The sequence below is a fragment of the Micropterus salmoides genome, unplaced genomic scaffold, assembly GCF_014851395.1.
Source record: "Micropterus salmoides isolate LMB-PRFRI ecotype aquatic unplaced genomic scaffold, ASM1485139v1 Ms_hic_scaffold_20, whole genome shotgun sequence".
In the NCBI taxonomy this organism is placed as follows: domain Eukaryota; kingdom Metazoa; phylum Chordata; class Actinopteri; order Centrarchiformes; family Centrarchidae; genus Micropterus; species Micropterus salmoides.
Window position 1 is genome coordinate 23,625,328 of NW_024041151.1, and position 144,179 is coordinate 23,769,506.

Consider the following 144,179-nt stretch of genomic DNA (forward strand, 5'->3'; position numbering starts at 1 on the left):
CGTCCCTCCATCCCCGGTCAATCTGTTGAGCTGTTTGTTTGTCTGTCTCAGTCTTGTCAGCCTCATTCTCCCACTAATCCTCCTATCTCTCCCTCTCTCTGTTCTTTGTCCTCACTTCCTCTCTCCTCTGCAGCGTCCAAGACAACCTGACCTGGCTTCAGGGGCCCCTTGTAGAGGCTCTTCTTTAAGCTGTACTGTATTTTAGTGCAAATATTCACCCTGTAAAATATTTCAAATAAGTTTCCTGCTGTTACTGCAGGGCCAGAACTTCATGCATCATATGATATCATGTGGAGCATATGATATCATGTGGTTAGACAAAATGTTACTCTGAACACGTTTCTCTGACAGTAACTCTCTGAGTTCTAGAGAGAAACTAACACCCACATCTTACAGATGACCCACATCTTTTGCCCTCATTCTTATTTCATCTACCTGACTGGTTTTATTTCCTTTTGTGAAGAGCATTTTTTACAGTGTTAAGAAAAGTGCTATATAAATAGTTTATTTTTTAACAAATAGTTAATAGATATAGATTAATCTGAAGTGACAGCTGTGATGGTAATGATGTTTGTTTTCTTAATATGTATTTTTTAATAACGCAGTGGAATAATATTTACTGTACATGACACTATTTTTTTAAGATTATCAGCAGCCACAGAACATCATTCATTAGACCCTGTCTGGTAAATGCCCATGTCTTTCAAACTTCACACCTTGAGTTTCTAACCAGGCGATTAGGGAAACCAATACCCACACTTGTGTGTCAACATTGCAAGTTTCAGAGCACACTGGAACTTGCGTTGTTAATGGTCTTTTCCTTAAGCATGCTATATATATATATATATATATTCCATATAATGAACAAATAATAAGGATCCACCAGACAGTTACAATTCAGGAGCTGGTACAAGAAGACTAATTCAAATCTCTATTAATAAAGCAAACAAATCAAGTTATGAAGAAGCACGTACAGTAGTTCTACGGAACATAAAAAAGACATAATATGATATTATTTTTGAATAGTTTCTGCCAGATAAGATTTCAAAATTTAATATTTATGTTGACAATATATAAATGCCTCAATCTGATCAATAAAGAACAATGGCTATTTTCCCCCAAGTTTTGATGTGGTATTGACTGGAATTATTCCACATGGTCTTTGCAGGTAAAAGTAAAGAAGTGAACATACACTTGTATTTATGTGTGATGAAATTACAAGTCATCATCTGAGTAGATAACCTGCCACATATACACCAGGACAATATTCCCACTGTGTATCCATCAAGTGTGATTACAAAATTGTGCATTAATATTATAGTCTGTTAGTACTCAAAGAGGCATTGTAAGATTGTTTAAAAATATAATTATTTTCTTGTTGTCCCTGATATTAAATTGTAATTTGGCAAAAAATCAAATTAGGAGATAATGCTGTGATGTTTCATAATGTATTGCCTAGGTGTGTTCTCTCCTCTCTCCTTCACATTTACCTGAGGAAGATCATCTGTGGTTGAAACATTCATCAGTCACATCCACGGTGCACTAAATTTTAATCTGTAGCCTGAATATTAGCAGCTAGCGCTATTTTAAAGCCATACTACCATGCTGTAGCTTCAGCCAATATTCTGCACTTGCAGAGACATGTGGATGCTTGACTGCGGTAAATAAATAAATGAGTAGTGAAGTAGCGTGATGAATGTATCCAAATGTAGCGGAGTAAAAGTACTGATTTTTCTCCTAAAAATCTACTCAAGTAAGAGAAAGTATGATGTATTAAAACTACTTGACAAGTACCATTTACTCAAAGTTATTTGAGTACATGTAATAAAGTAATTCAATTCAATTTAATTTATATAGCGCCAAATCACAACAGTTATCTCACAGCGCTTTTCATAAAAGAGCAGGTCTAGACCGTACTCTATGATGTTATTTACAGAAGCCCAACAATTCCCACCAAGAGCAAGCACTAGGCGACAGAGGCAAGGAAAAACTTCCTTTTAAGAGGCAGAAACCTCGAGCAGAACCATGGCTCAGGGTGGGCGGCCATCTGCCTCGACCGGTTGGGGGTGAAGGAGAGAGAGAGAGAGAGAGGCAGCCTACACAATATACACAAACAGAGGTACAGACAGTAAAGGTGATGTTGCTATAGACTAAATGAAAAATGCTACAGTAGTGTTAATGATAACAATCGTAATGTTAATGACTAGAATAACAATAATAACAATAGGACTAGTAACAATAGTTGTTGTAACAGAGGGTGTCGAGCAGAAAAACGGGGGCAGCAGGTGACCTGCAGCCACAGATCCAGACTCCACAGCTCCAGAGCCAGAAAACCTGCAGGAAGTGATAGGAGGAGAGAGGAGAGGGACGAGAAAGCACAAGACTACCGGATAGTGGAGAAGTTGTGTTAGTAACATGCAATAATGGGATGAGGTTGCATACAGAGGGAGAGTAAGTAGAGGAGAGAGGAGCTCAGTGCATCATAGGAAATCCCCCGGCAGTCTAGGCCTATAGCAGCATAACTAAGGGATGGTTCAGGATTTACCTGAGCCAGCCCTAACTATAAGTTTTATTAAAGAGGAAAGTCTTAAGCCTACTCTTAAATATGGAGATGGTGTCTGCCTCCTGAACCCAAACTGGAACCTGGTTCCACAGGAGAGGAGCTTGATAGCTGAACACTGTGGCTCCTAGTCTACTTTTGGAGACTCTAGGAACCACAAGTAACCCTGCATTCTGGGAGCGCAGTGCTCTGGTGGGGTAGTAAGGTACTATGAGCTCTTTAAGATAAGATGGTGCCTGACCATTAAGAGCTTTGTAGGTAAGAAGAATGATTTTAAATTCTATTCTGGATTTTACTGGAAGCCAATGCAGAGAAGCTAAGACAGGAGAAATATGATCTCTTTTCCTGGTTCCTGTCAGAACACGTGCTCCGGCATTCTGGATCACCTGAAGAGTCTTAATGGACTTTTTCGAGCAGCCTGATAATAAGGAATTGCAATAATCCAGCCTAGAAGTAACAAATGCATGGACTAGTTTTTCTGCATCATTTTTAGACAGGATGTTCCTGATTTTCGCAATAATTACGTAGGTGAAAAAAGGCGGTCCTTGAAATTTGCTTAATGTGAGACTTAAACGACATGTCCTGATCAAAGATAACTCCAAGATTCCTCACAGTGGTGCTGGAGGCCAGGGCGATGCCAAGGGAAACTATATCTTTAGATAATGCGTCACGGAGGTGCTTGGGCCCCAGAACAATAACTTCAGTTTTATCTGAGTTTAACATTAGAAAATTACAGGTCATACAGGTTTTAACATCCTGAAGGCACATTTGAAGTTTAGCTAACTGATGAGTATCATCTGCATAACAATGAAAGTTTATGGAATATTTCCTGATAATATTGCCTAAAGGAAGCATATATAAAGTGAAGAGGATTGGTCCGAGAACAGATCCTTGTGGAACTCCATGACTAACTTTGGCATGCATGGAGGACTCATCATTAACATGTACAAACTGAAATCGATTTGATAAATAGGACTTAAACAAGCTTAGAGCGGTTCCTTTAATGCCAATGAAATGTTCCAGTCTCTGCAATAGGATCTGATGGTCAATGGTATCAAATGCAGCACTAAGATCTAATAAAACCAGTGCAGAGACAAGTCCTTTGTCTGATGCAATGAGGAGGTCATTAGTAATTTTCACCAGTGCTGTCTCTGTGCTATGATGAGCTCTAAATCCTGACTGAAAATCCTCAAATAAACTATTGCTCTGTAGAAAGTCACACAGCTGTTTAGCAACTGCTTTCTCCAGGGACCTTAGAGAGAAATGGAAGGTTAGATATAGGTCTATAGTTGGCTAAAACATCCGGATCAAGTTTGGGCTTTTTCAGAAGAGGTTTAATTACAGCTACTTTAAAGTACTGTGGTACATAGCCTGTTGATAGAGATAGATTGATCATATCTAGTATAGAAGTGCTGACTAAGGGTAAAACATCTTTAAGCAACCTAGTCGGGATGGGGTCTAAGAGGCAGGTTGATGGTTTAGATCAAGAAATTATTGAAGTTAGTTGGTAAAGATTGAGGGAAGCAAAACAGTCTAAACATATATCTTCTACAGCTGTTTCTAAGGTTCCTGAGTTTAGAGATAAGTTGGTGCCAGTTAAGGGCAGGTCTTGGTGAATTTTGGTTTCTAATAGTTAGAATTTTATCATTAAAGAAACTCATGAAGTTGTAACTACTGAGAGCTATGGGTATACTTGGCTCAATAGAGCTGTGACTCTCTGTCAGCCTGGCTACAGTGCTGAAAAGAAACCTGAGGTTGTTCCTACTTTCCTCTATTAGTGACGAGTAGTACGCTGCTCTGGCATTACAGAGGTTTTAAGACTATCTTGCCAAATTAAATGAGAAGTTTCCGCGATATTTGCTTTAATTTGTGAGTTTCAGTATTATACCATGGAGCTAACCGTCTTTGTTTTATTATTTTCTTTTTTAGAGGGGCTACAGAGTCAAGTGTCATTCGCAGCGAGCCTGCAGCACTATCAACAAGATGATCGATTTGGGAGAGACTGAAATTAGCATAGGAGTCCTACGTTATTTTGTGACTTGATAATGAATTTAGAGCTGATGGAATCGCATCCTTAAAATTAGCTACAGCACTATCAGACAGACACCTTGTATAGAAATTTTTGCCCAATGGCGTGTAGTTCAGCAATACAAACTCAAAAGTTATCAAACAGTGGTTGGATAAAGAGGGATTCTGTGGGAACACTATTAAGTAAAGGTAACTCATTACTACCCACCTCTGGACAATACCCACCCATCCACCTGCCACCCTGCTGCTGAGAAAAATAAATATAACAACAACAACAATCTTTTTTTATAGAGCACTTTCAAAACCAACATTACCAAGTGCTTAACATGAAGCAGTTAAAACATAAAAACAGGTAAAACAGTAACTATAAAAACAATAAGTCATTTCAAAATTATACTTCAAATAAAATCATGTAAAATCAGGAAATTCTCTTCAATAAAAGTATGTTTTAACATTATATATTAACTATTAACTACTATTAATTATATAATATTGGTTTATTTAACGTTTGCTTTTTGTGAGTAGGGTAAAGGAAGCTACAACTTAATCTAATTATGCTGTGTTGTAAAATCATTAAAATAATCTACCTACCTATTAACTTGACTGGTGTTGTGCAATATGAATAATGGAATACACTTCACTTAAGTCTAAGTGTACTGTAAGTGATTTGTTCAGATGTGGAACACACCATCTGGTGACATGTGAACATCTATGTAGAGACCCAAGTCTCCAAGCCAGAGAGTGATGACATCATCAGGGTTATTTTTCTTTGACTTTGGAAAGCTCCCTTCAGAGCCATAGGAGGCATTACAGGTGGTTTACACAGGCTTAATAGTAATGGCTTTAAAGAAAACTGAATTTGATGTGTAAAATTGGTGGACTGCCTCTTTAAAGTTTAACTTTGATACGAATAATGTAGTTACTTGAAAACTCTAACCCTAATATTAGAAATGGTCGAACAAATCCCCCCATTATTTTGTCATACTTGTAAGCTAATTCTATTGTTCTTATTTATTTGATGGAATAAAGTAAGATCTTGATATGGGCCAGCATAGTGAGAGAATGCCTATGTATTATAAATGAGTGGGTAACTTCAAAAAGACTAATAAATCAGAGACAGCAGGGGAATGTGTAATAATAAAAATTACAACAACAGAACAGTGGGTTGCACCACCAGCAGAGCATTCAATATAGGGCTCTTTTTATATTGCTGCTGTGGCATCCAAGAGGTGGCATTATGGATTTGGATCTATTGTATTGCTAGATTCAAGTGTTAGGTGTTATTGCCTCAGTACAAGTAGCAACACATGAATTGTTCGCAAAGTCCATCTACAGGGAACAAGGTGTAGTATCTGCCTACTCTGTGAGCTCTTTACACGGTGCAGTTACAGTAATTGGAAAATATAATACATTTGCAATCTGTGCAGTTCACAACAATCACAACAGAAGCTTATTAATCAATTTAGTTTCTCTCTCGGGAGAGAGATATATTAAGATATTATTTGCCTTGACTTCTGAAAATCTGCGTGCAAAGCTTGCACACATTTTTAAATACATCACAGATCCAGGGCTCTTTGCAAGTCAGTCTGTCCATAAAAGAGCCTCTCTCTGTTTGATAACGGTGTTCAGTTTGAGCTTTCCAAATGCTTAAATGGTGAAGTGATGAGAGCTGAATTCTACTTGTTACTCTCCGGAGGCACGATTCAGTTCTTCAGAAGTTAGAGACCTTGATGCAAACAAGAGCTTTACCAAAAATAACATGCCACAAACTTTCAAAGACAAAGTTTTTCTGTGTGTTATTCAATTGAAGTTATGATCTATTTCCTGCATTGAGCTCATACATTTTTAGAGAACTGATTTTTTTGATGGCTAGAAAGAAGAGAGAAGAGCACTCAGGAGCTTTGTTGGCAAAGACAGATTTAGGACAATAGGGGATCTGAATTCTTTTGTGCCCTTGAAGATGACCACAAATGACTGGAGACTGCTGTGTGGAGCCTGAAAGCAGAGATCAGATGCACTCTATGGCTTTAACTTTTTTAACCATATGTCGATGATAACGTTTCTCCACAATGGATGCTGAGCATGTGGAATTTCCACATCAGTGATATCTGATCTTTTTGAGGCCTAAATACCAGAGGGGGAAAAAAGCAGAACCAAATGGCTTCAAAAGGCCCAGTGAACTTTCAATCATCTATCAAAGGAAAAGATGAAAGAGACAGTACTGTGCAAAAGTTGTAGGCAGGTATTTTATTAATTGATAAATATAATCCATTAAGATGTCTATATTTGAAAGCATTTTTACTTTACAGCACTTTTCCCCACACCATTTATATTAAGGAGACATCTAAATGATCTACTTCCTTCCTTTCCAGAGACATAAATTAAATGCAATTCTTGTATAAAGCAGAATTTCTGTGTAGAGCGATTCTATGGTAAGAGTGAAAATGACAACTCTTTCTGAGCTCTGCAAGAGTGAAGAGGTCAGCAGCTATGCAGCTTCCTCATGGACTTTTTGATGAGTTCCTCCCATCTGGCCATTAGACCCTGACAGCACATTCCTTGCCCTTAAAAGACCAATGTGCCTTGATAAATTTGGCCTTTAATGCAGGTAAATTAGTGGCCTGTTACAGCTCTGCACTGCACTATTTGGCTGGTGGCTGAGAACAAGATGTCTGTCATTACCCTGCCTAAATGCCATTTTATAAGCCTATCTAAAACAAACAAAAAAAAAAACAAACAAGTGAAGATGGAAATGAAAAAGCTCCAAGTAAATTAGATTGACCCTCAGGACTGCATGCAGTAAAAGAAGACTTTGTATTTGACTACAAGTACAGAGGAAAATGAGTCTGAAAAGATTTGTACATTCTATGTGTTCATTATCAGACTTGTTCACAGTGTTGGTACTCAGTGTTTCAGCTTGATTATCATTCAAGACGGCTATGCTGTTTGTGAGATTCATTCACTCATCTCCACACTTGGCTTTTACCCAACACGTCTATCTTTATTGCCCCTTTGAGAAAAATAACATTGTGTGATAGTGTCTGCGATAGAAATGAAACATACAGTAAATAGAGCATAAATAAGGATTTCCTCTTTTCAGTGGGGTGTTTGCTGCTATTCAATATTCAGTATTTATCACATTATGCTTCTGAATTGCTCACACAGGGTTACGGTACATATTATTCCAACACATATTATTCCTTCAGGAATGAGAAAACTATCAACAAATAAACATGCGTGGCTCTGGTAGAAGCATTTTTTGTCAGTCACAACACCATTGCTTTTCACTTGTGTATATTTGGTAATATTGTAGCTGCAAATTAATGTGTTTGTGAGTGAGAGGGCAGAGTGGCACCGCTCACACAGCTCAGGTTGTGTTTATACAGATCAGTGGAGGTTTTGGTCCCCATTCTGGTATAAAACTGCAATTACAAGAGAATGTTGCAGGTTTTGTGGCTAACCCTAACCACTGGTTAAGGATAATTGTAATGGTAGCAAAATGAGACTGTTCTCAGAGGAACGACAGCAGTTGTTTCAGCAAGTGCCCCAAAATTACCTATGTTTAAGTTGAAGTGACGACGCCTTTGGGTGGCGGTAGTAACAATGATGAGAGCAAAGGAGGAAGTCATCTGATGCTGTTGGGACAATTGTTGACCATTGTTTGGTGAAGGTCATTTTATAACCACAACCATTATCTTTTTGCCTAAACCTAACAAAACCTTAACCATAGCATTATCACATCACACATGGGATGTATTTTTCCACAGTGATTTTTAACAGTTGTGAAAAGCACGGGCAAATGATGATATTCTAGAGGGCACGGGATGAACAACGTATTTTGTCATTTAATTTGGAGGACTTGTTGAGCAAAACTGCATGAAGGATGTATAAAGGTTTTCCTCTTCCTCTCAGTTGAAATCACTATGACCATCATGCAGCAGCAGAACTGCTATGTAAGCCTCAACTCTTGTCTGTAAGCTACAGTATAGGGGAGTACATTTCCAAAATCTAAACATCATTATAAAAAAATTATGAAGATACAGTTGTTATATGCTATGGTTTTGCTCTAGTTTCCTTTCACACAAGCTCTTCCCAAAACCCCTTTGAGCTGGGTTCATGCTGGTTTTGTTAGCTGTCAGGCTGGAGCCTGAGTGAATTGGTCTAGATTGGGCTAAAGTCAACACTTCAGACCCATGCAAGACTCAGCAGAGAATACACATAATTAATGGCTACATGTTTTTAGAAAGTCAGACAGAAAGATTTGAAGTACATTCAAATTAGAAGTTATGATGTGTTGTCAAATTTTTAGCATATTAACTGCCAGGATTACATTTTAATTTTGGTGCTGTACTTTTTTAATGATTAGATGATTGGAAGCCACCTTTTCTGTTAGTTTTGCTCTCAGAGTTTGCTGATTATATGGAATTGTGTGTACTAATTATATGGAATAATTAAATAATCCACTCAAAAGGTATATCTCTGGACAATGTAGTTCAGGGAAAAGCTTACCCACATATGATGATGCACAATAGGCACTTAATGCAAAGGATAAAACTGAAATTCGAATACAAGCACCAAATAGGTCTCTCATTAAAATCCCACCGTGAGGAGCCCAACTGAACTTTGAATTGTAGCTTTAAAATATTCACCCCTCTCTTTGAGCCTCAGAGAATTTAGTTTAACACCAAGGTCATACATTTATCAAAGCCACATCTTAGTCTATCAAGTTGAGATTATGTTCATCATTTTCTCTCCTGTCCTCTCCTGTGCCTTTAACCTTTATCGCTGTATTATCTGTAATGCAAGTCAAGTAGCCTAAGACAACTTTTAACAAATAGATTGATTTCAAAGTGCTTGATAGAAGACAAAAGATAAACAACAATGCACACACACAGCCAACAAGCTCATTTTCTGGGCACGCAACCAATTTAAATGATGTTGACCACTCTTGCCATTTGTACACTCACTTCTTCCTTCTTCTTCCTAGCCACGCTGCTTGTCCTCTTCACTGACCTCTAACCAGTACAGTCTGTCTGAACTCATTGAACTATGAAAGATTAGACAGATAAGTGATGTGGAATGACAGTGAGAAACTTAATTTCACCTAGAATTCAATTGTATGCCAGTAGTACCCATTGGACACACTATTTCCATCACCTCAGATGTTCAGTCTATGCAAGTTGAAAATTGATGCTGGAAATATTAATGTGTTGCATGGTTCCAAAAGGGATAAAAGAAGACTTAATTATTCTACCTTTACTGTACCTTTAACGTTCTGGACTCTGGAATTTTATGCCTGTTAGAGTTCAGATGTTACTGTGAATGTATGTAGGCTATTGTCTATTGGGGATATTGTTATTGCTTGTATCAATGTCTGGTACAAAATGGAACGATTTGGGTAAAACATTTTATTGTGATTTTTCTGCCAGATATTGCGATTACGATTCGATTTGCATTTTTTTCCGCTACAGTTCAATATTCAGTGGTAGTCTATTTTGACAGATGCCACTAGGCAGGAAGTCAGACACAGAATGGCATAGAGATGATTTTCAAAATAAAACACTCTGTGCAGACTCCCGGTCGTATATCAACAATCAACACGGTTAAAACAGATGTAGCATGTCTACATTGTTTTAATACATTTATGAGAATGAATACCAAATTATGAATTTTAATATTCAGAAAATTTTAATTCATAAATCTCTCGTGGGGCACCACCCGATATTCCGTTCGAGTATGGCTAATAATCAGACAATTATTCACTAGTGATCTAGTGAGTGATCTAGTTAGTTAACAATCGCTCAATTATCTTAAATCAGTCAGTCAATCTCATATCGAAGGGGTAAATTCTCATGGCAGGGCACACAATTCCTTGATTACAGTGGAGTTTATTAACTAACTAAGGTGATATAAAAATGCGGTTAAATACATCAAAGAAATAAACAATGGCTAAACAATGAGACTATGGGTTTCTATTGTGGGAGTATTTGACTCATATGGGCAGCTAATGAACGCAAGCTATGAGTTTTAAGAGTTAAAGATAATCTCTTAACAACTATGGGACATCACTGATCACAGAATGCAGGGTTTTGGTCTTACTGCATGTCGCTTCTCCCAGCCGGGTGCTGGTCAACGCCCTCACACTGGAAGAGATCCGTGCGTTCTCTGTTAGGACAGCTTAAAACCGTCTGTCTTTCTTTGACTTTTAATTTTTAATCAAAACTATTTGCACGTATTGTAATAAAATTGCCAAACGGTTGTTCCTTCTTAGCTTTAAGCACTTGATAAAAGGGAAAACAATTGTCAGTAGTTCAACTTTGAGGTTAGTATTTCAGAATTAATCACATCAGAGGAGAAGAATTTAACTAGCTTTCTGGATATATTGGCGGTTACATGTTCTTAGAGAATATGAGCAAGACACACGATTGGCATCAGATTATTGGACATGATAAATACCAAGTGACATTTATACATTAACGGCATTTCAGACAATGGCATGTAATACTTTTTTTGTCCACTTGGGGGAGATCGGGTTACATGGGGATAGCTCTGATTAATCATAAAACAATCTTCTTAGGAGCTAGGGAATTTAGTCATTTTTAACCTTAATTTTGAGCTGGAAAATTAATCGAGTATAGAATGACATTTCTTTATCATCATTTCTAAAGGAAGTGTCAGAAAGTATCGTGAACAAAGCATTGGTTACAAATAAAATGAATAACGTCAGGTGACCTTGCTGAAAATTACAACACTGCAAAATTAACTTATTTAGATTTATTTCAATAACATAGCAACAACAACAACATGGTAACATAACTACTAAAATGGAAGTGGGAGACCTAGTTGAGTAACTGAAAAATGTAATTAAACAAGGTAATTTTTGAGTCTTGAGGAGACAGTACTCTGTTTACACAAAGGAATTTAGGGCTGTCCCTGGGTGTCCTGGAGTTCCTCACACCTGGGTGTGAAGAGGAGAATATCCTTTGATGTGAGGTAATTAAACAAAGAGTAAGGTCAGTTGCCATGGTTACGTGTGTGTGTGTGTGTGGGGGGGGGGCAGTTAAGGGTTTCCTGCCCTCTCTTACGAAGAGTTTTGATAGGCTGTTCAGGAAAACGCTAATCTCTGGTCAGTGTTCCTTTGTCATTTTAACAGTCAGTCGCCGAGGCTTATCACGGCTGCTGCCAAAGGTGGCCAGTTTTACGATCAGACTGCCCAGAAACAGCACTTAGGGAGAGAAACCTTTCACCTCTTCCTTGGAGTCGCTTTGGCTGTCTGTTGAGTTGATATCTCACCCCTCCTTTTCTTTCTCCCAGGGAGAGAGAAAGAATTTGGAGTAGTCCATATTTATGTGATATAAAATGCACTAATCCACACTGTAGGTTCACAAACAGACAAAAAAATAAAAAGTTTAACTACTTAGCCTTCTTAACAGTAGAAGAAGCAGTGAACTGAACAAAACAAAATCTGAACAAGTCAGCAAAATCAGGCAGGAAAAACGCTCTTATTCTGAAATGCTCCATGTGGGAAATGTAGCCCGTTGAGAGCGGCACAAAACCAGCTCACAGAGAGACGTTATCCGTATTTGAAGCACAAGAAAGGACAAATTAACAACATGTCAACAACGTAGGGCAGGCTGAACGCTTCGCTGCTGAAACACTTCAGTGTGAGTTGATGCTGGACAAAAACGCTGCACAGCCGCTGCCTGTGACTGTTTACCTGGTGCCATTATCTCACATTTTCTTCTTGTTTCGTTTGTTGTTCTAAAATGTACACGCCCTGTGCCCACTCTGATTGGTGAATAGGACTGTAACAGGAGGCGCATGGAGCTTGTGATTGGCGAGCAAGTCTGTCACAGAAGGATGACAACGGAATGAATCTGCATGACTGCTTAAAATGAGTGAGATGCGCTGTGTAATTAACCTACATTTTAATTGCCGTCTTCACGATTAGCTAATCGCGTACTTTCAAATCGCAATTTCGATTTGAAAATGGTTAATCGTTCAGCTTTAATGTCTAGTTTTTATCTGACACCATGAAGTCATTAGTCTAGCCTTTCTTGAGAGCCATGACTTGCTGGATGTTGGGACTGTTTTCTTCCTGATGCATCGTGTCACATTGAATATTTGCTTGCATTTCTATTAAAAGAGTACTCCAATGATTTAGCATTTCTATTCTTTATAACTCACCAATAGTACACAGTAGTCCTCACAGAAGTTGTGAACTCATCCAGACTGTTGGTAGAAGGTCTGAAAACATCCCAGTCAGTGCAGCATAAGCACACCCGAAGGTCCTCCATAGCTTCACTGGTCCACTGCTTTGATATCCTCAGAGGTTTACAACGCTTTAATTTCTGACTGTATGCAGGAATCAGGTGGACCATGACATGGTCAGCGTGTCCTAGTGCAGCGCGGGGGACAACATGATACACACAAATTACTGTAGTGGAACAATGACACAGAATATTCTACTCTCTGTTTGGACATTTGATATACTGTCTGTAGTTCCTGGCTAACCTGTTTAAAACACCAAAGTCACACAATAACACAAACAACCAACCAAAGCAGCTATAGACCAGCAACTCCCATGTTCTACAAGGTAAAATTACTGTTTTTTTTCCAATAGAGTCTGGTGGCTTTGACAAGACCTATATAGCGACCATTTCTGGTTAAAATGATTATACTCTTTAAAAAGAGGTCTGTCTCTGTAGTGATCCTTTCCACAATTATGTAATAATAATCTGAGCCTGTCAGGTGAAAAAACAAGCACATTAGTGTATGTTCTTTTCTGGGGTGCAATTGTCCGCAAGGATTATGTAGCCTTGTTTTGCTGCTGCCGACTGCAGCACGCTCCCTCAATACTCGACCAATTTCAAAAGATTTTGTCCCAATTAGTCTCATAGACACAAATACATAGACCTAGGAAAGAAGGTCCATGTTGAAAAATACTGAGGTTAGCCTTAAATCTTTTAGTGGGGAGAGCTGTTTTTACTTTGTAATCACAGAACATTATTTGCACACAGTAAACCACATTTCATGGCATTTCTTGAAGCCAGGTTTTCAAGCTCACTGCTGCCCTTGACATCATGAACTCCTGCATGCCCTGTGCAAGCTTCATTCATGATGCATGTGTACAGCACCAACACCATTTTTGACAAAGTTTCTGCATCCTCAACTGTCTTATTATCTGACACTGCGTATAGGGGAAGGTTGCTGATTAAGCTTAAGCTCATTGCCCTCTCTTCAGGGTTCTGCTTTCTCCATATTGCACTCTGCTGCTCTGGATTTCTAGTGGTTTATAAACATCTGTCTGGTTAAAGCTTTAAGATTTTGACCGGGAAACCTTGGTGACCTTGAATGTGCATGATCAAATCTGTCTGTCTGAGGCCCAGCAGCAAGGCTTTGCTTTGCTCTGTCACAGGGGGATGTTCTCTCCCTCTACTGAATCCTGTAACAGTGGGTTCTTGTGGTGGAAATCCCCTGCTTAAAGCTTCCCTGCTGGTAACACATTCAGCTGTTGCCCATCTTCTTTAACCTCTGTGTTGTCTTTATGAAGGTTGGTTCGTTAGTGCTCATGGCTGTTGAGAGAGAGTTTCTCTATTATGGTATAGATGGCTTATTTCACTCTTCTTTCAAACCATTTGTCCTCCGTATATAAAATAAAAATTACATTGCTGTCCTTGAAAGAGGGTCTCTTAAGCCCCTTTTCCACTGCACAGTACCAGCTGGACTCTGCTCGACTCGCCTCGCCTTTGTTTGGTTTTCCATTGTAGAAAAGTTGTACCTGTACCTGCTTCCAGGTACTTTTTTTTGTATCACCTCCTTCAAGGTCAAACACAACAGACTGCTGATTGGTCAGAGAGAATCGTCACTATTCACTGCATTATCATTGCACGCGCCAGCAGAGGCCAGCAACAGAAAGTTTTATATTTTACAGTTCGTATGTAATTTCATCACTAAATCCACTTCTGAGAAGTTTTGAGGTGAGAACTCAACTGTGTAGATTTTCAATATTGACAGTTTTACGAAAAGTGATGACGGAACAAAAATATGCTTGAAGGCTCCCAAGGCCGGCCAGCCGCCCGCTCAGAGCCCTCTGCTCCCGCCGTCACACAGGCCGCTGCATCAACAACAGCAGAGGAAAACACAGCTGGAAGGTTTTCATACCACTTATCTGTCTTTACATTCTGAGTAATGTTGAAACGTTTTAACTTCAATAAAGAGAAAGCTGTGTGGGTCGCTGGTGTGTGTTGCATTGAACATTACGTCGCGGCAGTTGTGTGTGGCGTCGCTATGACGACCAGCTACATAGAGAGGTACCATCTCTGGGTACCGACCCCTATCCGTCATAACCTCCAGTCCGCCCTTGCTGAGCCTCTTCAGTGGATATGTTACTAACTAAAGAAGTTGAATGCTGCTTTGCAATAGTTCTATTCACCAGCCCCCACTTTCCCAATTCACCGCACCAGCCATAGCGCTATCACCACCAGGACTTACTCTGGCAAAGATAATCTCTCTTTCCCCCACAGGACCACCACACCAAGCACCAATGGCCTCATCCTCAGTCCAGATCTTTTCTTGCACCAGGCAACCAGTTCTGGAGTTTCTTCTTTTCTACCATCTGCGCCAATTTAAGGTGCAAGAGCAGCCCCAAGATATTTTATCCACTTCCTTTCAAGTCTCCCTCCCAACCTGAGAAACTCCATCATATTTCTCAGTACATTTCTAGCAGTACAACTAGTTCCTCTACTATTGTAACAACTACTCACTTGGACACTTAAATTTTATCCAACAAGGCCGATCCTTTCTTTGTTACTTATTGTCACTATCCGCCACTGTTCCATCCCTCCATAATCATGCTGCATTTGACAGCGCTTGTAAATGGAGCTGAGATTGTGGCATGACTTCCTTTCTTCTCTGAACGGCATCTCCTTTTTATGATGACCACTTAACACAACCCGGAGACATCAACCAATACACTGAAGCAGCAACCTACACTGGAATTGGCGGCCACCATGGTGGCAGATAGTTCACCTCAGAGTGGCAGATGGAACTGTCCTCCCTCTCCCCCTCCCCTGCCCTCTACAAGTTGTACCCCACAATCATCGCTGCTATTCTCTGGGGGCTCGCGTTGTATACAAAGCAATTCTTGGTGACACCAAAACCCTCTCATCGTACTATTCAGGACAGTTCAGTTGCAAACCTCCCACACTTTGTTCGGCCTGCCATTGCCTCTCATCGCTGATAAATCACCAAACATCTTCACCACACTTACTCAGTTCTTACTCAGTTCTCAAATCAGAACATCCACTGTACATGGATACCTTAGTAAATAAACCCCTTCATCAGACTCCTTTCAGAGCTCCTGCCTCTTCCATCTTTCACCACCACATCCATGCTTTACTCGTTTTTGCTTAAGTCCAGTATCACTTTTTAGGGATTATAAAGTGCCTCCATCCTGAGACTCGACCCCTGGGTTCCTAGCTGCTCCAGCCTTCAAGACCCAGATCAACCCCCTTCATCTCTACTTTCTCGACTCCTCATTACTACCTTCTCAAACCCTTCATCCCTTTCCCTCAACCCCTTCATCCTTTCCTTCCTGAACCTTCTTGCTAACCAAATAAACTACCCGTTGTACCTTAACTGGCGTGGTCTTAGTTTGCAAATGCAGTTATTATATGTAACTGAGGTTCAGGAACAAGGCCTCTCTCTCTCACTAATCTCGTTTTATCCACCTGTGCCTCTATAATCCAATCACCTGCACATACTTATTGAAGCCTGTCTAACCCCTTTCTCTCCCGTTTCTCAGTTCTCACATCCATCCCTCCCCTCACATCCCTTGATTTTCTACCACAGGAACCACAGGGGGATCATAAAGCAAGACACTTACAGAGACCCACCCTGAGTCTCGACTCCCAGATTCCTAACCGCTCCAGCCACGACAATCCAGATCAACCCCTTTCATCCCTACCTTCTCGACCCCTCCATCCCTCCCTTTCAACCCCTTCATCCCTTCCCCCTTGACCCCTTCACTCCTTCTTCCATGACCCCTCCATCCTTTCCTTCCCAAACCTTCTTGGTAACCAAACAAACTACCTGTTGTACCTTAATTGGCGCGGTCTTCCTGGCAGAGTTTTGGTTGAAATTTGTCTTTAGTGTATTACATGGCAAAGGTGGATGACAAGCATTTATTCAGCAATGATGCCATTAAAAGGGGACTTTGATTAAAGAACTGATAAAAGGACCTCCACTGCTTTAAGGATTTTACTGTAGATCAGCTGCAGGAAGAATCCACTTAGACATTTTACTCTGCACTAGTTGGTTTAAACAGTACATTTCTGATGCTTTTTTGTTGGCAGATCTGTTTGAACACTGCAATACATTACATCTAAAAAAATGGCGGACAATGAAGGACAGATGATCAAAGAACAGGCTTCTATGATGAGACAAAGCCTAATACAAAACTTCAAATGAGAGCACAGTAGTTTCCCGTTAATTCTGGATTTAAAAAATTTTTTAAAAAGAAAAGGAAGATTGAACCAAAGGTTAATGGAATAGGTGATGAGGACTTTGGTTCCTAATGGAGTTTTGACAAACCGCATACACTGCAAAAATGCCAACTTCAGTCTTTAGCATAAATAACAATTACAAGTTAACCTTAGAAACCTAAATTATTGGGAAATCCCGCTAGCTTACCTGGTAAAGCGTGCACCATGAAGTCCTTAACGCAAAATTTGTTTGTTGCTTTGAGTTTTCTTAACCTTTTCTGTTTTTACACTGTATCTCCAGGACATGCTCTGTCATGGTTTTAGGTTTGAGTGTTGTTATTTTAAAAGAATCCTTCCTCATGTGTCTTGTGTAACTTTCCTTCCTTCTGTCTTTGTGTGTCCATCTGCCTATTTGATTGTCTACACTGCCCTAATGAGTTCCACCTGCCCCTCTCTTGTGTATTTATTGTCCATGTGTTTACTCGTCTGTTGTCAATCCCAGCTCTTTTGATTTTACTTTGCCTATTTGGATTGTTTGCCTAGTTTGGATCCCTGCCTGTCTTCACCTTGTTGTAAGCCACTGTACACCTTTTGCTAAATAAACACAGTTTAACTATACCTGCTCTGCCTTGGTGTTCTACATCTGGGTTCTATCCCTGGTTTTCCGGATCTTCGCTTGGCTTGCTGTTTGTAAGAAACCTTTCCCCATCATAAAGAGTGATGGTTTTGATTCCAGTTCCTCATGTCACAGCATGCAATGTATTGAGCAGACATCCCCAAGTTCCTCAAAGATTAAATCTCACTGACCACATTTCATGGCATTTCTTGAAGCCAGGCTATCAAGCTCACTGCTGACCTTGATATCAGGAACTTTTGGCTGCACGCCTTGTGCAAGCTTCATTCATGATGAAGCATGTGTACAATATAAACATCATCTTTGACTGTTTTTCCTCTGATGTGACACTGCAGCGTATAGGGGGGAGGCTGCTGATTAAACTTAAGGTAATTGCTTCAGGGGTCTACTTTCTCCCTATTATACTCTGCTGCTCCTGCTTTCTGGTGGAAATAAACATCTGTCTGGTTAAGCTTTAAGATTTTGTCCAAGAAACCTTGGTGACATTGAAGGTGCATGTTAGTATCTGTCTCTGTCTGAGGCCCAGCAGCTAGGCGTTGCCTCTGCTTTGTCACAGGGGGATCTCTCCCTCTACTGAATCCTGTAACAGTGGGTTATTGTGGTAGAAAACCCGTGCTTAAAGCTTCCCTGCTTGCATCTAACACTTAGTTGTATCCTTCTTCTCTGTGAAAAAGAAAACCTTGAGTTACAATAAAATCTGAAGATGTGTTCTTAACACACATATTCTTAAAGTGATAAAATAGAGGTCTCCCTTTGTGAAAACTCTTTTTGTCATTAGCTTCAGTCAGTTCAAAAAGGGTTAGTATAGCTCAGAATGTGACACTCTTACAGTTTGTCAACAAAATTCAAAATGATCATTTTAAGAAAATCTTTTTCATTTTATGCTGAGTTTCATTTAACATTTAAGGTTTTTTTGTGCTCTCTCACTTTTCCCTGCCTGGTTGTTGTATTTTATAATTTCTGGTTAATCTGTTGTGCACAGAGCAGTCATAAACAAAATTAGATTTTTAAATTATTTACAAAGCAATGAATTTCTTAAAACATCAAAAAGAAAATAAATTTATTTTAGGTAGACATTGAAAGAGAAGACTGCATGAAAGCACAAAACCAAAAGAGAGCAAACAGAGCAAAATGTAAACTATTTTTAAATGTTGACTGCTTATTTCAGGTCAAGGGGAAGACACGGTGCAGTGTGTAAAAGGAAATTGCCAAAGGGAACTGGAAAAGGGCTCATTTTGGCTTTTCACAGAGGGCAACAATTGTGGGTGAAATTTACTTAAGCTAGCTCCAGACTGTGGCAGGATACAGTTAAAAGCCTGTGTAGGTTGTATGAGGACAAGACATTTTATATCCCTGAGGAGCTCCGTTACTTACAGTGGATATAGGGCTAAAAGTGCCATAGAAATCTTTGCCTGGTTAAAAAAAGAAAGAGAGTTGCAGTTGCAAAACATTGAGAAACAACATCAGAGTGTCTGAAACCCATGAATGTTCAACTCCCTTCCAGTCGAGATTTTCAGCCCCACACCACCATCACACTGCTTTAAAGGTCACTGAGAATCAGACAGTGCATACTTACTAAACCTGACCTGGCCAATCAACCACCAGCCACAGGCTTTTTCACACAGATTGAGATGAGGTGGGCTGTGTGCAATCAGCTGAAAGAGGCTGAGCCTTCAGCCATGTCAGACCTTTTTTTTTTATTAACCTTTCAAATAAGCTGTGCCTTTGCAGAGGAAAATCTGGTATCCTTCCAAATCCTAGAGATTTTGATATGATGCTGCTCACAGCATTTTAATGTATTGCGTACAGTCTCTTGTAATGCCTATAATAAATATACACACTTTGGTTGTGTTTTTAGTGTGCAAAAATTTGTGAGTTCACCTTTAAGATAACCAGTGTTGAGTTATAAGTGAAATATGTCTCTTCATAAACTCTGATGAGCAGTTAGCAAAAGGGTGATGACCAATGTGTCATCTAACTGGTGGTTACCTGGCTACAAATACTGGATCATTCCTTGACATTCATATTGACGTTACTCCAGAGGGTGTGTGATCATTGGAGGAGAAAAGTAAAAGATAGCAAGACCTCATGTCCTGGAAACGGCTGTGAGCCGGACTGTGAGCGAGCCTGTCATGTTCCTCCAAGGCGGTGATGGCATGATGTGTGCATCTGAAGTGACAGCAGGCTGAAGCAAACAGATCTCCCATCCTCGTGACACTGACGGTACTCCTTCGCCGAGGGTATTTGGTTCACTTAGAACAAGTCAGCTGCATTCATCAAGTTTACTTACTGAGTGTTTGTATGACAGCACTGTCTCCCAAAAGTTTATAAAATAAACACAAACTCTGAAATGTAGGTTATGTGGCCGCTGTCTTTGCATTTTCTAAAGGCTTTTCCCCTCGCCTGTGCCTCTTCAGTATTTAGGTGACTCACTGTGCGCCTTTGTAAGAGTTGTAAGAGAGGCACAGTTGCAGGAACTTCATTTGCAATACAGTGGTACTGCAGTTTTACTGTAAAGACTGGCTTAAATCAATTTCCTTTTCCGTTTGTTACAGAAAAAAAGGGAAGCTCCTACATATATGGAAAGCTACATATATGGAAAAAAGCTGTATAAAGCCTTTTGTGGGTCCAGACAGAGCTTCGTGAAATTGCCTCAAGTGATGTCACTTGGGTCAGTGTCAGTTGGGGCTGAAGACTACAAGTTTCAAAATGGGTGTGTGGAGTTAGAAAGAAATTAACTTACCAGACCTCTGTAGCTCTCCCCTCATCTCTGCTTGAGGCTAGTGGCTCGAAGCTACATTAGCTGCTACTAGCATAATACACCTACATCTCTGACAGAAGAGTTGGCCGTCAAGTTGCATTATGGGTAATGTAGGTATGTAGGAGTTTTGAAAAGAAAGAAAAATGCATGGAATAAAAAAAAGCAATATCTCTGTTTCTGCTGAAACGATTTTGATAGATTTTTAAGACCAGTTTTTTTAAAGGCTAAGATGATCTCAGCCAATAGTGGAATTGAGAGTATCTTCGAAGAGCAACTCAAAAACTGACTGAAAAGCACGGTTTCATTGCACCTTTCAGATTGAAAGTTTCAAGTCTGTCCACACCTAGCACACCCAACATTGATGTCAAGGTGTACTGATGCACTCTTCACAGCAAGGTGAAAACTTTAATTTCTGGTGATCAACAGCAAGGGGAGTGAGTATACAGGGCCCTCGTGTGAGGAGGGAACACAAAGATACTAGATAGATAAATAAATAAATAAATAAATAGCTGTGGATGCGAGGAGGGCCCAAAGAGAATGCTTACATACAGGTTCCAGATTTTTGTGTGACGCCCCTGCATCTTCTTCAAATTTTTTGTCCTTGTAGATTTGTTGGAAACATCCAGATGGTAACTTTGCCAAAAATCAGCTACGTTGTGGTGTGGAATAAACCCCCTCTGTTGGAGCGTTGTTTGACAAATGTCTTCTCTCACTGAAAAGCTTTGTCCTCCTCCTCATTGCACTTAACAGCATAGACACTAGAGCTCAGATGATGTTTTGGTACGTAGACCATTGATGAGCCTGAAGCGCTGTTTTAGCATGCTGGCAGGTTTAAACAACACCAGAATGTTCTCATATCTATATAGTATCTTTTCAGAAACTCCAGCTACAGGAGAGGACATTTTCCTTGCATATTGTGACGGGGCTGTCACAACGTGATCACAGACCACAATGTGTCTCACATGTGTTTCTTGTTCTTATTGTACTCTTTGTCGATCATGTTGCTATTCTGAGGAAGCCTAAGGAAGGCTAACCACAGGCTGTCAATGGCTGCTGAGTGTGATTTTGTTCCCTCTCTTGGGACTCTGTGATTGCAGTCCTACAGGTGGTGAAAAGTCCAGATAACACTCATTACTGGGATTTGTGTAGATGATTGGATGAGTGTTGAAATGTCTTTGTTTTGTCAGTTACCATCCAGCCCAGCCACATGTGCGTTTAAATATCTTACTATGACTGAAATGAATCTTCCCAGACATAACTGTGGCTCAATTTACAAAGGTAATCCTTAAATTTGAGCAAGGAATTGAGAAGACAGCAAGGTAGCTCTTGACTAAAGAAACCAGATCTGTCTCACCAAATCGGATTTATCCCAAACAGCCTGAGCCGGATTCTCTGTAAAAAAATCCCAGAGCTTGTTAAATCTTACAAAGGGCGCACAAACAACTGCAGAATGAAGCCTTGAGATGAGTTTATTTTACCATCAATGTTTTCAGGGTAAATTATAAACAGCTGGCACCAAACGTTGGCATTGTAAAGAAACTTTATAGAGGAAAAGGGGTAACAGAGAAAAAAAAGTCCTAATTGAAATGTGGGACTGGTTGAGACTGATGCATGGGAATCCTTTTCTTCAGTTGGGTGTTGGTACTGTTAGGTTCACGAGTTCATCAAATCAATCATCAAAGTCAATGCAGCAGAGGATATATCACATATACTGCTTTTAGTCCAGAGTAACTCCAAAAAACTGGATAATACACTTCCTATAATGCAACTTAATAGTAGACCAGCCTGGTAACTTGTCATTTAAAAAGTTGGATGTATAATGTAGGATTTCCATTATTGACAGAAATACAATATAACATCTATGTTTTCAGTGTTGTATAAAGACCTTGCATAATGATCCATTATGTTTCTATTACTTTAGAATGAGCCATGTCAATCTACATGACCGCGGGTCCCTCCTTCAATGGATGTCGCCCAGTTGCGGACAAACAGGTCTACAGAGCGTGTTTCGCCACTAGGTTGTTCTTCTGCTTGTACAATTCCAGCAGTGTAGATGCCAGTAGATGCTCATCACTACATTGAATGTATACAAAGAAGAAGAAGAGGAAATAATAATAATAATAATATACAGTCTCTGAGTCGTCATCTGGTTTATTAAAAGTAAGAACAGAAGTGAAATTTGGACAAATGGAGGACTACACCTATTATTTTATCACGAGCCGACAGCGTGTGAATCTTTGTCGTCAAAGAAGCAATCACATGATGAAGCCAGACATGTCGGGACAGATGCAGACAGATGCAGACAGATGATGGCAGAAATAAAGAATATATTTGTTGTGGATTTTCCCAGATGGAAGGAGCTGATGCAGGAAAAACGTTTTTAAAGCGGAGCTGAAGTTGCCTGTTTTCTGCTGGACAGGTAATTAAGTTAGCGATGCAAATGCAAACTGTTGTTTGATAGCTGTAGCTAGAAGCTGGCCATAACCACCGATAGAAGTGACTTGTTTCCTCTTTCAGTGAAATATATATAGTTGGATTGTAATTTCAGTGTGTGTTTTGGCTTTGCTGTCGACATAAATGTGTCAGTTAAGCTTGTGAGACAATCAGCTGATTAATTGGCAATAAAACCGTAACTTACAGCTGGAAGCTCAGATCAGCCAGCTAAACTTTCACAACCCTCACCACTAGATGTCACTGAAACTTACACACTTAACCTTTAACATTTGTAGTCTCCAAGCCCTACCAAAACATAACCCTGGAGACATGATCACTGGTTATTTTGATAAGCACAGAAGATAAGCAAGCTGCTTCATAATCAAATCACAAAACAAACAAAAAAAGCAATATACTGCTATACTGACATTATAACTGTGTTCACAGGCTGAACAGTACTGCCCATAACTAATTAACCAATGTTACTGCAAGTTACAATACATTATATTCAGGTAAACAAGACGCCACAGTGCTCATCTTTAGATGTTTATTTCTGATATCATCATCAAAATTTTTACAAAACATTTTCTGACAATAATATACTCAAAGAAGAGCCGTATTTTTGCGCTTGGACCAGGTCTCCACAAAAATGCTTTAGGTCTGAATACAGTAAAAAGAACAAAAATCAAAATAAGAAAAATAAAATCAACAACAAACCAACTACCAAAGAAAACAATGCAGCGCATATTTACACCCTACAGAAATCAATGCTCTCTGCAGGAAATGAATGAGAAGGACACAGCGGGGACCCCCTGGTTTATATGGAAAGCATTTAAGAGGCAGCAATTTTATTTGAGACTTCAAGGAAACAAAGACTAATTCTGATATTGCTTTCTGTCACTTTCTCTCTGCTTTCTCTCTTACTGCACTCAAAAGCCAACTGCAGGAATAGAATGTAGCCCATTTGAATAAAAACCTTCCTTTCTTCGGTGCTCACATTAAATCCAATTAGGGGCGTAAACTGGCTTTGTCAGACAAACGAAAAAGTGTGTTTCCCTGACAGAGGTTAATGATCATGCCTTCCCTTTCTGTGTTCCCTCTGACATGAGCAATGGGATAAAAACAGAGTCAGGACAATGTCGGTCAGAGGTTAAAGACGTTCTGCTAATGTGAAACAGCATGGAACAATAACAATCAATGGGGACCGGGCTGGCCTGAACATCAGTAATGGTGACATTGGTTCAGAGGAGGTAGAGGAGTAGGTGCTGCTATACTGTAGATACGCACACACACAAGGCCAACTGGGTACATGCAGGGTAGCTAACTCACTAGCAATGCTTCCAGTCTCTCTTTCTGCCTTTTAGCATGAAAAAGTTATTAATTCTCACCACTTTGCATTCTGCACACACACTAATGACACGCTAACAAAAACAAGAATCTCAAATTGGGAATCTAGAAGTGGCAGATCAGGAGTATTACCTTATTTTTTTTCTGCTTTGCCCCCATATCCGTGTGTATATGTGCTGACTCTCTGGAGTCATGACTATGTGCTGTATGCCCCAGTGCTGCCTCCGGGAAAGACACAGATGTGTGTCAGAGGAAGAAAAGCAACTACACGTCTGGCTTGGAATTCATTTTTCAAATCTATTTATCAGGTAATGGATTAGAACCTACTGAAGCGTCGCAGATGGCCTTGGGTGAACTGGAATGGATGGGAGCGTCAAAACCTGGAGAACTTTATTATCATTTATCAAGGCATATGTGTTGCCCATGTTTGTAGGTTTTTCATTTGTGTATACATATTAATGTGTGATTCTTCTGCGGTTAAAGGGTGACAAGTAAAAATGTATTCTTGGTAACAAAGCGTAAATTATAATTTCAACTCAAATTAAGTGTTTAAACGTGTGTGTGTGTGTGTGTGTGTGTGTGATTTTATCTTTGTATGTGAGCATGCATAATTACTTACAGTTTAGAAGATGCAAGTTGATTTGAGTATGCCTTTTGTTTTGTTTGTTCTGTTTGTGCCATAACTAGCTACAGAATACTTGTGTGTGTGTGTCTTGCGTGTGACTGAGTTTGGCTGAAGCAGTTCGTGTCATTTCTTACAGTGCAGGTAAAGCTGCCCGGGACTTTCAAAAACATCGCAAAGCTTTCATTGTAACAGAATAAAATGTCTTTGCACTTACCCATTTTTACTTCTGTATTGTCCCTATTGTACATCATTTCTGGCTCCCCCTCTAGTCTCTTCTGCTTTCCCCCTTCCCTTGAAGATTTACATTTAGCTTTTTTCCTCTGCGCATTAACAGTTTTCACTGCAATTCTTCAGACCTTTATTCACTCCACCTCAAGCAAAAAAGAAAAGATGGGGGGAAAATGAGAAATGTTCCCAGTGGGGAATTGAGCCCAAAGAGTGAAGGGGGGTGGGGAGCTTGGGGTGTACAAAACCATAAACAAACAAAAAGGAAGAGAAAAGTAAGCCTGTTGGCATTGCAGGGCTTGCACAGACGTCCTGGACTTCAGCTCAAACATGCATCATTAGCATGCAGCGCCTGTGCTTCCAGCTCTCTGATGGCAAAAGAAATGGACAAAAGACTAAATAATTACTGGCAGCAGGATCCAAACATTCCGCTGAACATATCCAATTTTATCAGAGAGGTAGTCACGATTAATCAATCGCTTATTAGTAGTTGATTTAATTGTGAACATACAAAGATTTTATTAGCATTTTCTAATTACACATGAAGGGAAAAGTAGCTTTGATCATTGTGTTTAGACTGAATTGAACCATTATGACTGTTCTGAATAGTGAAGTAATTACAACATATGGGGTATTGGGCTTTAGCAGGATACTATTAAAGGGAAAGTCTGTCCCTGGAGTGAGTGCCCAACAGAAGGCTCTTTCTTTGTTTAAAAGCCTATATAGTGCCAGGAAATTCTACTTTAGGTGAGACAGGGGCAAGAATGGGTCAGCAAACAAGTTGCTTTAAAAACAGTGAAGTTGACCATGACACGTGCTGCTGGTTCTAGGGCACTCCATCCAGGAAATACTGTATCTTCCATACTGTTTGTCTCTGGTTCAGCGCTCCTCCCTAACCGGGCATACTTTCCCAAAATATCAGCATGCGGACAGAAATAGAACATCATTAAACAGGTTCACCCGAGTCACCAAGTGGCAGACATGAAATTCAGGCCAAGGAGTTAGCAGGGGTGATATAGAGCAAGGCAAGACAATACATGGATAGAATTGAGAGAGCTCCCATTATAAAGACATTGGCACAGCTGCTATTACAAAGTAAACTCCACCAGCACTATTAAGCAACCGTACTGAGCGAATCAACTGCTTTTTATGCAGTGTCCTGTACACGAAGGGGACTGAACCCTTCTTGGTCGTGAAATCATGAAGACTTTTGGGGCTGGCTTTTGGTAAAACATTTAACAAATTCATGGCACATCAAAAAGAACATCCTTCACAAGTTAAACTCTTGTTATAAAGAATAGCACACTTCTTCTCCCCGAGTAGACCCTGAAATGGCAAACGAGAGAAGTGGATTGGGAAGTAACTAACCACACATCATATAGCCACCTCCTGCAACATGAAACATGTCTGAAGTCAAAACAGAAAATATGGATCTCTATGAGGTTTGACTCTTGAAGTACATCACAACAGCAGGTCTCTCAATATTCCCTTTCTCATGTGGTTCAGTAAAATGATTGGATTTGAGAAATAACCTCACTAACATAATTTGTGTTTAATGGTAGAATAATGATGGGAGCAGTTAGAAAAATATTTATCATTGAAACAACAGGAGCATTACAGTAGGAACCTCTTCACCGAGTCATCTTGGTAACAGATTCCCACTGGAAAGTGAATAAGGCTCCTCTTCTGTTCACACACAGTTTGTGTTTCAGAAGAAGTGAAGTTCATACTTTTTTTTGTCATTAAAGATTCACTATTTACACGATAAATAAGTTCTATTCGATTTTGTCCTTAATAGAATTTCTTGACATCATCTTTGAACACCTCAAAAACGGTCTCTTATTCTCCAAGCCAAAAAGACAAAATAACAAAACAAACAAACAAAAAATCCCTATTTTTTCTCTTATCTTGAGGATACACCCACTTTTTGTGGGGAATTTTGGCCCTTTGCAGTTTTTCATCTGTGGATCAATCAGTTGTGCTGTGGGAGAACCAAGCACAGATTCACAACTCCCCAGAGTATGACCAAAAGCTTGGATTAAGCCAGAGATGATATTTGACAGGCGATCACAGACGTGTCTGAAGTCCTCATCAATTCCATATGTCAATGAGTAGTGCTCGACACAGTGGCCAAGGGGTTACCAAGTGAAATAAAGTCCCGCACTGTAGGCACGCTTTTTGGAAAAAAAGATGTCAGGCAATTTTCCCAGTACAGCCCATGGGTTCATATGCAGGTCAAAGAGAAGTCAACGTGCTGGTTCAACATGCCCCACTAGGCACTGTTGTTCTCTGTGGTGGAGGGGAGACAGGAGCACATGGCCAGAGCTTTGTCAACCCAGCAAGATGTTGCTCTCTAAATTGTCCAGAGTGATGAAAGTCAAATTTTGACACATGTTTCAAATGACTGTTTGGGGCAGTGAGAGTGGTTTGACCTTCAGTAAAGTTGACCTTTTTTAAGAATATGTACAATACCTTGCATTCAAATGTACTTATTTTACCACATAACTCCCCATGATTACCTCTTTAAAGCATAGTGAATCATTCAGCTGGGATATAATCATATACAAAGACCTGCCATTGTGTGTGAAAGGGCCCACCTGTGTGTTTAAGAAATGATTAGAACATGCCACAATATCTCCTCAGGTGTTTCTGTGGTTAATGTTATTCATACCATCACCAAAATCATGTATACCAATTGACCTGATGTTGCAAGGACCAGGTTAGATACATCATTATGGCAGATAGCTTTTAAATTTCAGTTTGACTATCTCACCTGTATGTATCACGTGACTCCTTAGCTAATCTGAAAAGACAAGCCCAGTTCATCTGAAACCACCTGGGGATTTGGTTGCAATTGTGAATGCGAGTTGACTGAGGCTAGTTTAGTAGACCAACTGGCATTTTAAGAATGCCCTCAGCTAAAGTCGCTTATGTGCATTAAAGGAAAAAAATATAGTAAACTCTTTGGTTTGACATGCACATCAATGAAATTCAGCATGAGATGCCACATTTAAAGGAACAAAAGAAAGTCAAACAAAAGGAGAAATTCTATGTAATACTTATCTTGAGAAAATGACATTTTTTTCTGAAATACTGATATGGATTTGCTTTTGTTAACAACTACTGACTGGATATTTTATTAATAATCACAGTAAGAAGCCCATTTCTCTTCACATGATGTCCAGCTTCATCTCTTTTATCTTTTATGTTAATGCTTTCAGTTTTTGTGATCGAGAACTCGTGTTTATTGCACTTTCCCCTTCACGCCTGACTCAGCGAGTGGATTGCTGTTATGCTTGTGAACAGGTGCCCCATGACATTGTCATTGGATATTGGCAAAGACCAGATTTGGAAACAAAGTAATTTTTTTTGTCATATGCTGGATTACCGCCATGATTCAGTAGTAAGAAGTTTTCTATGAGGTGCTTTGGAAAAATTAATCAAAATAATCTGTAAGGATGTCTCCGCCTCTACTGTATATTAGTGAGACAGTGTGTTTCAGATGCCAAATCCCTCCAGGCAAAATTGTCCTCTAGTTCATATACTCATGTTCTGAAAACAAGGCCCCACTAAAAAACCAGCTCGTCTGCCCCTTCATTTCAAAGTCATGGTGAGTAAGAGGCCCTTGCCCCACTTCTAACAACCAGACTGGACTTGCTAGCGTCCAAATTTGAGTGTGCCGGTGCGTTCAGTGGAAGGAAAAGGACTGCTGCTGGGACCTTCAGTTGGTGGTCTAAGAGATGGTGGAGGAGAGCGAGGCCCTGGCACAGGGGCACCTATGCTGGCAGCAGTAGGCACGGCAGGCAGCGCTACTGTCTGTATAGTGCCCCTATCACATGGCCCCAGGTCCTCTAGGCCCTCTAGGCCCTGTGGGGGTCCCTCATAACCCATGTTGAGCCGCAGGGGTTGATGGGCCTGGCAGTAGTCTACAATAGGCTGTTCATAGCGGTAGAAGGTCAGTGCACCCAGTTGGTGGGGGACCTGTTTAGATGGACAGACAGCATAGAGGAAAAGACGAAGAAGATAAAGGCAGTAGAGATAGAAATAGAGGAAGTAGAAGAGGGAACAAAAGGAGACAGAGAAGAAAAACATGAGCCATACAAATTCTCAACTGTGTCTTTCAGATATACCTAAAACAGATTGTTTAAAAAGATATATTTATGTCCTGATACACACAAATGTTGCTATTTCTACAAGAGGATGTTAATCAATAATAACACTATAAGGAATGTCCTCTTGCAGTGAGCAGAGTCTAGAAAATCACAGATTGATGACTAAAATGATTACACACCAGAGTTAAGTCTGTTAGAAATTAAGTCAGTAGTTAAACTACAGAATGCTGGATGCTTATGAACATAAATACATATACAAAAGGGCACTTAAAAAATTACATTTTCACCCCAATGTCCACACAGGTTTTGTTTTTTTTTTTTTACATTTAACGGATATATTCACAAAAAAGGTTTCCTGCTTTTCCTCCAAATTCAGTGAAGGAGGGACACATTTCATTTGTGTTGAGAACAAATTGTACGTGAAAAGCTAAATAAGAACATCTAACCAGAAACAATGTCCTATAATTATCCAGAAATAAAAAAAATAGTCCGTATTAGACCATTTCTTTGGTAGTGTATTTCCAGTTGCTGTTGTTATTTTATGATCTTGGTGAGACGACCTTTCCAAATAAATAATGATTAATTATTGTATTTTTGGAGAAAAACAAAATAACAAGCTCTAGATTTACTGCAGCTACACCAGGCACAGCTGTTTTCTTTTCAAATGATTATTGCATATTTCCAAATGATGTTTCAATATTCCAGTGCAGTTTATTTGTTACCCAACATTTTATTGCATCCTTTGTGACTCCAAGCCTACAGCACAGTTAGTTTGGCAGCTCACTACAGGCCCTCTGCAATCATCCTCACATGGTGACCACCTGAGCCTCCAGCTAACCAAAACCTATTTGCTGCCCACCAAAAGAAGCCTCTTCGACAACTGCTTTTTACAGATGTAAGAAGCATTTCATGCCGCCGGAGTATTCTACCTGCCCATGACTTGTACTGTAATGCTCACTGTGGCTGTCAAAAGAATAAGATGTGCATTTTGCATGTTTAGATTGGCATGCACGTATGAATGACACACAAACCACGCTGCATAGGACAAAATCACAGACGCTTTTGAGTTCAACCTTTGGTACAAGAGCTGGAGCAAATAGGCCTGTGATCTCTCTCCGTGTCACTTGTGTCACAGCCAGGAGCACTCGTCACATCTGGCTATGTGTCTGGTCTTGTGCTCCCGCCCTAAACCTTAAAACAGTGCCAAATAAACAGATGAGACTCTTGTGACACTCTGTCTCCCTAACTTTAAATCACACACTTATTCGCCTCAAAAAGGAGGCCAATTATGAGATTTCTAACAGGCCGTGAAAACAGCAGGGTAAGATGGCAGCTGACCTGGATTAAACACAGCAGCCTGGCAGAGAGACAGATCTGATGATCTGTACACACAGGCGACAAGAAACACACAGCAACAGCAGGAGCGACAGATATGACACTGACACGAAGACATGAATAATACAACCCCTGACTCTTGCGGAGGTGTTGGAAGCAGAGCAAGTGTCACAACTGCACCGTCTTCCATGCACATCCTTTACATTTTATTTTTAACCTTAACCAGTGATGTTAACCAGATCTTGAGACAAGATTTCATCTGGTGCTTGACAAAATAGCCTTTATGAGAGAGATCATCATCATATTTGAGGGAACGTAAGAGAAATTACGACAGGATTTTTAAAAAGGGGACCGACTTTGTCAATGATATGCAGATATATCCTGGTTGGGAAGGGGAATAGTGTGTGTTTGTGAGCGTGTGTGTGAATGTGTGTGTGCAAACAGATTTCAAAGTCAAATGGAAACAGTCTAGGCTAACGCAGCTTGGCAGTTCAGGAATTATCCTGAACCACGGGGCTAAGATAAAGCCACTCTGAAAGCATTAACACCAGTTCTGTTTTAGATAAAAATAGTGTTATTTGTAGCCTCAAGCTTTACTGTAACACGCTTCCATGACAGTGCTGCATTACAATTCAGCAGTTGCACAAAGTTGTAGTCATGTATTTATACAAAACTGTAGCTAAGAGCATGTTTGCATGGTCTAGTTTTAATACAGGTAGCAGGACTTGGGATATCACCCTTCAGTCCTTCAACACAGCCTTTCTTTTAACTAGATTTACGCACCTACAGAACCACCACCTTCCTTCTTTCCATACCTCCTTCCTCCTTAAATGGCCTCCATTAAGTGAGGTTGAGTCATTACATTATAGGCACTCAGTGGATTACTCCCCTCATTCCCCTTTCAGTTTAAACCCTTCACCAGCTCTGATCCCTCCGCCACCACATCGCACCACCACCTCTGCCTCCACCATCTCATCTCCTGTCACACATCCCAGTCTACCTCAGCTCTACTCAAAGCTCCCTGCCCAGGTCTAATGAATTAATTAACCAATATTAAGTCCTAACCGTTTCAGTAGGTTCCATCAAATTGTCAGGGCATAAATCTGTGTCTTGTATTTCTGCATGTCTGTGAACGTTAGTAGAAGAAGGGAGAAGGGACAGAACGAAAGAAAATGCAGCAGATACAACAAGATAAGGGGTGTTATGCCAGTTTGACATTCCGCCTATAATTTCTAACATTCAGTGCTGCTCTAAAAAGAACATGCAATGTTGAAAGATGCAGAAATACCAGACAGCCTGACTTGGTTTGTTGGACAAAGTCATTGACCCAAAACACTCTTTACGTCAGTTACCGTGAACAAAAGGTGCTATTGATATTCACCGGCCATCCATGCAGTTGCAAGGTACAGCTAGCTCATTATGAATGCTATCAGCCTTTCTTTGTGCCTCTCAGCATTAGGAAATTATTAATTCCTCACACTGAATAGTCTGTTGACAGTGGAGACAGCCAAATATGTAAATGGTTAACATCTGGTCAGACTAACAAAAATACAAAATAGACACTTCATTTTATTTTCCAAATGTTCTAAAATGTACGTGGTTTGGGTGGAAATGAATGATGTTAAGATGGGTCTTATCTAACAGGCCAAACGCTGTCGAGTTGCTGCTCTTGTTCACAAAGTGAAAACATCGCAGAGCCAATTCTTTTTCGTCAGTTTGTGATCTGTCCATTAGCATTAACTTAGATTCAAATCCAGGCTCATTTGATCCTTTTTTTTCCACCAATGAAACAGCCTTCCTTTGCTGCCTAGAATATGAATCCATGGATATATGAATGTTTTACACTAGAAAATTATGATCTGTCAATCATCTTTTGCATGAAGCAGGTGGTTTCTGTAGACATTTGAGGAGAGAAATTGGCACTGGAGTTATATCATTCTGATTTCCACATGTTTACACTGGGCAACAACACATTAGAACTGATCCATCACGAGATACATTTAGGTTATTCCATGGACAGCTGTCATTGTGAGCATTAAAAGGTCCCAAATAAGCACAAATTGAACCTATATTGTATGCGGCAGTTTCTACCTGTCAGAAGTCATTTGCATAAAGAAAAACAACTCTCTCCGCTGCCCATGTTGCACCGCTGGATGTTTTTTTCTTCTTTGGATCTCTGCCACAGGTACCTGCATGTGCTTTAACTGACAATGACTGGCATCCTGCCTCTTCCTGGATCTTTATCTCTGCATGCTTGAACACACAAGGGTGACAAAAGCTTTGAAACAACCTGCCCAAGGAGATTAAGCCAACCAGGCCAGTGTCATCTTTTAAGTATTTTTTTTAACTGGCTTTTATCTGACAGACTTTTTCTGCTTCGGCTTTTCTGGTTGTCATTTTCACATGCTTGATAAGCTGTGACATTTTGTTGTAAGTGAAATTTTAAAAGACGCTGTTCAAATAAAGTTGTTATCATAAAGAAGCTATTGTTAGCTACTGTGTGTACCACTGCGCACAAACGCTTAGTATACTTGATAGCCAAAGACAGTAAAAACCAGAGAGAATTGCAAAACATTTCCTTCCTTCATCTGTGGATACTTAGTTTCTGTTGCTTCCTCACAACAGCTCTAATTTGTTAGATGAGTCCCTTAAAAAGCCCCAAATCCCATAAATGCATTTTTACAGTTTTCCAGTGCCCCTCTGAAGTTGTGTTTCTTTTTTGCATTCACACTTTTATGAGCAGCTAAGGAGGCAGTAACTGTGCCACAGGCAGACAATGCTAATGCGACCCTGGGCTTTAGGAGCATTATGGTTCAAAAGTCTGCCGCTCTCCCAGCCAAACACTTTGATCCCCTCAAGTCACCATATTGTGGCACACAGAAGCATAACAAAGTGGAGAGGAGGTGCAACGGACCCCCACTAAAATGTTGCTTAGGCTGTTATTTTTCTTATATTCCCATAAATGTTCTGTTTTTATTTTTGTGAACCTATGAATTATGTTGGGAATTGTTAGTTCTTCTCTGTCTCTCTCTGTGGATGTCACACAGTATTCCCAAAATACAACTGATTATTTTGTTTTTCATAAATTGTTAAATATTATTGTTGTTATGGCCTGCTACTGCTCTGTAAAAGTTTTCAGGATGTATGTTTATTAACAGCAAAAAAATTTGTAGGATCACTATCAATTTTTAGGAATTATTGAAACAAACCACGTCTGAGTTACTGGGGAAAAAACTGTTTAATTACTCTTTTCTTTGTCTAGTTCTTACCCCTCAAGTCATCTTTTCAGTAGTCTAGAGATTTATTACCATAATTCAATTAATCTATATTTAAAGCAAGCTGTGATGCATATTTGATGTAAAGGTCCAGTGTTTATGCTGGTGAAACTATTTCAGTATAACCATGTCCCACAGTGCTGTGTTGTTGTACAAAGTAGTTAGTGCCACTGAGAACAAATCTCAGCTTCCAGAGAGCTCTGTGTTTTGTGTTTTTCATACCTTTGCCACCCACTACCCACTAATTTCCTTGGCCATTGCCATCTCATCTTCACTTTTACTTGCACATTGCAATTATCATTATATCAATTATTATTATATTAATAATCACAACTGGTAATACATGTGTTTTCAGAAAATAATATTATAAATACCATGTTTCACCACACTGGTCCAATTCAATTTGAACTTAATTTAGTTGACACAACTTCCTGTTCTAGAAGAAGAAGTTGTAGTATTGGTTGAAAGAGTAGTGGAGGTGGCGGTGGTGGTAGTAGTTGTAGTAGAAGCTGTGGTTATGGTGGTAGTAGTAGCAGTAATAGTAGGCGTAGTAGTGGTGGTAGTAGCAGTGGTGGGGTCGTAGTAGAAGTAGTAGTGGATGTGATAGCAGTTGTAGAAGAAAGTAAGTGATTTTGCAAATTGCAAATGCTCAATTGACAATTCCAACATTTAGACATATATAAATGAAAACTGGGATTCAGCAATACAGCATTGTTCAGTGCCCGTGTCAGCAGGCAACACTTCAGTAAAACAGGTGAATAAATTATCATCACATTCTAAACAAAATGTCATAGTATTAATTGCACATATACAAGATTTGTAAATATGTGCATACAGAACATGTATTAACAGGTCTACTGTATGGAGGGCCATGCATATACGTCTCTCTCTCAACACTGGTTTGCTGTTTGTAACCATCTTAAACCTACAAATTAACTCTAAAAACCCTCCACTAATTGAAGCAACTAAACCATTTCCATGTGTCCTCTGAAAACTGTGACTCTACGTGGGTGTACATGTGCAATCCTGTGTGTGTGGTTGTTCGCATGTGTTGTGTGTTTGTGCATGACTGTGCGTCCCCATGTGGGTGAGTGTTGTCTTTCAAATCTATGCTGCTCTAGCATGCAGCGGGAGTCGGCACAGATGTTGCTAGGCGTGCGTCAATGACATGGAGCCCACCAGTCAGGTTTTCAACGGAGCAGTGTGCATGGACGTGTCTGAGATGGTGTGAAGCTAAACACCGTCAGTTTGTTTTCAGACAACACATCCCGAGAGGGAGACTTCCCAGCTGCATGTGTAAGTGTGTGTAATAGACTTATGTGTGTGTGTGTAGCAGTACACATCTGTCTACGTGTTAACATCTGTGGTAATTAACATAATCGAAGGCTGCATGAAAGAATGTTGGTGCTGGGAAATCAGCATTTCCTCACAACATCCTCTTATGGTGGCAGAGCAAAATAAAAAATACTCTTTTCAAGGTCATACCCTGTGTCCCTGCATTGTTTTTCTCCACTTTCTCATGGTAAATGTCAAATACATTTTTAAATAAGGCACTTTTGATATATAACCACAATATTTTTTTTTCTTCCTGTAAAAAAAAAAAAAAAAGTTGCATTTTTGATGCTTCTTCCTGCACTCAGTATTAAATGTGATTTGGGATTACCAGCTAACCCCCGCCTGTAACCACCTTACACATTGTTAGTGAGTGACATGATAGGTCGTAAGAGTCTGTTTGAAGGTTAAGTGGTTAAGACCGTAACCATTTGCATTTCTATAAGTGCTGTGGTTGCAATCGAAGTGTCTGGAATTGATTCCACGTCCTGATACAACAACAAATGGGCCTGTGCATCTGAAAAGAGTCGCTGTGGTTCTCCAGAGACCCCATGCTCACTAAATACCGCCCACTTTCAGGTCAGATCAGATCAAGTGCCCTAACAATCTGATAAAATCTTTCCTGAAACTATTCCTCGCCCTCATATTCAATTTCACCTGGAAATATGTCACATTACAGAGGCTAAAGATCCTCTAACTGCTGTTTTACTGTGTCTTTAAGTCCAGCTTCCATTGACAGGGATTAAAGAGGCCTCCTAGGACTGTACTAGTCGCAGAGTCATAAAGGGTCAGTTAACTTCAGAGGCAGAATGTACAACCTTGGCATTCCCTCGTAGTGCTGTGTGTGAAAATGAGCCCACATGTCCACATTTTAAACTAATTGATTCTCTAAACAAGCCGTTAGCCTCCCACTAATTCCTTAATGACTGGAGGTCCCTTTATGTGCAGTGACTCTTGATTACAGCTCTCTGGCAAAAAAACAAAAGACAAAAAAACACACACACACACACACACACACACACAAAGATAAATGAACACACTAACAAATACATACAGACCTCCACTCAGAAAGCTGGTTTAAAAGAAGGAAAAGTGAGAGTGAAAACTGGGAAGGAGAGAGCATTGAGGCCCCCTTCACGCACCAATGAGTGCCCACCGTCAGCTCATCGCAACCTCTTCCCACTCCACAGTACATACAGTAAAGGAGCTTCTGCAGACCACAGCAAATGGGCCGTGAAATGTTACTCACTGCTCAACACGCTCCTCAGCCCGCTTTGCTTTCACACACACATCCAGCACAAAACACAATTACAACAACTAATGAAGGGGTGGGCAGAGGATCTGTAGAACAATGGAAATGAGACAGAAAGCATTCAGTGTACAGTATGTGCTCACCGTTGTTACAGTTTGTCGCAGACTCTTACTGTCTCACTTCTGTCAGTACAGATTAGGGCTGCAACTAATGATTATGATCATTGTTCTTTCTTTTCTCTCGATCATTTGGTTACTTTATAAAATGTCGGAAAGCTGTGAAAAAATGTTACAGACCAATATGACGTCTGCAGATAGAGGGTTTTTACAATGAGATAAAACAGCAAAAAAATTCTCATATTTGAGAAGCTGTAACCAGGAAAAGTTATTCTTCCTTGCCAAATCATGACGTCATGAAGTTAATTATCATAATTGTGGTTACATTTTTTGCCGTCTGTCTAATCGACTAAATGAGTACTTGACTAATTGTTTTAGCCAAGGGTGTAATTTCCACTGCAGAAATTTTATTTTTGGTACTATAATCCCTCTAAACATGTCCTCTTCTTGCAGCAGCCATAATCCAGATGATATCTGATAAGAAAGGTTGTTACAATCATGTGCCTTGAATTATTACAGTGCATTCACAGGAATCACCTCCACGAGCAGCAGCAAGTGACTTGAGCTTGTGCCCTGAGTTTGATCTCTCAGGTTACATACAGGCTGCCTGGGTGTTAATACCTGCACATACTACTGAAGGATCAAGAAGTACTTCCCTACATTCTCTGCATGTTTTCAGAGTAAAAATTTAAATATCATATGTTTTTAGTTAGTTATTTTTCTCCTTAAGACATCTGAGTCAAACGCTAATCAAATACAATAAAGCACATTAAAACAAATATTTTATGTATTAGTTGTCATCACCGAAGTGATACAGCACACTAACACTTTAATTCAAACTAAATTCAAACACAAAACCCATCACTTACATTAAATCTGGGTGGTGTGATATAACTTAACACAGGCACCTTGTGCAGCTAAAACCATCTATATCATTTTATTTTTATGTTGTCTATATACATGCAAATGATCAAAGTCAAGGCACGCTGATGTTATTTCATGGCTTAACAAACACATTTCAATTGCATCCAACTCCAATTATACAGTAAATCACCTGCAGCCATTGCAGAGTGCCCAAATGCATATTAAGAAGGCAGAATGACAGGTTGTGTCAAAGGAGAACGATTTGTAGTTTCATTTCTGCCGTCCCATATTGAATTTGAAGTTCCCAAATCTGTTGGCTGGCGATGTCTTGCATTAGATGCTGCTTCCAGTCGTGGCTACACTGGCAGTGTGTCTGAGTAATGAGCATGACCCAACATAAATGCTGTGTGGCCAACTTGGCTCTACAGTGGGAGCGTCAGTCGCACTTTAATCAGGGATATTGGGGAGGAGTGTGCCTGGGAAGGCAGGCCGAGGCTTTTAAAGACCTGACTAATAAGACATGTCAAAGGGAGCTGGGCAGCAGCCAGAACTGATATGCAGACCTTCTCCCTATCTGCTTCCCATCCTGACTCACCATGCTCCTCCTCAACAGCATTTGGACACAGATGGCCTTTTAACAAAGCTAGATATTAACTGATGCAAACAAACAACGCAAAGCATATCAAAGCAGCATGTGGCCTTGATGGTGAATCATTTTCTCCTTTTCTCTCTTGGCTCTTTGATTTTTTTTCTCTTATGTTTTAAAAGTTGAGATACAGTCACTAACTTTTTTTAAATAGTTCACTGCAGTTTCTGCTCTCTAAATCAACATGTTTTGTTTCATGAAATGTGTGAAATGCCAGTTTGTTATTTCTTGGCAAATTTCTACTTCTCACTCGCTCTTGGGTCTCTGTGCTAGTTCAGTACTGACACTGCATAAAGGCAGAGGCATTACATATATACTTCTATTTAATACATGGCTGTTGTCATTTAATGCATATAGTAATACTCCCTCATTTGAATTAAATCGTGGCATTAAATTGTACACTTCCTTGAACAAATGATTGCTGATGCTATACTATAGTGTAAGGTGACTGACAGGCTTCTGAATTTTTTTGAAAAAAAATTTGTATTATATACTGAATCTGCAGGGTAGTAAAATTTTTAGATCTGGTAGTCTTTTTCACAATTTCAGAGACAATGGTAGTAGAATCACAGGCACTAATTTAAATGAAAGCGATAACAACAACTTATTTGCCAGTAATTATGATAGATTGTGGAGTGTTGAATTAATGAGGAGGCGTATGTTTTCATCTGAAAAGTTAATTAGCCATAGGGCTTAAGTAATCGCGGGAAAATCCAGGTCGTTACAGGCAGTCCCTGAGGGGGCAGTTTTGCATACTCTCATGGCGGAGCAAATCCCTTAAGAGAGAACCTTTTCACTGAGAAACCTTGACCAGACAGTTCCTTTGAGGCTAGAACATCTCTAGTCTGAATTTCAGTAAGAAGCAATGCAAATGGAACTCAACTTGAAAGTGCTTAGAAATGTAGTCATCTTGAATTCAGAGAATTTGTTACAAATAACTTCTTTGATCACCTCACCGTTGTTTGACAAGATTGTTAAGATTGTTAAGTTGTCTGGTGCCTGTTTCACCCCTCTTGAATTACTTTGATACAACAAATTGAATTCCCGACCTAAGACTATAAAGTCATCTCTGTGTATCTATGTTTCTATCTAAAGGATTTACCACTTGGCTTTCAATTCACTGCAGTACAGGTTCACCTAAATTATGTTATTAGAATAGAATCAGTCTTTATTGTATCCTATCAATCATTTACCAACACACTTTACATCTTGTCAACTCCTTCAGTTTTGATCTCCCACTTCTTGAGTCTTACTTTGTGTTGTTGCTGTCTTGTAGTTAGTAGCTACATATTGTACTTATCATTCTGTATTTCTAGTACCTTGTAGCATTTCTAAGTTTCTTGATTGTGTATTGTAATTAGAGACCGGCTGCATGTCTGTCCTGGAAGAGGGATCCCTACCGTGTTTCTATTCTTGAAGTTTCTTGAAAGATAAATCGTGTCAGATGCTGAAGATTGTAATGTCTGGGGTCAGTTTCACAAAGAGGTTTTATACTGGTCTTTTGTTTTAGGCTAGTCTTAATTTTGCTCTTAGAATAGTCTAACGCAAGCGAGACAGTTTGAGTTTTTAGACAGGGCGGTAACCTGTTGGAGATCCACAGCAGTGACACTGTCCGCCACTGTCATTTGCCCAAAGAATCAATCCTGGGGCAGCTATTTTGTATTATGCTGAATGCTGAATGTTTCACCATTTCTACTAGAGTGAATGGAGTTGGGCACTCAATAAATCCATAATTCACATTCACATAATCAAAATAGTCAAGAAAGAGATTGGTGCAACAGATGAATGAGGAGTCTATCTGAAGTCTGACTGTTAGTTTGATCTAAGCCATAGCTAACCTTGTAAAAGTAGCCCCTGGACTTGACTAAAGCATAGGCCTGCTGTACTATGACATATTATAGGCTACTATATGAAGGAAAACCCAAATTGGGATAAGACGTCTAGCTGATGGTTTAATGAGAACAAAAACCAACAAGCTTCCTATGTGAGTTTACCATGTTCCTCCACTCAGAATACTCACTGAAAACAGAGCAAACATGTCGCTGTAAGCAGAGACAAGCAAACACTGAATGACAGGACTGATGGCACCTTAGTAAACCTTGTGAGATGCCTGTTTAGCAAATGGTAATTAAAACCGCCTGAATCCTAAAATCCCTGATAAATATTTCAGCAGGTGGCTCTTGGTGATTTCTATTGTAATGGAGCAACAATATTCAAATTGCCTTTAGTGAAATTATTGCAGAACCCCAATCACCACCCCCGCCTGGCCCCCTCACGAACCTCCCACCTACTCTCCCTTATATACACACACACACAGAGATGGCCCTATTTATGGACACAAACCTGCATACACACACTTGTACTGCACAGAAACATACCCCCAAACACACACACAGTGAGTAATGGTATTTTTTTCGTGCTCGTACACAAACACACAGTCACTACTGCCCACTTTTACAAAAGCAAATAATAGTGCTGTTTTTAGCATCTTTTCAGCATGTGAATATTTAAATGCAACAACAAGCAACAATCACTGTGTAACATTTCTTTCTGTTTAATATATATATACAGAAAGAAATGTTGAGTGCAAATACATGCAGACATACATTTTAGGACTGAAGTTAAAAGTGAATAACACTTTGCAAATTCACACTGAGGAAATATGTACATCATCCATTCATTGTCTTTTACCCAGTGCATGCTGTGACAAGCGTCTTCTCCTCCATGACTAGATAATAAGAATGAGCGTGTATGAAAGATGAATAGATGGATAGCTGTCACACCAATGTACAATATGAACAAAGTGTCAGTGGAAAAAAAAACTCTGCATTGCTTTTGTCAGGGAATGAAAGATCTACTATTGAAACTCAGTTTGGGGGATCGCCCCGCATCACTTTTTAACATTATAGTTACACTCTTACTTCTAAACCATAAAATTACTCTTGTACCACCTGAGGAGTTTCAGGCAGAGACACTGCAGCATTTCAGAGCACTTTTGTTAACAGATGAGGTTACACAACCAGAATAGGGTGGTCCAGGAGGGATCCAAACCTGACAGAATTTTTTAACAGCAAAATACCCCAGTCTGGTGCACTTTGACCAGCAGTCTGTCCAAGCCTACAGCGATATGTTTCCACGCACTGTCAGGCTAGCTGTCACTATCTCTTGCCCCACTCCTATGCCTATGAGATGTTCTCTTACCTCATCTTATTGTTTATTTTTCCCTCATCTGTACTTTCCTCACCATGTTCCTGTCACCTTGTCCTTTCTCTTGTTCAATTCAGGTTGTACAAATGAACAAGAGACACGGTAAAATCTATGAATACATGCAACGCTTTACAGACTAAGCATGTGGTCATCATGTCAAACTCATGTGTCTCTTTTCTTTAAAGCCAATACAATTAGTTTTTTATTTATTTATTTTTTTTAATTCTGCCTCTGTCTACGGTGTGCTTTGATTTTCTTGTAAGAAATGGAAATCTAACTTAATAATATGGCTTCTCATGGCATTCCCATGTGCCACCTAATTTATTCCTTTTCCCGCCTAACTAATTTTGTGATTGCTGAAAATTTAATGAATTCACTTATTAAACATAATACACAGGCAGAAAGAGCTGCTGAATCTGCCATCAAGCATCAGCATTAGTGTTCTGTAAATGCAAGGTTAAACTCTATCCCAATCTCCCTGTAGCTGCTTCACAGTGCAACCTTCCAATGAAGAGATCTGACTTACCGTCCATAATCCATAGTTTTAATTACATGTCACTACACTTTAAATTATTGTTTAGTTGACTATTTTAATGACTATTTTGTTAAAGGTTTCAAGTAAGTGTTTTGTAAAAAACTGAATCTTGTTGAAGGCAAACCACAAAACCCCCAACACAAATAACACATTGTCTCACACTTTTAAGTTACAGTAAGTTTCAAGTTGACAATACTGTAGATGTTTCATCTGGAGGTAAATCGCTGTCATGATTCAATTTTTACAGCTCAAAGAAATGTCAAGTGACAAACCCGACAAGCCTTTCCTCTTGTGACTACTTGACTAATGAGCTGGCGGAGTGCAAACACAGCAGACATGTTGTTAAGAGACATCAGATATTGTAGTGACTCAAGTAAACACACTTTAGTAGATGTCATGTCTTTAAAAATATATTTTGTACTTGGAAACAATAGCTGGTTGAGTTGTAGCTTGTAGGCATTTTACTGCAATGCTCCCAGCCAAGTCAAGTGTCAGCCCAAACTATCACTCCAGAGTCCATCTGGCTGATAGTAGCAGTCAGCTTGCCAGTGCACAAGTGACTGGCTTTTGCTGTCTTTGCAAATTTGACAATCAATCGCTCATTCAGCCCAACTGAACTGGATATTCACATATTTGTGCCTCGTCTTTTCTGGTACATTCTCTGGCTTTACGTTTCCTCTCCTGACCGAGACCCATAACATTTTTGTACATTTCAATAATTAGCAGAACCCCCAACTAAACACACAGATAAATCATGCACACATAGGCAAGCTCAATTTGTATCCTGGCATGTACTTCAACAGAATTTAAACCTGATAGATGTAAAATAACTGGCCCGCTCTGCCCTGACTACTAAATCAAACATCCCCCACATTCTCGTGCACTGCAAATCTGTGGGAACAGCACTCATAATGGACCGTGGATGCTGGGAGGTAACAGAAATTTGGAGCTAAATAATAAAGACCTAAGGGATCCCTCTTGTCCTTGGTTGAGTCAGCTATCTTTCTGCAATGGCATCACAGACAAATGGTTATGTTTATGGATATTAGCAAAATATAGAAATTCATTAATACAGCCAGAAATGTCTTAAGAGCATGATCATACTGTACTAGAATACTAATACCTAACTTCAAATTCTATTGAGATCCTGTCAGACTTTTAATAGAGTGAATTTGGATGTCCTTGTCAAAACAGTTCGTTATCTCTCGCAATAAAAAAACCCAAACATATTCCAGTGTTTTCCCTTTTTGGGTTGTTGCAGCAGTGTGGAGTGATTTGAGAGTTATTTGGTTTTAGTTTCATGCCCGCTCTTGTTTCTGTCCTAGTTTCAATTCTAGTGCAAGTTAACACAGCAAAACTCTTTGTTTGGGTAATTACACAACATCTTTTGTCTATGGGTATTTTTGGGAGTCTGACTAAAATGTTATCATCATTTTTGCTATCATTATTTCCCTCAGTCTTCACTCCCTATATTTATAGGCTTATAGCATAGTCAATACATGTCACAGCTAGGAATGCCATATATTGAGATAAGAGATTTAAGTTTTTTGCATTCAGGCTATTCAGAGATGCTATCAATTGTGACGTGAGTGGTGTTATAGTGTTCTAATTTTGTTTCTGTGGAAAATAATTGATTGATTCAGAATGACTTTGACATTGTTGTCTAACAGGTGCTATCTGGCTGAATCTGGAAGCAATTCTTGAGCTTGTTTGCTTAAAAGGTAAGGGGCATGTTATTAGAGGACAGGTAACAGGATGGGGACAACACCACTGTCATGGAAAGTGACATCATGTGGCATTATGAAATGACACTTGACATGAAATAAAAGTGTCTTGGGGAAAATTCCATTATGGAATAAAAAGAGAGTTTTGAAAAAAAAATGTATGTAATGAAATAAAATTGATTTCCATTAAGATGATGATAAAATATGCTATTATGAAAATGAATTCTCAAATAACATTAATAATGATCTGAGTTTTAATAACTACTTCAATTATTTCACATTCTGACCCTTCCTATTACCATATTTCCCCCTTACTTCTATTTAAGATTAATCTGTTTTGAGTTTCTGACACTACAGTTCCAATCATACATGACTGAAAGTCATGCTGTCTTTGCCACAACCAGTTCCTGTTCATATTGTAATGTACAGATAACAAATTAAATATGATACAGAAGAAAATCTGACTATTATAAGGCATGATCTGAGGTATCTTTTTTGTAAGATCTTTTAATATGATCTACCGGTGTTTTATCCTCATTAGGCATAAAGCACTGTAAACAGGAAGTTCTGCCGATTTGAAGACGCATGTGATTCTCATCAAGTACTGACATGAAATGCGTTAATTGGGTGCTAAGAATCAACACCACAATGTATCTTGCAGTGGTAGCTTGCACCATGGATTAATCACTGATATAAATGTAACACAGATTGAAGTAAAACACAGAAATACAGGAAGATGTCATAATGGTCTAGTCTGATGTGAAACTCCAAAGACAAATCTGCCACAAAAAAATATCAACTGGACCGAATGTGCCATCAGGGATATTTATCTCTATATTTGATTCAACTCTTTATCAAATACCAAATCCTGGATGTATTTGATGTGTAGAACACCGATGTACATGACATGCAGTCTACTCATTATGTTGCAAGAGTCTTACCACATCAAAAAGCCTTAAAATGCAGCACATTGTATAATGCGGAGAACAAAAAAAGAAATGAATCAAAAGATTGAAGACACTTTCTTCAGCCCCACTGATGTGTAACATGGAGCCATTCTTTCACTTCCTGTGTGTTAGTGTAGACATGAAAGTGGCCTGATGGCTTTTGCCTTTTTACTGCATTTCTCCCAGAGTAATTGCAGTATCTTCCTTACTTTTAAAGCCCTGTCAGTCTGCCTGAGCTAAATGACAGCCTAGTGGTAACTGAATTACAGAGAAGAGAGGGAGCCAAGAATCACCTTCCTCTGACTTGCTTGCTAAGTGGCCTGATTGCGTGGTCATGTCCTGGGCATTACGATGGCCGTTTCCATGGCAATCTCTCAAGACACATATAAAAAAGTTCTTGCAAGTGTCGGATGCAAAGTCAATTCAATGAGCGCTATGCATTTTAGTTCCCTGCCATCACAGAAACACTGGATTATTTTCAAAGCTGTAGAAATCACCACAGTGTCTCACACTATACCCAAACATGGTATAGCAACTACCATTTATTACTTTTTAAAAAAATTGCTTTAATGACAGTAAGGCTGGAAACAGCATATTCTTGCAAAAAAACAATGACAGAAGTGATATGTTCATGTTGAGTGTCTTGGAAAAATATGCAAAATTGTTAAGAGGGTTTTCACTGCCATCTTACTGCAATGATTTGTCTCATTTGTGGCTGTGAAATGCTGCTTGAAATCACAGAATGTGGCACCCTGGAGTAGCTGTCATTATTACACTGTTTATGCATAGCAAGTCATTTAAATGTTCAAATTTCTCTGCGGCGTGCTTTTACAGTTAGGGTTTGCTGGATTTAATCTGAGACATCAGGTTTTGGTATTTGCAGAATGATTTGGCTTTGTGTTTTGCTCAGAGATGCAGTTCAGACGAGAGCCACTACCTCCAGCCGTAGGCTGTTAAACCCAGGCCTTAGAACTAAATTTGAAGCTGTCTGATCATGGTAAGTCAATGTTCAGTCAATGTTGTTAAACATGAAGGACAGGTATGACCATCATATTTATTGAACACTACAGTAGAAGCAGTTCAATTACGTTTATACAGCTGTTGGTTGCAATGTTTTTTTTAGCAGGGCTGGACTAGTAATCTGGCATTCTGGGCATTTGCCCAGTAAGCCGACGCACCTTTGGGACCGATGTAACGTATATTGTTTATTTATATAGGCCTAACTGGTTTTAATAAACGGGCCAACGATTGGCCCATAAAGTATGGACAGCGGCCCATTGGGTAATTTTCTATACTGACACTGGGCTGGCCCAATCACATCTCTCTTACTAGCCCCCACCCCCTCTGCTCTCTGTTTCTTGCGTTGCGGGCCAAAAAAAAACCCCATTCTTCAGACGGCTGCCACCAAATGCGCGAAAATAACAGATATATTTGCTTACGGGGCTGCGGTAGCTTCAACATCAGCTGCAGTACCCTGTGTAGAGCAGTCACAGGCGCCTGAAGGAGTAAAAGAGCTGTGGTGACCACTGCCAGGCAGAGGAGGAGGTGTTAGCGAAGCAGACGGACAAAGTGACAGAGCCAGTGAGAGAGAGACCAGGAGGAGAGTGGAGGTGAAGCGGTAAGCATGGAGTAGCTCAACCTGTAGGGAGGGGGCAGGGAGGGAGGGGCATTTACACTGGGGACATGTTGGGGCCATGTAGCCAGCACTTTTTGAAAGCATTTGTTAAAAATGTTCTGAAAAATGGCTTGCATCAAGAAATGTTAATTAACAAATACAAGGTTTATTTGTACAATAAGCCTGCAATGCAATGTAAATATAGAAGAAAGCTCTGTGTTGTCCAAAAAAGTAACTTAAGCTACTGATTACTGCATTATATTTTATTAAATTTTTTAATATTGTGAATTGTCACCTGCTATCTGAATTTTGTGCTTCCCTTTATAAAAATAAAGGCTTTTCCACCATAAATTGGTGCAGAAAATGTCTCCAGAATGCAGGAAATTAAGTGTTTAATGCTATTTTTTTCTAAATAGTAGGTGTATTAAAATATATTCTTGCCTTATAGTTGTGGACACCAAACTTGTGCAAATCTTACGTCTCATCACTCCCCAAATCTGACCCCCTAAATGGATCGATGGTGTATTGATTAGGGGTGTCCGCCTCAGCCAAAAATGCCTGGGCCGATTTCATGTACCAGCCCTGGTATGTAGTGAGGCTTAAATGCAAAATAATGTAAATGCTCTGTATTTGTATAGCGCCTTTCTAGTCTTTTTGACCACTCAAAGCGCTTTTACACTACATCTGCATTCACCATTCATTCACTGAGCCTAAGTGCTCAAACAGAAACCTAACATTCACACACTGGCGGAACAGCCACCAGAGGCAATTTGGGGTTCAGTATCTTGCCCAAGGATACTTTGCAGCCTGGAGGAGCCAGGGATTGAACCGCCGACCTTCCAATTAATGGGCAACCCGCTCTATCTCCTGAGCCACAGCCGCCCCAAACTATAATAAATGTACTACAACAGATTCAATGAAATAAAATAATTCGATAACTGTAAATAATTCTGTTTTTCCACCAGAACAAACATGCCTATAAAACAGTATTTAACTCACCAGGCAATACTTAAATTCAGTAAATACTAATAGCAATTAAATACACATGGAAGAATTAATGTAATACATTCAACAATTGGTGGAAGCCTGGGCACACACACTTCAACTGAACAACTGATTGCCAACAAAACCACTTACAAAAGTAAAAGAAGTACATTAAATGTGTAAAAGCATTACATGGTAGTGTAGGTTTTTACACATGGTTCTGGCTTTGGTGGTCAAGGAATTATCCTATCAGCAGAGGACCACATGACTGCCCGGCTTCCAATATTCAATGAAAGAAAAACACCAGTCAAATGTATTGGCAGCCTAACTATAGTCTAACTCACCAGATGTTTGACTCTAGATAATTCCACCATTGGTTCCAGCAGGTTTTGGCTGGCTTCCTCTCCGTCTGCTCCACACTGGGTGTTAACATTTTCAAAGTCCCCCTACAATCTGCAACAACAACAAAGCTAGCAGCACAGCTAGCGGCAGAATACTAGCAAGTTTTGGATGGAAAACTGCAGCCAACGGTTTGATCTGGCACTTACAGCCTATGCTTTTCAAACAATTATTAGCTTAATTACAGTAGAAGGGCAGTCTCCTGGCCTGTTTGCTAGTTCTTTACATTTATTTCTGACACTGTTGTATTTGGAGTGATTAGTCTATTTTTTCTTTCTTTTTTTCTAAGTTGTTCTGCCAGGTCATTATTCAGTCCTGGTATAACTCAACTTAAATGGTGATAATGGACTGACTAACTGTAATTCTAATGAGTTTTATTTAAATAGTGTTTTTTAAAACCAAGTTACTAAGTGCTTTACAGAGACATATCAAGATAAAAACATTTAAAGACTAGAAGCGAATAGAAAACATAAAATAGGAATGAATTACAACAAAGTACATAACCAATTCTAAATAAAAGACTAAAACAGAGTTGATCATTTGCAAAAACAGGAGCAACAAAAGCCAAATTTCATGGATATCCATTGAGAAATTTCACTCAAATCCACAAATGTCAACCTGCTGGTGGCGCTAGAGGAAGAGTAAGGTGATTCATTCTCTGGGGACCATTAATGTCTGTACCAACTTTCCAGACAATCCATTCAATAATTGTTGAGATATTTCAGTCTTGACTAAAGTGGTGCTACACGGTGCTACTACCAATTCTGTAATGCATCATTGCTGCCTAAATGAAAACTGAATATACCCTCTGGCACATAGATGTTTCAGCACCATGGATATGGTCTACTAATAACATCGATCGACGTGGTTCCAACCTTAAAGTTAAGGGCAGTATTTCTGGCCACGCAACAACCTGCATCTAAATTCAGAGGCTTCCCTCTGCTGATGCATAATGGAAGATCTTACTGTTTCATCGTGTGTGTCAAAGGAAGATTAAGGATAAAATTGTAACAGCACCTGCCATGTGTTTTTGTGTAAACTTTTTTTTGTCTACTTGACAACACTAGTTCGTGAAACTGTTTTACAAGGCTTCTTTTTTTAACACCTGAGCAAAATATATATGTCACAGAACATCCCAGTTTAACCATTTTCAGGTGGTTAGAATGAGAGGGAGTTCCACTGCGGTCTAATTTTCTGCTGTATTTTGTTCCTACTCTTTGAAAGACAGCTACCATGACATATCACTGAGCTTTGATGTGTCGTCATGAAATCCTGAACTACATTTTAGTGTCATACTGTCATGCCACCCATTGGTCCCTTATGTTCTAACATGTCAGCAGTCATACTCCCCCTCCAAATTTTATTTCCCTGTCACTTCCACAACCTGTATTTATACACAAACCCTATAGAGCAACTCTTGTTGACTGTACAGCACCTTAAAATACGGTGTTTTATTGTGTAGCAGATATTTTACAAGGAAAATTATATTAGAAAACCAAGAAAAGTGGAGATTAGACAAGCATGCCAAAAGAAATATAATTTAAATTCAAAGAAAAGTGGATCATTTTCTTAATGACTTTCAAGTATCTCTAGTAATTCTCCATTTTGGTTGTGTTTTCCACTTAAGTGATGGCTAAATAGGCTATGTCATCTGTGGGTTAATGGGAGCTTCCTTGTATGCCCTGAAACATCACAATATTTGCTAGAAATGTAGCAAGGCAGTCCTGCAAACTCCTTCTAATATCAGAATTGTAACATGTTTTGAGATACAGTAAACCTCAATCTCTGTGATGCTTCATTTAGTGTGTGAAGGCATCTGGGAATATTGAGGAAAAATTAGGAGAAAAGAAGCAATGTGCAGAAAAACGCAATATAAATGAGAATGGAGATGGTGAGACAAAAAAAATAGTGAAAGAGGTACAATAAAGACAAATTGGGAAAGGTATAAAGAGGGAGGGAATACAGAGAGAAGGAGAAAGGAGGGAGAAGGAGAGGACACATGAGAATACAGTCATGCGCTTACTGAGCCGTAGCGCTCATGGCTGGGCTGTGGCACTCATTATTGATGTAGTAGAAAATTTGCGCCGACAGGAAACGAAGCTGCCAGCTGTCCCCCCCATTATGACATTATCTCAGAAGGATGGCCGACAGCGGCAGTGTATCCTATCACCCGAGCCGCCCCCTGGCATGTCCAGAGGAGAGCTTTGTCCCACAGTAGACATGCACACTTGCACATGTATACACACAAGCAGGGGCTACAAAATGGAAAATCACATAGATGTTCATTCACAGATGGACACATCACACACACACACTTACACACAAACACACACACACTGGCCTTCTAACAGTATTATGTTCCAACACGGTCCGCCAAGCAAACAATACATTTTGAATTAGAACAAATTGCCCTGTAATGTGGGATGTGACATGGAGACAAGCAAAATACTGTTATTAAAATAGTGAGCTGAAGAAAGTGGAACTGGACATGAGGCACACAGCAAATTTGCCAAGTCTAAAGTGCATAGTCTATGATATTCCTCCAGTGTTAAGTAGATATTGACTGTGAATTCCATGGTTGCAGCATTGTGCAAACACATGAGAAAAAAGGGCAAAGTAAGAGAGTCTGGGCATATAGGACTGGTTCACCCTGTGCACAAAGTTGAGTTTGGTGTGGAAGAACTTGACTGGCCCATGCAGAGCCCTGACCTCAACCACATCTAACATCATTGGGATGAATTGGGAGACAGACTGCAAGGATAATTGCCTGCACATTGTGTCTGACATTGACACCAGCAACAGTTTTTCGCATCCCATCTCCTACCAGTCCCCAACCAACAGTCAAGGCTGGTTTCTTTCATCATGACCACGACCTTTCCCTAATCCTAAAGCAGTTTAAGAGACATAAACCTAACCAAATCTTAACCATGTTAGTGGATTGTTTTAGAAGACACCATCAAACAACCTATTTTGCTGTTTAAGTACGAGGGCTTGTTAAATAAAAGTAGACTCAACATGAAGAAGGCAGCGAATTTGCTATAGCATGTCTAAGATTCTTGGTCGATAGTGCACCTCCAGTGTTCACGGGATAATGACAATGGATTCCATGGTTGCAGCATTGTGGAAATATGAAAGAGAAAAGGGCAAAGTGAGAGAGAATAAGCATGGCATTCAGGCATAAAGTTTAAGCCATATGAAGACTAACAAACAACCTCTGGCTCACTGAAAATATGCTGCCACAATGTTCAACAGATAAAGCACAAGCATAGTAACAATTTAACATGAACAGTCTCACAAGGTGAGAGGGAGTTATAAGAAGTAGGTTCACATACATTTGAATACTATACATTGAATATATCGGCCTATGAAGGAATGATATGCACATAATAACACCACCTTGGATGGAGGGACAGCATACCATTTGTATCTTCCTGCCACCTTATGTTTTATGCACATACTAATGAGCTTCCTCGTACCGAGACAGTGCAGATGATGTGTCTGTTTATGGGCCGGCCTCATTAAAACAGAAAGAGAATGGACTTTTCTGGTAATGCCTTGGCAGCCTCTGTTACATGCCTGTATACCCTTATAGGCCACCCCAAAATGCAGACAGAAATAGATTTGAACTCTGCCCGGCAACCAGCCGGCATTGCAGATCCTTGCACCAAGTGTGTGCCACACTAGCGGGCAGACCCCCTTGGGGCCAGGAGACGCCACCAAGCAAGACAGATGGAACAGGATGGATGTGAATGAGACCGCCTCCGCACCAGCTTTCCACTTGAACTCTGCAAGTGTCACAAAGATTAATGATTTTTCAGTATTATTCTTGACTTTTCTCCTGTGCAATAAGGCCAGGAAGGCTTACATTGAATTTAATTGAAATCATGAGGAGAAAAAAAAAACATCTCCTGTAAAAAACAATAAGATAAAAAAAATGGGCACAGCAGCGGTTTTTTTACTCCACTGCATTCTTGTTGTAGCTTTGACTGCCACTGAGTCATCACCTGGGGAGATGGGGAAGCATTTTTTCTAATTAACATTTCTCGCCACATCTACATAGTTATGTAGTGACTTGTCAAATCTTCACTGCACTGCCCGGTGAGACCTGAGAGTTGTGCTCTTAAGTGCAAAATCTCGTCATCACTGAAGAAGTGAAAGTTGTTGCTGACCTCCGTAGTGTGAACCCCTCCGGTACAATACAAGACTGCCTGCCTGGCTCATACCACAGGAAATACAGAATACACACACTAAAATACAAGCAGTATTCCAATCATAAAAAGCATGCAGGATGTTAGAGAAAAGTTCACAAAAGTTTAGAAAATCTAACTTTCACTAGCCTCAATTTTTTTCTCATTTCTGAAGAAAATGCCAAGTCATCTTCAAAGTCCATCTTTCACATCTGTCTCACTTTATTGATGTCTTTGAACAAGCTAATTACATTAATGAATTGAACTTACTTTCTTAATTAATAGCTATCTGCGGCTATTTTATTATGTGTTAGGAACTATTTAAAAATGATGTAAAAGCCCAAATCTGGAATTAGAGACACTCAAGTAACTGATAAATGTTTAGCCACTGTCAGACAAGGTCTGTTTCTTCTTCTTTTTTATTTTAATTGCCATCATCATGTGGAAAAATCAAGACCAGTATAGGCATTGATATAATTTTGTGAGAGCACCAATCTGTGAATTCAAAATCATTCATTTCTCAGATTGCATCTGCAGCATCTTTGTGTTTTGAGTGGCAAATGCTATGTCTTTTTAACTTCTGAACCATGATGGCACGATGTCTCCATGGATTGAAATGTCGATCTGTCTGTTGATTGACCACTTTGGTCCAGACTGAAATATCAAACTGAAACAATTAGTGGATGTCCCCTTCAGGATGCTTTGTAATTGTAATTGAATTGTCAGTTTTCCATTTTATAATTTGTGTGTATTTTTTCTGCTTTGTAGCAGAAGGGAACTACAAACTGCATTTAATTTTACAACCCTGTTGTAATATGATGTTTACATTACACCTTGTACCTTGGAAACACTTGCAAAACTGAAGACATTGCCAATCGGCCTCAGCTGTATTTTGCATTTAGTGTGAATTGTGAGCATGCTAACATGCCAAACTAAGATGGGAACATGGCCTTTGCAGAGCGGCTTACATGGCTATAGAATCTTCTACTTACAAGGTATTTTGCTCTATAAGAATAACAATGTGGGTGGTCTTTACTGCATTGCGTATCTGAGGTGGCACTGGTCTATAAATTCATACTACATTTCTTTAACCTTTTCTTTTCCTCTTTGCAGTTGTAAATTACATGTGCAGGATTCTTGGTTCTCTCCTCACTTCTTTTTAAGCATTTGAACTGCTTTGTTTGGCACAAAATGATACATCAATGCGTTGCATGTGCACTGAATGCCAAGCACGTTTCACTTGGCTTAAAGTGTTCTTTTAAAGTGTACACATGAATAAAGCAGTTAGACCTGCAGCAACTAAATATGTATTTTACCCCAGGTAACCTATTGGGTTAATTTTAATTTTAATATTTTCCAGTTTTTCAGGATCACATTGGGTAAGACAATGTCTCTATATTCCAGGAAAAAACACAAAAACAAGCTTAGATCAACAAAAATAGACCATTTTAGGTGTTTCAGCTTGCCATTGGATTTTCTTGTTACTTTGCTTGCTTGAGGTAAATGCCACATTACATGTAGCCTACTGCAGATGCGTGTGATGGAAATGGTCTGGGTCACATGTTTGTTCAGCAAATAGGTAATGCAATGTGGTCTTTCAGGCACTCACATGAGTATTTACAGCTTGCCTCTAATGGGATCTTGCCACAAAAAAAGGGAGCCAACGGATCAGTGTGGCTTTGAGCTCTTTTGTAAAAAGAAACCCGTCTCAGTTTTTACCATTCTGCTGTCTGGGGAGTTTCACATGGACTGTTTTTGACTCTCTTTCACCTCAGCGTTGCACAAGAGTGCATTCTGGAGGTCCAATGAATAAAAATGCTATGTCAACTTGGAAAGAAGAAAGAAAATCTCCACTCAGAGCTGTCAGTGATTTTTCCTTCTTGCCTTTACCATGGAAAGCTAGTAAAAAGTTCACCTTCCTCACATAAATTGGCTGGGAGATTTATTTCTCCCCTGACATTCTCTCTGGAGATGCCACCGGGAACCTGGGCATCTGCTCTTTGGAGGGAGATGACAGGGCTATTGTTAGGGGCGGCAGTAGTGGAAAGCTATTCTCTTGCCTCATCCCCTCTGTCTATTTCTATTTCTTTCTCTCCCTCATTCTTTCTTTCTCCTTATGAAGCCTTTCAAAAAGCGATGACAGCCACTTAAAAGGCAAAGGCCAAGGCTCACATCTGTCTTTTTCACCTTATTAATTTCAATATCACTCCGCTTTATCATATTCAAAATCTCATGGGACAATCCAGGCAAATCATTGGTGTCAGGTAAGAATGTGCATTATGATGGCTAGCAAGTGTGACACTCCCTTGGGTTTAAAAATATTCTGAAAAGTAATTATCTCACTCTATCTGTCACCACCCTCTTTTTTTCTAATCTCTAAGAAAAGTGATATATGGAAGAATATGAATGGAAAAAATTAGTATATTTAACAATCACTCTATTATGGTTATAGTTTCGGAATGCAGAGAGATAATTCCCGGGGATTCACTGTAAACCGCTCACGCGATGATATTGTATTCAGGAATCTGGCCTACTGGGTCAAATTGCGACTGCTGCTCCTCCAGGGCAGCAGAGGCCTCTGGGAAGGCGACGTGGGTGTCAAGGCAACTGAGACTCACATGCAGACATCACTGAGGCCAGATTAGGGGAGTATGACAGGGCAGACTCCTAATCCATCATCTGAGAGATTACAGGAACATGACACAGCACACCACCAAATCCCTTTAATCATCCAAATGTTCCATTCTCAGCCAATGGTGCTGTTGGAAGAACAATAAGGGCTCGGGGGAGAGGAGCTGTCGCAGAATATTTTCTCCCCAGGCCTTGCTGGTTTGCCTCATGACACTCACAAGCAGCTTAGGTTTCAGTAATGTGGAAGAGCTACTCTAGATGGGGCCAAGTCAATTAAGCCAGAACAGTGTTTTTATAAGAAGGGATGTTAAAGAGACAGGGGATATGAGGATGAGCAGACGATGGTTGTCTTTGATGTCCCTTGGGTTCTTACAAATCCTTCTGTGGCATAGTTGCAAGAAAGGGCAATTAGTCTGATGAAGCGGGTGTGTCATCTGAGTCAATCTTATTATACCCTGAGAAAACAGACTGTCTCAATCATTTTCCTTCAAAAAAAAAAAACAAGATAAGGTTTGTGTGTTACTTCAAAGTAGGGGAATGCGTTCCACATGATGTAAAGGGGAAACAAAAGACAAAACTGAGACAAAAGCAAAGAGGTTTAAGGCAAGTTTTCAAACATTAGACAATAAAATACTGTAGATAGTTTGTCAATGTGCACCAAAACGACTCGTGACCCATACAGTGTGAGTGTTTTGTGATCTGCCACCCCTAAAGTTAAGCTATGAGTTGTACTATGAGTTTTGGAACCTAAAACTGTAAACTTTTTCTAATGCTGCCATCATCAAGAATCATTCAGATATGATTTAATGGCTTATAACTAATGCAGCAAAGGGTTCAGGAAAAAACAAAAAACATTGTACAATCACTTCATTGAGCAAAAACAACAACCCAATTGGAAATCAATTCAAAGGGTAGGTACAAGCTGGGACAAATCGCGTTTATATGTTGCTAATTTGTATTGGCAAACGTGTAGTTGCTGTCTGGATCATGTTTTGTGGCAATGCTTTTTAAGAGCAAAGAGTTCATAGGCAGGTGGTGGGGGTGAAAGGCAGCCATACAAAGCATAGGCTGTGGTTGGAATCCTAGGTCCCGCGTGTTTTAAGGTTTAGGCAACAAAAGTACTCCGGCTAAGGCTCGGGAAGTCATGTTTTGTTGTTGTAATTATCAACTTCATTGTTGACTTATACTTAAATAAGACCACTATATTTCCCTTACCCTAACCAAGTGCTGCATGCCTTAATATAACCATACACATTTTTATCAGTCTTTAGTTCCTAGGAGCATACAGTAATGACATGCATTGTCAGTGAAAAGATTACATTAGCATCAACATTTTGCAGCTAACTTAATAGGCTGATTTAGTAAACAGGGCAGCATTACTTATCCTTCAAGATGCATTTGCTATTATAAACTAGTATGTAGTTAGTATAAATGTAATTTCTAAGGGAAAGGGTTGGCGGGTAGACATATTGTAGACTCCCTGACTTGGGGAGATGTTGTGTTCTAAGAACCTCTTTTTCTTTTTCTTTCATATCTGCCAAGCAAAACTGGGTCCCAGTACCACTGCTGGAGGGAGTGTGGATTAGCATTGGACCATGACCATACACCCAGTGGCCTTGTCCATACATCCAAGCCTGTCTGGGAGAATGTTTAATTGCAAAGATAACTGGCTGAATGTCAGTTTCCACTTTCGGTACTTTGGATTTTTATGTAAAAGTGATATGTATCTTTAAAAGTTCTTTTTGACTGCAAGCTAAAAAACTATTACTATTACGCTCAATGGAAAAAATGACTTATTCCCTCTAGCTACAGGAAAAAAAGGTAATAAATACTGAATGAAATGGAATCCATGTAACTTTCATGGAAACATTATAGACTGTATAATGTTTATCATCATATCATTATTTCAATCATTATTTTATTTATGTGTACTATGGACTATGCAGTTGTGAATGTATTTAAATTCATGAGAAATGAACCAAACCTTTGTGTGTGTGTCAATGCCAAGTGATCAGTCTGCCCTAGATCTCTTTGTTCTTTGTTAAAGTTCTATTATTAGCAAAAAATAGAACCAACACCTGAACAGCATGCTCTTTCCTGAACATTTGATAACTGTCACTTCTGTAGGAGCTTCCTCACTCTTGCACACGCAGTCTTCTATTTCACATTTGTGCTCTCTGTATGAATCACATACCTCTAGAAGTGTATCTACTTAATAACTGTAATTTTTTTGTTCAGTTCAGGTGAGTGTAGTTATTATAAGCCGCTAATTTTCCAATATTCTGAATAAGGTAACGATATCTATAGCTTTTCATACTTTATTTAATGCACAACTTGCCCAATGATGAACTCCATGCACAGTCTGTCATATTCCAAGCTTATCTCTGATTCTACACCCACAATCCACTCAGCTCTGCTACGAATGGTATGACTCATGCATTTGAGAAACTGTGAGGTACTGAACATGTCATAAGGTTAGGCAAATTAACAGCTAATGTTTGAATATCATTACCTGCACAGATGTGGTAACAGGAATTTGGGCTCTTTGCAGTCAGCTACTTTACTTGGAAACTAAATCTAACTGTACCTGAAGAAGAATACAAAATGTATTTATTGAGGTTTTTGTCTGTATGAATTTTGCAAATTATATATTCCTGTGTACCCTGTTTGTGCAACCAAATTAAACTGAATTGAAATGTTGGGATGGAACAATTCTTCGGTCTGAAGCCACATAGGCAACTTCACAACACAAAAGCTACAGCAGCAGTCACTCAAACCAGTTTGGACAAGCAAAAAAAAAAAAGCCCTGTTCATGAATGGCTTGACACTTCTACACTGCAGGAAAATTCTGAGTGATGGAAGAAAACCCAGTCTGAAGCAAATGCTTGATGAAAAATAAATTGCGTGGAAAAGAGAAAAGAAAATGTTGTGAAACAATGCAGACAAGATTTCATTTTGTAAGAATGACTCTTTAGTTCAAAATTTGACTCCCCCACCCAACAAAATATGGTTTTCATCAACTGATGAAATCAATTTTGTGTCAAAGCTGTGCTTAAAGCATGAAATAAAAGCTTTAACTCTTGAAAGCATCCATGCATAGTATTGTATATGTTCATTGCTCTGAAGCTGAATGTGTGCATACTTTTCTAAAAATAGATCTGCCATAAATCGTCTTAACTGATTAACAATTTTCCACCTGAGTTTTTAATTGAATTGGTTTTAACAAGCCTTTTATAACAGTTGCCAGAGGTAATTTAGTCGGCACTGGTGACAAATCACGCTTCTCTCAACTTTTACACAAACTCATCCACCTTAAAATAAATGCTTCAAGGAACTCTACAAACCACTGCTTTGAACACATTCAGCTGAGTCACCGCGTGTGGCAGGCTAAATTTGCTGCTTTAAAGTCATATTGACAGTGCAAATGACTTCAGACATCCTAAAAGTTCAATAGCTCTGCATAAATCTTTAACCGAAATGATAAAAAGAAAATCTTAGACAGAAAAGTTCCAGAAAAATTCAATGTACCTTTTAATTGATTATTTTATGTGACATATAACTAAAACCATTGCATTTTGCTTTAAACATCTCTACTTGTAAACTATTATATATGCTAAAGTGAATTTTCATTGGTTTTCAGTGTCAGTGTGACAATCTTTTTGGTCACATCCCAAAACAATTCCCATTTTGCTTTTCTACTTTGTCGTTTCTATAGAAAGATAACTTTCAGCTGTGAAGCCAGAAGCACACTGTAAGAGTCAGTTTTTTGTTTTCAAACACAGCAAGTGTTTTGGTGTCCAGCAGTGAGTCAAACTGCCTTGATGTGTTTTCTTTGAACTGTCTGCTGAGACCAACATCTAGAAGCTGTGGTGCCAAAGGAAAGATATCCAGTACTGCATACATTATTTCCCAGGAGGATACACTCTCAGCTGTATAATTACCCAAATATCCATGTTATGTTGCATTATTTTTTTTGTTGTTGTTGTTTTGTACTTTTTGAGTCATATGGGCTATAATTGGCTTATAACCTGCGGCAGCTAGACAGATCAGCTTTCGGAGGTTTCGTTGTTCTATTTGAACTTGCATGACAGGATTGGAATATGCAAAAAAAAAAACCTGTTGAGATTGTAGTGAAAAGTGTATGTCTGTGCCTTGTCACTTTAACTTCACATCACTCACATGCGGTTTGCCACAGCTGTGCCAAATGAAGTGTGTTCAAAGATAATTCTAGTTTATTCAAATTTACAGCTTATTATCGTAGATTTGTCTGTTTTACCAGTTATGATTATACTGTACTTACCAAAGTTAATTGCTAAGGTCAGAGAACACAGTGTCTATCTTGGTGTGAAATAAACAATGGCCAAAACTTATAAAATAAGTTCTAATAGACTGAAATTATCTTTTCAAACCTCCATGAAATGCATTTGGCCAGTCTATCTTTGATATACAGCAGCATACTATATTTATAAGCAATTATTTCTTGCTGCCATTTGTAGCCGACCACAAAAAAATGTAATAAAATTTCGTTGAATTGAGTAAATCAGAACAGAGCAGAACTGAAATGAGATTAAATTTGCATTGGTCTTCAAGCACAAAATACTGCTGCAGTTAGTGTGGAAGAACAAAGTGCAGGCAGTGAAGCACCCTGACCTGTTGACAGAGCTGTGCATGTGTGGCACCAAATAGCAGCTGGGGCTTTCTGCCTTGTTTGGGGCAGCTGGGGCAGATGAGATTCAAGCTAAAGCACATTCCCCTTACTAGTACTATCGCCATTTCCCTCTCCTCTCCACTTGCTGTGTTTGTGCAAGACAATGTGGTTATGTAGGCGCATGTGAGAGTGTGGGTGTGTGAGAGAGAGAGACAGGGAGGGAAGAGAGAGAGAACGAGAAAGAAGGAGACAGCGTGAAAGCAAGCAAAGAGTGAAAAATAAAGAAAGGTACTGAAATCCGCATGCCTTCTCCTCATGCTAGGATTTTGAGACAGGTGTCCATGCCTTAGAGGCAACGTGCTGCACATGTTTCATATGAAAAAAAACCCCAGGAGGTGCTACTGTAGTGGAGGAATGACGATTAAGCTAATACATAAATATGGTATATATAGTACGTGTCATGTATATATTAGTGGCCCGGTGGGGGTTAATCAATGGACAATGGCGTGTGTGGGCCCTGCAGTGCCATGTGACAAGGGACAATCTCCACACCTGTGCTCTCATCTGCTCCGCCGTGGGAGGACTGATATTAAGTCATTACTGCAGGCGCTGCCAGCACACTCCGATGGTGCACATGGCTGCCAGGGTGAGTGTGCTGCCATTGGATCATGCAGGCTGCCTTTTTTCATCAGCCTGGCCTCCTGAGTGAACAATAAAGTAAAGAAAAACTGCTGTCATGATGCACTGAGCGCACTGGCCCCTTGGTAGTGGACTAGTCAAAGAAAGGATGTAGGATTCTATATTATCCCCGTTCTTTATTTATTTCTCTATTTCTTTATTTTTCCGCCTTTCGCAAACAGCCCCATATTCCAATAATTAGATTTTGACTGACTGACTCACATTACAACTAGATGTAATGTAATCAGGATCTAGCAAGACTTAATGTTGCTAAGGGTAATCATTATTTGCTGAGCTATGTACACAGCACATGGCATCCAACATAGCAGTTAAGGCTTCAAAAAAGGTGGTATCAAAAAAGAAAGAAAGAAAAACATCCTGCTATGGACTGCACTTGGAGGCACACTCCCCCTCTGCAACAAACACTGTAACACAGTAAGTACCATGTGCTGCCCTAAGGCTAAAGATTTCAAGGATTATGATGAAACCATGATGCCATTCCTATTCTCTCGCAGATAAAACATTAGACCATGTGCCATGGAAAAAGCAAACATTTTTCACTAAAGCACAACTGAAAGAAATAACTTAAAATGCTCCACACCAGTAAAAGATTTTGGAACATTTAAATGTTTTGAAAGGAGCAAATGAGCCAGTTTTGTGAGCAATGACAGTACAAATGACATTTTTAACAGGGCTTTACAAGCAAGCGTACAGACACACGTTCTTACCCACACTCAAAGTGATGAAATGCATCTGCTATTGCCCCCATCCTCCCATCAGAGAGGTGTACCTAGAGTTTACAATAATTGTGTTTCCTGTTTCCAAGAATCAACCTCCGGCCATTCTGTTGGTTTATTCATGAGGCGGATGGGGGGGTTGGGGGAGGAATGAAAGGGAGAACATGAGACATGAGACGTAGGAAGAATTCCTAACTAGATAGGATGAAAAAGTAAACACAGCCTCCTGCAATTTGACTATCAATCAGGCCAGCATGTCTCTGGGAGAGGGGGCCTAATTACGGCCCAAATGAACATTGACTGTTTTCTAATGGAATTATTCAGATAGCCTGTGTTTGTATATGCCAGTCCCTCATTTGCTATTCCCATTCATTAAGGCTGCACATTACACTTTGGTGGTCTTTGGCAAATTATATTTTTTTCCGCTAAGTTCAGAAGCCGGATCATTCTCAAAGAGAATTTTCTTCCCCACCGTGTTGTCTCCTCCTACCCAAACTCAACGCCGCCACTGCCCTCGTTTTCTACCCTTTCTCTGGGTGGCTTGGCAGCAGTGACTACCGCTATACTAACAGCCTGATGAGTTGGGCAGACGATTATGTCTCTGTGGCCGGCCCGGTAACCATGCGTAAAAAAAGGGAAACATTCCTAGGTGATTGGGTTTTCGTGATGCTGCACGTAACGGGGCTGGGGTAACTGAGGGTAATGTGAGATAGTGGGACACGCTAGTCCAGCGAAAAAGGATTAAGGTGTGGGAAATGGGGTTGAAAATAGGTGCTGTGCAAGAGTAAGGGACATGTTGGTGGGAGAGAGTGATGCAGGAACAGGAACTATGCTGTTTGAGCGTTAACAAGCTGAGGGAGGCGAGTAGGAGTTGCAATCTGTGGACTTCTACTACCATCACTGTAAATTGTTCTAAGAACCAAACCTGGACGAGGGAAAGAGAGAGACAGCATGTTGTGAATGTGTGCACAAATGACAGAGGGAGGAGGAGGAGGGAGAGATTGAAATATAATATCCCAGGCCTCATTTATGCTCTCTGACTCCTCGGGCCATTGCTACGGACTGAGTACATCCATTGTGCTTACAGTAACTTCACTCTGCAAAATGACCTCCATTTGAGTTATTTGAAGAGCAGTGGTATAGTTCAAGGTGGCTTGAGGCCATGCTTCAGTAAGTCTTTTGGGAGCGATGCTCTTCTAGTTGCTGCTCATGCTCTTGGACGGCAAATTTGGGCTGGAGAGACATCGCAGAGTGAGCGACACAGCATCCTCGTTTGGAGTCGACGGGGCTTTTATGTAGCTTGATGAAAGTCATCATTAAAGTTGCATAATGCCTCTTGACTGCCAACGACAATAACTTATGACATCTGTCTCAGTGTTTCATGTTGGCTGTCACAAGCAGTTAAGAGCCGGCTCTTGTCTTAATCACTGAGAAGATGGATTACTGGGGATTTTGGAAGCCACTCCTACATTGTTTGCTGTCATATGGCAGAAAGATTTAAATGTTATGAACAGAAAGGTAACACTGTCAGCTTAGTAAGACACTAATGATGGCAGGGTGTGCCAGTGCATTTTTAAACAGGCCATTTTCACACATTTTCATTTAATGAACACACAAGCTTGGTATCTGAACATATCTCTGGTTTGTTTATGTGCCCTTCTCAATGAAATAGAAATAAATTGACTAGACACAGATGAAACAATATGGCAGGCTGCACTGCTTAATGGTGTATAAATATAAATGATCCAAACTCAATGGCAACACTGAGAAGCGAGAGGGGGACTCTTATCAATGTGACACCTTGATTCAATCTGTCCCCTCAGTTTAGCCTCAAGTTGAGAAGAAAGAGTCAGATAGTCGGGGATGAAAGGCTTGATCAGTGAAAAACATATGCAGGAAGGACTTTGCTATGGGGAAAGGTAAATCTATTTACAGCGGCAATGTCTTGGGAAATATGAGGGGAAGTGAGTGGGAAAGAAAGGGCTTCAGGAAAGATTTCACCAATGTACAAGGCAAACAAGCAACAGAAAGAACACGAAAAGGAGTGAGAAGCAGAGCCTTTAAGCTTGTGGGTTGATTTTAAAAAAACGTCATTAGCATATTGTCGAGTGAAGGACATCTTTTAAAACAACACAGTAAAGCCAGTGAACCATATGATAAAGCCAAATATAGCAATAGCAACGGTAGTAATACAATTACCTTATAGTCTAATGATAATTAAACAGAAGCCAGAGAATCATATAGCTATCAGTGAGAATGTGCTTTGCTTAAAAACATGGGTAACAGAACTCATATGCAGATAAAGCACATGAGAGGCACTTAGTTAAATCATTAACGCTAGATGAAGGAAAGGCCTGTAGCTCATCGACTGAAATACAAATCATTCAGCCTCCCTGGAAATAATTAAGGACTGTCATATCCATGAAGACAAATTGTACATAGTGATGCTGTCGGGGTTATGGTCTGAGACAGCAGCATCTCTGTGTTTTTCTCTCAGAATCAGCAGCTTCTCAGCTCCCTTGCTCTCCATGTCCGCATTTTACAGGCCCTTATGTCTCATTTTAGCACCTGTCAGACGTGTCGGTGCAAGTGTCGATATAGTAGAGTTGTCTCTTCTGGTGGTTACACATCCTCTTAACTCACATTGCTTGGTAAATGGGGAGGGTGGGTATTTACAATTTCACTATGTTGCACAGATAAGAACAGGAACAATTGCAACTTCTAGCATTTCCAATCTCGCAATCAAAAAGTGTCTGCTCTCTTAAGAAGCACCTATGCAAGAAGTGACTCTCCAAGCATTCTGGCAGATGTCTTATTCAGAATCTATCAGCGAGTAATATCCCAGAGCAACTACTGTATATCTGATAAGTGACGGTGCACAACCCCTCACTTCCTCCTCCATTTCCTGAGAGGAAGCCTTCAGAGGGTGCATTGGAGTGCTGATAAAACTCACACAGCCCTTTATTTGCCAGCTAAAAGATTGCCGGAGCAGAGAAACATTGTATACGCTGATGGCTTCTCTGGTACTGTAGCAGATGTGAGATATCTTTGCTCAACTGGGAGCAGACCGGACACTGTTTTTACAAGCCAGGGTGAAAATAATGGGATCGGATCCATCCCACTGTCACATTTTAATAGTCAGCAACTCACTCTTTACACACCTGAGAGTGCCACATCCTACAGTAAAATGTGGAGCTGCATGCTGCAAAAACACAGTCAACTCGATACGGAAACATCTTTTGTATACCATGCTTTTAAGTTCACGAGGCGGTGTGAACATTAACAGATTTAATATGCATCCACTTGAATTGTCATTGCTGCCTGCTGCTGTTAACCATGCTCTGAAAGAGAGAGAAAGGTCTCTTGCAGAATGGATGGCAGCCGTCCGAGTGCACAGTGCACAGGAACCAATTTTAGATGAAAACCCACACAGGGCAAGGAGTTTTCTTTTTCTGTGCGCTACATTTCCCTTTGACATCTTAAAAGCCATTAGTTCAGCAATGCACACCAATGCTTTACACAATAGGACTTGGAATGCTGCCTTTTAGACATTATATGGGGACAAGCGACAGAGCACTTGCATAGAGGGATGCAGAGAAAAGACCATAAAACCGAAATACAGTAATTCAGAGTGGAGCAATTCAGGCAATGTGGTGGACAAGACAAAGTCAAGTTAAAAAAGACAATCTTTAGCAATACAAAAGCCTTGGAGATTTGTCCCAGCTAGCCAGATCCTTTGAGTTTTCATAAAAAAAGACCATCGCTATGGCAATAAACTTCATTGAGTCTGTAAACCTTGACACGGCTCACTTTGTTTTTTATGGTTTAACAAACGTTCAACTACCCATTAGACAATCTTCAGATTCAAACTTTTAAATAAAAGATAATGATGTATGTGAACTGTGTACACCTCTGGCTGCTTTCATTCAACCGAGCTGACCTCCTGAAGAATATGTAACTTTTCTAGAAATTGTAAAAACCTACATATCTTAGAGAGCAGATCCTTGTGCCTTCTGTGATGTATCACATTGTACAAACGAGGATAGAAGGGCTGATGGGTAGCTGACACTAAGGTGTGCTTCCATATTTATTAAGATCAATGTGTATGCCTGAGAAGTCAGACCATCAGCTACATTATCTCACCATATCGAGCATTAAGGTCAGTCAGATGTCATGTTTCCTTTTTCTGACCTAGTTAGGAGACACATTATCAGTCTCTCCTGCACAACGCTTAAAATTCACTCCCCTTTCTTTCTGCGATCTGACTTTCAAATGAATCATTTTTGGCTTTCTTTCCATCTTTCCTTTCACTCTCCCTCTCTCTGTCTTCCTGCCAGTCTCTTTTTTGTCTGTATGTAAATGGTTGCCCTAGATAGGTAATTTGTTGTTTTGTTTACTGATATCAAGTAACTCAACACTACACAGTGAAAACAAGGCACGAAGCTTCATTTTTAAGGTTTAATTTGGTAAGCAGTTACAAAATCCCCATTCCTCATGTCAAAACACCTAAGACCAGATTTAAACGGTTAGTAAGTTCCAGCCTGAATCAGATAATACAGCCACTGTCACACTATTCACATGTTCATATGTAAAGGATGTTTAGATTATCAGGATTTTTCCATCAACATTCTTAAGACAACTGCAGACTGTCCAGTCCAAAACAAAAATAACACAAGAACCAAGATTATTGATCATATTCAATACTTACAAATATTTCTTTGTTTCTTTATTTTAATGACAGAAAATGTGTCTAGTTATCATTTATGGCTCATGTTTGTCACTGAGGAAAAATAAAAAAAGCACTATATGGTTATAAACTTAACCTACTTAAAAAGCAAAGCAACAGACAGCATGCAAAAGACATAGCAGAACATATGCCCCCCTCCCAAAAAAAAACAAAAGAACAATAAGAAGAACTTGTACTGTTGTTGGGAATGGAATCCATTTGAGTTCTGGGCATGCACAACTCAGCATTCAGCAACGTTTACTACCACTGACCGGGAAGCATCGTTTGATCAGCACTTAATGACACTTAACGCAATCGCTTCAAGACAGCCCTGCTTATTAGGAGTGGAACAGATGTTTTACCAAATCAGTCTTGCAGTTTTAATTAGCCATTGATACTAAACGCATTACCACCAGCAAACAGTGCAGTTCTAAATACAGCCACGTGCTGCAGGAACTGAACCCCATAGAAAATGTGAGGAAGAACTGAGGGGCGGGGATGAGTAAAGGAAAACCATCAATGGCAATTGTTAGTGCAGCAAGAATTCTAGGGCGCTGTCACAAACAGTGACGTGACCATATATACTCATTCTGTGATTTGGAGGTTGAGCTGCAGCTAAGACGATTAATAGCCAAATCTACAGCACTGAAACATCTGGTGGTTTATCTATGTAGTGGGCCCCATGCTGTGGCTGCTGAGGACATCTCTAGCAAGGAAACAATCATCATTTCTTTCCCCATATGATGTTCCTTAGCAGCACGATATATCACAAGCCATTATTCATTGATACAGGTGCACTCATGAGCCTGGTCCAAACTCAAGAGTACAGATGGCTGCAGTTGGGAAAATAAAATACAAGTATCATTAACTGCAGGATTGGAATCCTAATAGCTCAACAAAAAACAATTTCAGAAGCCCATGACACCATAAGGTGCAATACACTCCAAACTATCAATTTACAGTGGAGAATTATTGAACGGTCTTATGCTTGACACTGGGACTTTATTCTAACCACAACGAATTCTGAGAGGATTTTCCAATAGATGTCTGCTGAGGCTATAACACCAGTCCATCTACAGCAGCACTCTCCAGCTCCCCTGAAAGCAATTCTCAATGCCATATACAATTCCATTCTCTGACTGATCCCCCTTTCACTTGTACTTCACACACAGACACACACACAGACGCACATACACGTACGCACACAAACAAAGGGGGCACAGTGCTGATTGCCTTTTGTCCACCTCTGAAAGGCTGGCCACCTGGCTCCTGCTCACCTTCAATAGGGTTCATTATGGTGGCTGTGCACTCGTCCATCTGCTGCTTTACACCAAAGACATGGATCTGTCTTTCCGCCTCCACCGCTGGCTCTCCGGTGCTCTTACAGTCCTAAACCCTTCACCTTGTTTTGGCCTGTCACTCCACAAAAGGCCAAGGTGGTGTTTCCGAGCCCTAACTGGCCTCGCCTCTTGTATCTGTTTCTGCCTTCAAGGCCACATCTTCATGTAACATTACAACAACAGCCATTCCTCCTGCTCTGAAGATCAGGAGCTTGGTGTGTGTAAATTCTATACTGCTGATGTTAACAATTTTCCCATTTAACAGTGACGAAAAAGAATCCCCTGTTAGAGATCGCTGTGGCATGTAACAGCCCTTGAGCAGCCGGGGTTTAGAGGGTTTAACAAGGTTAAATGAATGTGCTGGGATAGTTAGGAAACGGGGGGGGGGGTTGACGGTGGGGAGCAAGAGGAATAGGGCGAGTGGGCTGAGTTTTCATGTCTGAATTCATAAAGGCATGATGATGCGTCAAGAGCCTTTATAAACTCATAAACACCCCCACTCGCACCACAGGCAGTAAAGGCAGAGTGACAGGGGAACGACATTAAATACACCACAAACAGACTCCGGGCCGGTGGCAGCCCCCATGTAAAAGCAGACATATTAGAAAGCTTTTAATAGAAAATGTCCCCATTTAGACTTTAATCTACCCAAGCATTGTATTAACCAGACCTGGTAATGACTCAGAGGGAGTTGCAATGCACATGGTGAAATGGCAGCTTGAACTGGACAAAGCTGCAAAGAAGCTCCCCCTGTGAGTTCACTCAGTGGCTGACACTTCACTCATCGTTAGTAGTACCCCCCCCCCCCCCCCCCCCCCGCATACAGGGATTATATTACTAATACTTGACTGACAGAAGAGAAATCTGTGGATGTACACACACACACACACACACACACACACACACACACACATACACAAACAGAGACAGAGAGACTATCTGTCTTTTTAAGTAAAACAAATCCCTGGGACATCCTAAAATATTAAGAGTGTTTTCACAGTCCTCTCTAAGAAAACCACACTTGTTCACACACTTACTCAAACTTCCCTATAGGAGGACAAGGTAATAAATTGTCACTTCCTCTAAACAAAAACTATTTTAGCTCAGGTCCCAAATGTTTCCAAGTAAATCTATGAACCATCCATCCATCGTCAACCGCTTATCCTGCGTACAGGGTCGCGGGGTCTATGAAACATAGTGGAAGGAATTTTGCAAAAGTGTGCTTGATTTTAATAAATTTGTCTCTGGCATGGCCTGTAAGATTAAAGCCACCATGATCCAAAGAAAAGTCCATAGACATGCAGCTTCTCACACATTTTTCTTGCCCAAACAACTGTGGTGGATTTTCCAAGTACAAGCCAGCATAAAAGCAGTGAAAAACAGGCTAGAGGCTGGGTGTGTGCATGCATGGAAGCATGTGTGTGTGTGTTTTATTCTACCAGAGTGAAGCCAAATGGAGACTGCGGCTTTGTGTATTTGTGTGTGTGTGTGTGTGTGTGTGTGTGTATGCGTGTGCGTGTGTTTGATAGGGACTGTGATTGTATTTTCCTTTCTCCTGTCCCCTGAGGAGGTGACATGGTTGGTATTGTAATTCCACTCTCATTTCCTACATTGCAGCGGCGACTGCAGACTTGTCACTCAGGAGGAGCACAGAATAGGCCTGTCAATCAGTCAAGGACCCATTACTAGAGCAACGGCTGAAAAGGTGTTTGCCCCGCTCCTTGTTAGCATAACTAAATTTTATCACTTTGTCCATCCGCTCACACCATGATTAGAGGGATAGGCTACTGCAAGGCAATAATAGGAAGCAAAAAGATGGTAGAACAGAGAGCCTAATGGAAAAAATGTGTAAAAAGGGTACCATTAGATTACATTGTCGCTGTTCAAAGACAAAAGGCCAGAGAGAGAGGAATGTTGAACTACAGAGAAGTTTAAGTAAATGTAAAAACCCTGTGACTAAATTCCAGATTACATGTTTACCGGGGGAGATAGTGTTATTAAAGGATATTACCGTATACTGAAATGATGGCAAAATGCAAATGCCAACAGAATCACAGTGCAAAGTATAAGACAATGATGGACAGTCTGCAGCAGACAGATACACAGCAGAAAGATAAATAGGGCCAGATGAGAGTGAAAAGCTAACAAATGGATAGAGAGTCACAGCAAGGTTGCTTTGAAAAGGAGAAACAGTAAGAGAAAATCCCAAGTAATATAGGGTGACGTGAGCAGGGTGCGGTGCGTGACAGGTAGAGTGGGAGGAGGTGGGCTGCTTCTGCCCCACTGTGTGCCTTAAACAGAGCAGAGCTCTAACCAGAATACCATCCATCACGCAGTCAGTCACAAGTGTGACATGACAGGCGAAACCGTTCCCTGTCAAGGCAGAAAAATACGAAAAGAGAGCACTGCGCAGGGCAAGCTAATACAAAAATAATAGAATATGAGAAAAGAGAAACTGTGATTGAAAGGAGCGGTGATGCTAAGAATGAGCAAGATTGAGGCAATCATTTCAAACTGGACGGAAATGTGTTTACGCTGATATAAGATTGGTTTAGTTGGAAAGAATTCCATGTTCTTCACTGAAAAAGGCGAAAAAATACATTCTTCTATCCAGCCTCTGAACCTTGATATTCCAACAATTGCCCCATACATCGCAAAACACATTTTGCCATTTTCAATTTTTTTCTTACGGTCTACCATTTGCCATCCCTATGGTTAAAGCTGCACTAATCAATACATGCTATCTGGAGCAGCCCATTTGAGGTTTTTGGCCGCTTTGCCATACTGTTGAGGTTTTATGGCACATTAACTGTATGGTTCAGTCACAGCACGCTCGCCTACCTCGCTTCAAGCAGCTGTTTTCTGCAAACAAAAAAGGATTTGATGGAGACTAAACCAGAGCTAAAAGGAGAGTGACTATTGAACTCACATTCATCATGGTCATGAAACACGACTCTAAATGAAGCCCTCTTTTGCTTCATGTCTGCTGGAGCTTCACACTATATCTGTCCTTAAATATTCAATTCATATTAAATATTCAACCAAATACTGTTTGCTCCAGGGTGGTGTGAGTCAATGGTCAATATAGTCATATACTTCAAATGTGGGCTCTGTACTATGTATACCGTGCAGTATCTATTCTCACATTTTCACACCAGTGAAATACTTGTAAAACAACCAAAACCCATTTAATGGTGGGTGTTTGAAATCCCTGACATAAGCCAGTGTGGCCCCTGGAGAGAGAGATCATTCAGCCTTGTAAGATGGTTATACGGCATTGCATTTTGTCTTATGTAATTCTTTTCAAGGCCAACAATTTTCTTTAATCTCTTTCTTATGCAAAACAAAACAAAACTCACTTTTTCTTACTGCCAGACTGCATGTTGGAACAAAGCACACCAGTGAAAAGTGTTTATTGCTCAAAAGGCCACCACAATTACGATTTCAGCGCTACGACGAGGAGCAAGACAAATGTTGCTTCTATGAGTGCTGGACTGAATGAGGCCACATGTGTTATAAAGTCCCAGTTTGTTTGCGCTGTAGTACAAAGTACAAACAAGCTGCTGTTGGGATGACAGCAAAAGCAGGAATCAAGTGTGTATCATCCAGGATCTTCGGGGGAAATAGTACAAACTAGCCCACTTGAGGCAAAGTCTCAGGAGCCATTAGGGTGAGGAACTGCAAAACACTTAACCCTTTCATCAGCTGTACCTCATTCATCGCCCCCATTCCTTTTTGTATTCAGCTCCCTGCCTTCACATCATCTCTCTCTTGAGGGTTAGTCCCTCCTCTTTTTCTCCTTTACGTGCTCTTTCTACTGCCTCCGTTTAATTTTTTTATCCTGTTTCTTTTTGTCACTCTATCTCTGTCTTTCTATCTCCCCTTCTCTGGCGCACAGAGCAGAGGGCTCCACAGGGGACCAGTTATCGATTGAACTGAGTCAGCTATGTCCATTTTAATTCATTAAAACCCTGCTGTCAATGCCCATTGGGCAATTCCAATAATGTAAAGGGATGAGCCAGAGCATATACATGTTGGGGTTATGCATAGGTGTATGTATAAGGATTATATAGAAGCAATGACTGCAAGCATGTAAAAAATAGGCATGGACACTGATGCCCTCCATGGCTCTTGGTAGTAAAAAGAAAATGAATGAAGCTGTGCAGGGGAAATACTATTTTCTTCTTACTTAGGGGGATAACAATAATTGAATTGAAGAAATGCATATGGTAATTCACAATGTATCATCCATGTCCCTGCTTGCATGCATGCATGACAATTTACACACGTAGTTGCGCACACTAGTTGAAAACAAATTCTTTTTTGGTGTGCACAGCTCTGAATGTCTGGAAATCAGCTTTAGTTGAAAAATGAGGCTCTATGAAGTGAATAAGTATGCAAGCATATCAGTATTTTATGAGAGACTTTACATTTCAGTTGAAATGGCAACCAAGAAAAAAAGTATGAAGAAAGAAAAGTAGGAGAAAAAACAACAACATAAGGAGCACAGCAAAGCTAATCAGGGTGGATTTATCTTCAATCAGGGCATTGCTCTGTTTCATCTCTGCCTTGCTTAAAAGGGCGAGTGGTATCACAACCACTCTGATCCCTCTCACAAGCTGCTCTCCCTGCTGCTTGAAAAGGAGTCTCAGGAAAATAGAAATGGAACTGCGTGCATGCAATCACATTACACACTTGTCAGCTTAAAAGGTCAACATATTAGTTTGGTCCCAACTGCCTTTGCAAGTTATCACACAAACTCATATTTTCACTCTTGCTAAAAAAAAATGATTATATATAAATGTTCATCATTATATATGTAGCCAATGGCACTTAATATATGTCCTGTTTTCTGATCAAAGCAGTCTTAGAAGAAACAAGGAGCGAGTTTTACTCCAACTAGTGCCGGGCTTCCATGCAGAGATGCATAACACAAATTCTGACACAGGATGTTGCTGAGAGTAAAGCGTGTGACAGCAGCAATCCAATGAGTGCGTCACAGCAGGCCGGCATCTCCACCGCTGCCGCACTTCACCATCGATCGCAGGAGCAGGCACAGCATGTGTGAACATTATATGTGACTCTGCTTTCATCTGCATTGGCCAGTTATGAGGCAGCATTCATCTATCTGCATTACTCTTTATATGTGAGTCTCATTTGCCCGACCACCTCTGGACGTTGACACATCACGCTACAGTCGGCAGCTGATAGGCAGCAAACATTAATATAAGCCCAGTGCGGTGTTTTACCGCCGCTTCAATCTCCCTGTTCCCTCCCACTCCTCACTGACAGTGGGCTCTGTGCTTGACATGTGGAAATGTGAAAGCTCTCTTGTATTTACTCGGCCCACCCTTTCAGCTCTTCTATGGACATTACAATGTGGGCAAGGGTTTCCCTGGTGGCTATCTCTGCCAGCCACGTAATTTACCATTAATAGATTTACTTTTGCAGTAATTTAATATCTAGAACACATTCACCAGTGTGCCTTTATATCTTTGTAATATGTAGACACCGAGGTTTTTTTATATACCCAGTAACATTGTGTACACACCTACGCATGATTTGTGCCCCTACCTCCCTCTGTATACTTTGAGTGCATGTGGCTGAAGATGTGTGAATGTGTGTGTGTTTGGCTTCCCCCGGGGATGAAGCAGTGGTATTCAGCAGCCCTTATTAAAATGCCAGTCTGGCCTAACAGAGTTAGGGAAGGCACAGGCGGCTGTCCTTGATTTTTCTCATCACCCTCCAACCCAAACACACACACATTCACATGCACCCAACCTTCACATTAAGACACACACACACACGCACACACATGCACACACACACACACACACGCACATGCACACTTTCCCCCTCAACACTTACTTCACAGTAGGCCAAGACCTGATGGACACTGTTGTTTTCTCTGTCTGTCTCTCTCTTTCTTGCTCTCTTTGTCATTGTCTCTCCTTCAGCACAAAACATGAAGGTGACAAGCTTGCAGGAGGGAATAAATTGCCATGCTTAGATATAGTATACATGTTAAAGTTACAAACTTAATTCATGTCATAAATATTAAATGTAATATCAATCGACTGGAGTGTTATCTGTGAGTACTTAGACTACTTCTCTGTCAAAAGAGTGGTGTTTTACATTTGCATTGATACATTTAAATAATTTCAAGTGTTAATTGGATTAAAATGTACTAACAATAGACAAACAAACCAGTAGAAATTTGGATTAACAGACAGCATTTACATTTATGTATGGCTGATCGGAACCGATGGCTTTATTGGTGCCAGATCTATTATAGTTTTTCGCCATTGCTTAAACGCTATGAACAGGCTTTTGAACTAAGATTTCAAAACCATTACTCCATTTTTCAAGCACACCAATTTCCCTAAACTCTACACACAAATCCCTTCATTTCTCATTGCCTACACCATGTAGTCATTGAGAAAGCTCTGTCATTCAATATTGTTCACTCAATCAGCACAGGTTGAGCTCAATTAGCACACAACTACCCAGGAGGAAACACAAACAGTCAAAATTGATAACACACCAATCAGAAGCTTATCTATCATAGATAGATAAAAGGGCCAGAGTCAGATTCAGTTTTGGAACAATAGATCCAGAGAAATCGAAGTCTCAGACCAAAGACAGGACGCTGGGGCAGAGTAATTTGTTGTTTGGTGTGTTGTGCTGTACGGTACACTAAGGAATAAAAAAATGTGTGCAAATGTACAAATGTATACATTTGTTATTTCTTTTGTTGTGTTCATGTGAAAAGGTTTTTGAGGGGGAGAACCACAATGTCTGTGAAGTTTCTCAGTCATCCAGGTCATAGTTATCCAGAGAAGGTTAAAGTCAATGGGCAACTGGACTTGGTTGAAGATACTGGAAGACGTTTCGTCCCTCATCCAAAGGACTTCTTCAGTTCTGACTGACTGGTAGGGAAACTAAGCTATTTAACCTTAGTGGGGTCGTTTGCCAGGACTGTCGATACCGCTGGTTCGTTAGTGTTCCTGGTTGCTGTAACGACAGTTGTTATGGTCATTAGGACTACCCGAGACCAAGACTGAACGACCATCATTGGCATCCTCGCCACAACATATATCCATGTCAGCGTAAACTTAAAGAAACAAGTGAAATAAGAGTACTTTTCTAGCCTTTAATTATTTTCAATTTCAGTAGATGGTAGCCATAACTTGCTTCAGTTGCAGTGAAATAATGTTTGCTACTTATAAATACACAGATGCCAGCATTTAAACTCTATTGTCTTGTACTGACCTCAAACCAAAAGGAATCACTTGTATATAATTATTATATTAAGAAATGACCCTCAACCCCAGTTCTCACCTCCATTTGTGCCTGGTATGATGCAAAAATAAAATAAACAAAAAACGTCAAGCAGAATCACTATCTATACATATCACATCAGGAGTATTTTATCAATCAATTCATCAATAAATTTTAAATCTTATCAAACCCTTTTTACTAATCTGTTGATGTTTTGAAGATTATAAAAGAAACTTACATTTGAAAAATTAAGATGATTGTTGCCTCTTATTTTTATTTAGAGCAAAGTAACAAGCAGTAGGGATGGTATGATTATTAGACTGATATGTAACCATGGATGGAGGAGATGAATGAAACTAGACAGGACTGCTTTCAACATCATATCCAGACTGTTTCATGATTCATGTTTCCTTATGAAAAAAGGTTTTCACAGTCTGGAATTTAGTTTTCCCTGTGCACCCTGTGACTATTTGCTTTCAGGCCGTCCCTTTGAGGAAGTCAGGGTTATTGACCCATTGTTTGTTCTGCACATGAAGATATTTTTCTTATCATGTCGGCAACTAAATCTTGCAACTGAATTGTCTGTTGCTATCTAAAATAAGCAACTAACCACTTTTGCTTCTCATGATGCGTGCATATAGCTAGTATAAATTACCTGTATGAAACTGTCTGTTTTTGTGCTTCTGCAATGCATAGTAATGAGCATACACAGCATCAGAATTAGTACTAGTACAGTATACTGTAAATTAAGTGAAAATCCTTCAGCAAATAGGAAACCTCCAACAGTTCTTTTACACTCATTCTGCATTCAGTTCTGACACTCCAACTCTATTTGTCATTCACTTATACAGAAGAAGACAAGTACCTCTAAAGCACCACATCCTCTCACAGGGAGCTCACCTTCAGAGCCTAATGAACACGTTGAAATTCAATGAATTTTAATTTGCCGTTATATTAGGACAAGGGATAAAAGCGGGGGAATTTATTAGGAGGGAAATTGAAAAGAAAGGGCCGCACTTCTTGATTTCCTGCACATCCTCAATGAAAAGAATAAGAAAGAAAGAAAAAACAATTAGCTTTGAAACTATAATCTCTATCTTAATGGATGGAGAGATACTTAAAGGGGAGTCTTAGCTTATCTTTCTTACTCAGTTCTGTTCCTGCCCTCTAAAACGTCTTGATTTGCTACATGGTTCACACAAAACAATGAAAAAAGAGTAGCAATAGAAAAGTAGACAACAAGGTGTTTTCTCCCCTGCAGGTTTCTCTTCTTGAAAGGATGTTGTCGGAGGAAAAATAAGGTCATGGAATGAATCTACAAAAGGCAAGATTTGACAGGTTACTTTTTGCCTCCTTTCTGAGATTTTATATACAAAATATGTCTTTAGTTTGTGTGTCTTCTGATTTCTGTGTTTTCGACTCTATATCTTTTGCAAGCAATAGCTATTTGGTGCTAATGCTAATGCTAGCTCCTGGCAAACCTGAAGAAAATATATATAATTGTACCAAGATGCAGTTTCCACACAGACACAAGGTGCACATGCAAACATCCACAAAATATGTCCATATATACACAAATACAAACACACACACACACCCCGCCATCGCCTTTACACACACGCTGCCCGTCATGCTGCACAGGGGTGCCTAAATGTGCACTTGTGCAAAGCAGCGTAGTTATAATTAACAACTGGCCTAGTAATTCTTCCCTGTAAGTCTCCCTACCAGGCACACTACTCCTCCAACATAGAGGGAATCAAACCACAGGCTGGCCCTGGCTGGGTCAGGCATTTTTAGAAACCACCCCACTTTACCTCTCCATGGTAGCACTCAGTTCTCACTTCTTCTAGTATCACTCTAAGACTTCACTGGTTGCACAAGTGATTTTTACACTGCAGAGGATATCAAGCCCTATCCGCGGAGAGGCCGGACTGCAAGTAGTCTGTTGGCTGCCATAAAGCATGGCTTTGTCATTGGGGGTGTCAGCATGAATTGTCACCTGTGAGCCACATCCATCATGTGGCACTGTGTCAGCCAGTGTCTCTCATTTCCCTCTCTACCCAACTTCCTGTGCTGCTGCCTTCCTGCTTTTCTGAGGATGAAAATGAAAACTAAGTTAAAATGTAGACATCCTAGGTTCTCATAATTCCATAAGTTCCATTTGCCATTTCTATATATACATATATATATATTAAAAATGAGAATGCGTCATGTGAAAAGGGTCATCCACATAGAGACTTAACAGGGAATTATCACCCAGAGTGGACCATACCAGCTTAGAGCCAAAAATTAAGATAAAAATAAAGCAAAAAGGCAGGGAGTATTGGACTAAAATTCATCAGGTGGACATACACTGAACTCCAGATGAATGCTAATATTGCTTTGTGTCTGTTGGATCTGTAAATTTGCAACTGTATACTAACATATTGGTCAGCTTTATATGACGATCAAATGTCAGGGTTATGTGTTTGGAAGTTTGTTGTTGAGCTCATCTTTCCCTAGAGGCCAGATAATCAATTATTGCAGATTTAAGTAAAGATCCAAGCCCTAGTATATTGTAGTGCTCTGGTCCCCTGGTACATTTATCTGCATCCTGCATCTATTATGCATCCTATAGCATCTGGAAAAAATACTGTGAAGAGAAGAAGCAAATGTACAATACACTACAAATCCTTGCCTCCCAAATGAATGCTTTTACCTACACCTCATGGCAAATGTATTTTTTTAAAGTATATGTTTCAAGTAGTGCAGCAGCAGTTAAGCTCTCGGCAGCCACCATGCTGTTAAAGTTGAAACTCCTGGAATTGCTTAAAACATGGATACTTTGGGATTTCAGCAGGTGCACTTATTTTGCTACCAGAGCAATAAATTAAAACATGGGTATGATGTGTACCCACAGCTACACCTGCATAGATTCTTTAGATTCTTCATATTTTGTCACTTAAAAGGTGAATGGGTTATTTCCCAAAAAATGTAAGTAAATTTGGGGACGACGATAGCGTTTGTGCGGTTTATAAAAGTACTTTTTTCACTTAAATAGTGGATATTATATTATTTTCTTGTTGGAAACTAGCACTGATATTGGTTTTTGCAACCGCAACCAGTGCCTGAAATAGCTCTCTGGGCTGTTTTTATAATATTGTCGAGACTATCATTTTATTGCAACAGATACTCTATATTGTCAGTTAATAATATGCTATGCACACCGGGGGATTGCAGTTGCTCAGCATAGCAACTCCACCAGTGCATCAAATTGAAGCATTAAAAGCTTCTATGACAGAGTAAATGAAGAGTCAACATACATAATGCACCACCAGATCTTGTATGAGTTAACCTCAGTTTATTTCTAATTTTCAAAACGTCAAAGAAAAAATGGAAAAAGACGAGGTGAGTGAAGAAATCTTTCTCAAAAGGTCTCCTTTCCTAGGATGATGGGCTAATTAGACAAAACAATAGCAGGTATTTCTAAGTTGAAAGCAGAAGAACAGATTTCACATGAAACAATTTTTTCATATATATATTAAATGTATATGTATTTAAAGCTGACGTGTTGTATCCCACTGATGTATTGAATTGCAAATAAATGATAACTACTTATATAATAGGCAACTGAGAAATTAATCATAATACTCAATGAATGGCCCCTCGTGTCTTTAAAAACAAATATTTCTCAAAGCTGTCTTTTTTTTTTCTAAGGCAGTAAAAATCCAGTGCCGTTTCTGTGGCAACTCAATTTCAAAGCATCAGTGCTGAATGCCAGACATCACTGGATAAATGGAGGTTATGTAAGTCTGATGCCCGGAAACTATTGTAAATTGAAGACTGATGCGCAGAAAACAGAAACATTTAAAGCAGGAGAAATAGCAAAACAGCCCAATAACATAGAACAAAAAACAAGGTGATGGGTACCACTGTAGAAATGTAGACATGACACACACACGCACACACAAAGAAAAATACACTGTTCTAACTAACTTTGTACCAGTTTGATTTATCTTAGTGAGGGGTTGTGCCTAGATGACACCAAACTCCACCTATATCTCATCCTCCTCCTCCCTTCCCATCTCTCCTGTGGTAGGAGCGAGCCAGTCCTCCCACACACTCCCCCCCCTTCCTCACCCACTGGTAAACATTTCATCACTCCTCAAGGAGAGTCATAAAACACAGCCACTGCTCAGTGGATGATGCACCAGGAATCCACCAGCACATAGTTTTGCGTTTAAAGGGAAAGTGGGAATAGATTGGCACAAATTTAAGGACAAAAATAGTCTACTTGGGCCTTTAATTTAAAGCCCCCTGGAACGAAAGAGATAAAGAGTAGGAAAGAGAGAAAGGGAATCTTATATGGTTTTCTTGTTGCCTAGATACAGTAAAAAGGGTGGTCATCTCATCTTATTGTTAGGTACCTAATGCTTAAATTGAAATGCACATGCTTTTCACAGCATAATCTCTTCGCACAAGCCTGAGAGTTATCTGCTTTAGCTATGTGATTATCTGCATGTTTCGGAGATTACCTAGAAAACAGCCATTGTATTTTTCTTAAATGTAGCTCAAAGAACTCAAATGGTGTGCAATATGAAGCTATATATTTTTTACCATTTAAAAAAAATATTCCTTGTTCATTAAAACAAAGTGTAAATTGCTCATACGGATTAACGCAACTTCCTCATACAAACAATCCAATCTTCCCCCAAGTCTCTCAATAGTACAAATTTAGAGTGGGAGTCTGCTTGCATGCCGCTCTCACTCGTGTGTGAAGTGCTGTGATTTCTTGCTACTGAGCCCAGAGGAGAAAGGAGCTCATTACGAACTCTGAAAGATTTACAAGCTATTACAGAACAACCCCAACTGTTCATTTACTTAGATGTGCTTTTATTTGTTTACTTCTGTATTAAAGCACGGATTAAGTGATTAAAACTAAACATAATGAAGGTTGTTGTTCCTCTCGGTGGGGGAAGAGGACTGCTGTGTACCTCTGTACCTCGGCTTGTAAGGAAGCAGGATGTGAAGGCAGCGCGACAGCTTTATGGTGGGAGTAAAGCTTTACTGAGAAAGGGAAATCATGTGCTAAGCCGTTAAATTAGCATCTAAAGTGGCCGGTCTTAATTTCTCGCTGTCAGAAGGAAATGTCAACAGTGATGAGGCACGTGGAACCTCTCTGGAATTTTTGAATCTCGCCACTTTCAATACTATAGCATTTGTTTGAATTCTTGTTAAGCTGATCACAGGCATCTGTTTTATAAGCAGGGACAAAAAAAACTGTAATTTGCTGGTACAAAATTAGAGTTTTGATAAACTGCTTTTTGAGTGTCCAGTGGGATGTCCGTTTTCATTTACTGTAATTGTTTCTCAGTCATGTGTAAAGAAAACCGACTTCTAAGCAGTCTTGTGGGACACCTGATCAAGCTCTCAGTCTGATTGGATACATATGCTTTTATAAAGAATGTTCAAACCACAGAGGACAGATTTAGTAGAGAAGAAAATAGGAAAAGCTTATACAATTACTAACCTCTGCAGTATCTCACACCGCAGACAGAACAGAGAGCCTTCCATTTCAACTTGTCAAAGTGAGATAGAGTACCATCTGTCTAATATAATGTCAAGACAATTTAAGACAAAAAGAAAAAAAATCTAAATTCAATTCTAAATGTCATTAAAATTGCACTTATTAGGCTTACAAATAAAGCAAGATTGATGCTGTTTTGCTTTAGAGGGAAGAACCCAACCAGCAGTTGTTTGGTCCAAAGGAGCCTGGGTCACAACCAATGAAAGCAATAACAGGTCGCGTGTGACAAACAACCCAAATGTGATAGTGAGACTGAGTTGGGTAATTGGAGGGTAAGGATGGTGCAGAGAAGAGTAACAAATACATTGGGTTATGATGGCATTGAGCTCACTAAAGTCTTTGGTGTTGCACCGGAAACACAGCGACACATCAGACAGTTTGTAAACAAGAAGTTTATCTCCACGCTTTAGGAGGTAAAAATGAAAGTAAATCCACCTGAAATGTTGGTAGTAATCTCTCATTGCACAGGTGTGTGCAACTGTGTGTGCCCACAGCTATAAAGTAAGTATGGTAGGTTAATGTATGATGTATCCACGCCCAGTTCTTTTTGCAAATTGGTAAGTATAATGCTATTACAACCAGTAGGAATGACCGCTATAACTGTGAAAGAACCCCAAACTGTCCTTTAAGGAATTGTACAGTGAGGGGTAAACTACATCACAACAGAAAAAGAAAGATGCAGAGGGTAGAAGATGGGTGGAGGGAAGAGGAAAGAGCAAGAGGGGAGGAAGGGTGGTTAAAGAGAAATGTTATAACTCAGAACCGCTCTCTGGGGTAAGGTCTCTAAATTACAGTGTGATGTGGACAGCTTGTCAATGCGGAGGCCAGAGCTGTAGAGCAACACCACACACACACCTAATGCACAAGCCCACCACTTTCATTGTCTATCTATCTATCTATCTATCTATCTATCCATCCATCTTTTAGTTATTTATTGTCTTTACTTACTCTAAACTGAAGTCACCATGTGTTACCACCAAAGCATGGCCTTCCATACATACAGCTAACACCCACAGAACATCTACTGAAGCAGAAAATTGGATGGCCCATCCAAACTCTACACTGGCCACTTTCCCTTTTTGCAAAAAAGCATTCTTGGTGCATTAGCAAAGGGCCTCCTGCCTCTCATCTTGGTAGTTACATTGACAAGTGGCTTGCATGAGAGTTGACTAGGACGTTTTTATGGTTCATCAGACCTTCACCTTAAAGATTCATCTTCTACAGCACATAGCTAAATCAAATGTAATAATTTGTCTTAAAGATTCCATAGTTGGAGTGTACAACTGACTAACACAGTTAGTTACAATGCCTGTGTCTTTTTGTGAAATCAATTTCAAATGCAACCCTCTGTCTATGGGTTCAATGAATGCCATTTTTCCCACTGAAGCGGCTTACATTAAATCAATAGGATGACCTCAGTGCAGACGTTGTGTATCCACTGCAAATTAAAATGGATATTAGCTTTGGATCAGATATTGTTTATCAGCATTACTCAAGAGGATATTTGAAATGTACTGAAATGGTGTTGTTGCTATTATCCTCTGGCTCCAAAAGTTAGTTTTAGAGTCCTACAAAGAGAATAGAAGGAAGACAGTTTTAAAGCAAGATCAGAAAAGAAATAACTTCTTATAGAAATGTTAATATTGTTACCACAAAATTGATGTCTAACAAAACAAACTGTCTTTTAGTAACTGGCAACTAAGCAGAGATGGCAGATGCATATTATATCATATATTCGGTTCCCATATTGTTTTCTAGATCATATGATTGATGCCAAAGCGGGGTTTCATATTTGGTGGATAACATGGTGACCAAATTTATATCATGTGTAATAACGCACACAAGACAATGTACATTTTTCCAACCAAGATGAGTTTATGTTTTTTGATACCTTGGGCCACTGTGGCCAATTATAGCAGACTTTGCAATAACTGTCTCTTTTGTCATGTTGGGTTCTCCAAGGCTTCTGTTTACTCTTCCAATGCATGCAAACTGTATGTTATATGTGCAAAATCCATTATTTAGTAATCTTGGTCTTGTTAAAAAATCTAGCCCAATGTTGTATCCTGGAGCAAATAATTGAAACACGTAATTTAATACCTGACTGATTCTGCTGCTGTGTTCAAAAAGACCATCAGGCCCCGCTGTCTTGCTGCAGGTATACATCTCTATTTGTTCAATAATTCAACCACCAAAATGCTTTATTTAGTAGACCCCCTTGGCTCCATCTAATTCTAATTTCTGCCTTTGGAGCATAGAGACAGTATTTATAACGGCAAAGAAAATTCCCCACACCCAGGGTGGTAGTGGTGGTGACTCAAAACATCCACATGTTTATGGAAAAGACAAAGTGAGAATCAGCTAGCCAAGTTCGTGCATCTCTGCCAAAACATTCCAGCAGGATTCATAATTTCCACGCTATCTGCAGAGAAAAATGGTGGTGGGCTGCGAGCCTGCCGTTTCCTACGAAGCCAGCCATCAACCAGCTGGAAGACAGTAAATTAGCCTGGCGCCCCCCCCTCTCAGCAGGATGCTAGTTCCCTCAGTGTCGATCAATGTAGATAGCTGTCAGTCACAGAGAAAGTCAATGAGAGAAAAAATTCCCGAAGAATCCCATAATACCCCTGCTGTGGCTCAAGGCAGTGTGAATGATTGGATATGTTGAACCGGAGCATCTGGTCTGAGGCCTGTTGGCTCCTTGCCTCACCCAGCCGCCGCCATTCTGTGCCCACCGCACTCCCCGCACTCCCCACTGTCTGCTCCCATGCTCATTTACAGTCAGCTTGTGTTGTTTTTTATGTGATCCATTTTCTCCAGCCCTGCCATAGGCTTCTGTGCTTCTGTCTGCCTGGTGTCCAGCTCCTTCTTAGAGGAGGAGTTGGAGACGGATACCTGCTGAGTCGGGCAAAGCTACTCCATCACCGGCCTGATGCACCATAAAGGACCACGAAGGACGCCCAGAACCTATTAGCAGTCTCTCAGGGATCAGACTCTTGTTTTGTTTTGACTAACTAGAAAGGACAGGATGGAAAAAATCAAAGTGTGAAGAGTTGGAAACAGTCTTGCTTCGCAATGCATTTCTTTGAAGAAGTTTTGAGCTTTAGGAAAAAGGATGCACCATTTGAAAAGTGTTTGATCCTGTACAAGGTGCAATGTAGGTTTAGTCATGTTAGACACTAATGGAAAAAGTTCTGAAACAATATTTTAACCATACTTAAAAAGGAGAAATATATGTCCTTATGGATGCATTCTGGCATAAGCTAACACAAATTAGGCAAAGAAATTTGAATGGAAATGCTTGTTCTTATCCAACAGAACTGCTTCCCAAGTACATTGTTGAACCTTTGTACCTCAGTGCTGCCCAGTTTAACCATGGTCCTCTATTTCTGGTAACTGAATAGCTCTAAAAGCAGCAATACTCTGCACTGTGTACGTGACTTTCGCAAGAGTACATACAATAAGTGGTATAGCTGCAGAGGTGAAACTGTTCATTCACTTCTGCCACCTACATTTTCCCTGAAACAGAGACAGTGTGTTGTGTGTTGAGTAAAACATAATCTCAAACCTGGCATCTGCACCATACTAAATTTTTGTATGTATAGTGCCTTCTGTGCAGTAGGTAATCTAGTGTACATAGTGCTATGCTGACATCATAGACCTTATTACATTTATTCTTACCTAATATCTACATAATGCTGTGGACTTAAATATAAAAAGATGTACACACAGATGCCTTCTCACATAAACATGAATTATTATTGTTACCGTGGTACTGTTACTTCTCAGTTTTCTCAATTTGAGCAGCTTTCCAAGACAAATTCCTTGCATGTGCATACTGTACTGTACATACTTAAATGGTTCAGATTAGGTTTTTCTACTTGAATATATTGAAGCACATGCACATTCACAGAGCAAAAAAAATAAGGTTGGTGTAACTCCTGGCATTTTGGCTTCCAGTGGGTTACAATCCACTTGAAAAAATGTGTCAAACTAAACCTGACAAAGCTGAACAAGAAACACAAAAGAATGCAGGACAGTGTCCATGCTCTTTCTTGGACTTGACATTCTCGCTTGGTCCTTGGTCCTGGCTGTCCCAGACTTAGTATGGTACCCTATTAATAATACATGGCTTTACCCATCATGTGGCAGGCAGAGGATTGGTGTTCACAGCATAAGGCTGCCTGACAATTTGTGTGGATGCTCTCATTAAGGCCACATGACCAAGATTTACACAAGTGTCAGTGGTAGACCCATAATTTAGTCATTTTTGGTTTGCATTGTTGTAGCAGACAACAACAGGTAAATAGATACTTTTGCAATAGAGGGCACTTAAAGCACAAATCCACCTTTAAGTTAGAGTGTGTAAAGAAAATAAAACACATATTAGTATGCTGATATCCCCATACATCCAACTATAAATCTCTTTCCCTCTCCTCTCTCAACAACTCTTTTTAAAAGAAATAAAACCCAAATTTCCAAGCCCTACTTCCATCAGGCAATTTTCTGGAAAATATGCAGGGATTTGTTCAGCTTAGCCACGATGGAACGTGGCAAGAAATCTAAACGAGCTTTGATAGAAAGAAGGGAGACAGAGGGAGAGGAGGAGAAGGGAGGGATGTGGGATGAACCACGGACAATAGAGGGAGCAGCAAACTCCTCGAAGCATTTGAGGACCCACTCCCTAGGAGAGGGGCTTAGCACTTCCCGTACAGTTACACAGAAAACACCTGGGGAATAACCGCGCCACTGGTACCATGAGTGAGCAGAGTGGCACACTGAGTCTTTTCTTGCGCAGCAGATGAAATTATGGAGGAGAGAATGATGCAAGGAGAGCGAGAAGGAGTGTCATTACTGTAAATGGGATAAGTTCAAACACAGCCAGGAAGGAAAGACGGAAGGGAAGTCGTTTGTTGTTCTGAAAGTTCCCAAACTAGAACTATATATTTCAGTGTAGTATCCAGCATTCATTAAAATGGTCATATTATGCTCATTTTCAGGTTCATAATTTTGTTTAGGGGTTGAACCAGAACAGGTTAACATGGTTTTGTTTCAAAAAACACCTTTTTTTTTTTCATACTGCACATTGCTGCAGCTATTCTTTTCACCCTATTTGTTGGTTGCTCCGTTTTAGCTATAGAGTGATGTATCTCACCAATACAAGATCTTTGTTGGGAGTTGCATATGCGCAGTGCCTAGTTAAGGGCTGCTATCCAATCAGAGGCAGAGTAGGGTGGGTCCTGAAAACACGGGTTCGGTTCAGCTGTATATGTTCCTTCCAGATTGGCAACATAGACTGGAGCAAGAGTTTCAGAGTGGTGAGTTATTAATCTGTAACAAATGTATGTAAAAGTTTAAAATGTGCACTGCCTCTACATCACAGTAACAACTTTATGTCCATTGACCACCTGGAGGGTAGCTAATGTTTGGAAGGCATAGGGGAGGCAGCAAGCAGACGTCTTGTCACTGTGTGCTGCAGCTCAGTGTGGACTAGCCACTAGGCAAGCATTATGACAAGTATTTCGCTGTGACGTCACAGCAAAGCGGAAGAAAGGGCTGTTCAGGCAGTTCAGAGCAGTGTTTTCTGTGGGAGATGGTACCTCCCTTTGGGGTGGACTTTGGTCTTTTTCACTTTGCAAACCTATTACATGCACAAAAAAGATATATTTAACTCAATAATGGAGAGGGGAAAAGGCAAAAAGCATAATATGACCTCTTTAAAATAACATTATTCTTCAAAATGTATAAGTGAATTTTGCTAGTTTTCCCAGTATCGCAAGCTGTCTAGCATTGCAAAACTTCCTATTTACTCTTGTTATCAATGGAAATCGATCAATTATTACAAAATCAAGCATAGCGTTAGTTCAGATAGGCAACGATGTCAAGCTCTGCTCATCCCAGCATATCAGCTCCACCTTTCAGGTTGTATCTGATAGGGATGCACCATAATTATCGATCTGATAAGTAGTGGCCGATCTAGCATATTTCCTTATCGGAAGCATATTGGGGAATTAATTGGGCCAAATAGAATCAAACATGCGCTGCCGCACTGTCGCGCTCAGAGCGTCATGTCGCTGTGCGTGGATAGAGCCACACAGACGCAGTTCAGGCAGCTAGCTCCTGTCCTCCTTCCCTAAGTCTCTGCATGATTCACTGCAGGTAACAATGTGCAGATTGAAGCTACATGGCAATCTAAGCTTAACAGTTAGGCTACAGACAGCTGTGCTTTTCATAACATAGAGGATGATTAATTAACCCCGTCAACATGTTATGCTTGTTTAATGGATGTATCAAAAAGTTGTCTTTGCTCGTGAGGTTTTGTTGCACATACTGAAGTGGCTTGGACTTACCTTCACTTCAACGTGTCCACGACCTAACTTTGCACTTGCTACTGTTCGTGCGTGTGAGCCCGCATGTGTGTATTTGTGTGCTGCAGGCGACACAAAGCAGCCGAGGCTGCATCCTGATAATAAACAGTACGGTCTTCAGCCCCAGGCATGCTTCAGTGCCCATCTAGAATCTGATTAAACATGTAAATTGCATGCCTGCTCTGTTCTGTATGGGGTTCTTTACTGCAGCTCTCTGCCTCAGACTTTCCATGTATGCACATGGATGGGCAGGGAGGTGCTCTCCCTACCTTATGGCTTTTCCACGTAGGCATATGGAAGGGCAGAGAGATGTGCTCTCCCTGCCTCATGCTTTCCACATAGGCATGTGGAAGAGCAGGGAGCGGCTCTCAGAGCCATACCGCCAAATATAACTCTGCAAGTCTTTGATGAACGTTGTCCTGACTGAATTTACAGTTAGTTTGGAAAGGCCAACTTCTGTATGGTAAACTTAGTATAGTTAACATCATGGTATGCCAACAACACTAAAAACAGATTTAAATTGAGTCAAGAATGCCCTAAACTATATGAGTTGCATATGAAATTGTGAGGGAAGGACCCCGTAGAGGTACTTCCCACTCAAAACACACATTTTGATTGAGAAGCTAGTGTGACAAACATAATTTGTAATTGCTTAGAAGCCACAGGATCAGTTTATAAATGTAGTCTAGAGGTTTCAGATTGGTAAATGATCCCAGCAATGTGGAATCTGCCTGCAGCGACTATCTTGTTAGAATTTTCTCCGGCAGGTGAACAGGGGAGACGCTCCGTACACAGGCACAATTTACCAGGGGGCTCGTTAGACGCACATCAAGTTTGAGCCTGTCATAACCAAGCAGTGTACACCTCTGTGGCGCTAGGGTCCCGGAGCCTACGCTGTTCACCTCACACCTCACTAATGGCCATCTGTGGTCATTATAGCCCACCAATGAATCATGCCCACGCTCCTGAATGCAGCTTCTGCTCCTCCAGGGCCGTCGCTGTGGGTTTCTCTACAACACTACTGCCGCCGCTGATGTTGTTGTTGCTTACTGTGGCTGCTGTTATTGATGTTTATTCTCTCATTCTACCCCCTCAAACACACCATACTGACCCACCAGTACGCCTGCAGTCATGCAAGGCGTTATTTATCTGCCAGCAAGATGGGTGAGATACACACACACACACACGTATACATGCCAAATATGGACTCTCTAATGGAGGATCCTCTCATGCTGTTTCTCCTCGCTGAGTATATCCTTTTCATTCTGGTTCAATCCCCCGCTCTTACTCCACATCTCTTCTATTCAGCTATTTCAATCTCTCTCTGTCTCTCTGCACTAGTATATCTGCCGGTGTCTGGGCCCAGCTGTGGATTAGATCACTGTGGGTAAACCCATAGTGTGTTCCATCAGGCCTGAGAATGGTGGGCCGTTTCATCAAAAAACTCATTCCTCATGTGAGAACTAATGCACTGTAGGCGAAGTCCTAGCTGTGCCAGGGCCAGGATATGTGGATTCAGCTACTGCTGCCCCCAGATAAAACCCCAGCAGCAAAATAAAAAGCACAACCCATAAAGGGATGTGGGGGGAAATTTATCGGCCTGCAGCCCGGGCCAATGGCGACTTTATTTGTTTGTGTGCAGGGGCGGACAGCTACATTTCCACAATGTGTGTCTACATGCCCTGCTGTGTGAGCATGCATTTATATGAGTGTTTTTCAGTGTATTTTGTGTGCATGGATGATAGTGTCCAATCAAGTCTCAACATCAGTGCGTGTACATGCATTTTTTCCCCTGTCAAAATGTCGGGTTTTATCGGCTACTGCGCACTGGTTGATGAGGTTAGAGAAGGGCGTGTATTTCTCTTCCTGCCCACTAGTGGGCAGCTCACAGCAGGCTTTCCACAAACTATAAGATACAGCTGCCTCCCTGTGACTTCAGTAATTACACCACCCATCAGGACAAAGAGTGAAGAGGAATATCAATGAGTGAAGAGAGTGAGGACGACAAAGCTGCCAAAACAGCATGGACTCTCATTTATATGTGCGTAGACAAAGCCCTGTCTTGAGCGCTGAGCCAATTCCAAAGGATGAAAACACTCATGGCCAATGGAATATAGCAGTTATTCCATACAAATAAAATTACATACTATTCAGCTGTGGGAGGTGGCCAAGGCTCCCTGCGAGGAGAAAACTGGATGTCAAATTAGGTTTGACACATAGGACTATTTTTCAACTCATTTATTTTGCACAGATTTTTCATTCCAGGTCTCAAATTGACAACTGTGGCATGTGGCCAATTTGACAGTTGAAGATACAGAGTGATGTTGCATGCAGGGTTACTGTGAGGACATATTCTGTCACTCATTTCGGTTTAGAGGGGAGCTATCTTCTATTTCAGGTGGGAGGAGCAGAAGAAGCCAGGGGAGAATGATGAGGCAGCAATCATACACATCGTCCATCCGGCTCTGCCAACTTCAAGCGACAAGGCCTTTTGGGAGAGTAAAAGACTCAGCTGAAGTCCTCTTAGACAGGCCATTATCTGGACCGGAGTCCCTAACCTTCAAGGCAGTTCCATCCCAAGGGGACATAGGAAGACGGACAGAAACGGAGATATATAAAACTCAGAGAGAAATTAGAAATCTGCATGTCTCCTTGGCAGAAGCTGTATGGAAAACAAGTTCTATGTTTTCATTGATAAATGGCTGCGGAGAAAGCAAGTGGGCATTGTGCCTCACTCTATCATCCAAACAACAGTATCTCTCTCAGGGAGTTCTTCTGCTTCCAAACCACCCCTACTGGCTTTGGCTTTGGACAGATCTGCCAAGTCTTCTCGCCCATAGCCGCCAAACACACAGAATTATCCATTGCTTGCTTGCTCTCTCGCTCATTTCCTTCCCTACTTCCCCTTTCCTATCTCTCTCCTTCAGTGGAATGAAGCCACTGACAGGCAGATGGGCAGATGGGGATCGACAGTGTTCCCCGGGCCGAAAGCTAATTGGGAGAGACTGGGCAAGGATTTGGCGCTGCTGAATAGTCCTGACATGATGGGAAAATCAATGCACACTTCCACTGTATTTGCATCATGCTGAAGTGAGAGACCACAGCCTAATGTTGTCTCTGCTAGGAGTCATTAAGAGTTTTGTTTCAACTCTGACCCCTGGCAACCCAGCTCAAGACTGATTGGATCGAGCATGGCTGGAGTTGGAGAAGTGATATACCCATAGTATTCCTGTATTTCTCATAACATCCAAGTGCCTGCACTTACTATACTCAGCTGTTGGACATCTCTACATAACAACCATCAGAAAATGGTCATGAACAGGAACTATTATTAATCATTTTGACCACATGTATATGAAACCTGAATTGGATATATGTAGGCTGCGGCTAACCGGCTGGCACTCCTTTTTAAGCCACTTTGTATGCTTGTGTAAAGATAAGAAAAGAAATTAGGAGAAACCAGGTATTGCTGATGTGGAGTTGATACAAGTGTAGCAAACAGTAAAAGTTGTTTAAAACATATCCATCTCCGTGCATATTGTTCTTCCAGTTAAGAATGATTGGACTACCATACATCCAACCAACAATTAGACTTGTTGGCATACAGTTTAATACCATTTTACAACAATGGCATCACTCACTTAGGCGCTTTTGTGGAATATGGATTCCTTAATTCAATTTTATTTTATTTTAGCTACCTTAATTTTTAATGACATGGACAGCGCCCATGCACCTAATAATATCCACATAGTCTTAGTCAAAAGTAAGTGCATGTAATGATGGTAGAAAAAGAAACAGATCAGCATGGACATTCAAATCCCATATAATCAATGAAGTGACATTCTTTCACATGGAAATCCATGCATGTATTGATTAAAACAGAAACTGATCAACAAAGTGGCAACAGCAAAAAAAAGACAAAAATATCTGATTGATTTTGGGAATGTATAATGCTTTGGCCTTGTTTCAGCCTGGACTTGATTGCTTTAGAAAAACTCTAAAATCTAATGTTTCTTGGCAAAGAATACCAGAGATTTTTTCCTTTAATTGAAAACACAGTTTCATCACCAGAATGCCAAATGTCAAAAGCAAAGTCAAACAAACAGTCTCCTTCTTTCTCTGTGTTTTTGCAGACCAGCATGTTGATGTCTCGATGTATAAATCTAATTTTCAGGACTAGATTTTAGAGAGGCCTAAAAGGAACCTGAGATTTGCATAATTATACAGTTGTGCTTTTTCAGAATGTTAATGAAGCTCTGTGGTCAAGATTTGGATCCCAGATGATTAATAATGTGTGGCTCAGATGGGAATCAATATGTAGGTGCTTAGCTTCAGTTCTCCATTCGTTCCAACCATCTTGTTTCCTATGACTCTGAAACTGAAACATCTCTGGCAAGGTAAAACTATGAGATGTCATTCGTCACTGGATTCATGCCATTAAATTATTTGATTGCCTCACTGACATTTAGAAATGTTATTCACTATTGAAAATAAATATATATGTGATATCCAAGAAATGATTCTGAAACCAAAATGCAATATATATTGATATGGCACATAATACTCTGCTTCACTGATGGTGAAATGGACCTCGATTATAACCGTTGCCCAAAGTAAATACATCTTGAAAACAGCGCATACTACTGCAGGTCTGTCAGTACCTTGGGAAGTGACTCAATGCCAGAAGGGGATAGGGAGTTAGATTCTGTGCTCCAGAAAAAAGCCCACCTGCAGCTCACAAAATGAGAGATGGTGGAACATAACATAAACGCACTGCCTTAAAATCAGTAAGCCTACAGGGGACTGTCTCTCCCTGCATGGAACAGATTGGCCTCATCATTTTCAAACTGCGTGACAAAGGAAAAGTGGCCTTTGATTCTGCTAGAACTCCTTTCTTCTTTTTGCATCAGGTCTGATTGTGCGCAAGCCAACAATGCCTCAACAATCCAAACCACAAAACACTTTGTATGTTGTTTTATAGGATCTGATCTGAATCAGTGCCATCAATTACAGCCTCCTGCTAATAGAAACTCCTCACACAAATGCTGACTGTGTCACACGCAGTCAGTGTTGGTTCATCCAAATAACATATTTTCTTACTAACTTTTAATAGTATCTAGAGACAAAGATTGTTTTTGGTTTTATGTGCTGTGGTTTTGAAATATTTCCCTCTCAGTCTTTCATTAGAAAAAAATCTATATTATTGTGTCTTTCCATAAACAATGTCCAGGTTGCTCTGGATAATTTACAGACCTTGCTGTGAAGAGTTTTCACTGGAACTAATTTCTACTGAAGAAATTGTCCCTATGAACTGTTGATAGTGTGTTTCATGGATTATCCATAATTTAGACACTGACTATGATGTTAGTGATTTTTGAAATAATTTTCTCCTAACATTTGAACTTTCTTGAGTATTGGGCAGCAACCTAAACTTGGGCAAATAAAAGCAACAATATCTGCGTGAACACACATCATTAAAGGTAAGTGAGAAAACGAATGTTCAAATCACAAATGTTTTGTGATTTGGGTTTACCAACTTTTTTACACACATACTGTAATGATAAATGTGAGCAGAAGTATAGATGTTACCTTTTTTCTGCAACACTTATTAAACCACTTGGATGAACTGCTGAGTGTCAGTATGCAGCACTGTCTTATCCTGGATCACAGCGCTGATACATTTCATCCTGGGGATTTCATGGCGAGCACAGGAAACGCCCTAAACCCGATGGGTTGTTGTTATCTTTATAGACAGCCTTGGGATCTTAACCTGTGCACTCTTTGTTCTGTCGGACAAAGTGGATTCTCCAGTGCCTCTTTTTTCAGCTCTTGGCAAAACACACTTGGCAAAACTTGGAGTGTCTAGGAATCTGAGAATGACAACTTCATTGTTTTGACTTTAGCCAAGATGTTAAACACAGATGTAAAGCATTAGTGGCTCCACAGCACAACAGACTATAATTTTCCTCTCACTGCCAGTGTTTGATGTAGAACAAGCAGAGTGACGATCAAAAGGCACAGCTTGATATGAGCAGAATAAAACACGGAGGGAAAGATCTGAGAGAGCAATGTGACAATGAAAAAAGAGAAAGATACAATATTGTTCTCACAGTATGGACAGAACATGTGTTCCTCTCATTTATCTTCTATGTTGGGGTAGCACGCCCATGCTTAAAGACCTTATCCCATGCAACAGCTTAAACACAAATCAAAAAGACAGGAAAAAATCCCAGTTGTCATGGAAACATTGTCTGTCCTGGTGACATTGCCCTCATTGTGACAGGCGCTTCCTTTACAACGACAGGTGAAATGAAAAACAGCCAATTCTCATTCTCTACCAGTCAGCCATTATATATGAACCCTGCTCTCCACTCTCTATCTCTCATCCATTTCCCATTTTTTATTTGCTGCTCCCATCTTAGGAAGACAAACCTCCATGTCTATCTCCTGATCTCCTGTTCTCTCAAAGAAACCCCAACACAAACTTTGAGAAGTTGTTTATAGTGCACAGACAGCTTTCTCCTGGGGTTCTGGTGTCCCAGAAAGCCTCACAAATGCAAGAAATGCATGTAAATATCTCGATGCAGCTGATCATTTGCTATGTAGTTATGCATGTGACACTTCCATATCGATCTATTTTCTTTTCCATCTCTGTAGGAAACATTTTAAGGAGAAATACTAGAGTAACCTGGAACCCTGGAGTTATATGGAGAATAGCACTCAGCCTGACAGGTGAAAACTATAATTGATAGGGTTTTTTTTATTTACTGATACATATATCTGCTTTTTTAGTTATACAATATATAAGCATGTATGTCTATACATAATGCTTTGTGGGTGCATACGACTGCATGTTTATATGAAGGGAGATGGCTGACTCATGAACACTGAATACATGAAAAGGGAAAGTATATGAAGTTAGAAAAACTATGTAAAATTGCAAATCATCTCACACCCAAATATTTTGTGGAATTCTAAATTCATAATAAGCACAGAGGAACATAAATCATGGATTTGCAAGCAGGAACACAGATTCCTCTCAAGTGAAAGAGGCGCAGCTGTGTGTTTTTGACTAGATTCAGCTGTTGCACATCTGAAACTCAATTTGAAAGGGACTGTGACAGGTGCAAATAATCCCACCACACTTTATGGCAGTGACTGTTCCGAGATGTTCAGGAACCTGAACAAGCTGTACGTCAAAATTTGGTGTGCTCTTACTCTGCTGAAAATCCGTCGGGTAGGATCAATAACCTTAATTAGCAGCAGAAGCCTTGGAGGGTTTATTTTTCTTTTCCCTGTGGAGTATTTTGCTAATACTTATGCTGTTCACTCCCTATCTCTCCCTAATAATTCTTACTGCTACAAAAAGCAGGTTTTTCATTTGTCTCTGATAATGTAACTCAGATTCCACACAGGAATGTAGTAATTATACAGATTATACATTACTAGTAAGAAGAACTGAGTTATTACAATTACGCAACATGTGTCTCTCTTTCAGAAAGAAATGAATTCATTCGACCCTCCAGCGGTGTGTGATTGCTTGGTCAAGATCCCGAAGGGAAGCATGGTCCTGGATGGTATAACAGGCATTATACAGATCAAGCCTTAAGTGGATCAGTTCTTTCAGGAAAGCCCACTGGTAGTCACGGCAGGGGAAGTGTTTACTGCTCAAGTGTCTACTTGTGGGTATTAACCGAACCCCATAGAGAAAGTAGGCCATGCAAATGATGCCGAGGAGGCCCTGGGAAAGAGAGAGCTATAGAAATAAAAACACAGAGAGAACCACAAATCCACACATAAGAACTGGGCCACACTTAACGGGCCAAAAAAATGTTTGCACCAAAAATAAAATTCTGATATTCTTAAAGACGAGAAGCAAAGCCAGTGAATCACAACGTCAAAGAAACAAGTAATGTGGGAGAAAGAAACATTAAACTGGAGCAGACTAAACAGATTTATGCTCGGTGCTCAGGGACTGTGATAGTTAAGTCTGCAGACTGCAGTGTAGTGGTGAGTCATTATATACACCAGTTAGAGTGCTGAACCTTGAACGCTCCCAGATCTCAGACCCACACAGCCTTGGAGTAACCTGGGATTACAGGCAGGGCTGAGGAGATAGAAACAAATTTACCAAGCTGTTACACAGAAACCACAGAAAGCTAACAACTCTGGCTTGTGTTTTGGTCATATTCTTTCTTAGAGGGATCACTCTATCCATGGATTTCCCAAAGCTCAGCAGTATGATATCCTCTAAATTACACAAAGCTAAAGTACCCTGTTGAAAATGTTCACGTGTCACTCGTAAACCTTTCAATTTCCACCTGAAACCTAAAGAAATACCATCTGAAATAATGTGAAGGATTTTTACCTCATCTGAAACCACGTTCACTCTAAAATGCCACCATAGCCTCATCTAATATGGTGAAGGCAATCATGACTACGATTTGACATTTGAAGCATTATTGCTGGGGAGCATGCAGGAACAGGGATTTTTAGCTTCTGGAGTGTAAAAGGCAACTTCACCTCAACCCTCTTCTGATTTCTATTTCAGAGTGTGTCCTACACTCGTGGAAATAAGAGGTCATAAATAAGTACAGAGGAGAGAGACCACCTTAAGATACCTTAAGATATTTATCAAATTATGATCCAATTGGCAGATCTGTTTCCAGTAATTATCACCTGATGGGGTGATGGTGTGTTAGGAGCTGACTGTTGCATGTGCACTATTAAATCCCATCAGGTTTTGTTGTTTCTGTTCACCTGATGAATGTAAGTTGACTCTCATTTTAGCTATCATTTGGTCTACAACTTGTGAGAAGAAAATCTGGCTGTGTAGTGATTAAATGTTACGCTTTCTTCACCAGCTAGTTGCTAACTTTAACTGTTTTCCATTCTGTGGACAGGTTGTGTACAGTGTTACAGAGTTTAGCGGGGCTTGATGAGGAGTTAATGAAAGTGCACTGATCAATAAATATGCTAAGAAATCAAAACTATGAGATAAACAGGCTAAAAGGCATTAAAGAGATGTAAAATTGATTGTAAACCTCCATAAGGTACACACATAAATATATATATACTGATAAATATGGGTCAATTTTGCTTCACTACAACACTAATCTCTACATTAGAAGTGGAGTATATTACCTTTCCTGCAAGAAAGACAAGCAAACCCTGATGAGTTAATCATGCAGCTCATTATAAAGCCAGCATGGTGCGTGAAAATGTCAACAGTTAGTCTTGATCAGTATTCACAGTGTAGTCATTTTGAATGGTCATGGCCACCAGTGGAATAACTGCCTCATTATTCTGGGCACAGAGTGAGTAGCCTGGGCCTCTGCGTCACGTAGCGTCATTAAAGGCACCATCTTTGTGCATAGCACCACCATGTCCCACCATGCTGGAAGGATGCATCCAGTGTTTTCCTGTGCCAGTGTTTGCAGATTACTGCAGTAATCTGCACGCAAGAGGTGCAATGCTCAGGGCATCGTGCCATCCAGCCACACAGTGACCACCTGCATTGTGAGACACACCGTATATCTCTAAAGACAATGTGGTGCAGGCAATCTCCGACGCCTACAGCTGGGCTTTTGTCTGGTTGTCTAGCGGCAACACAGGCAATAGTACAGACAACCATAGCTTTGCCTAAGCTGCCCTCTGCAGCAGCATGTGCTTGTTTATCACCTCGGAACATATTGTCACCATTCGGTCAAGCCGAGAAAGATCTAGAGAGAGCAGCAGAGAAAGGGACAGAGACATATACTGTAGATTGAGGAAAACAAGAGGGAGCATAGGAAAACAGGAAGAGTAGAGGAGGGAAAGGAAGCATCAGAAGATGGGCGAGTGCGTCATGTACAGGAGAGAGACTAATTAAGGAAGGCTGGATTAATTAGGCTTCCAGTGTGACTGCCTCTCATACTCCCAATGAGCTTGATGCCAGTACAGGCCCCAAACCAACTCTCAAAAGCCAGCCCATCTATTGTTCCACAGATTTTCCATTCATTCATTGGAATGTGTGTCTTCACTATCAAGGCATGCCACCATAGGGTTTAAAGCTTCACTGTAAATTCGGTAAATTATAGTAAACACCTTAAAAAGGACAGACATAACCTTGCACGGATAGATTGTGCTTGCCTGTGTGCATTAAATTTACTGCAAACTACGTTTGGTTAATGATGCTTACATTTGCAATAAGGTGAACTATTCTGTAGTTGAGGGACATAGCCTTTACTTTGTAATACATTGCTCATGATGCTACCTACTTAGATTGTACCGAACCTGATTATAATTGAGTCATACAAGGGAAATAATTGCAGTTACAAAATACTTTTTAATCTAAATAATTCAATAATTTTCATGAAATGAGTGTCTGCACCTTGAAATGAGAACAAAAGAGAAAATACTTCAACCAAATTGATTTTAATTTAAAACAGGTTAAAATATTCTTACTCCACAGACAGATGGGTTTTTATTTCTTCAAAAATGACTTTGAGGTTTGTGAAGTGTGCATGAACTCCAAATGAGTTAATATTTGGTATTTATTTCACAACCTGACACAGCATAAAAGGAAAAAGACAGTGCCCTTAAAATTGCCCTCTAAAGTTACATCATCACCATTTCTCCTATCACTCACCCATTTGTTGCTGTGAGTAAAAACATTTAACACCAGTCCATCACGATGAAGCAGCTATACTGTAGGTGAAGAGGGTTCTTTGTCTTGGAAAGATACAATCAAGCTTCATCACCATATTCAAGGCGACCCTTTCAGTAGCTCTTTCCTTCTTCTGTGTGATCAAAATAGAATAAAAAAGGCTCAGGAGAAGATGGAAGACCCCTTTCTTCATTTCAATCTCAACAAAAACAGCCAGAGACAAGTATCCCCTTTACTCTGTGTTTAAATGAATGACTAATTAATTAATTAAATAATTCCACATGTAATAGCAGATATTAAGAGATACAAATAAAATGTATCTGTAGTCACTGTCCACAACATGGATCGTTGCTAATCCAAATTGGTCTGTATTTGTAAGACATTAGAATTTCTCTAGTGAGCTTCTCCTTTTTTAATTATATTTTATAAATTGGATAGAGGAGGAACATAAATTGCCCCTATTTTTCTTGGTCCTACCCATGAATCCAAAACAAATAATTTCCTCTAAAGTCTCCACCCTCGCTGTTGATGACAGAGAGGCCCCCCTCTAGCCCAAAAATGTAATTCAAACCTGCCAGTAGCTCTCCTTCACCTCATACCCTCGGCCCAATCTAGGGTGGAATATGATGGGATGAATATTTATTGTGGGTCCTGGCTTTGAAGGGCCGCGTAGAAAGGTTGGAGAAAAAACAAAGTGGAAAAAAGCTGGTGTCGCCATTTTTGCCCTGATTGACGCTCCAGCTTGCAGCAAGTAATTCATTCTGAGAGGGAGGCACAAGTGCCCCTGCTCTTTCTCCCAGCACAAGTTTATGATAATCCTAATAAATTATGATGTGCTGCACAGACATTAAAAACTCTGATTGGCACTAAATCAAACAGGCTGTGCCTCTCAGGTCAGGGAGAGCTGAGAGAGGGACTGTGTGTGTGCTCTTCACCACTTTCCCTTCAAACTATCAATTTCTGACTCCAGGTCCACCTAGCCATTTCTCTCTCTTCTCTCCTTTTGTCTACTCCTATCTTTTGGCTCAACTTGTAATTTTCCATTGCTTCTGTGTGCCCTTTCTGTATCAACCTTCCTTTGCAGCTGACTTGATAAATTTAGGTGACAGCATAAAATGTTCCCCCCAAAAAGGTCTGAGATATAGAGAAAAGTACTCAGTACCCTGGGAGTATGTGTTATTGTATCAGTCCTGTATTTGTCATGGCTCCCTGCACTGTATGTATTTTTATCCTTTTTGCCAGTTATTTAATTCACAGTTGAATGGATAACCAGATTGACACCCACCACTTTAATCTTACCCAAACACTCATGCGCACTCTGCAGATTATTCTGCCATCATCAACTATAGCGGTCATAGGTCCAAAACATCAATTTGTTAACCCAAATCTGGTTAGCCTGATGTTGATTACTTCCCTGCACTGGCCCTTATTATGAGTAAATTGAAAATACTCCACCTGCTTTGATTAAAAAGAGTGGAGGGGGAAAAATCTGCTTAACTGTATAATTTGTGAGCAGTTCATCTCTTTAGCAAAATATGGGAATGCAGAATTTCATTATCACTGGTCAAGTACACAGCTACCTCAGTAATGGTTCTCTGCTCCGAAAATAGCACTCACTTAAAAGTTGGAATCTTTCTTTAGACGCATATGGGCACAGTTATGTCATAGTGGAGAAGCGGCATTGTGATAAAAGACACGCATTTGCTGCAGAAGTGAACAGTTCAATAGATCAGAATAGAGTTGAAGGATAAAGGCTGAGGTGATTAAAAATTTCTATTTGCATTGATTGTGATGCACTTTGGCATAAGTCCCGTTTTGAATGTCCACATTACAAAGAGCATATCCTCCCACTTGAGAGTGAGAGCACCCAGTAAATCACATTCCCTGATGAATGTTTTTATGCCGAGGGTAGTGACCCCATCCATTCACAGTCAGACTGCTTCTAAATGGTTATAATCAGTGGCAAAATAAGGAGGATCATATCCCAAAGGCTGCATTTCAGGTGAGATGAATGAATGAAGTCGGACATATTGCAGACAAAAAAGGCAGTGTCTTGATGATTTCACCTGCTGAATCCACTTTACACATTAGCTGAAGGAGAAACAGGTTGAAGACCTGTCTCTACTTCATTGTTGGTATATGGGAAATACAAAATCAGGAACAATTAGGGATGCAGCTTTTTATTATTTTCATTACTTCATTCATTCATTCATTCATATTATTGATCAATCCGAAAATATTTTCCAACCAGCAGTCCAAACCCTCAAAATATTCTATTCACAATTAGGAGACGTCTAACAGCCCTTTTATAGCGTTTAGAGCACACCAGTCTTTCACTGCATGAGTCATTACAAGGGTGAAATGTTCAATATCTGCCATGAGATGTAACTGTTTTATTCTTTTGTATATGAACTAAACTTACTAAACCAGTCAGATGATACATGAAAACATATGATACACTTAAGGTTCATTCTTAAAAGAAGTTAGCTTTGAAGTAAAATGTACTGAAACATTACCAAATATCTGATGTATCCAAGGCTGTATTACCAACCAGGTAAAGGGTTAATCGGCGTGGTTTATGATGGACAATTTTGAAAAAGGATAAAAATTGATGCAGCCAAACAGAGACATCATTTATATCCCCCTCATTCTTCTTCTTTGTCAAAACATGGCAACTACCTTACTCACAATGCATCACAAATGCTGACGGTCTGGCCAGAGATTTGGGGTGTGTTATGCTAGTAGCAGCTATTGTAGCGTCTAGCTGCTATACTCAAACAGAGATGAGAAGCGAGCTACAGAGAGAGCCAAGCTAACTTCACACCCCCAGACTTTTTTAAAAAAAAATTTAAAACTTGTCTTCAGCCCCAAACTGACTCTGACTTCATTTTTTAAGAATTTGAGCCACAAAAGGCAACAACTTTTTTTCACAAAATACTCCTGAAGACCTGTAAACAGCTATTGATGTGTAAAATTGTTGATGTTCCCCGTTATTGCAAATTTGGCAATATGAAGCATGTAAGCAAATCAGTCATCAGAACCTATAGTACTTAAGGACATTTTTATCCAATATTGAGACCCTGTCTTGTTCAGGGACACTGTGCCAAAATCTAGTTTTTTAATACCTGGTACTGTGCATAGAAATAAAAACAACGTTTTATTTCACTGATTCACTAGCTTTCTCACTACCAGCACTCATCTCCTCTTTCACTTACAGGGATTTGCCGCTGTCTCTCAAATAAATTAATGGTATTTTTCAGCATAGACTGCAAGCCAGACATAGGTGTACAAAATAAACTGAGCAAGGACACAACTGGAAGAGCATCATAGTTTGGTTTATGAACCCCGCCTGAATAGTGCCTGGTTTCAGTGATATTTCAGACTGGACTGGCCACTGCAGTGTCAGGTTGCGTTTCTCCAAAAGTTGACTCCGTTTCAACTTTTCTGCCGCAGTTTGCTGCCGTTGTTATCGGCATCCCCTGCGGCCTTTACAGATGCAGTACCCTCATTCAAAATGAATGGGAGGACTTGGGTTTTCGCCGCAGAGCCTGATGTGGTCTGAATTCAGCGTTAATGCTGTACAAATAACCATAAAAAAAGAAATAAATATAATCAAATGCTGAGCTTGACAACAATTTGCAATTATGTGAATGTGGATATTCCACATTTATATTATTATTGTAATTTTTATTCTGTCCAAGGATCTTGAAAAGTGTGACAAATGTCATGATTTATAACAGAGGAAAGGCTCAGGTGGGTTTTACAATCTTCCTCATTTATGATCATCATTATCTGTGATCTTTTTCACATTTCAAGAGGCGATCGATAAATACAGAGTGGGGTCCTAGTCCCTAAGTGGCCTCACTAACTTCATGGCACTATCAATTCCCAAAGTATCCATTGTCAGTTTTGTCAATACCGGGATTTTATTACCTTGCTAATTCAATCGATGAGATGGACCATTATATTTTACTGTGAAAGATGGCCTCCAAATATATGACATTTGTTACATGGAGCATGTTGCATCATAGGGCAGAGCTATAGTACTGTTCTGATTTGTCCCACCCGTTAAGTTCTCTTTTCACAAATATTTTAGGATGTCATTCTGTTTGTGTTGGAATACCATACAGGGGACAAGAAAATAGTGGACCAACGGTTGGGACTTATTCTTAGAACATGTGTTTGTATTATGTTCTTTGCAGCTTGGACATGTGAAGCTGGAATAGTGAAGCTGTGGCAGAATATGTGTCATCAATCATGAGAGGTGTACATTTTCCTGCAGTGGAAGACAGCCTGCATCAAGGCTGATGCAGTGAGGCCACAGAGTAGGGTGCTGGAGGTTGACAGAGACAGGTAATTAACTAAAAATAATATGTGCTTGACACAGCACAGAAAGGGTCTTAAAAAGGAATAGGAGACATAATGGAATGAAACCTCTGGGAATATCCCAGCTGGGGAGATGAAGGTTACTTTATATGCCGGCATGAGTGGATGCAGCACATGCAGCTAGCCTGCTCCGACACCTACACGCTGGGGAAGGATCAAACTCGAAAGGCATGGGAAATTTCATTATATTTTCAACATCAATACATTTCACTCACCCACACCCCCTCATCTGAGTTCTTACTGCATGAAAGGCTGGCAGCACATCACAGCAATATCAGAAATTTGATGTCTGATTGCTTTTGCTACTGTGCTATGATTCTTGTTGGACTGGTGTAACTTGTAGAAATATTAGGAATGGCACCCTCACATAGTGCACTTGCCCCTAGTTTATTTTATTTTATTTTTTTGTTTGTTTGGCCATCACAGTTTCCTGAAACCCAACGTAATGTCTTTAGAGTGGTTGTATGGTCTGACCAACCATCCAAAACCCAAGGATATTGCCACATTGACTAATCTGTTGATTCATTTTCTGTCTATTTACTCTTCTCAAATAATCAAAGTGTTTCAGCACTACATGTCCAATGTGTCCAGTACTGAAGAGGAACACTGTATTTATCTGGGCCTGTAGGTTTCTGTTCTTTAGTGTTGTTTACACAGTCTAACAGTTGTACTCACTTTGATCAAAAGTGCCCTTTATTTTCTGAGGACATACACGCACCAGCCTCCGTGCATAGCAGTTTTGATCTGACCACTGAGGAAAACATGCCAATCTGCTGGGCCTTGCCTTGGACTTATTATCTTACTTCAAAAAAGCTTTGAGCCATCACCGGTCAGTGGATGGACAGCTGTCCGTGGACAAAGGCCTGTGTGTCTTTGTGGACGGACGTCTGCCAATCTAGCTGTCGAGTCTGGATGACTGCCTGATTTCTCTGGCTTTCTAACTGGTCCTCCTGTCCGCCTGTCGGCTGCTCCCTCCTGTTGAACGTGCCTCTCTGCCAGGTTCACTTGCCTACCTGTCTTACTACACACTTCAACCTTGAGTGCCAGTCTATCTTTTCTGCCTGTTGAATCTGCTGAACAGGATGACTTAAATCCTGTCAGTGCCAATAAAAGCACAAACATCACCTGAACTTTGGGAAAGGGGGGGTATTTTAGTTTAATTACATAATGTTCTGTGAATTAATGTAATTTAATATGATGCATTTTTTTCAGGTGACTAAGGAATTGACATCTTTATCAGTTGGATGTGCCAAATTGATTTTACAATTAAGCCAGTGGGCTCATCTTTACCAATGTATTCACTTTTGTTCAAGATGATCACTGACCTTCAATTTGAATGGTCGGCCAATAGAAACATTGATCCACTGTGTTTTGTAGAAGTCATTATTCTAACAACATGCCACCACACTTTTTTGTACAACAATACCACTACAAACGACATTGTTGGTGTCACATATTGCTCAATATCTATTGATTACCTACATCTGACTAGTGACATCACATCCCATTTCATTGTATGGAAGGCTGGTGAACTCACGTATTTAGGTGCTGTCACATTAAGTCCATGAATAGAAATTATATAATTTTATATTTTCACATCCTGACAGGTGCAAGAAATTTAGACAGGACATTCAGATGTCAGTCATGCACATTGCAAGAGGAGGTAAACACCTGAAGGGGATAAAGATGAACCCTACAAGGGGTCCTGAGATGATTTCTGGATGAGGAAGTAAGAACAAAAAGGTACATTTTCCCTTTTTGATTCTTACTTGTGAAATACTGACTAGTTTCAGAGATATAGCACTATTTCAAGAGAAATTAATGTCAGTGAAAAGATAATTTTTTATCATATTTTGTTCTTTATGTAGGAACAGATTAAAAAAGCAGACCATCCTAGATCCTATGGAGGCATAGATCTATAGTAGTTTTGACTCTTAATACTCTGTCCACCCACAGAGAACTGCAAAGACAAGGCATATACCCTCTCTTTTTGGAGAGTGTTCCTCTTAATTACAGTAGTTAGTTAATTAGGACGAGCTAAATACTCAGATAACAACTCTTCCTAGAAGTAATGAATTGAGAGTTTGGTTCCTTGAAAGATGCAGTCTTTGAATTCCAAGTAAGTTCCTTGACACTGGGCCCCATGAAACCTATTAAATAGAAATATAAAATTGACTTTGTAAAGCTAAAATATTTTCATCTGACAGCAGCGTTATGCAAGGATGACAGGCTAATTAAACTTGACTCATTGTCAATTCATTAAATAGCACATCGTTTTCTGGTAAGAGTGAACAAGTCTGCACAACTTCAGCAGAAGTGCTTCATTCAACTGTGAGTGTTCCTTAGATTAAAAAAGTGATTGAAAATGCCTATCAAGGGCATGTTCCCCTGTTACTTCTTCATTTTATAGCAATGAAGGCCTGAACAGATGCACTACTGCAGGTACTTAGCAGTGTATTTAGATATAGGTCCATGAATGACTCATCTTCATTTTCCCTCATACTTGGTGATCCACAAATATTTGAATTTTGTGACTAATGGGCAAGAGGATACTAAGGCTGTCCAACCTTATTGAAAACAATCATATATTAGGAGAAAAAAGGAGCGCTTCACTGGGCTGGATCCACATTAATATCTTTTAACCTTCCTTTTAGTCCACACAACTGCCATGCATTAAATATTACAAACAGCACACCTTGATCCAACTGTGAAAACATTGTTTTATGAACTGCTAGTAATTTGTTCCATGAGATGCATGATAGAATGTGGCTATAGTTACACCCTTTACACAATTACACACACAATTTTTGTCAAATAGAACAAAGTTTTGTTTTCTTAAAGCCAATTTATTTGATAAAACCTACTTTATTCTGTCTTGTTTTAAAGATACAGAGGACGCATCCTCAAAGGGTATGTATTACTTAATATAAGTAATATAGATATATAGTGTGTAGGACTTAAAATTGAGCTAGCTTGATCGGATGGATATGTTTGCTATGTGCTCGATGCTTCTGCCACACAGTTTCTCTATTTTATGCTGTAATAAATGTAGGTGTAAGATATTTGCTAGTTTAGGAACCTTTTTGATTGCTGCCGCTGTAACTAAACACTGTGTAAAAAATGGGATGACAGCAGACCGATTACTCTGGGGCAAGCAAGTTGTAATATGACCCTTTCAGCATTTCCTCTGTGTCAGTAATCTGGGCTTCTTTTGATATCCCCATTTAATATAAAAAAAAAAAACGGTTGTTTTCACATGAAGTTACAATATGTCATCCTAGTTTTCTCATCCATATGGGGTGCTGGATATAAGTACTTGTATTAGTTGGCAGTGAAACAAATAAGAGGTAGTAAAACAAATCACACACAAACAAACCAGTAGGAGAATAATAATAATAATTGCTGAGCAAGGAGGTTCAAGGTAAGAACATCAGATGCAAATTTTAAAAGATTTTGAGAAGTGTATCACTGATGAGTAGAACAGATAATAGAGTCAATTCATCAGGAAGCTTAGCATTAATGATGCACTTGGGTTGCATTGTGAAAACTGGGAGGAAAAGAAAAGCCTTGCCTCTTTTCCAGGTAATGTAATTGCTATATTGGTGATCTAACACCCTCATTAAGCATGGATCAAACGGCGGTGAAGAAAGCAGCGGCATGGAACCAGAGTGTGAAACAGACAGGATTAGCGGATGAGAGAGATGTTCTCTCACGCGCAGTGCATGTTTGAAGTCTCCCACATGGCTAATTGTCGACTGAAGACACTAGCATCAAGAAGTTCAGCCTCCCTACTGAATTACAGATAGCTTACTTGCCCTTGGCTAGCCTCCCAGTGTTTGTGTTGATTTTTTCTAAGCAATTAACAATCTGACACCATGACCTTGGACTGTAGAGAGATGGGAGGGGGGGGAGAAACAGGGAGAGAGGGAAAGTGCCTCATACCTTAAGACATGTGCAATTGCACAGGACACATAAGTAATCTTGATGAACTGAAAAAATTGATATTTGTGCTTTTTCATGTCAGTCTTGTGTCATGGCCTGCGATTGACACAAAAAAATCAAATCTCAGTAGCAAAGCCTGCAACATGCTTTCTCAAATAATAAATCTGCCAAAATAGTCATGGCCAGAATTCACACTGTGGATATAAATCAAGCAAGTGGATATTTTTATTAAGCATATTTCATGGTGGATCCCCCCCTTAGTTTACTTGCTTTGTTTTGCTCAATTCCTGGATGCCTATGGGACCATGATTATGTTATTTGATCCCATAGACACTCAACAATTGAGCCAAGATAGCCTAATATTGCTTTGACATAACTTCACACTATGCAAAAAAAAGGTCTGTCCTGAGGCATTTTTGAGTTTCTGACTCTGATAACGTGGGAAAAACAGATGCTATTGTATCTCTGTACTCTCTCTTTAACCAAATCACACACGTAGGCTATTCTATGTCCTATACTTTAACTAATGTAATATTGTTTCACTTCCATTTACTGAGCTTTTCCTGAAACCTTTTGGCCTACAGGTGTAAAGAATTTGAGTCATTATCTTTACACTGTAGTGAAGGGCAGTACATACAGGGGAAGTAGGTGCCATTTAATTTGTCTAATTTTTTTAGCATCAGAGGACTCAGGGTTTCTTAAAAATGGGAACAACATTAATTAATTCAAAGACAGCTATATTCAGTGTGACATTATAGTAAGTGGACAATTGTAGTTTGGAAAAGGTCACCAGCAGCATGAGAAGAAGGGATGAGGAGGTAGAGTCAAGAGGCCATGTAGCAGTTCTGCTGGCAGATGAGTTTCAGGACTTTTCAGGGCAAGTTGAGTAAGATTAGATGGTAGTGGAAGGATTATGGGTAGCACTACTAAGTAGCTGACAGAGCTGTGGGGTTTCTATGTTTCACTGTGTTGAGTTTCTTCTTCTTCGTTGGTGTAGGCTACTACAAACAATGGAGACTGAAACTGTTTGATGTTGGAGTTGGAGCTGTAGATCAGCAGTTACTTTTAGTAGTTTTTGAGTAAAACGCAAAAACAAGAGAAGGTGTTGGAAGAGACGGTATGTACTATGACCCTTGAACTGGCTGAGGCAGAAGAAGGACAAGTAGGAAATGCTTGGGAGGAAATGCAACACTACCAAGGCAACCAATCACAGTTCTTGTGGTCTTTGTCACAATGACATGTTATTACATTTTTGGGTGTGAGACTACAGCATGGTATGCAGCAACCCATCGGCTACAGTGTACCTACACCGTAGATTCAACACAGAAGTATAAATTGGCCTTACTCTCACTCAGTTTCAGACTCACCAAGGAGCAGGATACAACAAATGAGCAGATCTGCAATTTGGTAGAAGTCAAAGGGTGATGACAGGGTTGCTAGACACACAATTACATAAGTGAAAGGAGATGAAGGGAGAGAAAGGAGGAAATGTGGAAAAAAGCCACATATGTTATCATGTGGTGTTGGCAGGTCACAAGATGGATTAGGAAAAAAATGTCAAAGGATTCCAAGTGATGTTCTGATACATGAAACAGTGACAGAGGCCATAATTGGCACAGACTCAAGATCAGGTCAAGTCCAAAGCTCACATCAGGAGTACAGCTAGAAAGGAAAAGATCAAAGAGAGATTGAAATGAAATTATGGAAATAATCCTCTCTGTGGGAAGTTTGAAGTGACGTAGGAAAATGAGGATTGCACCATCTTCAGGCAATTCACTAAAGAGGCTGCCAAACGCACAGTCATGTCAGGTGGACCTGGGGGCTGATAAAGGACAATCATGTGAAGAGGTCCAGGGTGAGTTATAGTGATGGCACAGAATCCAAATGAAATAAATGGTCAGAGTGACACAGGAGGAATAAGCAATTCCCACTCAGGAGAGATGAACAGACGTGAGCCTCTATGGCCTCGAGCCTGAGGAGAGGCTGTAAGTTTGGTGCAGCAGGTGCTGCTGTGTTCTGCCGAGTGATTAATGTCCGTGCAAGAGCAACAAAATGTAGAAACAAGATCGGAGCGCATTCTGAGATGAACTCAGGACTTTGTGGACTGCTGACGGATAGTTCCTGTCTCCCCTCTACAATGTTTTCAGATGAGACAGAGGGATAGATAAGGCTGGAGAGAATGCATTTTCAAGGATATCTCAAGAAACAAAATGGAGGAGATTGTGGGAATAAAGAGGAAACTCATGGAAACAGAACTGCTAATGTGACAAGAATTAGTTATTAGCTGTCCTCCATATGTTTACACAAATACTTTAAACAATTTTCATGCAATAAGGCTTATTATTATGGTTATCGCTTTACAGGTTGTGCTGTAAGAAACCAGAGGCCAAAATCTAATATTGTTGGCAATTATTGAATTATCAGATTACTGACCACAAGTTGCACCATTGGGAGCCTATGCAGCTATATCCGCTACTGTATTTCACCAACATAGCAAAAGAATTGTGTCTATTTTAAACTTAGTTATATTATAAATGGAAGACATGTTGCTAGGTAGACTGATTTAAAACATACAATTTAAGCAACAGTATAATATTGCACACTGGTAAAATACCTTAATTGCTGGATGTGGACATCCAGAGTATTTCAAGAGAACACATGTTGGCAAGGCAACACCGTGAGGCTTCCCATCTGATAGCATTTTCAAATTAATTATGCTTTGATTAGCTTTGTTTACACATATTTTTCTGATTTACATCACTTGTGTGTGCCAACTTCCCTTCCCTTAGGCATAGCTTAGTTAAGGTGGTGCAGAATATCAGAATTGACGAACCTGCTGAAGATTGTGTGATCAAATTGCACACAAACAATTCACTTCATGGGAAGTGGAATTGTATAATTTTAAACGTTCGACTGAGAGCCCTACAGTGTTGAGGATATCTATCTTTTTTCTTTTTTTTTATAGCATTAGCTTTTGTTTAGAGAATGGCTAACTTCACTCTCTCCTTTGGTACATTCCTTTACTTACTTGATCTACTCTGTTTTGCCCTAAATTATATATATGAAAAATGGCTTCTTGCTCTTACTTCTTTGTCGACAATTCCTGCCTATGCTTGCATGTTAATGAATCACAAATATTTCTAGTACCTTTTTTTCCCCAGAGTTGTTACACTCTGCTGGCTCTGTAATGTTGATTTGGCCCTTGCCCCTCTTAGTATGGGTTAATTCCTGTTTTATTTGGCTCACAAGATAAAAGAGTCAGCTAAATTGCCAAGTTCAATCAAGTCAAAATAAAAGGCTAATGATAGATGCAATAATTTCAATGGTACACAGCAGGCCCACTTCTAGCTTACACTGACGGAGAGGCTGGGAGGTATTTTCTGTGGGGTCCCTCAGAGTGGAAGTGGACGGCTAGCTAACGTCTCATTTGCCTGTGCAATATGAGCCTGATAATATTCTGATCCAACTGGCATGGGGCAGAAAAGAAAGGAGTGGTGGGAATGACAATCAGCCATTTTATCCCTTGTAATGTGACATACTGGAAGGCAACCAATGAATTCTGTTTGTTTGTCTTCACCTTGTGTGATAGTATCCCCTCCTCCCCAGTGCTGTTAATGCCTGATCCTATTGCAATAGCCATCCATTGCTTGCCTAATTTTATATTACTGTTGACAATAATAATTAACAATTCTCTAACAAAACGGGGTAACATGTGGTTTTACATTTTTGAGATTTAAATGTCAATGTGTAGGTCCAACATATGGATGTGTGCTAATTCCAAGAGCCCTTAGACAACTTTGTAATTGAGGCTACAGTAAATACTAACTAAGAACAACTGAAACAAGAATGTCATTGACATTCCTGATGGGCAACTGTCTCCTGTTGTGATAAATGATGTGGTCACAACCCCCCCCCCCCAATTGTGTTTAATGTGAATTTTTAATTCACATGCACAATGCATTACTGTAGGCTGAAAGAGGCACTCAAAGACTATGGGGAAGGGCAGGGCATACAGCAACAACAAAATGGCAGCTATGATTTCTGGTCCCTCTGCAATCAAACCATTGTGAGCATACTACAAGTCTTACATATTACCAGGTGACTTACCCTCAGGTAGGCCAGACGGTCAGTAACAGGAATAGAAAAAGAATGTGGAGGATTGAGCCCTCTTCCACCTCCTCACTGTTCAAACCTCTGCAATGTGTCATTCCTCCAGAGAGTACAGGCCAGAAATTCATGCCATGGAAATGCTGTGGAAATCTAGAAACTAGAAAGAGCAATGCTGGTAATGTAATATATGTAAAATAGAAAGAGAGTTTGACCAAAATATGTCTTACACCTTTTGGGTGACAACTCTGGATTGTGCGCTGCTTGATTATCCAGGTGGACTTAGCCCCCCTGTTATAACTGGACCAGTGATCAGTGAAAAATTAATTTATGCGGAAACTTTGCTTAGCTGTAACTTGGAAAACTTGCAGAAAAGTCAGCAGTAAAATAAAAGGTTTACTAAGAATGGCACAGTCAGGTACACAAGTGTAGCAGCAGCAGCTGAAAGCAAGAGGAGGAAAGTGGTATTCCCACCTTGCTGCTGTAGTCTGTAAATACTGTTTTGAAGAAATTCACATGCCTGTGTACGAAGCATTTCAAAGGATTCCCACTCCTTTCGGGACTATCAAACAGTATTTCCTTTACTGTGTTTGTGTGTGTATGTGTGTCACAAAATGTGTATTTGTTCTATCCATTTTAAGTCACAAATGTAGATGGCCAATGAAAGTATGCATTCTAGGTGTGACGAATCAATTAAGCCAGTGAGTCAACAAGTGAGTAACTACAGCAAGTGAGTGTGCAAAGGAAGGAAACAAATCAGAAAGGAAGTGCTGTTGAGCATTAAGTATTTTCCACCAACTATCTTGAGTCATAGCCATGTCAAGTAAAGTGTGAAGTCATCAGCTCAAGGGAAGCTCTATTCAGTGACAAGTGTCTCTATTAGTATTCACATCCAGTGTCCTGAAGTGAATCTTCCCACCATTCAGCTATTATCCCCACACAATACTGCTCATCAAAAACTGAGCAAACACACAAAGCACAAATCCTTTCATATGCAAGCAAAAAAAGCAAACTAGTACCTAAACAAGCACACATGTCTGATCACAAACAGCATATGTTAAGCTCAAGATTGTGCAGAATAGGAAATGTAATCAGTCTCATTTATCTGTATTTCTGTACAATTCTGTGGCTAAACAAACACTTACATCACAGGAGAGATTTGGGTTTTAGAGAATATACAAACACCCATCTCAAAACAAGAGATATCTTGTTAAACAAAAAGTGATGCCAAAACAACCTCTGCTTCAGTCAATAATAATGGTTAAAAAGATTTTATTTAACCTAATCTGCTGTGTAAGGCTAAATAATCAAGTAGCAGACTTATCTGTCAAAGCAGTATAAATAATTACCTCTAGTTGTCTCGCTGTGGACAGAGTTTTGTTTAGGAGGAGTGGCGGTGGTGTGGGTCATACCTCGCATTCTCGAGAGCCTGAGATGGTATAGGTGCAGGGTCCGGTCCCATTGACAAGCACATCCATGGCCTCAGAATTGGTGGGCTTGTAGTCCACATAGTACTCCTGCAGCGGAGAGCTCAGCGTGCGTTCCGTCTCTCTAGCTTTCTTGCGGCGTTTGCGGGCTGTCGCCGAATGCTCCTGCAGCTGCTTGACACTGCTAGGATAGCGCTTCCAAGACACGTAGATTACCAACAGGATCATAGCAACAGATAGAAAAAGGGCAACACTTCCAGCAACAATCTTATGGAAGGACACGGGCTCCAAGTCTTGCTCTGGGGGAAGTGCCACAGGGGGGGTAACAGCTGACAATGTGGGGCCTCTGATAGATCCCTCTCCTCTCTTTCCAGAACCAGTAGGTGAAGCCAGAATAGCTGGGGGATGTTCAGTCTTCACAGGGACACTGGATGGTGTTGGAGGAATACTCACAGTGAGCGTTGTTGCTAGGTTTGATTGACATACACCAAAAGCTTCGACAGCATCCATCACTTTCTCACCCTGGGCTTTCTTGGGTGAGGCGCAGATCATGGTGGTCTCCTTTGCCCCTCTGAAATTTCTCAGCCAGGTCACCAGAGGGCAGATGGCAGGGCCACAGTCCCATACATTCCCAGCTAAGCTAATTGTAGTCAAAGATATCCAGGCATCAACCACCTCCTGGGAGACATTGGTCAGCTTGTTGGAGTCCAGATTGAGGGTCTGCAAGTTGGGTAAGCACTGGTAAACTACAGCATCTACTTCTGTCAGATCATTCCCAGACAGATCCAGTTTCTGGATGGAGGCCCAGGTCCAGGTCAGGCCCTGGCTCATTGAGCGAATGCGATTCCACTGCAGGTAAAGTGCCCGCAGATTGTAGAGGCGAGGAAAGTGAGAGAAATTGATCTTTGAGAACTGGTTATGCTCCAGGTGAAGCTCCGTGAGCTTGACTAGGCCTGAAAATGCATTTCGAGTGATACTGCGCAGGCGGTTGTAACCGAGATCCAGGAATTCAAGATTTCTGCAATCTTGAAACAGACGCATTGGTATGATTTTAAGTGAGTTTGAGCGTATGTGAAGGCTGAGAAGCTTCCGTAGGCCCTGGAACTGCCCAGGTTGCAAGGCTTGCAGTTTGTTGTATGACAAGTCAAGATTACGCAAATTAGGGACGGGGTGGAATGTGGTGTTATGGAGTGATGTGATCTTGTTGGAACTCAGGATCAGCTCTTTGAGCCTGCGGACCCCCTGAAAGGCCATTCCATCTACAGAGGCAATGTAATTGTGGTCCAAGTAGAGCCAGATGAGGTGGTTGAGGCCTACAAACTGTCCAGCACGAAGACTGGCAAGACTGTTATACCGTAAGGACAGGCCTTCACAGCCTCCTGAGAGGTTCTTGGGGACATCGCGAAAGGCGCTTGACTCACAGTAGACAATTTTTCCATCACAGCGACAGCTCTTGGGGCATGGGCGCTCACTCAAAGATGGATTTGCCGCCAGCCACACCTGCATCAGGAGTTGGACCACTAGCCAGCGACGCCGCAGAGCAGAGCCTATAGGTAGGGGGAAGAGGAAGAGAGGGGAAAAATGGAGAAAAACTTAAGCAGCTGAGCTTATTGTAATCTTTAAAATCCTAATTAATAATCATTTGGTATACAAATCCATGCTGCACATTGGGTGGCTTATTTTTTGTGGGGTTCAGTATTGGAAAAGATGGTGTGCACCAACCTACAGTGTGAGCCTTATTTTATTTTTAATAAATAATTTTTACTATTTTATTTTTTATAAAATTATTTTTAATAATAAATAAAATGAGAGGATATATTTATACACACCAAGACCTGACTTATTGCTCTGCAAGAAGCTTACAGCTCCTGAAGAGGTATCCTGAGGCAAGCATCAAGTATCTGAGCTTCTACATTTGTATGGTTTTCTTTTGATTATCAAGTAACATATCTGCTGCAAAAGTGAACTCTTTTATGTTTTTAACTCATATTCAGTGTAATGATTAATGTCTGTACGTCTAAATGGCAAAGCTACCAATCTGAACTCAGAAAGTCAAAACTGCTGCTCTATCCTAAAGGAAGGAAGACTTTTCCAAGTTCTGGGATATCAGAACTTAAAAATGAGGGCTACTCTTCAGAGCTTATCTTCAGGATTTTTTTTACTTCCGAAATTGTTGGGCTTTCCTTCAGATATCTCTCCTACCATTGCAATAGTTTAGTTGTTGCTCCTCTTACATTCATTCTGATTCAGACTCAGATTATGCCCTTCCAGTTCAGGTTCTTTTTTCCATATCTTGGAAACCCTACTTCCACTCAACTGTCAGAGCAATGTAATTCATCATTTTCATTTTCGGTCTCCAAGGTTGTCACATACATTGTTAACACTTTCCCCCCACAATGACCTATGTTCACCATCCCTTCAACAACCACATAATATGTCCAGTCATAACACATCATACAATTGAAGAGAATGTCTTGAACTGTAATTCATCAAACCTTGTGTCTTCCAACCTATAGTGTCTGCAGCTATACATATTTCTTCTCCATAGTGCAACGTCTATGTAGGCTGTAGCAGGATGAATTGCCTAATAGAGATGCATGCTTCCTTAGCTTCAATTCATGTAAAGGAAACAGTTTTTGCTTTTGGATTCAAGTCTGTCTTGGAAACCGCTTGTGAATGTAGGTGACTCACAACCACCTAGCCTCCCAAAACATGTGAACTACGTTATCTTATTATTAAGAGGTAAAAGGAACATAGATTCTGAAAATGCGTTGTTTATTTCCAGTTAAAAGAATCTGAATCCAGGAGACAAATAACAGCCTGGTAGGTTTTATGTAAAGAAATCCTGTATGAATATAATCTCTTATATAGCATAATTTTAGATTAGTTTTATGGTCAGATATCTAGCGGGTAGTCCGAAAGGACAGCAGCTGGTCGGACACATAGTCAGTATAGAACGCTGTAATATACTAAGTTCACATTGTGTGGACTCACTACCCCAAAAACATGGTCTTCACTGTTTGAATTGATTTCATTTGTGCTGCATGTTTACTATGAATACACATTGACAACCAATAGTGAAGCAAAGCAATTTTCAATTTACTCATATCTTTATCTGTATTTGGATTCAGTCATCCCATAAGTTATCACTGCACCAATGGCAGAAGCAGATAAGTCATGAAAGGCAGCCTTTACAGAGCAAATTAACATTCAAGAGCTGATGGATGTGTATAGGATCCCAGAGGTGTTTCAATTTAGACTCCAGCCATTTCATATATACCAAACTAAAGCTGTAAAGGTTCAGTATGAATCACCGCCCTCTGCTTTCCACAGGTTCAAATAAAAAAAATCACTATAAACCCTATAGAATTACACAACTCATCTCTGCTACAGAAAACAATTACCTGAATGCCAAATGTGTCGAAGGAGAATACTTTTGGGGGGTGGGGGGGTGGAGTGGGGCTCAAATACTGAAAAGTGAAGAAAAGTGGTCAGTAGCTTCCTGTGATATCACTGCTTGTTCTGAGGTGAGACAGAGTTGTTTCCATTAAAACCGTTCCCCTTTACAGAGCCACTAATGATCTGTCATTAAGATCCATTGATTTCCCCTTGAGGAGGTGGGATGTCGGGGGGGGGGGGATCTCTACTTACGTGTGTTTCTCAAGGCCAGATCATCAAGTATGGACTTGATTACCATTATCACAGTGAGATAAGATTAATTTGTCAGGATACAAGTAGTCCATACTTTAATTAGCTTACAAAATGTATGATGTGTTGTCAGGTGCCACACTGAATTCTCTAACTTATTCAAATGAATGATGAACTTGAGCTAAAGTATGGAATCTCTGGGCTTTAAGTATACTTGATGAGGCAGTAAGCATGATTTCAATTTTCTAGTATTTTCTGTATTCTTTGCAGGATTTGTCAGAAACAATTCCCTGACATAGAGTGGCTGAGAGGCATCTTACAGCATATGCTATCTAACATAGCCATTTCGCTCCTTGCCAAGCATCTGCTGATCCCATATGGGTATTGTATGTGAATGTTTGTGTGTGTCTAAGAGTGTGACTGAGAGAGAGACACACTTGCTGTTTGTTTTCAGTGGAATCTTTCATCATTCCTTACAGATGGAGGGAACCATGGAACTGTACAGATACTTTGTGTTGGCTATTGATTATACCAGCAGACACATCAATCACACATCTTCATCTTGGATCCCACAATTGTGGTGCTTTCACATAAAATATGGCAGAGAGAATGATGGTGATCACAAGATGCAGCATTTCTTTTTTTGTTTTCCAATTGGTTTTTCTCAGGTTTCTTCAACTAATTTGACAACCACACTGTGCCCCAAAGGCTTACAATAAAAAGAGACAGCAGAGGAATACTGATATAGATCAATGCACGTGTGTAATGTTCCGTGTACATTTAAATAAACTTTAATAGGCAACACTTTGACTGTGGAACCAAATATGCGGACTATAAAACATGAATGTGTGTGGGGGGTTTATAAAAATTTTGTGTTTGACTCGTATCCCAGGAGGATGTAGGAACAGCTCCCTATTGCTTTTATTTCCCACGTGCATAAAAGGCTTGCTTTATTAGAAGTGACTCTGCCATCTCTTTCAGATTGAGCCTGCGTCAAAAGGCACCTCTCTCCCCTTACTGACACTGTATGTGGTTTAATGAGTGTTCTGTGTGCTAATGCCTTTGTAAGCCATCTCCTTCCCCACTACTTCTCTAATCTTATTCACAAAGGAGCACCTCTTAGGTGTCACTCGTGGGGTGTGTGTCTATTACCTTTCACCTGATGTACCTATCACCGTTACTGTTCTTCTACTGTATCTACTTAGATGAACAATTTTCTCCTTTGTTTAATTCTCCATCCTATTGAAATAATGCTAGTTATGCATGTCCTTGAACCTTGCAGCCATCAGGATGTTTTCATAATGTGGTCTATTTTAATGCATGTGGTCAAAACCATCTCCTCAGCCCTTTCTTCCTTTGTTGAATTACATTTTTGGTCCCCCATTGTCTTTCTCCCTTGCCTTCAGATCCAACTTTTAGGATGAATGTTTGTCTTGCTTTCTTTTTAGTGTTCAGTATGATAATATATAGATATATGCTTCTCATTTGTCTTTGTCACCCTCTGCAGTTATTTGTCTAAATCTTATATGGATGGACTAAAGTTTGTCTGAAGGCGTGCGCGTAATGCTTAGTTATATAGCAGACAGCCCTGCTGTCCTCAGCATGAGAAGATGGCTATTTCTGCCTCTCAACCCTAACACATAGAGGGAGTAAGTGCACTTTACTGCTGACCTAAAATAAAACCAAATGTAGCTTAATAACTTGGCAAATGGACTCGCTAACTGGTGCACTTTGAGTGCACACAAGTGGCTCATTGCTATTTGTTGCCTGTCATTGACAAAACTGCTACCCAGCCTCAGCCTTGCCTGCTCATAGAGGCTGGACAGCAGCCGAAAACATAGGGAAGGACGTCCCCAGATCAGCCTTAGCTATCCTATTAGTCTCCACTTATCTTTGAGATGATAGCAAGGCCTGCCAAGTTAGACCTATTTCAACAGTGGTTGGAAAACATTGTATCCTGATGTGCATATCGTGTATTTGTAGCACTCTGATTAGTTAGAATATAGAAAAGCACTGTATATATATATATATATATATATATATATATATATATATATATACACACATACACACACACACAATGTCTGTATGCCTGATTCCTGATTTCCCATGGCGGCAATGCAGGTGGACCAATTACCAACCAATCAGCTGTAGTGAAGTAAGTCTCCAAACTTTGTTCTGAGTCCACTACAGTACTTTTCATTACGGTTTACTATGGTTACTGCAAAATGTGTTAAACTGAAATGATTGTAGATACAATCCTAATTATAGAACAATGGTTAAATGGCAGGTAAATTAACAATGACCAGGACATAGCTGTCTTCCTGTTTATTAGCATTTCAAAGTGAAACTTTGCTAACGGAAATGCTGTCCCATAGGGTTCACTGCAAACTGGGTTGTAACCTCATATGTGACTGTTAAGGTTGTGCTTTGTTTCTTCTGCCATGTTACCCTATAATAGCTTAGATACCAAGCATAAGACCAGCCACCTGGTCAAGTTAAACTGATGAATCTACAGTGATGTCATTGTGTTAGTCTGTGGGCAACAAAGCTCAGACGAAAGGGTGCAGAAACACTAAAAAACACCAATAGTTTTGAAAGTAGATAAAACCATATTGTGTGTGTGTGTGTGTGTTGGCAGAGTGCTCTTGTATGTTTGTTCTTTGTGACGACCACTTGTGCTTTAAATCTTGAGTGTGAGATGTTTTTTTTCTACTTCAAAGAGCAGTTTGAGGATTAAGATTTGGTTTGAAGGTTGAGGTTAGAATTAGGTATAGGCCAGGGTTCAGGTTAGTTTTAGAGGATACGAAGTGCACTATAGTTTAGTGAGTACGCTCACCTGTGGTCTGTAAGATTTTACTTATTCCATCATATATTTTGACTTGTGGATCAATTTGAAAATAAATATGTAGGAGAGAGAGGGGTGATTTGAACCTGTGGGGAAGTTGAGCCACCCCTTGTTTCTTGGCAGCCATAGACAAAATTGGTCATGTGACCAAACATTTTTGAAGAGTCATCCATTTTACTGTGGTGGAGAGAGGCCCATGGAAGTTAAGCACATTTAAGATCAAAAAACTGTTTTTTGCCATAAATGATTTTTTTTATGCTCAAGGATTTCTGATTCATGTGTCTGAACAATTACAGACAGGTTTAATAAAATCTTACACATGTGTTAGTGCTCTAGGTAGTTTTAATATGAGGCTATACTGTTAGCATGACATTACCCTTAAACAGCTGGATGACACAAGTTTGTTAAAATGGCAGGGATGGGGTAATATGAGCCAAAAGACCTGGGGGAAGTTGAGCCAGCTATTTTACTGTAATTTTACGATACATTCTTCCATTACCGAAATGATGTGACATTGTGCATTTTAGACCAGAAACCATCATGTCATGCGTCTATAAATGGAAGACAGACAGGCTTCAACTCCTATTGTGGGTTTGGACAGAGTAGTGGGAGAGGTACAAAAATGGGAAGTCCATTCATCAGGTGGCACGGGACATGACGATAAACAGGGTGACTTTAAAGCGATACACTGATATGACACAACTGGCATTTGAATTTGCATGATGAAATTACATTGACGTCCCTGACCCCCATGTGGCTCAACTTATCCTTTTCCTTGGCTCAACTTACCCCACATATGGGGCAAGTTGAGCCAAGAGTCCACTTTTTGTTAGAAAGACATATTTTTGGTTTATTTTAGATCCACATTGATTATTCCCAGGGATGCACCACATCCTAAAATATATATATATAAAATGTATATATTTTAGTTAGAGACATTAGTGTCATGTCCTCACTTTAAAGACACCTCAAGAAAAAAACTGGCTCAACTCACCCCGCTCTCTTCTATGGCTTTCTTTGACTTTGGCCATTTTGCTGAACATTGGAACATTTTAGTACACACATCAAGTGCTACTGGTAAAACTTTCCAGGGTGCACTCAGCATGTTGCTCATTGCATCTATCCCTATAAACCTGAATTGGATAAGCAGGTATACTGTAGATAATGGATGCTGGATCCCAAGTGCTTCAGAAGCCATTGATTTTTTCTTCAAAATAAACAAATGTAAATAACAAATGCCCAGACATTGCCCTCAAAGGGCCTGTTGATCCCAGGCCTTCACCTGACATTTCAACAAGGCTGCTTGTTGGATGCTGTTCGGCCAGCAGAAGGTCATCTGTTGCCTATACTGAGTTACTTTAAAACGCGCGCAGATGAGCCAATATGGCTGGTGTCACACTGATTTAAATTTTAACAAAGTAACACTGTTTTATTTCTTTTTATGCAGACAGGTGTCCATATTTATTTCACAGCAAAAATATATGTTGTAGATGTAAGAAAGGTTTGTGCAATGTCATTTGGGTCTCTGAATTTATCTTACAGCTCTGCAACTGCATCTCTGGCTGTGGCTTTTTACTATACCTACCCTACTGTTCACTTCCTGCAACACAGATCTCTAATGATATGGGCCATGAAACATAAGTGCATTGCATGCTGTTAATGAAGAGCATCACAGTCAGCTACTCTGGTTGATAACTGAGACTACCGCACCATGTAATCATCAAATAATTGTGAGCAGCAGCATGAAAGTACATGGTTGAAAAAGTTGCGATTTTGGGCTGATTCGTGCACCTGGACATAAATGTGTTTGTGTGTGCATTCACCTGTGTGAGTGTCAAAAATCCCTGCATCTTAAGTACGCGGGGTTTTCTGACATGCTCTGATATTAAATTATGAAACAAGCCCATAACCAGACTTCTATGATTAAGTATATATGGTTGCTTTGCAGTACACATAAATTGCATCTGAGCTCCTACAGCCTGTACTGTATGGCTTTGTGTGCTGTTGTAGCTTATATTGATGTGGTGCAGTAACCCAGTGTGGGTCAATATATCATGCAGCCTCACAATTAATGGCACAGCACCACCAGTGAACTTGGCCATCTGTATACCAGTTAAGAATGGCAGAGGAGATTAGGCTATCAAACAATAATATCAGGCCAAGAGAATGCAAAAGATGGAGAACAAGCCCAAATGATTTGACATTTTGGGAAAGGGGACAAAATATACAAATTAGCCAACAGTTAAATACCAAGAGAGGGACAGCATGAATGGGGGGCCAAGAAAGTGGTGCGGTGTGTTATGAGTGACTCTGCGCACGCGTAAGGGAAACTGCAAACGGCAAAATGGTAAATTCTCATTATATATAACTGATAATCAGACGGGGGAAACGTGCACGCGCGCAGACACAGACACATTGTCATAAATGAGACAGACACACACGGAGTATTAATAGATGGACGCGCAGTTTTATGTTTAATTTGGAGAGTCCCGCTTGATTGCAGGTGCAGAATACAAAGGCTTTCTTGAATGAGAATCAGTCCGCTAAGCAAAACCTGCACGACCGGTGCCTTCAACCCATAAGAGTTTAGGGGGGGGGGGGGGGGGGGGGTAAGCCCTGGGCTGAAACTGGACAATAGGCTCCGTGCGTTCAGATTAAGGACAATCAATGATTATGCAGGACCACGCTTTATAAAGTTGACTGGCTTCCAACATTTACCGTGATTAGCATTTCAGTCAACGTCAATGAGCCAGCCACTCTAAATAGTCAAGAAAAAAAAATGGATAGTCCTTACTGAGACAGACTGGCTGATTTTCTTTGCTCGTGATTTGGAACCAAATCTTTAAGCACACATAAAATAAGTATCCTTAGTATCCAATAAGCCATACCGCCAAGAAATGGAGGAAAACACATTGCAGCTCTGCGACTAACAGGCTACAGCACAGGCTTCAGCCACATTCCTCAAGCTTCCCGAACCACTTAACAGAAAAAAACAAAACCCTTATTAGAGGTTACAACAGTGCATATTAAAAGACGACCTTTTTTTGATGCAAACATCTGATTCATACCAGGTTCTGCTGGGAAGAGGCAACGCATTTTGTGGTGTATTATGAGAACGACTGGAGTATATTTTGAAACAGTCCACGCTATCAAAAAGATGGTAACATAAACAGAACTTACCCATATCCGCTTATGTGTCAGCTCCAGCCTACAGGTTTTATTGGCTTCTAGTGCGCGACATTCGAGTCCGCATGACGCGCTCTCCACAGACAGGTACCGTCCTAATCCACTAGCCCGGTCTCTCCGCGCAGCCGCCGATACCAAAGCGCACCTGCCCTTTACTCTCCCGGACCTGGACGTGCTATCCGGTTTAGTTCTGCATCTATAACGGTACAACTGAACCGAGGCGAATGTCATTTACATACAACTCCCGATTAAAAGGGTAAAAGAAATCCGGTTTTAGAACTCCCTATCCATGTCTTCGCAGGAAAAGAATCGTTCTATGTTTTCAAGTTGCAGCCAAAAAGATTACTGCAGTAGGCGCAGACAAGCCACATCCAAGTAATTCATGCCAGTCTCACATGCGCATGGAGATTCCGAGAAAATACTGTCACAAAACTTCACAAATACGTTGGCATGGTGCAAAAAAAAAATGCACTTTTCCAAAGGAGTCAGGCAGCCCTTATTAGATTCCTCTCCCGAGTAAACCCCGGCGTCTCTTCACAAGGATGCTCAGTCTGTTCCGCGCATGGCGCACAGAGGAAAGTAACGGTCGGTTATCCACAAGTCCCTGTGAAACGCTGTCAACGAGTCTCCCGGAATAGTCAGATATCCAAATATCCACTTTTGTGTCCAAATGTTCCCCTCATCCTCGTTGATGCTCGGTTTGAAATACAGCATGACGCTGTTGTTAATCACGTCTGCATGTCAAGGCAACTTTGTCAGGCAGAATCGGAATGCCCTCTTCTGGTGAGACAGCGACCCATGAGCTTGTCCGGGAGTGCATCATGAGTTATGGTGGCACGATTTTAAGGAAGGCTGCCACATACCAAAGCGAAATGAATCCTCTCATAGTGGTACCCAAACCACACTTACATGCGAGCCCTTCCTTCATTTTAATCGCTTCATTATTTGCCTGAGCCGAAGGTTGTTTTTTTTAACGAACTGTTCACTGTATCACAATGCAGTATTAAGCAATGTTTGTAGATAATGAGGAATTGATTAGTTATCGTTTCCTGTTTATGAAACTCTTTTTTTTTTATGTGTGTGTGTATGTGTGCTCGTTTATATTTGTGAGGACCTTTTGAGTGGACCTTCAGAGTGAGGACAAATTTGGTTATGTGATGCCATTCTGGATGATCTTTAGGGTTGTTTGGAGGTTAAGGCTCCGTTTTAGGCTTAATGTTACAATTAGGTTTAGCGGAGGTTAGGGTAAAAATATTCTGGTTTGGCTTACATCTATCATAGTTCAGTTTGCGGTTAGATACTAGAAAATGCATTATGTTGTGAGGATCCTCTTAAGTAGCCTGTACACGTATAGGCTACACAAACCTACGTGTGTGAGCGAGGAATATTGTAAAAGCATCTTTAACAACACACTGTGAACCAATCCAGACGGCTGCGGGGCGCTGTCCATGGTGCTGAAATGGTACATTTCAGTGACTGAATACAAGCGCACTGCTTCCTGGAACTGGACAGGGAGGACTGATTCTTAGTTTCTGTGTAAATAAACGACTGATCCAGAAGTTATAAATGTTATTTAACATTCCGCACTAACCCGTATTGGAAATGCAATGGTACTTAATCGACAGCGGCCCTCCCTCTGCGTCACCCTAGCTGCCTTTTAATGCTTGGGTGTATTTAAGGAGGAAATAGGCAGCAGAATTTTTAATGTGCATTGCATCTGCACTATGTTACTGATTTATGTTGCCCATTTATTCAAACATATATATAATCTATAAATAGCGTTTAAGTACAAGAAATTATTTAGTATTCAGAATCAGAATCCGAATCAGAAATACTTTATTGATCCCTGAGGGGAAATTCTGTGTCACACACAAAGTATAAAAGAGTGAGGATATGTACAATATTTACATTATCAAACAATTGTAATGGTGAACAGTAATAGTGAATAAATAGTAGCAGAATTGCAGCAGAGAATATTGCATGTTAATTATTAAACAGATAATATTCCACAAAATGGTCCAGATTAATAACTAACTAAGGGCCCATGTGTCAGACACATAGAGGGAGGAGTTAAAGAGTTTGATGGCCATAGGCAGGAATGATTTCCTGTGGCACTTCCTGTGAGTCTTGCACTGAAAGTGCTCCTGTGTTTGAGCAGCATGTCATGGAGTGGGTGAGAGACATTGTCCAAGATGACGTGCTTGGACAGCAGCCTCCTCTGTGACACCACCGACAGAGAGTCCAGCTCCACCCCCACAACATTACTGGCCTTGCGGATCAGTTTGTTGAGTCTGTTAGCGTCCACTACCCTCAGCCTGCTGAGGAGCCAATGTAAGATTTGTTTTTAAAATACCTTTAAGGCAGATGTCATGGAGCTTGCATTGTGTGATAGAAAAAATTCTTAACTTAATGGCTCACAAACAACATAAAAAAACATAAACCCATGAAAGAGTCATATACAATTTCATGAAATCACAAAAATGCATGCCATAGCTATGCTGATATTGTATTTATCAGGGGACAATGCTGCAGTTATTTTTTTCCTGCATGTTTCCTGACAAACATAAAGGCATATTTCTCTTTTTTCTTTGTTTACGTCCATTGCTACATTTTATTTCAGAACGGAAGTTTTTTCCTTATAGTGTTGCTGTACTTAATGATAAAGTCTCTGTGGCAGTTTGATCTGCCTGTGGGGTCTTTCATACTTGGGTGTGAGAGGCTTGGGTATGATTCCCTCAGAGTGAATCTCTGTGCTGGAGTCTGTATTGTGTTTCTTTTGTTGCTCTTCATTCTCTTTCTGTGTCATTTGTGTATTGTTGCTTGATGGTGGAGCAGGGTCCTCAGCATAATACTTCACTGCTGAATGTTGTAGCTCCGCTTTCTGATATGAGAACCACTGTACAGTTAATATTAAACAATGCAAAATAAATGCACCAGGAGTCACAATGACGACGGGAGACTGGGGATGGTTGTAAAACGGGTCAGTCATAGCCTACTAACCAACAAGTTATGAATCACCTTATTCACTCTGCACATGCTCAGTTTAGTCCTTATCCACATGTGAAAAAGTAGCATGTGGCAGGCACAGCCAACTTTAAAATTAAGTTTTTTTCATAACTTATTTTTGTTATAACATTGTCTGCTGTGTAGTTAAACCAATCAAACTTAAATCAAGTATAAATGTATCTTTCGTGAAAGTTGTTGGTGCTAATGTTTTAGCTGTAAGCTAAGCTAGTTCATGGCTACTATAGTCTGGGTTGGTTGTAACACCAATGAAAATGTTACAACAACCTATCCCAAGAACAACACACAGTAATGTTTAAGTGTTTTATTAGTGTGTTCAAATGTTAGTCTAAGACCTGTTGGCTTCTCTCTGGGCCCATGAGGCCTGCACTCCAGGAGGGCCATATGTGTCACCACTGTGATGATCCAAGACAAACAAGCACACACACTGATATTAATATTAGTTTATTATTATTATTACACACACCAACTGAGTTAAAAAATAATTTTCATCATAGTAATTTAAATTTCACCTCAATAAAGGATCTGACTACTGCTTTCACCACTAATCTTTGGATACATTCAATTAAATGTGAAATCCTGGATAGGGTGATGCATGTCTTTCACTGTGGAGGGTCTTGTGTGGACGGACCACTTAAATACAAACATCTCCCAGAAGCTTTTTAAGCTATTACCGTGGTTTATTCCCTGCCGCACCTCTTGCACTTATTCTCAGCTAATCATTGGTAATCATCTCTTGATCTGATGATATGCTGTATTGCATTGTATTGTATGTATATCGCATCGATGAATACTAATCAGAATTGTAGATCAGTGTTGGTAAGAATGTCTATCACATAAATGTATTTACAGTAGTACATTAGCTATCATACCAGCCCACTGGGTAATAAGTGTTCCACCTGTTCATCTTCTCAGTGTTGGTTACCTTTTTTCGGCTCACCTCTCAAAATGGAGCCAATCATTCTCCAACATCATCTTAAAATTCAGCATCTTACACTGTAGCTCAGCCTTAGTATCTGCTCCCATGCAATTTGGCTGATGACTTTACTTCTGGATTTGGTTCAACAAGCAGAGGCCATTCTGCTGACGGCGCTGAAACAATTAATACCCTGTGAAGTTATGGAGATACAGACAGTGCCAGCCCACAGGCTACAGCAGTTATTTCTCTCCTCAAGAGATATAACTGTATAGTTTACCCTCACCTTTTTACTCCACCAATGAATTCCCTCTGCTTGTTGGTTTAAGTGTCTGTCAGGTAGGTATAGTATTCAACATTTGTCAGGAGTGGATGTGGAAGCCTTGAAAAGAGAAATCGACTCTCCCGTAAAATTGTTTCTTTGTTTTGACAATATACAGCCGACTGTAGCTGGTCACGGTCATGAGTAATTGTGTCCTCCCGGAACAAAATATATTTTTAAAGGTAATATTTACCAAAACACTCTTCCCTGGTTGAAACTGTGTTTGTTGCCCAGCAACGTTCACATGTTGAACAATCTTTCCGGTTGCAAATATTGAGACCTTCTGTGATTTCAGTAGCACTTCTTGTCAAGCTCTCTCAGAACCTATTGATAGATTCAAATGGTTTGGTTGGAAATGCTTTCCAAATGTGGTATTTGTTGTATTGGGTTTTTTTTTTTATTAGCATTATACCCTAACCGTAACCCCTAACCCTACACTTACAGTATAATATGAAGACTTTAAATGTAACAAAAAGCAAAATAGATTTTTTTTGGAAATGTCAATAACATGCAGTATTCACACATTAGTGTGTGTGCGTGTGTGTGTGTGTGTGTGTATATATATATATATATTCTTGTGGGAATTAACACAGGAAATAGCTTGCATTATAAATTTAATAAATGCCTGAATGCATGACTCAGTGACTGAAAATAGAGGTAATCTTTATTGCCTGAAAGCAATTCATAAGCTTATAAGTAAAGCTGCTTGGGAGCCAAATAGAAACACGTCAATGGGCCCGTCTATCTTGCACAGCCTACTGTCACTGACAAAGCACCATTTTGATATATAAAAATGGCAAGTTAAATGTTTGAGCTTTTTTAATTATCTGGATTTGGGGGAAAATAATAGAGATACTACTTTGCCAAAAGTTTACCAGAGATACAAGATAGACCCAAAGATAGTGGAACAGGCGGTGGATGATTCGATGACCGACAAGCATGGGCAAATGTATGGCTTTCATTGGTGCATGTGTTTTGTCTAAGTGATCCTGACAACAGAAGATATTTTCAGGCTATCTCCAGGGTGAGAGACAGCTCCATTCTGTCCTTCCCGTGTTCACATTAGACTGGGACTTGTTCTCTCTAGTGTTCTTTTCTTTTTCCATTTCCTCTGATCTTAAGCCTGGCAGAATCATCTTAACCTGCCTCAAGGCAATTTTCAACCTGACACTGAGTTTCTCGAGTTCACCTGTGAATGTGAATCATCGAGCAAATATCCAGGGACAGCTTATACAGCCAACACTGTGTCGTGTGAAAATAAAACATTTTTGTGTTCCCCGTAGCTTTTTTTTTCCTCAGAAAAGTTGTTGTTTTTGGTACAAAGAATGTTATGATGCCAAGGTTGCCATAGCAGATGTGATAGTTGTAAATCTCTGTTTTGCAGGTCGCTTCCATTAACCTTTACCCCAAGCTGGTTTCCAATCTGGAGGGCTGTGTTCCACACTGCAGCTCAGGTTGGGGCTGAGGAGTTTGGGCTTGAATGTACATTATACGAGACATAAAGTGCTGGAAACATGTTAAACAAACAGGATAAAGAACACTATTTGTATTGATCGCAGAGGGGAGGAGTGCACCAGGGGTTTTATCCCATAATTTACATTGGGGCAAACCATTTTCCCTGTCATGGTGCTGTGTATTAGAAATGTGAATGTATTTAGTGTAGCATCCCAGGTATCCATTGGTTTTTATGCATTTCTGTACAAAAGGAAATTATATTCTATATTATTAAATTAGCGGCATCTGGAATCATGTTTGGGGATGCTTCAACAGCAACTTTGTAATGCACTACAACAATATGAATACTTTTTCAGTGATGAGTAGTGCAATGCTTTGTTCCTTCATAAATTTTGGGGTTCACTGATTTACAAGGGATTAAATGGAGGGCTGGTCTTTTTGCGTTGAGTGGATAGACTGGACCTGCGCGTGTTAGATGTTAGCATAGGAGCTGGAGTCATTTTTGGGGGTGGCTAGCGGTCATCTGCGATGGAGCTGTGCTGAATAACAAAAGTAATGTGTAATGTGTAATGTTCCTAATAGATTTCTTATTAATTCAATTCAATTCAATTTTATTTCTATAATGCCAATTCATAACAAAAGTCATATCATTGCACTTTTCACATAGATACAGTACTCTTTGTAATATTATTTACAAACACCCAACAATTCCCACCATGAGAAATTAGAAAAGTAATTGATTACATTTTCAAGTTACTTTCCCAGTGCTGATCATTAATAGGAAATACAGCACAGACTTTCCAAACCACTCAGCACTCAGAGTACATAGTCGTGCAATCATAGTGCAAAAAATTTAATGAATTGTTGGTTTCCATATCTCAAAAATAAAACCAAAAACTGTTCTTTGTTCCTCCTCTTTGTGTATATTTGTGGTTTGCACATTTAAGCCTGTTGGATTTCAGTGTGGAGTAGAATCCATCCATCCATCCATCGTCAACCGCTTATCCTGCGTACAGGGTCGCGGGGGGCTGGAGCCAATCCCAGCTGACATCAGGCGAAAGGCGGGGGAAAAACCCTGGACAGGTCGCCAGTCCATCGCAAGGCATGGAGTAGAATGAGCAGGAAAATAATAGAAATAAATAGCCTCCCTGCTGAACCAGCTGCTTTTAAATAGTTAAGTGACTATATATTTTACATGATGCAAATATTTTAGACTAGACACAAGATTCCAGTAGTACATGTGCATAATCTAGTTGGGTGTTTACCTATTGGATGATGTGTATTAGACCTGTATGTCTTATGGTCAGATGCCTGTTCCTGTCCTGTATTCCAACAGTACCAAACTTATGTTTCAGAGAATTTGTGATTACGTATTTTTATAAAACACTGTAATTTACATTTACTGAATGAAACCTGTGTATCAACGTCCTCTGATCTGAGTGAGTTTGGCCAATATGTCCACATCGCCATTGCCTTCCACACCTGCTGTACATGGTCAGGAACCCAAAGGATAAACACCCACATTCTTACAACAATCTGTATGAGATGTGAAGAATATGTTGTCTTTAAGAAGATTTCCCAGTCTGAGGGAGCTGGAAAACAATGAGGCAATTCTGACATTGTTTGTGTTGTTCTCCTCCACCCACTGTAAAGCTTGTGATATTGCTGATAATTCCACTGTATATACTGATAATTAATCTGCTGCTCTCTTCTACTTATGAGGTAGGAATGGCCAATAACAAAAGTGAGCCTATACTTTCTGTCTTTGTTTTCCTTATACACATGATTTGTAATTAAGAAGCTCAGTAAGTTAGTAGTATTAAGAAGTTCATAATTTAAGATTTGTAGTTTTAAAATAATTTCTAGTTGTAAATCCATCTGCATAACCAGGATAACACATTCCTAAACACATACTATAATTGTTACCCTTGTGTGTCTGTGCCAGACATGACAACACTGAAGATATGGAATTTCGCAGATTAGACACACTTTATCTACGCAGTGTACAAGTGTGCCTTTCTTCCTTCAGTGTTTCTCCCCATAATTTTGTTCCCCTAACTGCTTGATGCCATGCCTGCTTCATGTGTTTTGTCTTGGCAAAGATGTAAGAGATAAGAGGTGGGCATCTGTGTATGGCACTGCCTTGCCATCTGTCAACTGCCCATGGGGTCTCTGTGGACATAAGCTCACATGGGTAGAACATGGGTAGAAAGATAGTTTCCAGTTTAGTTCAGGGGATATTCAACACAAAGTATTTTGATTTGATTCGGGGAAAAGCGATGACTAGGCAGCAAAATAAACCTGAAAGTACTCAATCCACCCAAGTTAAGTTTTGTAGAAACGGCAAACTTCCGGAGCAGGGATGTGATCTCATATTGGCACCATCAGATAGAAAGAATACGAACAACAAATGCAATCTCACAGTATGCATTTCATTGCTACAATATCTTCTATACAAAGAACCTTTTACAACCATGCAGGGTCAAGAGTAAAGACACAAGGGATGTCTTCTAATGCTCTTGCGAGACGAAAGAATTTACATAATGTAAGATGATAAGGATCTATAAACCCAGCAGATCAATGAGGTCCAATTACAGGCCACTGGAGTTTCTTATCTGCTTCAGTTTAACTTTGTGCTGCCTGTGGTCTTCCACTTTCATTAAATCTCCAATGTGATTAGGCTGGCTGATTGACACAAGTTGAAGATTATCACTGAACGCAATCACTGTGTGCCTGCTTACTTTTGTGTTCAAAGACGCAAGAAAAGCATCCTCAAGGACACATTTTATGTGGTTAGTGACAAATGGTATTTTGTGTTTCTGGGATGGCAACATAATTTAGCAATTATCATATTGTATCTCATTATTTTCTATCATTCTAGCAATGGTAATGACTCTTTTACTGGACACCTTTGCTATATGAACACATGCTATAACCATGAAAAACAGGGTCATTGTTACGTTTTTGCTTTCTCCCCATCTTGCAGTTTTTGGGGCCTTTGGGAGGCTTGTGAGCTGTGGGGCTGCACCTTTGTTAAAGTGCATTCACCTGTGAGAGAGTCAGAGCCATCCAAGGTTATAGCCAGCAGGCGTAGGGGGATAAAACAGACTTTTTTTGGCAACATGTACACAAACACACAAATACACACCTCCACAGATTTCCTCAAAATTCCAAATAACATTTTTCCCAGCCTGCCTTTTATATAATTTTTTTATTCCAAGGCTAATGTTCTTTAGATTCACGTTTGTTTACTCATTTTTTACCTTCATCTGAGGTAATGAATAGTATTTGACAGTTCAAATCAGATTTTTCCTCCTTTCCTCCTATTTTATTGATGACTTGTGGATCATAGACTCAGTAGCCATGTTTCCATCTAATTGTCATGCGAAGCAGACTTTTGAAATGTCGCTAAAAAAAGTAAATGCGAAATATGTGCGTTTCCATTAGCTGGTTTGGAGTAAATAAACCAGGCTACGGCAAGCATAGTTCTGTCAGTCGTTGACGTTACACATGGCTGTAATGAACAAGACGTATGGGTTCCAAACCAGAAACAAAACCAGCCACATGGAACTGATGGCCTTTGATCTTAGAAAAATGGAGAGAGGTCCTCAGGAATGTGTTTCAAGTGGGCAAACTGTTACCATCCATGTCTCCGCAAGTTATGGGAATATCGGCAAGACGCCAACAGCGGAAACAGGTGATCAAACATGAGTTACAAGTTCACTATGTCAGAACTTATTCTGCAAAAGTGTTTCCATCTCCCATTTAGCACATTAACAGTTTTTCAACAAATGCAAAAACCACCTCAAACGAACGTAAAAACTTTTTTGCGAAATTAGGGATTTTTTTTTTTAGAATTTTGCCATTTCCATCAATCTTTTCTAATGCGATACTTCAAAATGCGCATAAAAAAATGTTGATGGAAACACTGCTAGTGTGAGCATCTCTTTCTATTGCTGAAGAAGAAGAGGAAAGAGATTACTGCACATAGTGTTTATAGTGTCATAGTGACATACTGGAGGTACACAGATTAGCAAGACTCTGAAAAGCACTTCCATGTGACTCAGCATGTTTGGCCAATTACTCAGCATGCTACCAGCTCCCTTTCCCTCAACACACCCACTTTATGCCACATCCCAACCATAGTGGTAGCTCGTCTGACTCCGTCCCCTCATCACTCCCCTCATTCCTCTATTTTTGGCATCAGACATTCTGGGCACGTAGGCCTCAGCACAATGTAAATTATTCAGCCTGGCTTGCCAGAGGCTGGGAGCGAATCATAAATCGCAGATGGTCTCAGGCTATTTCATACGGGTGACCGTGGTTAAACACCAATGCACAGAATCATTTTCAAACCCACACAAATATAAGGTTTCATTACTTAGTTCGGTGAGAGAGTATTTGATTTCGATATGGCCTTTTTGTTGTATTCAAATGTGCACTGTGTGCTTGCAGCATGTGACATGAACAGCACTGCCGATTTCTGGCTCAGCTTCAAAGAAGTTTCCTGCAGAGGTTAATTAACCGTCGAGGAATACAGAATATGTCAGGTTTTTCTAAATGGCTTTGATATTGTCTTCCCTTACAGCTAGAAAGCCCCTGAACAAGGGTACCTACTAAATTTATTAAATTACTATCTATCTATCTATCTATCTATCTAAGTATTGCTATAATATGAATTGTAAAATGATTTCTCAATATCAACTGTATCTGTTGGTATATAGCTTGGATATTGTAAGGTAAAGGAGTTGAGTGAATACCACTTCCTCTTTCAGTGCTGTTGCCTTTGACATTTCATGGCATTTTTCTTAAAGAATACATAAACCTCATCTTCAAAGTAAGTGTGCTCTTTGCTGCTATCTAATAACTGGCACCTCAGTGTTCTGGGAGATACTGTATAATGAGGCACTTTGAGATGTGTTACTTCAGGTGAAACAAACTTCTCTTTGTGTTTTCCAGAGTTCTTGACTTATAACCTGTTAGGTTGACGGTGTGGTGCAGTTATTTTCCCCTGGTATGCCTGTTGACTTCTTTGACAGTGTGAGGAGTACCATGAAAAATGGGCGAAGGAAGCCGGTCTGGTGTCGGGCACAGATGCCAGACTGAGGAGCTCAGTAGGGCAGCATCCATGTTTAGTGAGGCAGTTTGCTGTTTAATTACACACTGTGGGAGTCACCTTCCTCAGACCTCTGAGTTCACCTGCTTAGGCCAAGGGCACAACGTACTGGCTTCTGTGACCTAGATTTGGATGGTATGGGAATACACAACACAGAGGCGCGCACACACACACACTAAACAGTTTAGCATAGCACAGAGGACACTTGATGGACTTACATAAATTCCTTGGAGTCTGCTTTAACCTTTACACATGCCTAAACCTAACCTTTACCTTAAACCTAAAATAACTGATTTCTTGGTCATCACCTGTAAAGTGTGAATGTAGTACAGAAACAGTAACATAATTACACATTTAGAGTAATGTTTCTGATCATCTGGTGAATGTAACTCCAACATTCATTCTCTTTAAGCTATTTTTGGGGAAATAGCTGTCTGTTAAATGCTCCGCAAAGTTCACCAGCTAGTCTCTAACTTCTTATTCTTGTCTGGGTCAGAGCTTATTCACTGAAAATAGCTGCCTTCTGCGTCTGGAAGTGAAACTGGCCGTAAAACCAAAATAATGAGTTTAAAGATGCTAAAATGACAGAGCTAACAAGAACTGTAAAGTCAGGGACAATTGAGCGACAACTTCTACATTCCATATAGTCATGATCCATTGTCCATCCATCCATCGTCAACCGCTTATCCTGCGTACAGGCGTCGCTGGAGCTGTCATCGGGAAAAAGGCGGTATGTTAGATAATGTTAGTGAACTTTGGGGGGGTATTTCTGTGTGACGGACCCAGTTTACCGGTTTAAACATGTCAAATAATTCAACAGATAAGAACAACTAATTTTAGAAGAATAAGTCACCGGAAGATATGTTTGTGCTTCCCTGTTGCAGGCATGTGAAGTCCACTGTTATAGTATGTAGTAGACCTAAATTTATTAGTTATGCATTTTAATAAATTTATGAGAATTGATACCCAATTATGAATTAAAATTCATAATTTCCTCGTTAAGGGCACCACCGGAGTTGTTATAATCCTAGAGTCTCCGGACCTCTAGGTAGTTTGAATAATTATACAATTATTACTAGTGATCAGTTAGTTAATAATCGCTCAATTATCTTAAATCAGTCAGTCAGTCTCATATCTAAAGGGTAAATTCTCTTGGCAGGAACTATAAATAGGCAACACACACAGCTCTTGATTATATTACAGTGAATTTATTCTCTAACTAAGGTGATAAAAAGATGGTTGGATACAGGGAACATAAACATTTGCTGAACAATGAGCCTGGAGGTTCGATTGTGGGAAGCATTTGACTAATACGGCATAGAAGAGCTACTGAAAGTAAACTAATGTTATGATTTTAGGAGTTAAATGGACATCTGATCACAGAACGTGTGTTGAGTCTTTACTGCTTGTCGACAGCCTGCTTTTGGCCTGTTGCACGGGTCCCACGCTAGTTGCCCGATCCTGGCTTTTTGCTAGGGATTCTCCAGGGTTCTCCGTGTCTGATTGAAAACACCTCCTCCGTCTGGCAATTCGGCTGTTTGCAGGTTTCCTTCATTGTAGCTGGCGAGACCACGTGGCTTGGTCTGACCTCGGTGAAGTTGGCTCGACGAAAAAGGCTTAAAATGGAACTTGGTCGTTCCTGAATTAGTCCAGTGTAACTTAACGGACTCATAACTTTAACAAACAAAAGAAATTAAAACAAACTGAAGGCAGATCGATGTCGCGGCACTTCAGGTGTGTAGCTTCAAGCGAACAAAGGCCTGTTTGTTTCGCTGGTCGACTGAGGGCGTTGCCTGGCGAGGCACGCCCGGCTCGTGCCGAAGCGTCCAGAGGGCCGTGCAGAGTGGCAGAACCAACAGCGAAGGGAAGAGAGAGCGCGAGCGCAGGTCACGTGTCGCTCTTTTGTTGCCTGGGGCGTGGTTCCCCAGGGGGCGTCTCAGGTTTCCCAAGGGACTGCCTTTCTAAACTTAATGTTTGAAGAAAAGAAATCTATTTGCACGTATTATAATCAAACATTTTCCACAATCGAACCTCAATGGTTGAACGGTTGTACTATTTGGTAACAGGAAACAATTGTCACATTATTGGTCAGGATATTTATACATTAACGGCATTTCCGACGAGGGCATGTAATACTTATTTCGCCCACTTGGGGGAGCTCAGGTTACATGAGGAAAGCTTGGATTAAATCAAAGATAGTCTCTCCCCCCTTAGGAACCGGGGAATTTGTTGATTCATCCTTAAATTCAAGCTGGCGATTAAGAGTATAGTAAAACATTTCTTTGTCATCATTTCTAAAGGGATTTTGTAAGAAAGTATTATGAACAAGCATTGATTACATCAGATGAAGGAGTGTCTTGCTGAAAATAAAAACACTGCACAAGTAACTTCTTTTCAGCACTAATATCAACAACAGATAGCAACAACAGTTAACATAACTACTCAAATAGAGGCAAACACATTCAGGTAACTAAAGATTTAATTAAATTTAATTAGATGCTTTGAGTCTTTTGGAGACTGCAGTCCTTTTACATTGAAAGTTCAGCTGTCCTGGACAAATGTCACACTTAGGTGAGACAAGGAGTATCCCTTTGATGTGGTAATAAAACAAAGAATAAGGTCAGTTGCCACGGAAACGTGTGTGGGGGGCCAGTTTTGATAGGCTGTTCAGGGAGATGCCAATGGCTGGCTCGTGTCCCTTTGTCAGTTTAACAGTCAGGCCCCGCGTTATCAGCTTCGGAATCAAAAAGGTGCCAGTTTTATGGTTGGGATAGCACTTAGAGAAAGCAACTTTGACCCCTTCTTCTCTGGGGAGGAGAAAGGAATTTAGGGTAGCTCCAAATTTATTCCATGTAAAATGCACAAATCCACACCGTTGTTCACTACAAGTATATTTTCTCAGATACAAATTAGGACCACATTACAGGACCTAATTTGGTCCTTGAACGGGCCCCAAAATGCATACGCCTGAATAACTTTTACGCTGTATTCACCTATTGAGCATCTCCATTTGACATCCTCCACAGCCTATTACAGAAACATGTGTTTCTGTGCCTAAGTCAGACAAACAAAATTGACTTTAAGCCTAAAAAGATGCTTCATGTTTGTAATGTTAGACTAATGTGAGCTGGACAATTGAGAAACGCACATGACCTGAAACTTGTATAGACAGTAGTTAAGTGTAACCAAACCTCAATCAAGTCAAAACTTAAATTGGTTTGGTGATACTGTCATAGGTGTCATTTACACTGGGGACATGTACCCACCACATTTTGAAATGGCTAATTTTGTCCCCAGCACTTTTTGAAAGCATTTGTTAAAAATGTTCTGAAAAAGAGAAATGTTAACTTACAAATGAAAATGCTTTGAGAGAGGTTTATTTGCACAATACGATACAATGCAATTTAAATATAGAAGAAACAAATGTGCATTGTCCAAACAAAGTAACTTGAGCAAAAAAAAAGCCTGCTGATTACAGCATTATTTATGTATATTTATGAATTATCACCTGCCAGATGATTTTTTTGTTTTGTTTCCCTTCATATAAATAAAGACATTGCCACCGTAAATTGGGACAGCAAATGTCTCCAGAGTGCAGGAAATTAGGTGTTTATTGCTCCAAATTTTTTGGGGAGGACCCCCAAATTCATATATTTCAGCATCTTCTCCTCTCGTGCATCATCATATCTCATGACCCACATGCATTATCACACCCCTAATCTGAGCCCATATGTCCCCACCACTTTTCTGTACAAAGTGATGCCCTTGGATACTGTATCAGTTTTAGTCTTTGAAAAGTTGTTCTCAATCAAAAGATCTCCATTCAAAACTTTGCCAAATGTGGCCATAGACAGAGACACACAGAAGCACAGACGACAGAAAGAGTCACACTGTGCACACATAATCATTTTAAAATTTCTGCTAATGAGTTTGTCTATTCAGCATTAGTGAATTAGTGTCCTTGGCCTCTCATGGTCACATGTGGCTCATTTGTTACAGAGAGTGACCTTCTACTTTGTAAGTACTGTTCACTTTTCACTTTTCACTTCTTTCTTCACAAAGTATCCTCAGTCACTCCATACCTGTTCACGCTAATTTCCGCTAATGATTAGTCGAGGATAAAGAAACGATGGGGCTTTTCACACGTTGCTAACGAGTCGAAGGCTCTCACCCCACAAAGATTAAAGGCGCAGGTTCTTTTGTGCACTGTGGAGCGAACACCAATAAATCCTCACTTATGCTCTCGCAGGGTAATTATCACAGGGCCAGAGGCAGAGATCAAATCACTGTGTGCTATTGACAGTATAGCTTGATACAAACAGGTATGTTAAATTAGGCCATCAGAGGAACCACTGTAGGGATTATCAGTTTGACTTATCGGTCTTTGATAGCTTTAAACCTCACACTTCAATCTATCACTGTAGGGTTTTGGCATATCCAGTGTGGCCAGTTGAAAAATATTATTTTTAAATGTGTAAGAGATCTGATATGTACACAAATCCACAGACACAGAGTTTGCTGGAATAAAAGTGGTGGCCCCAAACCAAAAGGCTGGTAATAATGGCACAAATTGTGACAAAGCAGGTTATAACTTAAGAAAAAATTTAAAAAATGTAACATGTCATTCATAATAAATGTACAGAAATAAGGGCTGATCCTGATGCAAGAAACTTGCACATGCTGCCACAGTTTGAATATCGTCTGTGATTAAAGTTTTCCCTAACAATAGACTTTTTTTCTATACGCTTTTATACTGCCACGTAGCATGCACAAAATAATCTCAGTTATTTTCTTTAATGCTATAGATTATTTGTAAAAGCATGGCTGAAAGGTTTTGAATGACAGCTTTCCACACAAATCCCAGCTTGATGGGGTTTGCTGCTGTGGAAGTGGAGGAAAACAAGATAATCTCTGAATGGCATGAAGTATTGAGGGGTGGGAAAGGCAGGGGAAGATAAACAGCCAGAGAAAAAGAGAAAGAGAGAGCGAGCAAGAGAAAAAGAGAGAGATTCAATTCTTCCCTCTTATTCTCGGGTTGTGTGGTGTGTCTGCTATGCATTTCCGTGCCTCCAGACGGACCTGTGTTTGTGTGCACACACTGATGATTTTGACAGCTAGGCTGTATCAGCAGAAACAAGGCCTATAAATTGCAATGGTTTCAGATGCCTCATGCAAGTATTGACTGCTAATATCTTGGCTTGGCCTCTATGGAATAGTACAAGAACAAACCAGACGCACAGAAATATCTGTTATGTCTGCCTGTAGAATTACAGTGTCTTTCAGAGATATGCGTGAACACAGTGGAACACAATATACATACATACATACATACATTTTAACACACAAAAGCAGCTCATGTTTACAGCGTATACATACAACAACTGCTTTGTATGTACAGTATCTGTTCATGCATATACACTGTATTCCCTGATCTGCTGTATTTGAATGAAAGTCTTTGTTTTGCTGAATGTGACACATTGAGTTTTCTGCACTTTTACTAAATATTCACCATTTCTGCACATTCACCAAGGCTCCTCTGACTCTGCAAAACAGGAACACTTTGGGGAATGTTTAATAATGAGCATGTTTGGTAGATTCATTAGACCACTTATGCAGTATTTTAAATGCACAACACAAAAATCAATCATAATTAAACGAGTAACACAACAGCTGTTTATTTAAAAATGCGTGTTAGCATTTTAAGTCATGACAGACTGGAGATCATTTTCTATGAAGAATACATTCCCATGGGGAACCAAGTGACGAAAAACACAATGTTTGCCCCTGAGCCACTCTGTAACAAGTATGGTGGCCTGTAACTACACTGCCTTCCTCAGAGTATTGTTTGAACCTGCTGGTGAGATGAATCGTTCCTCCACGGTTTTCAACATTGTAAATGTTGTGCGTTAAAATAAAACATGTGGACTAACCAGCAATGTTGCGCCCCTCTTGGGACAATCAATGTGACATTTTTAATCCAGAAACAGCTGGAACCCAGAGGTGAGATTCATTATTCCCAGTTTTGTCTGATGAAGCTGGGGATGAACCGTAGGATTTAAGGAACCCTACACTGACACACACCACACTTTTCAACTGTTGTCCACCAACACACACAAAATTTGTCACACTGCTGCAAGCAGGGAGGTGATAGTTGGTGTGTTCTGTGCTTGTGTTTGAGTTTATTTTGTCCCTTTTTGAGCATGTGAGAGGTGCTTGGTGGGTTTTGGTTTTGTCTGTCTGTGTGAATTATTAAGTCTAGTTTGTAGGTAACACTGTGACCGGCTTAACCTGCCTCCTGTTACTTTATACCCGTTTTTTGACTCTGTTTCCCTGTGTCCTGCTTTAGTGTTCTCGGAGACCCTGCTCTGCTCTCGTGTCACGGAGAATGCCTGGCTGGAGATTTCCCCACCGCAGACTCACTTCTCTGTCAGCCTTGTTACCTGCCTTGCCTGGCCTCGCACTTACCTGCCACCCCACACCATACCGGAGGAACCCTCCCCCCAGCATTGAGCCTATCAAAAATATCTGGTATTCAATAAACTGTGTGACTATCCTCCTGAGCCATGTTCTTGTCTGCATCTGGGTTCTGAGCCACAAAATCCCTGACAAAATTGGACTAAAGACACCAAAAAATACTGCTGCGGTGGTGAGACATTTGTCAGACATAAACATAACTTAATACAATTTAATACATTAAATTGCAAACAAAGAACTTTGTCTCCCACACCATGTTCTGTAAATAAAATCAACCACACTGTGATCTGTTTTTGACAACAAAAAAAACTAATCCAGGGTTGTCCATGTAAACTGTCCCAATGACAGAAATTTTTTGGTGAGCTGTTGTTCAGTCTGTTCCCAAGCCGAATCAATTCACATTTATATTTGACATTTGGAGGTTCCTATCCTGTAATGTCTGTCAAAGCTAGTGTAAGCTTATGAACTCGGAAACATGATTCAACAGTTCACCTGTTCATGGAACATCGAAATGCCAGAAGCACAATCTGAAACACGACACACGAGATTTACACAGTACACACACGGAATCCCAGATATTTTATTTAGTTTGACTTTGCTTAGCAATGTTGGCAATAATGACTGTAAAGAGACAGCTCTGCACTGGATGAACTTATGAGATACTGTACAAATCTTCCACATTTTACTATTTTTGAAATGTGTTATTTTTTGTCCAAATTTGTCCAACTTGGTCTAATCAGCTGTGTGCCTGTGTACAATGAGGGCAATGCAGTAAAGTCTTTAAGACAGTAAGTAAAACGTATCTACCTGTAAATCCAGTAAGACCTAATCTTTGAGACTGAGTCAGGTTAAGAGGCTCTAGATCCCATCCATGTTGCAGGGATCATGGAATTCCAAGACATCCATTAATACTCATTAATGGGATTCTCACAGGCTTAAGGCTGAGCCTGATCTCTTCTAGCGGGTGTTGCTTTCTCTCCACAGCCAGCTGGGTCGACCAGTGATTGGATGATGAAGCAAGAACGCTGCCAAGGTAGTTCATCAGAGGCTTGGCCAGGATCTGAAATTTGTTATTATTAGATAGAAATACATCCTGGAGTTCATTTTATCAAGTAAATTTGGAGTTTTACCGCAGGTCGGTTTGAATTCATTTTGAGCGTTTATTCTGCATAGGGACACATTGGCACGGGCTAAAAACACGACACATTCATCTGTATCTATCTATGTATTGTATCCATGTAAATTCATACTGTGGTTGGCTTCTGAATATGAGATCGTAAAGCAAAATACAGTTGCTGCCCTATTTGTGTGCCCAGCATCCTAAAGCTGGTCATTAATTTTCATTAAGTGCTGTCAGTAAGGACCATTAACCAGGCTGGAGAAAAATCACCTCCCCAGAGTGGTGACCCGTTTATGGCACAGGTAAGGGTTAACAGAAACAGCCCACCTTAGATGTACCAACACAACACTTACAGCACATAACACAGTAAGCATTATGTAAAGAAGCATTTGTATCAATAACACCAAAGGGTAAAATACTTCTCTGGAAAGGGTAAAAAGGGATAAAGATTAAGTCTTTTTTTTGGGACGCCTTGACATATGTTGAGGTTTAATAGTTCAGAGGAGAATTTCCCTTATCACACAAACGAAGGGATTATATACTTCACTCATCAAAGTTATTATGTTTAGAGTTATGATTTTTGGTAACATTATTTGCATTGGATAATTTCACCACTAGAATACCCACTTTAGCATGTTGGCACATGTTAACGCCCAGAGTCTGACCTTAATCTACTTGATAAGAGCATTATCGCCTGTATTTCACACTACAGCTGTGATCACTGGGATTACAGTCAGCATTATGTGAACACTTTCATATCAAATATATCTTTCAAGATTAAATGTGTGTTCAGTGATGATTTAGAGGAATTGATGGTGCCTGTTTTTATCAGCATCATATTGAAAAGTTAAATCCTCTAGAATACTAGATCAATTGGAAACAGTGGATTTCTGCATTATTATTTTTGTTTTTTTGTCCTTTGAATGAGTGTTGGGAGGGTGGGGGTAGGGTGGGGTGGAATCAGGCCTTAATCTGAAATCTGAGAGTGATATTGTCCTGAGACCAGACATTGTATGAGAAACTGGTTATTTTGGAAGCAACATACTCTTAGGATTTCACTTTTTGTAACCAGCATACACAGGCTTCCAGTGTGTTTCATATCATGGAACCAAATAAAGCCAAAACGTATGACAAAATACATCCCGGGCTGATGAAGTGCAGCTTGGGGTTACAAACAACATATTTGCTAAATTACATAACACATTGTGTGTAACTGCCCTTTTTAATGACACGTAGAAGTGCTTTCAGATTTGATGCCCATATCGGCAGGGCAACATCATTTGCCAGTGGCTTTCAAAGCCATTACAAATCGCTGCTAAAAATCAGTTTTATGATGTGACAAAGCTATGGTTAAGGTTTGGTTATGTTTATGCACAAAAACGACCCGGTTAGTTTTAGGGAAATACTGTGATTTAAGTAAGTTTCTTCTAGGCTGAATTACTGCAATTCCTTATTATCAGGCTTTCCGAATAAGTCCTTTAAGACTCAGTCTTGATCCAGAATTATTCAGCACGTGTACTGAAAAGAACTAAGAAAAGATATCATATTTCTCCCATTTTAGCTTCTCTGCACTGGCTCCCTGTAAAATCCAGAATACAAGGTATAGCAGGCGTTTCTGGCTCCACAGCTATAGAGTCTGGATCTGTGGTTGCGGGCTGCCCCAACGTTCCAGTTTGATGTCTGCTGTAACAATTATTATTATAATACCTTTTTTTCCAGATCACATTCACACTGTTAAACAGTCACACCTGGAAGCTGCCCAGTACAACCACAGCCTGGCCACAGAAAAGGTTAGGTCTCTGTGAGAAAAAAAGTTGCATTTACCAGTCACAGTAGTGGAAAACAGTAAAGAGAACAGAAAATGTCCAACTTTCAACATGTCCATGAGCCTGGCCACTAAGCAGCTCCACTGGAGCTGTTGGGGCTATGGTCCCTTGCTTGGTTTACTTTCCACACCCAGACACATCCACACTCCTGGTCACAAGTTCGCTTCTCTATCCTTTGGGCCACCACTGCCTCCTATTATCATTAATCTAATAATACAGTATTACTACTATTACATCATTTTCAATGAAGTCTGTAGCCAGCTTTATTGGCATGAATGTATAACAACAATATTGCCAAAGCTACAATTAAATTACATAAGTAAACAATTAATTCATACATTTCATTAAATAAGTAAATGAAACAGTAAAAGTTGTGTCTGTTAATAAAAATAGAATAATAATAAAAATATATAATAAATAAATAAAACAGTGTGTGCGTGTGTGTGTGTGTGTGTGTGTGTGTGTGTGTGTGTGTGTGTGTGTGTTTCTCTTTCACTGAGAAAAGAAGAGGTGAGGCCAACAGTATAGCTATATAAGTATAGCTAAGTTTGACGAATTGCAGCTGAAGCTTAGCAAGTATGGCTGAAGTAATCTTACTGAAGTTAACGAAATGCTGACAAAGTACCACTGAAGTTGACAAATTGCAGCTGAAGTTGACCAAGTCCAAGCGAAGCTGAGGCTGAAAAATAAAAGGTGAGGCAGACAAAGTATAGCTGAGGCTGATGATGTGTAGCTGAAGGGGATGATGGGCAGCTGAAGCTGACAAAGTAAAGCTGAAGATGACAGTGGTCATCTGAGTCTGATGAATGTTGAGCTGTGTGAGACAAAGTGTAGGTTAGACCAATGAAAGTTGAGTCAAGCGTGACAATTTGAAGTTAAGCCTGACAACTTGAGTCTGAGATATTCAGAAGTAGCCCAGGTAATGTTGGGTTATAGAATATGTATGCAGTAGATATGAGTTATAGAAATATAAACAATGTACTTGACATTCCTAATGTAAATCAACTTACAAATACAAACATACACATGCAAATCTGGATCTGCACCATGTCTGTCATATCAGCTGTACATTTATCTAACAACTTTGGAAACAAATACCTGTCATACCAACCTGGTAGCCAAATCTCTGAATGGAGTGACTGTGACAACTGTGGAAATATTCATCTTGTGGGAATAGAAAACTCAGAAGAGAGACTGGCTGAGAGCAGAAAAGGTTAGGTATCTGTGAGAAAAAAAGTTGCATTTCCCAGTCACAGTAGTGGAAAAACAGTAAAGAGAATAGAAAATGTCCAACTTTCAACATGTCCATGAGTGTCTTGATCTAAGATAGTGGAAATGAGTATAAAGATCACTTCACAGACCCTATGATTTAAAAAGTTAAACTGCTCCTTTGAAGAAAGACTAATATCATGTATGCTGTGGCATTTTATCAAAGGCACAAAACAGGATTTTCAGTCCCCTTTTAATATATTTTTCAGCTATTGTTTGATATTGCAGCCATGATGCCCATTGAGGCTGTAAAAGCAGTTACAAGCTTTAAAAATAACTTTTTTAATATGTTTCTGAATGACAACATGCTATGGCTTAAATGATTTCATTACATTCTTTTGTGCCATAAAAAATGTACCAACAAAAGTTGTCCTATGTCAGTATTGATTACTGGACATTAAAACCTACTATAGACACATAAATCTCCTCCTTAGATTGCACTCTGGTGTAAGCAGCTGCTTTTCAGTTGTTAGCGTGGCACTGCATTGAAACCCTGGGGTGTATCAGTAATTATAGACCTTTTAAAATCACTCCAATCCGACAGCCCCAGAAACAGCAAATTTAACAGGAGGAAAAGAAAACAGTATGAGAACAAGACACACAGAAACATTCTTATAGCATTTTTGGGATGTTCGTAAAATCAACTTAAATTTTAAAAGTGTTTTATGAATGACTTTTCCCCATGGTTGAAAGTTTTATTGTTTGTAAAGGCTCTTTGGATCTCAGAGATTTCAGCAACAACTCTAAGGAGCATAATACAAGGAATCACAAGGAACATATTGCAGCACAAAATATACTGTGGGTGGCATTAACAATAGACTGCAGCAGTGTCCCTCGTCAGTGAATACAGGAAATGAATACGCCGCACCCACCCATTCTTAGAGGCACATTATGAGCAATCGACCATTTCCACACTGAACTGCGACAAGCTTCTTTATAGAGTCTTTGAAAAAAAAGCCAGAGCGTGAGAGAGAGAGCAAGGAAAGCCGAAGAAGCCAGTGGGAGCTAGCAGCAGATGTTTCACACCCAAGAGGGTAAACAGCATTTGTAGGGCATGAAATTGATTCAAAGCTTTTTGATGGGGAAAAGAGGAAAGGAAGAGGAAATAAACATCTAGGTAAAAGGAAATTAACTGTAAGATGATTTCAGCCTGATTGAAAAGAAAATGGGAAAGGTACAGAAAACATCTATGTCTTTGTTTACTTTAGAAATTATTTTCCTCCGAGTATTCAGCTCACCGCGGATGGCGAGTGCAGTGATGTAAGGTGATCCCAGCAGGCATCTCACCTCTCACTCTAAAGACCCGAGGCAAGCTGTGTGACACACATATTGTGCAATATTTCGTATAATGCCTTTGATTTGAGGGGAGGTGACATCTTCCTAAAGTACAGTGAGCTGTCGAGCCCAGGGCTGTGTGAAAATGGGTGCTACATCTGTTTCCCTGATTTTTCCCCAGAATCCTTTTAATGGAACTGAAAAAACAGGACAATTTACTAGGGTGAACATGGCATTTATTTTTTTTCCTTTTTAACGACACTTTTAATACTTATTTAAAATAAATGATAAAAATAATCATTACAATAATATAGGCAATTAAAAAGTGGATAAAATGCAAAATAACTTGATGTGGTGTAATATCCATTAGTATTAAGATAATTCTGGTGAGAGGTAGTTGTCATCACTTCCTGACAATATTTTTTTGCAATAGCAAGAAAAAAATGCTCTTTTCATAACTTGTGAAAAAACACACATTCTCTTGTAGATACAAACAAAACTTTTTTGAGCTTTCTTAATTATTCTCTTTCTAAATACTCAACTATTCCATATTGTCTAACATTTAAAAATTAGCTATGTTCCTGATTATTTAAACCAGTCCAAATCAGACCAGCAGTATAAAACAGTTTTCTTAATATTTTATACACTTAAGACCTTTTTCTCTTTTTTCAGTAGATTCACCAGCAGCATTGAGTTCAGAGGCCTGGACCACCTCAGGCTGTACAGTGAGTTCTCCCAGGTCAAACACTTATTATTTATTTTAACGTCATATTTCTTTATTCCTAAGATTTTCAGTGCATAAACACATCACAATTTAGTTATAGTGAATATGGTTACATTTAGTTCCTTGATCACAATGTAAATCTCAAGAAGACATAAGCAAACCTACACATTCAATTCAGTTTTTAGAGGTATTACAGAAGAGGTCAATATGAAATTTTAAACCTGTATAACAACAATAATACAAACCTACAGTCATGGTAGTGGCTCTGTGAGTCTCTATTTGGGTACACTGGTGCTTTTAGCTTATGCTAGCATCACCATGCTAACCTATTATGACAATGTTAACAAGCTAATTATAAGCAAGTGTAATGTTTACCATGTTCAAAATCTTAGTTTTGCATGTTAGCATGCTGACATTTGCTATTAAACTTAACACAAAGTAGAATTTTTTTTTTTTTCTGTCTACATGGGAAAACTTTGACCTGTTGTAGGTGCTACAGGAAACGACAGGGGAAGTCAGTAGTATTTATCCTCTGGGACCCATGAATGTCTGTCCAAAACTTGGCAGACTCATCACAGTTTGCATATTTCTATAGGTTGTGACCCCATTTCATCTGGATTTACTGTGGGTTTCAGGTGTGGATTGGATTGGGGCGTAAATAGTTAGTATTTTGTTGTCAGTTGAAAGTTGGTAATGTGTGAATGGGCAGAGAGCGTTAGCTGAGCAGACAGCCTCGTTTGGTTTCTCACCAGGTCCTTCTTGTGGCTCTGAGCAGATGTGCCGTGTATTAGCTATATTTCTTTACTCAGGAAATGTAATGTGACGTCCTGCACAGGAAAAACCTGAGCTTGCCAAACACACACACA

The 144,179-nt window shown here is 40.0% G+C and overlaps 1 protein-coding gene across 1 annotated transcript; it reads right to left on the reverse strand.

The window, feature by feature from the left end:
- Nucleotides 1-23,444: 23,444 nt before the first annotated feature.
- On the reverse strand, nt 23,445-120,588 carry LOC119913999 (leucine-rich repeat transmembrane neuronal protein 4). Its single transcript, XM_038732971.1, has 3 exons — nt 119,787-120,588; nt 110,096-111,657; nt 23,445-29,079 (listed from the first exon to the last, which is right to left on the reverse strand). The coding sequence occupies exons 1-3, from the start codon at nt 119,788-119,790 to the stop codon at nt 28,756-28,758; spliced, it is 1,890 nt and encodes a 629-aa protein (XP_038588899.1). The 5' UTR covers nt 119,791-120,588; the 3' UTR covers nt 23,445-28,755.
- Between the last annotated feature and the right edge of the window lie 23,591 nt (nt 120,589-144,179).

Excerpts from the sequence above, each read along its gene's own strand:
- LOC119913999 (XM_038732971.1), bottom strand. Across the intron at positions 29,080-110,095 it reads CAGGCTCTCGAGAATGCGAG|GTCCCCCACCAACTGGGTGC; the intron begins GTATGACCCACA and ends CCATCTAAACAG.